A 144,179-nucleotide genomic window follows, 5' to 3' on the forward strand; every position below is an offset into this window, starting at 1 on the left:
TGGCTACATACAACTTCAAGGCAACAGTGGTACAGATCGTGCCGTAAGGCCGGAGAGCAAGAGATTCAGTGTAGCCACTGCCTGCGAAATAGGCTTCCATGTAGGTTATTTCTGCTACCAAGTAAAGGCTAAGAGTTACCTTAAAGATTTTGGCTGACTCCCATGAATTTTGGAATCTCCTGCTTTTGTGGTTGTTGGGCTATAATTTTATTGTTATTGTATCCTTGGCTCATTTGTAATTTAAAAAATGCAAGTTTATTTGCTTGTGTGTGTGTGTGTGTATATATATATATAATATATTCATCATCTTTTACTACATAAGTCTGATTCACTGAAATTTGATGAGACATTCTTTGTGCCGTAGTACACTGTCAATGTTTGAAAATGTTCCTCCCGGCCGGCGTGGCTCAGCGGTTGAGCATCGGCCTAGGACCCAGGAGATGGAGGTTCGATTCCCGGCCAGGGCACGTGCCAGGGTTGGGGCTCGATCCCCAGTGGGGGGCGTGCAGGAGGCAGCTGGTCAATGACTCCCTCTCTCATTGATGTTTCTGTATCTCTCTCCCTCTCCCTTCCTCTCTCTGAATTAATAAAAAATATATTTTTTTAATAAAAGAAAATGTTCCATGTGTACATGAATAGTATGTATATATTCAATTTGATAGGTGAAGAATGCATGCACACATATAATTTATATAAATAGAAATATATAACTATATAAGCTTACAATATTTATAAAAATATACAACATGGTTGAAATCATGTTGCTTATTTATGTTATTCAAATCCTGATTATCCCAGGTTAGAGTTTATTCAGTTTACTGAGTTTTTTAAAAATTGTCTTTTCTGCATAATTTTCCATTTCTTTGGGAAGATGCTATTCCTTTTAGTACCTCCTTGATAACTCTAAACATACTACTTTTAAAGTCTTTTTAAGTGGAACATTTATTTTCACTTTGTCTAGAGTGATTTCACTTCCCAACATTTTATACTACTCGATATCTTTCTTAGCATTAGTTTTGTTTGTATGTTTTGGAATTTCGGGTTTAGATCACTTGAGCTGCTACGACTTTTCTTTCTCCCCCTCTTCCTCCCCTCTGTTGAGAGATTTTGGGGTTGCCTCGGCCCAGCCCCAAAGACCCACAGTCCAAACCCACTTCTCTCGATGCTCAGTGTTCTTCTTCGCCCTGCTGTTAGGGGTAGTTGGAAGTCAAAGGATAAATCAACTAGACTTGGTCGTGGGGGTTAAGTCTGTCCTGGAATCTCCTGGGGCTCTGGGGCTCTGTCAGGCTGTAGCCCCGGCAGCACCGGTCCCGGCCTCCGTGCCCAGGATGGGGGAGCGAAGGTGGGGCGCGAGTGGCTGGGCCCCCACCCCACTGCCCCAGGCCCTGGGAACTGTAGCCCCCGTGGGCTCCTGCCACACCCGGCGCTCAGCACGGCAGTCCTATGGCTTTAGTATCTCGTTTTCTTTTCAGTTCCCGGTCCATAAAAAGGATTTTTTTCTTTCATTGTTGTATGTTTGGGTGTGGAGTCTGTGGATGACTCAAAGTGTGAACTTTGAATGTCATTTTGATAAGAAGTCTACACTTTTTTATTATATACTTTAAAAAAAACCACAAAAATAACCCAGCCCGGCCGGGCGTGGCTCAGCGGCTGAGCGTCGACCTAGGATCCAGGAGATCGGGTTCGATGCCCGGTCAGGGCACATGCCCGGGTTGTGGGCTGCAGCCGATCAATGACTCTCTCATCATTGATGTTTCTGTCTTTCTCTCTCCCCCTCCTTTCCTGTCTCTGAAATCAATAAAGATATATTTTTTTAAAAAATAAAATAAATAAAATTTTAAAACCCCAAGCAGTGCCTCGTCCCCCACTCCACAGCAGGTGGCTGACTGTGCGCTGTCTGCCGGCTGCAGCTCCAGTCCCTCCAGCAGCCCCAGCGCACCGACTGGTGCACCGTTAATCAGCATGCCCACCCGTCAGAGAACGAGAGGGAGCTGCGTGGTTTCAAACTTCTCTCTTACATAAAAACTAAAACTTAACACAAACCATTTTCTCATAAAAATAAAGATTAGAAACTGTCACTCTCATTCAGGTGTAGTGATGTGCTGTCTTGTGCCACTCTGGAAGAGTCCGCGGGGCAGTGGCTGCCGCCCGCCTCTCTGCACCCCTCCTAAAAGGGTTAGCCTCATTAACTCTCTCTCTCTCTTTTTTTTAATATGTCTTTATTGATTTCAGAGAAAGGAAGGGAGAGGGAGAGATAGAAATATCAGTGATGAGAGAGTCGTTGATCGGCTGCCTCCTGCACGCCCCCTGCTGGGGATCGAGCCCGCAGCCCGGGCATGTGCCCTGACCGGGAATCGAACCACAATCTCCTGGGTCCTAGGTCGGTGCTCGACCGCTGAGCCGCACCAGCCAGGCTGGCCTGATTAACTCTTGTTTCCACATACTGGTCATCAGCTGGGAACACTGACCAAAATGAGGCATTGGCACACACACACACACACACACACACACACACACACACACACACACACACACACATCACTATTTAATAGGAGTTGTAACAGATTTTGAAATCTGGGATAAATGATGCTTTTAAAATAAACATCTCAGAGTCATACTTGTTATGTTTTTCTCCCCCCCCCCCCCCTTTTTTTTTTTTGGCAAAGAGTGGAATGGAGAAGATGAGGGAGGTTTACATTTGGACTTGTTTTAAATTTTAAAAAGCTGTTTTTTTAAAATTTACCATCTGTTACTTCAGCATTTCAATGTGGCCATGTAAGTGTTCAGGGAGCCCAGGCAGAACCATGGTATAATCGGGTATGGCTTGGCCCCTACTGAGCCTTTCTCATAGAGGGGGACCAGCTCATTGTGAGTCTTGTCACATCACAGGAGAGTTTCTCGGCAAATACGTTAGCCCTCTGGTTAATGCACAGCAGAGACCAGAAACAGTTATAGGCATTCTTGTGACTCATTTGAATTGCCGGTGCTAATTCTGAGCAGAAAATTGTACCAGCCTCCTCGGACGGACTCCCACACATTCAGTACTTCATCACTTTCATTCAGATCTTAAGTAACACCAAGTAAATATGTTTAAGCCATGCAATTCGTATTTGCTTAAGAAAGAATGATCCATACTGTCAGTTTTAGATCCTGCCCCTTTCCTAGAGAACTTTTGAGTTGAAAAAATTACTAAAACTATACTTTTGATACTGGTGCTGATAAGGTTATTTGGAGACTGTGATGTATACACTGTGGTATAAAGCAAAAAAGAGTTATGTCACCGAGAACTGGTATTACTGGCATGGGAGAAAAGAGAGCTCCCCTAAGATCAATGGGTTTAACCTTACAATTCTGAACTGAATTGACTGGATTATCAGTGCAAACTCATGTATACTTTTAGTAAGAAAAAATAATTATTTTCAGCACAACCCACTGAAACGGCCTAGAGGTATTGACCGACACAATAGCAACAAGTTACCCTAGTGCCTAGATTCTGGTTTTTCAATACCACCTTTCAAAAAACCAGTCCAGGGGGTCTTGGAATAAAGGTGCTGATGGCAGGTCTAAGGTAGGAAGGAAATGTGCTAGATGAGCCTGGAACTTTTTCTCAAAATTAGACTACTTAAGTATCAGGAAGAACAATAACTCCCATGGACTGAAACACATACAATAGGTTGAAGTCTGTAAGTTCAAAATGATACTTAAATACTTCAGTGAATTACCAAGCACACAATGAAAGGCATCACGTGCTTCCAATGCTTTCACTGAAAGCACCCGCGGTCACTTGCCTGGACTCACACGCACGCACAGGCACACACCCGCACCACCACATCACCACCCCCGACCTGAGTCTCCCCACATAGAAATACAGGGGCCAAGAGACACATATGAAACAAAACGAAACACCAATACAAGCTGCAGGAAACTATGAGACAAGTGACTCAGCTTCTCCTCTTTCCCCTTCCTTCCTGCTCTCTTCTTTCCCTTCTCCTGCTTCTATAATAACAAAGTTGCAAAGGAAAAAGAAGAGAGATGAAGGAAGTACCTATAGGTTATAAAAGACAAGAACATAGTAACCAAATGAAACCTACAGAGCTTCTTGTGTCATGGTTCAAATAGACTTACATAGAGAGAGAGCATTTGTAACATAATTGGAGAAATGTGAGCACTGGATGGGTATTTGAGGAGATTAAAGAATTAGAGCTGCCTGGCCGGGTGGGGCTCAGCGGTTGAGCATCGACCTAGAATCCAGATCGGGGTTCGATTCCCGGTTGGGGCACATGCCCGGGTTGCCAGCTTGATTCCCAGTGGGGGGCCTGCAGGAGGCAGCCGATCAATGACTCTCTCATCATTGATGTTTCTCTCTCTCTCTCCCTCTGTCTTCCTGTCTCTGAAGTCAATATATATTTTTTTTAAAAAAGAATTATAGCTGATTAGGGAGATACATTGATGATATCGTGTTGTGTTTTTCTAAATATAAGCTCAGTAAGTGTAATATTGCAAGCACTGTATTGACTACCCTTGAACCAGTCCTCTGGGGCTGGGGTAAGTGGGAGTAGGGTGGGGATGGGAGTGAAGGTGGAAAGGGAAGATTTGTTGCTTACTTTTGCCAGTTGAATAAGTTATGAGTCATATTTCAAATTTGGTTATAATTCACTCTGAAGCACATATGTGAGCAAATGAATTGATGGTACCATTAAAGCACATGTATAATAGAAAAGGTTTTTCTCTAGCTCACTTTTCTCTACTAAAGAAAGTGTAATGAATCTGACAGCGGTCTGGGTGATCTCTTGAATTACTATAGTATTCCTTGAATAATTTTGCATGCACTTAACAACTATTGAAAATTTTCCCAGGTTGTGACAATCTCTGAAAAGGTAAGATCCAGAAACACATGCATTTAAAGTGCCTGAAACAGTTGGTTTCCAGTGAGTCGAAGTTATTATTGTATAAGAAAGAAATGATTAATATTGGTATAGGGTTCGATTTTCTTCATTTCCCCATTTTTATAATAGTGATAAATATACTAAATTGGGAGGCATATAATGGATATAAGACATATGAACTTTAGTAAAAATTTTTATTTAGTCCTAGGGTCTGACTTTATAAAGCATCTCATGTTAAATGGAAATCAAAGGGACAATAAACTCAATGAATTCAATAGTGACATGTACAGAGTATGTAAAGTAACCAGTGAAAGAAGAAATCTATACACATGAAAACTAGGGCAGAACTTATTTTGCAAATGGTACATTTACACAATGGAATACTATTCAGCTGTAAAAATGAAGGAAATCTTATCTTTTGCGACAGCATGGATGGACCTGGAGGTTATTATGCTAAGTGAAATAAGCCAGTCAGAGGAAGACAAGTACCATATGATCTCACTCATATGTGGAATCTAATGAACAAAATAAACTGACGAACAAAACAGAATCAGAGTCGTGGATACATGGAACAGACTGACAGCTGTCAGAGGGGAAGGGGTTGGGAAACTGGGTGAAAGAAGGTGAAGGGATTCATCAAAAAACCTACATACATAACACAGAGACGCAGACAACAATAAGGTAAGAGGCAGGGGAACTAGGGGGTGGGGGGCAGGTGGAGCTGGGCAAAGGGGAGATAAATGGGTCTGGAAAGAGACTTTGCTTTGGGCGATGGGCGCACAATGCAGTGTGCAGATGATGTTTTGTTAGCTGTACACTTGAAATCTGTATGGTTTTGTGAACCAATGTCACCCCAATAAATTCAATAAGAAATTTAAAAAAATTAATCCAGAATCATGAAAACCACAAGCTAAGTAGGAGTTAGCAGTGTGTCACAGCAATTTTAAAAGTTAATGAAATCCTGAATTTTCTAAGTAAGAAAATGGCACATGAGGTTTAGTCTGTTGCTGTGTTCTGTTCTGGTGAGATCATTTTCCAATATATTGTATTCATTTAAAAAACCCCTATTTAGTGAAAGAGACTTCAGTGTGCTGGTTTCCAATTCTAGCTTTGCCACTGACAAGCTGACTATATTATGGAACTGTTCAGGGACTCAGGTCCCTGATTCTCTTTGTCTGCAGATCCTGTAAGTTGAAGGCATCGGGCCAGAATCATTCTCAAATGGCCACAAAGATCTCAAATCCTTTGTTCATCATTATTAGCAATGACCGGAGGTTCTAATCCCAACGTCTTTGTATTTACAAAGAGACTTTTATAGGAGATCCTGAGCTGCTATCCACTGACGAGCTATCACAGGGGACAGGTTAGGAGCCCTGAGCCTTCAACCTGTGCCCACAATCCATTTCTCTATTTTCCTTTAGAAATAGGAACCTCAACATGTGTGAGCAGACACATGACTGGGAACAACATTTCACAGCCTCCCTTGCAGCTAGGTATGGGCACTGGGCTATGAGTGTCAATAACGGGGGCAGCTTCTTCATCACATCCTTTGTTTCCCTCTTCCCTCAGGCAGGGCACAGCTGTGAAGCTGGTGAGCTAGCTCTGATCATGAGATACGAGGAGACGGCAGCACAGCAGTATGCTCTAGACAATTTCATAAACAGAGAGGCTACTACTGCTTTGCCACAGCAAAGAGAAAATAAAAATCTGTCTGTTTGAGCCACTGGATTTTAGAGGTTCTTTGTTACAGCCACTTAGCTGTGCCCTAACTTATTTGGAAACTGGTACTAGAACTAGAGTGCTGTCATACAGAAGCCGAAAACACATGGTGTCAGCTAATTAGCTGTGGATAAGGAATGAGAGACTAAATACTGCAGGCTGGAAATCTGATGACCCTTGTTACACTAAGCAAAATATTTGGCAAAGTTCTCACTCACCTTTGCTCTGGAGCCCATTGTTCTAGAAGAGATTGAATATTAGTACATGCTAGCTGCTCCTTACTGCATTTAACAAGATACCATGAGAGAGATTAAATAAGGCCTACATTAGCCAGTTTGCAAAAGGTAAATGTTTAAACATTGTAATTTTGCTCTGTGAGAGACCTGTAATCTCAATTGACTGAGAGGCCAGTGATAGAGGGTTTAACCAAGCTAGAAAAAACAATTGTAACTTTATGACAAAGAGCAAGAGATAATATTGTCTCCGAAATTTAACAGGGTCTTCCATTAAACACTCTTCCTCAGACAAAGGGAATCAACACAATTGCAAAGATCATTTCATTGAAGGAGAGAGGGACAAGCCAGGCACAGAAGCCAGTAAATAAGAGAAACAGCAGACAGAACTATAACACCCAAGGCCTTTGCTAAGGTTACTTTCATATGGAACTAACTAGAAGCAAATAGACTAGAAGCCTTTAGTAAGGCTGTTTTCCTGCATTTGTAATACATGAGGTTATTGGTTACATTCTGCATTTCATCCTGGTATCCCCTGCCCCCGACCATCTACATGAGATTTTAAAATTTGCATATTTTAAGGTTCATTCCTTGAACTGTAAAGCTCTATGGGTTTTGACAAATGAATAGTGTTATCTATTCACCATTATGGTATCAAACAGAATAGTTTAATTGTGCTAAAAAAAATTCCCTGTGCTCCACGTATTTAAATCTCCATCCCCCGGAACCCTCAGCAATCACTTACCTGCTTGAATGTGTACAGTTTTACCTTTCCCAGAATGTCATATAAGTGGAATGATACAGCATAGAGACTTTTTAAGACTGGCTTTATTCATTTAGCAGTAGGCATTTAAGAAGCATTCATGTTTCTGTCCTAGCCCGCTTGCTCAGTGGTTAGAGCGTTGGCCCGCGGAGAAGGGTCCTGGGTTCGATTCTGACCAAGGGCAGGTGCCTCAGTTGCAGGCTCGATCCCTGGCCCTGGTCAGGGTGCTTTTGGGAGGCAACCAATTGATGTGTCTCTCTCGTATTGATGTTTCTATCTCTCTCTCTCCCTTCTACTCTCTCTGAAAAAGCAATGGAAAAAATATCCTCAAGTAAGGATTTAAAAAGAGAAAAAGAACTATTCATGTTTCTGCAAATTTGATAGTTCATTCCTTTTTATTGCTGAATATTACTCCATTATATAGATGTACCACAGTTTGTTGAGACATTGGTTTATTGAAGGACATCTTGGTTTCTTACAGTTTTTCGTGATTATACATAAAACCACTATAAACATCCATGTGCAGCTTTTCATATGGATATGTTTTCAAATTCTTTGGCTAAATACCTAGGAGCACAACTACTGAATCATAAGGTAAGACTCTGTTTAGGTTTGTTAGAAACAAACTGTCTTCCAAAGTGGCTGTACATTTTGCATTCCCATTAGCAGTGAACGAGAGTTCCTGTTCTTCTGAATCCTGGCCAGCAATTGGTATTTTTGGTTTTTAGTTTTTAGTTGTTTTAATAGACATGACATAGTATCTCGTTGTTAATTACAAATGATGTTGAGCATCTTTCATATGCTTTTTTGCCATCTGTAGATCTTTGGTTATGGCTCTGTTCAGATATTTTGCTCATTTTTAATTCAGATTTTTGTTTTCTTATTAGTTTTAAGTTATTCATATATAGGGGACAAGTTCTTTATCAGATATGTGTTTTGCAAATATTTTCTCCCAGTCTGTGGCTTATCTTTCTATTCTCTTAACAGTGTCTTTCACAGAGCACAATTTTTTAATTTTAATGAAGCTGAACTTACCATTTTTTTCTTTTATAGATCATGCTTTTTATATTGTATCTAAAAATTCTTCACCGAGCTCAAGGCCATGTTGATCTTCTAGAAATTTTATAGTTCTACATTATACATGTAAATCTACAATTCATCTTGAGTTGATTTTTGTGAAAGATGGATGTAAGGTCTGTGTCTTTTCTCTTTTCATTTCCTTTCCTTTCTTTTTTCTTTGCTTTTTTTTTTTTGGCCTATGTGTGTCAAATTGTTCTAGCACCATTTGTTGCATCTGTTGAAAAGCCTATTCTTTCTCAATTGAATTGTCTTTGTGCCTTTGTCAAAAAAATTGATAGACTATATTTGTCTCAATATAATGTAAACCTGTTCATGAAATTAATAATATTCAATAATATTTTAATGGCACAAATCTAAAAGATATAAATGAATTCTAGTGAACATCACCATTCACTTGATGGTGTACATTTTTAAGGATCCATTCTGAAAGAACCTTCCACGGCCTGTCTCTTGCCTGTTCTTCGGTCTCATGCCTCCCTGGTCACTAATCCCAGCCCCCTGCAGTCTCCCTCTCCCTGACCCACAGAGTTGCACTTGCCTCAGGGCCTGAAGACGTGGAGACTTTCAACCTAATTCGCCTTTATGACCCTGAAGGGCTCTTGAAGCTCATGATCCTTCCTTTTCTCTTGGGAAAGAATGCAAAAGTAACAAATTGTGACTATTGAGAAAGTTATACCAAGATCTGAATGTTCTTTCCACCGGATACATTATTCATATTGCGGCAAGAGAACATGTGATGTTTACAAAATTACTGTGAGAAGTTTCTCCCAGATCCGAAATGCGCTGCTTAATCTTCTAATGTTTCTATTTGGAAAACAGAAAGGGGCTTGACTCTTAGTGCCTTAAATGAGGCGAGGAAACCACACTGGGCCCACTGATTCCACTCCAGGTTGGGGCTGGTTGCGACCCACCTTTGACGCGGTCGCCGGAGCATGCCTGGGGCTCCTTTAGCCAAGTGAGCGACTTTAGTCCGGGGTCCGAGGGCAAGCAGCCATCTGGCGTAGCTCCCTACAGGTCAGAGGGCTGAAAGCTATCTAAGTAATAGCTGAATATTTTCTCTCATGAGGAACAGAGGACACTTAAACATCCTTTGACTGGTCTCTGTCTCCCGGCATCTTTGAACTCCCATCTCATTTTGTGTGAAAGAAGAAAGGACAGGTTTAGCCCAGAAAATAGCCTGACTTGGATTATTCTTGTCCACTCCATTATTTTTAAAACTCCCCCTTCACCTAACCACTGTATTTTATTTTCTTCATGGGCCTTCTTACTTTCAGAAGTTGTGTTTGTTTTCTCTTTCAAATTACTCCTTTATTCTCCCTTTAGAAAGTAAGTTCCATGAGGACAGGAGCTTCGGCTACCGGTCATCACTAAGATCTGGAACATAGGTTATAAAGGAAGATTTTTAAGTTATTGAGTAATGGAACAGGTGAATGAATGAATGAATGAATGAATGAATGAATGAATGAATGAACGGTTATAATGAATGCTGATAAGTCAGGCTTTTCTTTTATATAGAGCCTAGAACACGCGGGCATTTCAAGGTATTAATGAGAAGAATGTATCTAAGAGAGCACAGAGGCAATGCAGTAGGAGATCCTTCCCAGATGGCCTTCACAAGGCAATGATGATGTTCAGTTTTCTCTCTTATATTAAAAATACTGAAACCATTACCTAATTCATGAGTTTGATCATTTCAGCAACATCTCTCAGAAACCATACTTCTCAAACGGCAGGGCAAAGACCCAGTAAATGAGACTCAGAATGGTGACCAACTTTTGTGTTGTGATAAAGTCAACATGCAATTTTAAATTACATGCAAAACACGGGACAGATCTTAGGCATCTAAGAAGAGGGACCATCTAAGAATGGAGTAAGCAGCAGGAAGAGATCCATGCAAAAAGCCAGTAACCTAAGCCTCGCATTTTAAATAGCAGGGAATTGAAGGAACCGGCCTCCCCAGGTTAATGCAGATATTTATGGGTGCCTCTAGGAATTGTTGAGTGACACAGAATAGGTGAAACTCTAAAAGCCATTTATTTACCTTGTGCCAAAATAGCCAGTAAATTCAGTAGTACCAAGGGGAAAAAATGTCATTGTCAGTTTGCCATGTTACAGACCAAACAGCCCTTGCTTTGGCAGGGCTCTGAATCAAGCTGAGCAGGAAAATGTTCCAAGCGTTCATGATTTTCTATTGTAGGAAACAAGTCAGTGAGTGAACCACAGTGAGAGCTGAACCACTTCCTCACTCAGATCTTCACTGTAAGAGTGACTGCAATCAAGCAATGACGGATGTACAGATTACTTCTTGAATGCATTTTTATTTCTTGGCCTAACTGAAAGAATACTACTTTAATGAATTCTATTTCTGAGATGATGATAGTTCTTCCATTTTGCTTTATTTAGGATATCGTCCTGTGGAGCAATTAATTCTCTTTTAGAGACATCTCTTAATTGGCTGCAATATAAGGAGATCTTCCACATTGTTTCAGGAATCTGTCATTCCCGTGATGCAAACAAATCCGGACATGATGAGGCTGACTTGGAGAATCAGAAGCTCTTCTCTCTCCACTCTGTATTTATTCCATTTTTACAACAGCTTTTGGTTTAATTTAATACATTATAGTAAAGGAAAGGGCCCATTAAACAGCTTCAGAAAAGTGAGGAATATGTTCCTTTCAGGTTTGTTTTTTTAATGAAGCATTTTAGAGTAGAACACTTCAAAAATGACATTTGAATGATTTTTAATTACTACAAAGGCATTGAGATGTTAATGCACTTTACATAAAAGGGAGGGATACTGTTCCATCCGTGCTTTTCTGCCACGAATTCCAACTCTAAGAAAATTATTTCTTTTGATCCACTCTGATAGCATGTAATAAAAGAACAATAAAGCATATGGCTCAATTACCACTGCTTCTCATCTAGCATGAATTAATGAATATAAAATTATTATTAATTGTTTTTTCTGGCTCCTTTTCGATAGGACAACAATTATACATTGCTGAATTTTGATAAGCATTTTGTGTTTAACACCGCGGACCAGTCTCTAAGAAGAGCAGATGCTTCATACAAAAGAATAATTCTTTAAATTTATCAACATTTGGAAAATACATGATTATCTTTTTTCAATCTCCCTAGTTTATATCAGTTTTTTACAACTGCCTTAAACTTCTCCAAAATGCCACCCCCTCCTCGATGTCCCATATGCCTTCCTTCAAGAAGCAATTGCTATGTACACAAAATAGCTTATAAGTTCAGTTTCTCAATCTTAACAATAGTCCTAGCTCCTCACATATCATTACTGAATTTTCAATTTCTTAAGAAAAGCCCTTTGATAATAAAAGCTATAGTTTGAGCAGCTAAATAATTAAGTTAACCAGTATGATATAGAACATAAATTGTGATCACTATAATTGACAAAATCAATGCCAGCTAATGATATTTATAGACATGCCACAAGATTCTGTGTCACTGACAGTTCATTTTATTTTTATAAGCCATCTGTAAATATAAAGTGCTATGTAATATGAATAGATGTAACATACTAAAGAGCATGTCTTTGTAGTCCATAACCATTACTTTCTCATAGATTATTTATATACCCAGATCTTGAAATGCATGCAAAAAAATTAACAAATTATAATATGTAAAATACATGTCATATAATTTTACCCATTACCCATAAATCAATGTCTTCCTGTTTTTAAAAATTATATCTGCAATAAAATGAAGGATGACACTAAGGTTAAATGGTTCAGGTATCCTCTCTAGTTCAATATGATTAACAAACATTCAGATATATTTCTAAAGAGCAAACAAAAACTTGCTTTAGAATAATTTGAGGGTCAGAAAGGGACCTTAGGAACAATTTCCAATGTCCCTTGTGTTATAAATAAAAGCAGAGACCCAGAAAGTTCTGAGGTCCATACGACTTTATATGTTATTGTTTTTTCTGCCAAACTTTATAAGAAAATTTCTATCAATGTTTCTTTTGCACATGAAGGAACATATCTTGCTTCCTTGACAGTGTGTCAAGATGTCAATATTGTCTGCAAATCCAAATTCTTGGGGAAACAAAGGTGAGAAAATGAGAAGCTTGTTTATAGTAGAAACCATGACAGCCTAAATCTGGAGCAGAGGTGGACATCTTTAGGGCTGACAATGCTCACAGCCATCAGCAGTATCGTTCCTTTGACACTGGTAACTGAAACCACTTGAATTTTTCATGACTGAATCTAGCCAGATAACAGATGGTTCCCTTTATGTATATGACCTTTTTGAAGGCAATTAGGTTATTTATGCAATAGCAGAATTGTTCATTGTACACAAAGGTCAACCTTCAATGTAAAAGCTTTTCTAAATTACATATTCTTAAAATAAAAACTTTAATTCCTTGATGAATGTTTTCATCTTGATTTCCATATGCCAGAATTATTGAATCCACTTTGCTGAAAATTTTAAAGAAAATAACAGTTAGATATGCAAATTCAGTACAAAAAGAAGCTTACAATTAAATTTTTAAAATAATAGCTCATCAAGGGGGTCATGGGAGATTCAGCATTTTACTCTTTCCTTCTACTGCATCCATCACTGTGGCTTTTGGTCATGCCATAAATATGAAGGGCCGATGCCTGGTGCTCATATTTATGAGCTGCCTGAGAGTTATGTCTTGACAACTTCAGTTTCCTGTAAAAATGCAATGCCGCGCTGGCCGGGTGGCTCAGTTGGTTGGAGCACCTGTCCTGTGCACCAGAAGGTCGCAGGCTCCGTTCCCCACCGGGGCACATGCCGACGCTGCAGGTACGATCCCGGGCCGGTTGGGGCAAGTTCGGGAGGCAACCGATCGATGTTTCTCTCTCACATCGATATTTCTCTCTCTCTCCCTTGCTCTCTCTCTTTCTAAAATCAATAAAAACATGCCCCTGGGTGAGGATTTAAAAGAATACAATGCCCATGAAGTGCACATAGACAGGAAGAAGACACAGTGACTTCTGAGTCTTCTGGTGGCCGCACCTCCTAAGCCAATCACGGCTTCTGGGAGACCGAGCGTTTTTAGAGCTGCCACCGTGTCCATGAAGGCTCTGGGTACAATATTGGATCATGACAAGGCTGCCAAATTAGGAGGAGAATGGAATATGAGACCTGGCTGGGGAGAGCAGGGGAGAGAAGGCAAAGTAGGGGTGTAGTTAGGCTCGTTCTTGTAATTGGTTCTGCAGCCCGATGGAACGTGGGTTTCTTAATATTTTTCAGAGCATTTTCCAGATGTATCTTCCCAGTACTTCATTTATCTTACACAACTGTCACTAAATTCCATATTTCGGGTCCCATGTAAGAATTGCAAATGTTCCTCTTTCATTCACCACACCAAGACATCAAGAAACTGGTCAGTCATGCAGTGCTGTTGACCAGCTCCCCAATGTCATCTTGGTTATCCTATCTATTTACTATGAATTAAAAATAAAATTCATATTATTATGTTGTTACTGGCTTTTTAAAAACTAATGAAGTTTTATAGGATTCTAGTTTCCTGACTTACTAGGCACTGTGCATATCTTTTAAGTCAACTGTTCAAGTTTTCATGCTGAGTTTATGGAAAATGTGAGTTAAAAATGCAGGTCATTAATGTTTGCTTCTCACGTCGTTTATGCTAATGAAGAGTCCAAATTATAGTAATGTTGATCTTAAACTGATAAAAAAAACTTACATGTTATATTTAATATAGAATTATATATAATTAACTTTAAATTTCCCATTTTAAAAAACATTAAAAAGCATTTAGCAGAATAATCAAATTAGGTGAAAATGTATATTTCAGTGCAAATGTAAAAGGTCATTCACAGACATGGACTTCAATTCCAACAACTGTTTGAGCAGAGATCTATTTTTGTTTAGAAAAAAATGGAACATTTTCCTATTATAAATAACCTCCTTGGTTAGTTATACTTATGTCTGGTCTGATATCAGAAGACAATATAAATGTTGATTGATTTTTATACCATAAAACAAAATAATGCCATACTATCTGCAGCTGAATTAACTAAATATAATTAATAAAATATTTTTTGCCTTATTGAACTCCTTCATTTTCAACAATATTAAATGCCCATTAATATTAACAAAAGCAATAGTTTCTTACAGAGCTTAACACTTACCCACGACTTTGGAGTAGCATGGTTCACAGTGTATCGTCTGTCTGTAAATCCAAATACTGTCTCCCGCTCTCAGGTTTTCCAAAGGCCGTTTGCATATTTCACACTAAAGTAAAAAACAATACATAAATTTACATCACAAATAAAGTATAGACTCTTAATGTAACGTGAAAGCCCTTTCAATTCACTCAGTACGATTCTCCATATTAGCGCTCACATGCGGCCTCATGAGAATCCACAGGGAAAGTGCGACTGTACTTGTCTATAGCGCACATGCAGGACTTTTTATATATATTCCCACAGCATCTCTCTACTATGCAGGGGTGCATTTCAGAGCATATCTACCACTGAAGTTTCTACTTAACTCACTGTACAGTCGATATAAATTTTCAAAAATTGGTTATGCCAAGGATAAGATCACCACTTGATATCTAAAACAGAAACACAAAGCGTATTTCTTGTTTGCTTACTTAAGGAGACCTATGCAGTCCAGGCATACACACTAGACATTAAGCAAACAGTAAGCAAAACAAATTTCTGATCTTACCTAGGGTTTGGGGGAAGGTGATTTTGAATAGTGTTGGTTAGGAGACAGGAAAGGGTTGACATCTGCTTTAATCATGGGAGCAAGTCCACTGCTGATTGACTGACTTTCCAGCATGAGGCTGTCACTGATTGGTTGGCTTTCAGAGGCCAGTTTATTGAAGTAAATTGTCATTGATCAATTTTACATGTTTAAACCAGCCCACATAGTTCTCTATTATCATGGCTATAGAATAACCCATCTTTTTCTAGGAGTGAGGGAACATTTTTGTTCTTAGAAGTATTTTTTAATTAAATTGAAAATGAAAATAAATCATCCAAAATACAGTAAATGAAAATTATTCATATTTACCAAAGCAAAAACCAGGAGAATTTCCTTGTTTTAAAAAGCTTTCTTGCATACTAATTTTAAATAAAGAACTATAACTGATTTTTAATTGTTAATTTTAAAACTAAAAGAAATATTCATTTTTTCATAATTAAATAATTACACAATTTTCAAAATATATTTTATATAGTATTATATATACTGTGGCTTAAAATTAGTGGGGGGTTTTTGCTCAAAATGAGGCATCGTATTTCTGATTGCTATGTATCACTGTCTGAAGCTAACTGGAGGAGAAAAATCAGTTGTCAAAGTATTACAGCTACTTGACTGAATTAGATAATTTCCATCAACCATAGAATGTCAGCACAGAAAGAACCGCAGATTTAGGCAAATAGTTCTCAAACTGGCTGCCCATTAGGTCTATCTAAGGAGATTTAAAAAATACCAATGCCCAGGAATCATCTCTGAGATTCTTGATGTAATTAGTGCTGGTCCCAAGCATTGTATTTTCCTCCTAACCTCCCCAGATGATCATAATGTACAGCCATGATGGAGAACCATTAGTCTAGTCAGCTTCTTTGTTTTATAGATGAGAAAACAGGCCAGGCTAATTAATTTTTATAATAATTTTTTAAATTTATTCATTTGAGAGAGAGAGAGAGAGAGAGAAACAACAACTTATTGTTCCACTTATTTATGCATTTATTGGTTGCTTCTTACATGTGCCCTAATTGGAGATCGAACCCAAAACATTGGCAAATCAGAGTCATTAGATGACTCTAACTGGCTGAGCGACCTGGCCAGGGCAAGGCCAGCTAATTTAGGTGACTGTCCAAAAGTCTCTGGGGCCACAGTTAGTGACAGAGGTAGAATTCAAAATCAGGTCTTCAGGTTCTCAGTTCCGTGCTCATCCAGTTATACCAAAAACTATGTTGACCTACCCAACATTCTTGTGAGAAGTAAAAGCAATGAAATATGAAAACACAAGCTGTGAAGCACTGTCCTATGCAATCCTTCTTGTTACTATACTAAGCCACAATTAACCACAATTGATCATGCTCTCAAAAGCACACTGAGTTTCAACTATTAAGCCTTTCAGTCTTAACTTCATGATATAAGGAGCTGCTAGCTTCCTTCTCAACAATTTCTTTTTTTTGGACTTCATTACATAGTTTATGTAATGCATGGTTTATTAAAATGCTGTAAAAACTTTTATAAAGAAAACAAGTGTTTATCTTTTTATAGGTTTAAATCTCTAGGGTAAGAGGAATAAATGTGTCAAGAATCAACTCTAAGCCTAATGCCAAGACAGTAATTATAAACCTTTGAGGTTAGGCTGCAGGACTCTGGGAAATATTTAAGTAGTGCATTATTAATGTGGATGAGAGTGTTTCTGAAAGCTTTAACTTTGTCTCATGTATTTCATTAAATAATTATTTTTATTCCAGTCATTATGCAATTTTCTATTTAGTTAAACACAGTAAATGTATCCTTACCTTGAAACAAGTGGAATGGCAGCAAATTTGTAATTCATCTAAAATCATTTTTGTTTGTGTGCCCAAGGGCTTTCGGCAGTAAGTGCACATGTCTCTTTCAATGACAGACCTACAGAGATGTAAGCAATTAAAAATAAATTTGTCATCATACAAAAAACAGATGTATTCCCCAAAAGTGATGTGGAAATGATACGTTAATTTTGTTGATACTTTAGGAAATTGTATAAAGATCCAGGAAAGTTTGGGATTTATTTATTCTAGTGATAGAATTGATTCTTCTAATTATCTCAAAATAATATCAAAGAATTAACATAAAGGAAAGTCTCAAATTATTAATTCATTAGCAATCAAAAGTCCATCTGGGCAGGGCAAAGATAATTACAGTTTCCTAATTGAACTAATTTATAAGTACTCCTTGAAGCTCAAAGAGGGTTTTGAATTATTAATTTACCTGTATCATAGAAAAATTATACTGTAGATTAATATAAAATTTTAACTCTCAAAACACTCAATAGGACAAAAATAGAATTCCATCCAAGAGTGTGTTGGTAAATTCATAAATGATGGATCCATAGTACCCTCGGGTCTAGGGTTAGTCACCAAAATGCTCCCCTATGACACTACCCTTGGTGTCACTGAAAGACAATGCTGGGCTACCTTTTATGATAACATTTATATTCTTCAACATGATGTAACCCTACCCCCATACACACACAAATCTGATGAAGAAAAAAGTTTTATCATTTACTGTGGAAAAATAATGTCGAATAATAAATGAACTATAGATATTTAATCAGCAAGTCCAAAAGACCTTGGGTCACACCAGAGCCTAAAGAAAGGCCAATAGCTACGTGATTCTTTCCTTTTGGGAGGCCTTAGGACTGTCTTCAATAGCACCTGGAGGCCTTTTCTAGTTTCAGGGTTCACATACAGGCTGAAATTTCCAGAATTGATACATAATGGGGTGGTGAAATAAAAATAGCCACTACATATATAGTGCTAACATGCTTAATATGTACACTGCATTTTCCATGCACTTTGCTTATTTAAAATCAGTTATTCTTCACAACACCTCTGAGAAGCAGATGCTATTATTTTTATCATCATTTCACAGAAGAGGAAACTGAGGCACAAAGGGTGATGTCATAAAATTGGTAAGCTTCCTGTCCACTGGGGTAGCCAGGTGTGTGATTAGATGATTGCAGCGTATTACAGACATGTGGAAAGAGTTCGGAGAGCACAGCCAAAGGAGCAACTAATCCCTGTGGTGAAGGCAGGAAAGGCCTGTGGAAAGGGTCATGTGACTTACAGCTGGAAGATGAAGGGGCTCTCAAGGTGAGCTCAGTGAGGTGGGGGGGCCTGATGGGGACACCAAGCAGAGTGAACAGGGTGCACCAAAGTGCTATACAGAGGGTGCCGGAGGGATTAAACGGTAGTCAGTAAGCAGGAGCAGGTTCTGACGACCATAAATAACGTGCAGAGGAGTTTGTCTTAATCCCCTAAGTGGGAAGCCACTTTAATGGGATTAGGGTACTTAGATAAGAACTGTGGGGACATGGCTTATTTCACACAATAATCAACAGCAAAAGTTGCTTGACTGACTGGTCTTAACAGGAAATTCAATTTTGCTCTGATGATTAAGAAAAATTTCAAGGACCACTTGAGGGCCAGGACTGAAATTCTTCATATTAAGAGCAATACTTCTATGAAGAATGCTTTCCTTCCTTAAGTTAACAATACAAATATGAGCCCAGGGAAAGCTCTGATGTTGGTGTTGTCCTTATTAAAATCATACTGTTAGTCAAAGACGTTTTCTAAGTATTATGAGGAATCCAGCTCTGGTGTTTGGTCCCCTAGGCAGTATCTGTACCTCATGCTTATGTAGATGACTTCACTCCTCAAAGAACAATGACTTAAAAGGCAAGACACTCAGAGAATACTGGTAACGGGCAAGATTTTATAAAAGTGACAGAAAGGGGTTATAGTTTTGATGCCTGGTCCATCCAAGTTTCCTTTAGCAAACAGAACATAGGTTCATGTTTTTCAGAAAACATTTATTGAGTAACTGGTCAGTGCCAACCACCGTATTACAAATTGAAGCTGTGCATAAAAATAAGATATGTCTTTACCCTCAATGAGCCTTCTCACCACCTCTTCTGTACAGAAACACCATCAGTAGAATATCAGACATTTGCTTTACAGCTGGTCTCCAGTGGTTGGGATGAAATGCTAATTATTTACTTTCATTTCCTCCCCTAGAAGTCTGCTGGCCACACTCTCATGAGTGTCATCTATGTGCCCCAGTGAACATTAAATGGTAAAAGATGATCACTAACAGCAAAAGCCTGGGGTCACTTTACCAGCACAAAACTGATATGTGGCCCCCTCCTGGGAAATGTGTGTGGGCCCAGAGTGGGTCATGGCAGCGTGCCCACTCAGCTGCTTGTAAGGGGAGATGCTCTGGGAACCACAGCAAGGGAGGGCTGAAGGCACAGCCCAGTGATGCAGTGAGACCTGGACGCGAACAAGGCGGTGGTCCTGGGGACTCCTGGGAATCAGCGACAGCGGAGGGGCTGGCCTAGGAGGCAGTTGCAAGGCATGGAAAGCTTCATTGAAATAAGGGGCATTAGCAGCAGCCCAGAAGCCAAGGAACAAATTCCTGGATGCAGAGGTGTACTTCACACACATACAGGCTGGGGCAAAAGTAAGTTTACCATTGTGAGTACATGAAACAGAGTTTATCCTTGTATTATTATTTATTAATTATGTATTATTTTCCATATGAACAACTGTAAACCTACTTTTGCCCCACCCTGTATATAACAATCACCATCTCCAAGTACAACAGACAACAGGAATATATATATATATACACACACACACACACACACACACACACACACACACACACACACATATATAAAATGTACATACAAGTGTGTGTATATAGACTTTTATGTATCGAATTATAGGCATACTCACCTATCTGAAGTCGAATACACAGTTTGTATGTATTTTCCAGAGACGTTCTCCTGATAGCCATCCTTTGGTGACTTACTAGAAACAACACATATGGACATGTGAGAACGGGGCTATTTCCCTAATATTAATGTACTCACGTGCAGGTGAGAAAGCACACACACTTCCTCGCGCAGCCTTATTAGTATTTTCTTTGTGACATTACCAGCCAGGACAATATACTGATACCTTTTTTAAATCTGGAGAAATACTTATACACAAGCTACCTCCAAGTTGACATAAGCTGACATATCTACCAAGTATATAGAGAATGAGGCAAGCATCCACAGCAAAAGATATTGTCATTTTTCATGAAATGTATGCTTGCACCTCCCTCATTTATTTACGAAAAGAAAACCACAGGCAGCCTAACATAATAAAAATGCATAAAGCGAGAGCCAGTGCAAGCACATTTACATGTACCCGGTTCACGTGGAGAACTAGAGACTCTTCAACTTTTACACAAGCTACAGAAGTCTTTATTTTTACTTAAAAATATCCAAGAAAGATTAGTTTAGCATGAAAGCAAAGAAAAAAAGAGTGTAATTTTAAAAAGTCCTCTTTGTTCCATTTCTCTCATTGCTCCAGTTTGTAAATGTCACTCTTTCCTGGAGACAAATGAAATCTGTAAAGCGCTACCCACCTGGCCCCTCATAATTGCTTCCCAAGTACATATGCTACCTGTGAGTATATCAGGACTGGGAGCAATCTGCTTCTATTATTTCATAGTGTGAGTGATAACGCCACTGCCCTCACTTGGGATTTTTTTAATGAGAAATCTCTCTTTCCCTCCAAACTGCCCGTAGGCAGATTGCTGTCAGAAATAGAATCTACTTTATGAAAAACATAACCCACAATGCTAAGTAAGAGTTTGCACATATTTATGCATGGCACATATATCGTTACTCCCATTCTATTGATGAGGAAACTGAGACTTGAAGCTGTTAAGTAGCTTTGTGGAGGCCATATGGTCGGTAAATGACAAAGATTGAACCCCAAGTTTGATTCCAGGGCCTTTGTACTGCACTGCACTCAGTGTAGATTTTAGGGAGAATTGGATTCAGCAGAAAAATCAAATTTGGGGGGTGCATTTTACAAGATAAATTATGTGTGGGGTTGAGAAACCTTTTCTTTTTTTCTTTTTTCTTTTTTGGATGGTTGTTCACCTTCTGATACTGAATGTACTGAATTTCCTTCGGTCCCCTCCCACTGGAAGCCCTCCTAGATGCTCTGCCCCCTGGTGTCTTTGAAATGGGCTCTGATTAACACACGTCACCTATGTCTGCATTTGCATGCCCCACCATCACGTTACCCCACAATTAGACCAATTCTTGTTTTTATTCTCCTTGAAAATCAAATGAATTGTGCACCCCTGACCTTGGTCGACATTGTCCACAACATCCATCACACAACCAGCAGATTTTGTGGGACATGAATTCCCTGTAATTTGGGCCAGAGTATATCTACCAAAAGTTATACCCTTTATTTCAGATAAGAGGTAAACAACAGTGGATACAACCATTTAATTAAAATGCAACTCCAAATCAGCATAGACATTTTTGTGTGATTTTATAAAGCTAGTTATAAACATATAGTCACATTCTCACATAAACATATATGAAAACTTTCAAATGGCTATCCTGTCATCTAAACATGTGCTATATTAAAATATTTAGTCCATCAAATGACTTTTTATGATTATTTGACAACTACTTAATATTGGAAACATTATAAAGCATTATATACCTAGAATCTAATGTACTCTTAAATGGTCTTCTATTTGAAAAAAGCAAGCATCTTCTAAAATAATACCATTTCTTCTTAAATAGAGATCATTTCAAAATTATAAGTATAGAAAAATATTTTAAATAAACTTCCAGTACCTGTTCTCCACATATGTTCTCGTGTACACAACAGTATCCTTTGGTCCCATGGTCCTGGGGTCAGCATTGGAGCTGAGGAAGATACATTTTACCTTGTGTTTAAAGTTTAATTACAAGAATAATTTAAAATAACAAAGCTATTATTCAAACCAATGCAAAAAATGCTATACTTCTTCTAAACTATAACCTTTGAAATATAAACATTAAAGTGGTATTAATCCATTTCTGCAAAATTTCCTTGTCTCCCATTTTGCACCTACCTCCCACTAGCTTGGCCTACTTCCAGAATACTATTATGAAAACTGTTCACTCCCTAAATCTGTTGTAGAACATGAAGGTTATTTTGAATATTTGTGTAATATGTTTTACTGTCTGATTCCCTGATGTCCCATTCATATTTCCAAACCATACTTGCCCCACAAACCTCAAACAAAAAGGGGCCTTCACTAACATGATAACATCTGATTTAATGAAACTTTTAAATCCACCTAAAGAATGTCAACACCAATGTCCCAATCATGCTTTAAAAAAAACAAACAAACAAGTAGACGTTTTAGGGAAAAATAACATTCTACACTTTCCTATGCAGACATCACAACTTACCAACAACCCAGTTGCTACCTCAACACCTTCGTGTAACCCTGCTTAGCCACTGAGAAAGTTAGAACTTCCTGCATTTCAAAAGAGGGGTCAGGTTGTATGTGTGACGTTTATTATTTGTTTTATAATTGACCATGGTGCTACCTGAAATTCTTCCTGGCTTCATACGAATGGGCAGTGGTTCTGGTGGACCTGTCCTTTGAAGCATCAGTCAGTCCACTGAGTTGGCCATCTAGCCTGAGGAAGCAAACACATATTTGGTACTTTAAGTCAAAGCTACTTCGAATTTTTTTTATCCTAAAAATTTTTTATTTTATTAAAATTCTGCTCAAGTAACATGAACCTGTTTACGTTTGCCAGGTTTCCACACAGGTGCACAAGTAGAATACATGTACTGTTTTACTTCTCTACGAAGACCACGATTGTGCCTTCAAGAGTGAGCGACAGGCGCGTGGCGCATCACCTAGTGCCAGGATACAAGCCTTTTCATTCAGGCAGGAACCATCTGAAATTGATTCCGGTAATATTTTCACAATAGTAGTGCCATTTTAGAAAGCTTTTCATGTACAATATATCTGAGAGTGTATCAATTTAATGAAAATTATCCACAGGTTGCTTGGAGAAATTCCAATTTTCATTTTATTTTTAATGGAAAGCAATACTTTGAAGATTGTAGAAGAACTTTGACCTAGATTTCTGCTAATCTCAAAATATCACTATGCTTAACAAAATGTAGGCATATTTGCTTTTTCCTATGAAACACAGAAAAGTTCTAAGGCAGGAATAGTAAAAGGTCTAGCTCCCTTCCTCCTCCATATTAGTAAACTCTAATATAGAAGAGGCATGAAACCCAAAAGGAAAGTTTAGCTCTTAATCATGCCTTATCCTTTGCAAACATGCCATTTCATACATTTCCAAAGAGCTCTTAAGGGAGAGGAAAACATTTGTTCACATACTATCATCTCTGGCACATGGAAAATCATCTTCTAGTTCTAAGATAGATGTTTCACAAAACATATAATTGAGTTAAAATGATACTAAGTATTGAGAAAGTGGAATTAATATTATTAGAAGGTTTTTTAATGTGATTATTAAAATGTCATTCCAAGAATAATAAACCTAGCTAGGAATTGTTTGTATAGTACAAAACCCAATTTTAACAAATAGGCAGCTTCAAAGGACAAAAAGGTGTCAGTGAGCTTGAGATGTGTTTGCATGGTCCTTAGCAATGTAAAATCAAATATCACCAGCTTGTAAAAACTGCAAATAGAAGAGGGAAGTAATTTGCAAATAGTAATGTTATGGACTGAACTGTGTCCCCCAAAATTCAGATATGGAAACCCTAGTCTCAGTATGATGTGGAGATCGGGCCTCTAAGGAGATAATAAAGGCTAAGTGAAGTCATAAGGGTAGATGGAGCCTTAAACCCTTAGGACTGGTGTCCTTATAAGAAGAGGAAGAGACCTCAGAGATCTCTCTGTGTGTGCATATACAGAGGAAAGGCATCTGAGGACGCGTGAGAAGGTGGCCGTTTGCATGCCAAGAAGTGAGGCTTCACCAGAACCCAGCCCTGGCAGTACCTTGATTGTGGACTTCAGCCTCTAGAACTGAAGTAGGTTTGGAGGATGATAGATTGCTAAATCTATCTTTTATTTAGGAATAATTTTAAGTGTAGAGGAAAATTGCACAGATAGTACAAAGAATCCCCGTATACCCTTCACCCAACTTCTCCTAGTGCTAATATCATACATAACTATGGTACATTTGGCAAAACTGAGGGATCAACATTGCTACAGTGCATTTAACTAAACTACAGAGTTCATTTGTATTTCATTCATTTTCCCACTGATATCCTTTCTCACTTCCAGAATTCAGATCAGGATACCACTTCCACATAATCATCATGTCTCTTTAGTCTCCCAGAGTCTGTGATAGTTTCCATGCCTTTTTTTTTTTTTTTTTCATGAGATGGTGATAGATTTTCCAAAGGAAATTCTATTTTGCTGCCAGTAAGTAATAACACATTTTTAAATTTTAGAACCATAATAATAGACAATACTTTGACAAACAATGAAATAATCTATAGCGCTTTTTAAAATGTTAATGGGTCCCACACCCAGATATTCTGATTTAATTGCTTGAAACCTCTCCAGTGAGTCTAACATGCAAGTCAAGGTTGAGAACCGCTGCTTAGAGGTTGGGCAGTCCAACACCTTACTCAAATGAGCACAAGTTCTCAAAGTGTGAGCCCTGGCCCAGCAGGTGATCCTGATGTGCACTAACATCTGGGAGCCAGCGAAACAGAGGACTCTCTGCCAAAGTATTCTTCTCAGATGCCTTGAACAATATCCATAGGAGAGAACTCATGACTCACAGTGTTTGTCCCCTAACAGCTTTATTGTTAAGTTTTCCTTCATTGAAACATTGCGGAATTATAAGTTCCGATTAATGGTCATAGCTTTGTTTCTTAATTAAATAACAACTCTGTAAAATATAAACCCAGCCCTGGCCAGCATGGCTAAGTGGTTAGAGTGTCGGCCCACCCACAGAAGGTTCTCGGGTTTGATTCCCAGTCAAAGGCACATACCTGGGTTGCAGGTTCACTCCCTACCACCAGGTCAGGGTGTGTGTGGGAGGCAACCAATCAAGGTGTCTCTCTCACATCAATGTTTCTCTCCTTCTCCTCTCTGTCTCTCTCCCTCCCCTCCCACCTCCTTTACACTCTCTGAAAATTAATGGAAAAAATATCCTCAGGTGAGAATTAAAAAAAATATATATATATATATATATATATATAAACCCAAACATTGTGTTGGATCTTACTGAATCCAAATGGAATTACACTTAAGAAAATGTTTCCTGCAGTGGAAACTCAGCTTGAAAAGGTTCCTATCTGGAACTCTCCCATAACACTGCTAATGAGAACATCAAACGGAACAGCTGACTTGACAGACTATCTGTCTGTTTCTCAAGCTGTTAAATAAAGAGTTACTCTACAGTCCAGCAATTCCACTCCTAGGTATATACCCAAGCGAAATGAAAGCATGCTTCATAGAAAAACTTACATGCAAGTGTTTAAAGCAGATTGTTCACAATAGTGAATTACAGTCCAGTAGTGGAGATGGCCCAAATGCCCATTAGTTGAGGAAGACATAAACAAAATGCTGTATATCCATACAATGGAATATTAATTGGCAAGAAAAAGAAATGAAATACTGATACATACTACAATACGGATGAATCTCAAAAACATTGTTAAGTAAACGAGGCCAGTCACAAAGGACCACACATTGTATGATTCCATTTGTATGAAATATCCAGAATAAGGCAACTTATGGAGACAGAAAGTAGATTAGAAGGTGCCTGGGCTGAGGGGTTGGTGGAAAATGATGTGTGATTGCCGATGGGTGTGGGACTTCTTTCGAAGGTGATGAAAATGTTCTAAAACTGACTGTGGCAGTGGTTGCACAACTCTGTGAATATACTAATTAGAAAAGATATTTACGTGGGCATCCAATTACTATACAAAGCAAATACATTCATAAAGTGAATCAAGTCTCAGTTTAGTAGGTTGACCCAGGAATCTTATTTAGATGTCCATTTTTTTCATTAACTTAACCTTAACAACCTGAGATTAAACAGCAAAATCAATTTCAACTGATAAACATCCTTATCCCTGCAAACTTGGTAAATCTTATTTGCATAAAGAATAAAAGCTCATTAAGACCTTACCATTTTGTATCACCCGTGTTAGGGTTTACTTCTATAAAACTGTCAAGGTCTTGAACTCTTGTAAAAATTAAATATGTTAAATACATAAGAAGAACTACCGTAGAACAATGAAAAGAGGACTTGATGCCTGAACACTTGGGTCCATTCCACTGCTCTGATTTACTAATCTGATTGTTTCTCTTACTCTCTGATCCTCAGTGTCTTTCTGTTATTTACTCATTTTGAGAGTCAATTGAACTTTTCTTTGGATAGCTAGAATACATAGGTATAAAATTTTTTTTTCCACTTTTTTTCAAGTGAAAAATTTTATTACAGTTGTTCTGTCAGTGCTTGGGCAGTGGTTACACTTACCAGTTAATTTGTAAATAGCAGAAAGTACACCTATACACGATTGTAGCAGAACTGGAGAATGCATACCACTTAGAAACAGAACTCAGGGGTCCACAGAAGGTTTTGTAGGGGTGACTGTGAAAGCCTCTGAACATGACGGTCACCCTGCCACTGGGTGAGTGTCTATGTGACATTACATCCGGTAGGAGGCGCCAATGCAATTGCAGAAGGGAAAGGAGAGTGTGCACCTTGGAGCCCCCCAGGGTGTTTTCCATTTCCACCCTTCTCTGCAGGTGGCACGCCCTCGCTGCCACACGCCCCTGGAAGCTAGAGTGAGCCGATGGGAGGCAGCAGGAACCGGGAGGCAGCGAAAGGTCTTGGTCATCAAACAGCCAAAGCACAGGGAACAAGGAAGCCAGTAAGCAGAGGAAGGAGCAGGAGAAAAACAGCGAAGGCCAACATGCAGGAAGAAGCTGAGTCATATTAATGACCCAAAACCTGGGGCTAATGCCCAGGTCCCCCCATGGAGTGTGCTCTGGTCACGAATGTGCGGCCTCCAGGGCAGGTCGGGGAAGCCAGGCCAAGCTGCATCCCTGCCCGCGGGCTCGGGTGGGGTCTGCTCCCTCCTTAGCGGCCCGTGGACACCCGAGCACCTCGCAAATCACATTAAAGGAGGGAAGTTCCTACCTTACACTTAATCATTTACTTGAATTTTTTTTTTTTACAGTGACCACTTCCAAATAATATTTGAATGAGATCGGTTAATTATAAGCACGTTTCTGTTTCCAAAGTAGTGAATGTTTTTCCCCAGATAAATAGATGCTATTGAAAATTTACTTTCTCATTCTATGGAAGGATCACTTAATACCACCAAAGAAAAAAAAAAAGAAAAGAAAAAAGGAAGGCAGATGATTTGGGGAATTAAGGGAACAGAAAGAAATCACCTGTTAGATGCAAGAGCCTCTTATACATATTGGGGGGAAGGGGAATAAACAATCCATCTCTTTTCCTGATTTTCTATTCTCTGCACAAATTATCAACAATATCATTTATTTACATTGAAAAAATTTTTAAACAGAAAAGGCAGCTGCACCTTAGGAAGATACAAAATAGAACGCTATTGTTTTAGGGTCCTCCCCACGAATGGTGGGGAGGAATTGCTAAACATGGAATAATTTTTTTATTCTTCCCAAATGTAAACAGTCTGTAACAACAATATAGTATAGCTTCTACTGTAAAAGCAACCAAGGCACAATAGTTTTAAAGCCGTTATACTGTGTGGTGTAAAGAAATTTCAAAATGAGGTCCTGCTTTGTGGCTGTGCTGAATTTGTTTATTCTTTTAGCACTAGGCATCCAAGGAAGATATTCTCAGAGTGCTTTCTGCACCACTGAAAACCTACCAAGCAACAGCAAGTAAAAATAGGTCTTCACAGACCAAGTGCAGAAATTTGAATTTTCATGATGCCTTTTATACTAAGCAATAGGACAGCAGGCTTTTACTCAGAAATTTTAACAGAATTTAAACTTTGATAATTTTTTCTATCTCAGTTTATTAATCACACTGTACATGTTTTTTGTGTGTGTTAAGATAGTACTTATATTTAAATACCATACTATAGTTCAGTTCCTCAGAAAATATTCCAAGTTTACAAAATTTATACAGGCTCATATGGAATTCATAAAACAAAAATAAATTATAATAAGCCTTACCCTCCATTCTTATTTTTGGACACGTTAGAATTCACTTCAATTAAATTTTCCAGGTTCCGATCTCTATAGAAAAAAAAAATAGTTACAATATAATTTTAGGAAGTAAAAACCTGAATAAAAACTTTAAAAACAAGTATATAATCTTAGACATAGTCATTGTGGTACAAAGATATGGGACATTGAAAATCTGACATTGAGCTAGCGATCTGTACTATTCAAACATGAGAGCATGATGTTATGAAAGAACTAATCTTTGGAAAGTTTGAGAAATCTGGTCTGTAAAGAAACAACCGATTGATATTCACATTCAGCAAACATTCAGTGAGTACTACTTTGTGTCACAAAGTACTAATTGTGTATTTCCATATGGATGATCTCATTCAGATGACACAAATCTTGCAGGACAGCATCTGGGGCTCAGAAAGGCTAAGTGAATTTTCCAAGGTCAATTAACTAATTTGTAAAAGAGTCAAGATTTGAGGCTGAGCCACCTGTCCATCTGAAACCAATTCTTGGATATTTAATTAGAGACTTCATTCCAGCTTTTTGGATTACAGAAACATGAAAAATCAACCCCAAATTTGATTCAATCATTCATAATGTACAGGATAAATAGGACAATTACACTCTTCAATCTTGGGCTACCTTTATGATTTGACACATTTTTGTAAGATATAAGTATCCTCTGAAATGTTACTTATGTATTAGTTTACAGTATATCTTTGCTATAACACTGAGAATTCTTGATTAGTTTTTCATGAGTTTGGAAAAGCCTTTGTCATGAACCCTGCTGGTTAGGAGCATGGCCTAGGAGTCAGAGAGAGGCCATCTATCCCCCTTCTCTCCTTGGGCAACGTTTGACAACTTTTCTAAGCTTCCTTTTGTGAACTAGGACAATAATATCTAATCTTACAACGTTGCAGTGAGAATAAATGAGTTAATGTAGATAAACTGTGTGGACACAATGACGACAATTGTAGGTGAACTGAATAAGCATAAATAAATTATAGTTAATAGCACTGTAGTGACATGGCAGTAGGTGCTATTGATTCCAAAATTTTGAGGGACTACTGTTTCATTTTTCTTGCTACCCTAAATTTTCACATCTTTGGAATTAATTTCATATTCTGTAAATCTCTCTTCTGATCCCGAATAGTAGATTTAAACAAGATTATTTTACATAGAGTCAGTAGAAGGGCTCTCACTCAAAAAATTAATATTGATAAGGATGGAAAATAGTATTAAAATTTATCTTATATGTGGAATAAAATTTAATATTCTTCTCTATAACATCCAAACCCTTGATAATTGATAAATCTGCAAGTTAGTCAGCATTCCTTAACTACACTTACACACCACATTTAAAACACTAGCAAAGGGGACATCTGTAATACTTTCAACAATAAAGATAAATTTTAAAGTAAATAAATAAATAAACTAGATTTTAAAAACTGAAAAAATAAAATACCAGCTGCACACTTTTGGTGTAGGAAATATGCCAACCAATATATGTAAAATGTACAGGATTTCCACAGAAATCTCTCAGAAGTATCTAAATCATTTGATTCTGCAGCCTGAATATATAAATTTCAAAAAGGACTTCCTCAACATAAGTGCTAGAACTGTGTTGTAAGGAAACCTCCTTGATCACATCCTTCAAATTCAGCAATGGAGACACAAGGCTTTGCATTTGCCTCACCTCTGATGGTCACTCACTACTTACTAGAGCCACCCTATCGGCCTCCGGGCCACTGTAATATCCTAGGCATTAAGTGATCCTCCCCTTAACATTTTGAAATAACACTTAACTAAATATTTAGGGATAATGGAATAGAAAAGTGGAGTGTCATAGTATTTCATAATCCCGTTTCCTAGGAATGCTGGACTGGCAGAGTTGGCCATGGTGAGTAGTGAGGGATCACCAGAAAATGTGAATCTTGAGGAATTAGAATTTTGTCCTAGGAAGTGATTCTCTGCTAACCTTGGATGAACTGAGTACCATTTTTTCATTATAAGTTGAGAGTAGAGACACATGACCATGACCTAACATCACCTTGCACATAGTAGCTGCTCCAAAAATACTGTGGGAATTAAACGAAATGAATTTAAACTCTCTCTTTCTCCATCTCTGGGGGAAATCTACTATTACCTTACCTAGCTCTGGGAAGGACATGAAAGGGGCCCTAAGGGGAGGGTATCAGACCCTGAACCTTTAGGGCAGTCAGCTCCATCTACATCCAGGTACATAGCATGCACATGATCACATAAAAATGATCGGTAAAGCCCGTGATGGACATTTCACCTCCATTTGTGTCAGAACCTGCCTTACTTGATCCCTGAATTGAAAATATTTCTTTCTGTTTTTACACAGGTCCCAGCCCTGGCTTATTCCTTATTTTGGGATGTTGTTAAGTTGAATATGTCCCCCACTCACTGCCACCACTACATTCATATGTTGAAGTCCTAATGGCATTATGTCAGAAGGTGACTTTATTTGGAGATAGGGTCTTTAATGGAGACAATCAAGTTGAAATGAGGTATTAGGATGGGCCCTAATCCAATATGGCTGGTAGCTTTATAAGAAGAAGAAATTTAGACTCAGACACACACAGACGGAAGACAATGTGAAGACACAGGGTGACGACAGCCCTCTACAAGCCACGGAGAGAGGCCTAGAATAGGCCCCTCCCTCACGGCCTTCAGAGGGAACCAACCCTACTGACATCTTGATCTTGGGCTTCCAGCCTCCAGAACTGTGAGGAAATAAACTTCTGTTTTAAGCTACCTAGTCTGTGGTTGTGGTTATAGAGCCCTAGCAAACTGATACAGATCTGCTTCTGCCCTGGCAACATGATTAGGCTTAGTTTCTCAGCCTGGTGGTGGACATCTTCACTTCCTCCAGCATTTTTCACTCCTGGCTGCTGCAGACACTGTGTCTTTGCTCTGCCTACACCTTTCCCCCAACTTCCACCCCCTCCTCTACCCCCTCCCAAGTCCTTTTGGACCCTAGCTATTGTGAAGGAGAATGGGAATGGGCCTGAACCTGAGGAAAGACGAGAAACTAGAATCTTACAAATGCAATAACTACTGGCAGATAAGTCAAAATTGGAGCCTATGCACACCTTCAAAGAAGCACACTCCCAAAGTGGTCTTTGAACAAACCATATTATTAGTGGTATTTTTATTAAACAGTGTCACATATCAAGTTTGGTGGGTGGATTATAAGATTGAATTCTGAATAATCTATACTAAAATTTAAAGCAAAGTAAAAAGCTCCAGATTTTGTCAAGTACAAAATGTGTATTTGCTTTGGTTGTTTACCCTGATAGATGTCATCACCTAGGTTTGAAGATCCGATACAAGAAGATCAACTTCCCAAGCTGAAGGATGTAAAAAAAATTTCCCTTCTTTAATTAAGGCCACATCTTTTACACCCTGTCTTTTACACTGTGGCGGAAGATGAAGAGTTGTGAGTCAAAGTGTGAAAAAAGATTTTTATAGAAGCCCAGTCAAATGCTTCAGGGTCGAGCAAAAGGCTTGATTCCAAAACCTTTTTGTGTCAATTGCACCTTATAATTTTATAGTTTATGAGCAGCTGGAATTAACTCAAAGAAAAATCATCACTTTTCTGTGGATACAGTGAGAAGTGCTAAAAAGAAATTTTGTTAACCATAGCAACTAAAAATACTTTTCTTTATGTAGATTTCAAAATGCTTGGGAGAAAACATGAGCTGTCTGTTACATAGAGTCATAGCACACATTTTGTATCTAAGCATTTATCTGCGTTGTCATTACGTAATTCATTTTGCACTGTCCCATTAAGGAATATAACACTCCTTTACAGAGCCTACTAGGGAAAAAAATAGAGATTTGAGGGACCAAGGTATTATTGTCTTGTTTTTAAAATTAAATTTATTGGGATGACATTGGTCAATAACATAAGTTTCAAGAGTAAATTCTATAACCCATCATCTGTATATTGTACTGTGTGCTCACCACCCACAGTCTAGCCTCTTTCAGTCACCATATATTTGACCCCCTTTAATTATTGTCTCTTACTATACTACTTTTCCTAGGATAAGCACTGTATGAGAGAAAGTTAGCAGCTCACTCCCAACTGCTCTTCCTTTCTCATGAGACGTGGGAGGTACTTTTTAAAAGCCTCAATATGTTCTTCTCTCTACAGCTTACTTAAACTGCTTTTGTAGAGTATCAAACACATTTGCAAAATTAAGAGTCTCCATATAAAAATTTTACTATGGTACTTCTTTTATGCCAAGAACTAAATCTTAGGCTTTAACTGTAGTTTAAAATGAATATTTGTCCCTCTGAAAGGAGTATAGAATACAGAGAGATAACCATAAAATTCTTCAACTCTATTGACATCCCCAAATGGGCCCAGCTTTATATATTTTTACAGTTCTTTTTCAATGAGGGAGTGTCAAAGATTATATATTAAAGCAATTAACAGTTCCATAAAGAAATTGGAAAATTTATGTATTTTGAATATAAGATGTGATCAAGAATGTTAATGGCTCTAATTCACCATGGTTCACTGGGATTTGTCATGAGCAGGAGATAGCGGTTGGCGAAAGGAGACCATTTAGAAGACACCAGATTTCTTCATTCTGGTTTCACACATGGGACTCAGGATGTTAGAGCTGGAAAGCAATAGACTTTATCTAGGTGGATGATTATCAGGCCTTGGTTAGTTTCAGATTTCCCCCTTCATTCACAGAATATGTATTAAGTACCTATACGAGCCACACGTTGTGCTATGCACTGTAGATGGGGAAGTGAACAACACACCCAATCTCACCACTAAAAATCCTCTAGCTGCAGAGAAATGATTAAGTAATCATTTCCTCTAAGAGACAAATGCTATGGGACAGAAAGGAGAGAGCTTGAGAACATCTAGAGGGACCCCATGCAGGTGTGGTGGGGTGGGGTGGGGCTTTCCAGAGCCTGACGGAGAGACACCTAAGCTGAGGCCTAAAGGATAGCAGAAGTTCCCCACACAATCGCGATGTGGGACTGAGGACTGTGGAGTGTGGGCAAGTTAGGCTGTGGGTGGAATGCAACAGAGGATGGGGGGGAAGGCCTGCAGAGGAGGGGGGTGGGCTTTGGAAACCAGGCTATGGATACGGCTGTTGTCCAATGACAATGACTATGGCAGTGGGAAGCCACAGAAGGATTTGATCTGAAGAACGATGTGATCAGATAGCTCTACAGTGTGGCGAATGGCCTGAAAGGCAGAAAGTGCAACAGGCAAGAGAAAAACTAGTTAGGAGCCTGACCAGCAATCTAGACTATAGTAGCTGTGGGGATGACGAACAGTCTCAGTTCCTGAGATAATTAGAAGCATCCCAAGTAACCTGTTGATTATGGGGAATGAAGCAATGGAAAGAATCAGCGTCACCCTCTCCCACACCCTCCCGCTTCCTGTCTTGAGCAGAACTATGAGAAATACGCAGTAGGAAGGGGATCTTGTTAGAACACTAGAAACTTGGAGGTATGTCTCAGCAAACAGGAAGCCCTTAAAAAGATAGGAGTACAATACTTCCAATAGTTCAGAGCACTTTTTCCTACTTCAGATGAAGGATGCTTTCTCTAACTGTAAAGGCCTGTCACTAGGTGCTTTTCAACCTTCATTCGGGAGCAGCAGTTTATAGGCTACAAATAATTGACTATCTCCCTTTAACATGTCTTAGTTCATGATGATATGAAACTGTCACTGCAAAGAGCCTGCAGCTTCTCCCAGATTGGATGAAAATTCTGTGCACATCTGCATGTGTTCAGGTTGTTGTGTTCCTAGAAGGAGCTCAGGGACACCTGCTTACATTCTGATCGATGACTGAAGTTTATTCCGCCCCTAACTGTGAATTAAATATCCAGCTGTTGGAAATGTCAGCAAAATCACACAGAAAGAACTCTGATTCGCTGCTGTTACACTATTAAATAATCAGGGTTCACGTTGCATTGAATTGGATGTAAAAGTGCCTTGTGGCTATTATTCCCACTGGGAGGCACTTAAAAATGCCCCGTCTCTTTACCCACTAAAACCAAGCAGGCAGCATAGATGCGTTGTAGACACAGGTGGCTGAACCAACTGAATGAAGTCACTTTTTTCAAACAGGCAGCTTAGTCTTTCTTGCTTGTCTGTTCTGGGATAATTCTTGAACATCCAAGTCGATTATCATCAAATCTGATGTAAATACTAGAGAATCATCAAATATCACTTAGGTTACATTTGTGGATCAAGCTGCCATCTGAAAATAGCATGATGGCCAATATTTTAAATTTTTAAAAATAGAAATCCTGACTGTGTAAGGAGAATGTCTTCCTTTTATAGATATTTTATCAGGAGTTGCTGATACAAACAACATTTTTATAAAATTAGCCTCTTTCAATAAAAGGCAAAATTCTTATGAGACAGTTCCCATTGTCTGTCAACACAGCACATTTTCTAGAGGGAGGGAGGGAAGGAGAAGAAGGTCAGGGGAAGGGGGGAGGGAGGGAGAGAAGGGGAGAGTGAAAGAGCAGAGGGGGCGAGAGAGAACATTGTATGGAGTGGTCCCCTGAGAGAAGAGCTTGCTACAGTAGCCACATGTGGTTGCTAAACCTAATCACTCCTAAAACTGTTCCTAATAAAAAGAAAATCTGCCCCAACCAATACGATATGAAGAAATGGTTCCATATGTTAATTTGCTGTCTTCACTTCAGAATAGTGAGACTATGATTCCCAACTATGTATTTATGATAAAATTTCAGGTCAGTAGAACAACTTGGACTTCTAATACAATGCACTCAGGTGCATTATCTATTAACTATTAATAAAGCCCTTTAGGTGAATGATACGACATAAAGATGGTGAGTTATAAGATATTTGCAGAACTCAAATGGAAGTCCAAGGCTAAAGTCTGCTGAAGTACTGCGAGCCCATGCTAGCTGTGGGTCTGTAATTTTGAAGACCCTGAATTTCCTTTCCCATCCCTGCAGGTATCCATGTAAACCTACATGGTTCAGCTTCTCCAAAATACATTTTCTAATTTAATTTCACTCATTTTTCTTTTTAGTCCTGACATTCTATTTCCTAAAGACAATAAACACTAAGTTGCCTTAGTGCAAATAAAAAGTACAGAACTGAGTCTAACATCAAGCAATTGATTCCAGAAAAGTACAACATGTTTCCTTGCTGAACAGGAGACACCTGGGTTGTAAATGTGTCCCCCATTTGACACTAAAGAAAATAAAAGGCTTCAAGAAGGAAAAATAAATAAAAAAAGAAGAGACGAGAGACGAGAGACGAGAGACGAGAGGGAAGGGGAGGGAAGGGGAGGGGAGGGGAGGGGAGGGGAGGGGAGGGGAGGGGAGGGGAGGGGAGGGGAGGGGAGGGGAGGGGAGGGGAGGGGAGGGGAGGGGAGGGGAGGGGAGGGGAGGGGAAATACCTAACCCGGAACCTTGAGGACATGTCAAGATAGCTGGGCAAAGTCACTAACCTCTCCGTGTTCCTGAGAGCTGAAGGTTTCACTTTAATGAGGTCGTCCAGGTCTTGGCTATTCAAAAGAGAAGAAAATAAGCTGAAGTTAGTGATGGGCTTTTTGGTAGTGCTAGTTCAGCAAAGAAACATTGCAAACCCACTGCACCCAGGGACAACAGACACGTGGAAATGTGAAATGACTGCTTTTATGTGATCACCTCTGATTGCTCCTGACCGCTGCCGGATTCACTCTGATGAGGTTATCCAGATCCTGGTTTCTTTAAATGGAAAAATGAAAAGATTGCCCATTAATGATAAGGTTCTTTTGATAAGATCATTAAAGTTATAAATCTGCGTGATGTACTAATCAGGCACCATAGTCTTCCTGATGAAAGCACAAAAATTAATACAGTTCTATTACCTTTGGTTGTTGGCGACAGTTTCAGGATTCACTTTGATGAGCTTGTCAAGATCTTGATTTCTTTAAGTGGAAAGAAATTAAAGCAGCGAGGTTAGAGGTAATCGGGGTTTAAGCTGGTTGGAAATAGGAAGAAAGGATGTGTTATCTTGTCATTTAGTTTGAGATGTATTGACTTGGCACAGAACAGCCTTGAAGTAAGTTCTTTAACCAACCCAGGGGAGTGCAAATGATGCTGGATCAGAGGAAAAATTTCTCTGATCCACGAGCTTTGCTGCCAGAGCGGGTCTCCCAGGGCACACTGACCATGTGTTCACAGTGGACGTCTGGGGATTCAGAACTTTCCCCCCTGACATGTTTTAACTTTATGAAGACACAAACTGACTCTAGTGTCCTTGTTATTTTAAAAATCATATCCACCAACTAAATATATTTTAAGAAATAATAAGCTCTAAAATTGGGATTATCCTTAACATAAGATTTGGCAAAAGTGAGTTCCAGCAATCCCTCAAAATTGAGTTTTCTTCCCTCTCTGATGACTGACAAACCAAATGAGACTCAGTTGCTCATAGTCAAATAAGTGGCATCCTCTGAAATGTCTGATTCCTATTTGAAGTTCTGTTTCCCAGTCACAGGCCACTATTTGCTTTCACATGCTTTACTATCATTCACTGCCTCGGGATGATGCCCGTTTTTAGGGCTGGGAAGTTGTGATTTTTCTAAGCTTTCCTCTAAACCCCTTTTTAATATCTATTCAAAGGAATACAATCGCTTGTCCTGTCAAGAAATCCCAGTACTGATAACACATTTGGTCTTGGAGAGCAAATGTCTGTACCTCCTTCCCTCCAACAATGCTTTCTAATCATACAAAAATATAACATACTTTATTCATTAAAAACATTGATGCAAGGGAAGGGGAGCCACTTAGAGGTCAGTCATCAGAAAGGTCTGCATCCCCCCAGCCCCAACCTCTCCGCGTGCTTCCCCCCAGCTCCCGGATTCCCTCGGTTCCATCCATTCATCACCTTTCTCCTGTCTCTGGGGTACACAGAAAGCCCCTCACTGGATTTTCACTGTTTTGAATTATTTTCAATAATAATATTCTCAAAGATAATCAATTGCTATCCACAAATACTATTAAAAGAATGATGAACATATGAAAATTACCCATTGCAAACAAAACTATTGATTGTAAAATCTGTCATAAAGCTAAACTGTGCCTGAAAGACAACAATCCTTAAAATTAGGTTAATGGCACATATTAGAAGAAAAAATACAAAGAATAAAACTTTGTAGAGGAGATAATATGTTCAAAAGCCACAATCTTTCAATATATAAAATTAACTGCAAACATGAGAACTTCTATTTTAACCTTTCTGCTGAACATAGAAATCTTGATTCACCCAACTACCTAGAACAGTGATATTTAAACTACTGTTTTATAAAGACCATTAATAAATAAATATATTTTACATCACAGCCCGATACTCTTTTTTCAGACAGACAGACAGACACATGAAATAAAACATAAATTTCATGAAATAACACCCTCACTACATAAGAAGAACTCTCATTTTCTACTCTATTTAATTCATTTTATTTAATTGGGGAAAATGCTGATTGACACTCCCTAAATTACTTACAAGACCCTGTAATGGTTGCGACCCACAGTTTGAGAAACATTAACTTAGAAAACATAAATGTCTATGTTCTATTCATAGTCCTAAATGTTAATAAAACAAGGATCTCAATAACAGGCCTGAATTGCTTTGATTGAGAGCATCATGCAATTTATCTCAGTGAATTGAAAACAACAAATTTATCAACTTTTTTTTTTTTGGGGGGGCCCTTGGGTCCCTGCAAACACAGGAATCTTATATCTAAATTTTATCCAGGAAAAATGTAACATTTTTTCAACTCAAGTTACTGCTTTCATTTATTTTGGTTTAAGGATTTAGTAAAGGCATACATCTGACTATTAATACCTATTATTACTTCCATGTAGTTTAAAAGCTGTGCAATGCTTCGCAGTTATTTGCACATTTGTGTCATTGTCATCTATGAAGGAATCATTCACGTGACCTTATAAAGCAGTAAAAGACACCTCCTGGCTGTCCCATGGCAAGAGCAACAATCCCAGCTTTATAGCCTCCTCTGTTCCCCTGAGGTTCTCAATTAAGTCTGTGTGCTGTGATTTAAAGAATGGGTGTTGGGCTGGGAGTTAGGCTAGAAATTAGAAGAACTCAGGGAAGACAGATTTTTGCCCCTGGCCTCAGTATTCTCATCTGTAAAATGAGGAGATTGGATTGGATCATCTCTAAGGCTCTGACCACCTCTAACATCTACTATTTCTAGGAATCTAGGAATCTGAAGTTTACTGCTTGTCAATTAGCTATTCAATGCCTTTTTTTCCTTTTAAATGTAAAGCACTAACAATGCATTCTACATCCAGCAAGCAGTACATGAGTATTCCAAAACGTAATATATTAAATTGACAACCTATTATCATCTTGGAATAACATCTCTGTGCCCCATAATTACCTTTAATCTATGATAATTGCCTGCTGTTAATAGGATTCAGAATGTCTACTGAATTCTCTTTTTGGTGTCCATGGCCTATAATTATATCTAGTGCACTACTCATGATACCAGCTGTAAGCTTCAAACCCAGTAGGTGCTCAGCAATTATTCACTGCCTAACAGATCACAGGACTACTATCCGTCGTCCACTAGTTCTCTCTAGTGGTGACCCTGGTCAAATCACCTAATCTCTCTGAATCTTAAATTCCTCTTCAGTGAATTGATTTGATTCAAATGCAACATCTTTTCAAATGTTCAAACTAACTGGGCTATGAGTTCTCTGAGGTTCCTTTATTTCACCTCTAAAATTTTCATATGTACCAATTAAACTCAAGAAGAAAAATCATAAAAACATTGTTAAGATATATATATTTGTATATTAATAGTGCATAATGATATAAAAATCTTCATATAACCAGAGACAAAAAGTGAATTTCATCAACTTACAGATACTACTTAAAGAATTACCAAAATTTAGGTCCATAACTTTGCTGGGAGCAGCAAACCATCTAAGAAACAGTAAACCTCATAAAATTTCCACTAACTACCAGAAAATACTCTTCAAAAACAAAGGTGAATCATATTTGCTGGTGCTGAGTCTAATGAAGTGTCTAGGCATTTAAAAAATTATCATTAATACATTTTAATCAATTTGAGAGACAAAGGCATTAATATCAATTCTGCAAAACAAACAGCACATAGACGTTAGATTCCTGCCACAATCACTCTCTTCAGTTGCTTTACTTGAGGCTGAAAAAAGTGAAGCTACCACCATATAAGTTTTTCAGCTGCCTTTCTTTCTTGCTATTAACAAATAAATCATCTAAATTTCCAGTGACATATAAAAATTGTGATGCTTTTAAAAGACTATATTCAATTTGTAAATAGAATGATTATAAGTCATTTGTATTGATATTGTGCTTAGTTAAGGAGAAACAAAACAAAACAAAAAAAGAAAAGAAAATGAGAAAGAAAAAAAATCCTTCTCTTACCCAGCCATGTTTTTGACAGCTTTGGGGCTTAGATTAATAAGTTTATCAAGACCTTGTTCACTGCTAAAACAAAATAAAATAAAAGGTCAAATTCAATTGGTATCAGCAAATTTTATGACTGGCATTTTTTCCTTTTGACAGTTGAATCATTCCATGAAATCTTAGATTAAAAGTGATAAATGTATTGTTTCTACTTTATATACATTAGTTATCTTTTTAAAATTCTCAAAACAACCTAATAAGATGTATATTACTACCCCTTCCCCCCTTTATAAACAATGAAACTGAGCTTTAGAGAAGTCAAGACACTCCTAGGGGCCAGGTACCTAAGAAGTGACTGAGGGTGACCCAGGATTGAAACCCTGGCAACTGGATGCCAAACCCATGCTTCCTTTTGCAAACACCCTTCCTCTCTCTCTGTTCACGATTCCTTACATCTGCACAGCGCTTTTCACCAACATTATCCTCACAAGAATTAAAAGGCAGCTTGGAGTTGCTCTGCCATGCTTTTCTCAACTTCTGTTCCATTGTATAATGCATCTTAACTTCTCGAGAAGACAGAAACAAATTCAACGTCATGCAAAAATATTCTAATCAAGTATAAGAATGTTATGTTGCTAATTTTCTTAGGAATCGTTTAAAAAGTAATCCTTGGGTTTGCGAAGGAGTAGAGAGCCAATTTATCTTTAATTTATTCCATTTTATAAACTGACAATGAGCTAAGAATAATTTTTTTAAAATAACCTCCTAACTTTAGTTTTTTTTCAGTGGTAGACAGTAAGAGGAGAGGGGAATAAATGAGGGAGGAAGAAGGAAGGAGAAATTTTCTTCACATGAAAATCTTCTTTAGACTGCTTAGCTCTAGGAAATTGTTTTGGGGTGATGTTTCTCTCATAGGCATGGGCCACAAACCCCATACTGATAAGAGATCTTTTAAAAAATTCTGTCCCTTCCACGAAAGCTCACAGCCAGGGAGCCCTGAGCAAGGACGTAAACCCAGGTTGCTGACACAGAGCTGTTGATTTGGGGTCCCATCACTGACTGTTTCTATGAAGGGGCAATACATTTCATCACATTTTTAAAGTTGAACAGGAAAAAGAAGCAGAGGAGAGAGAGGAGAGTTCCATGAACCTCACCTTTGGGTAGATCTCTTTGTTTCAGGAGAGACTTTGATGAGGCTGTCCAGACTTTGACCCCTTTAAAACGTTATAGAAATAATCAGATCAGTGGTCAATTCACATCATGTGGTTGTAAATATTTATTAAAACTTAAAAATATTTTTATTATAAAAATATTTTATTATGAAATAATTATTTATTAAAGCAGAGATATCTCAAAGGGTTGGAGTTTTTCTGTGCTGATCATGAATATATATTTTTTGGCCCTAACTATAACTGCATAGAAATAATAAACAATAACTAAGGTTTTTAGAAAATTTATGATGTGCCAGGCACTGCCCTAAGTGATTTACATAATTTATGTGATTTAATCCTCACATCAATTCTATGACATAAGAAGAACTATCACCCCAATTTCATGAAGAGTAAAACTGAGACATAGAGAGATTGAGATTTTCCTACATGGCTAATAGTGGCAGGGTTGGAACTAAAAGCTAAGTAACCTAACTCAGAATGCATGCACTTTCCATTCCTCCAACCATCTTATCGGGATGTAGTAATGGAATTAGTGTTGGAAGTAACTAGAGAACACTTGGCCCAACCTCCTCACTTTGAGGGTGAGAAAACTGAAGCCCAAACAGGGGGAGAAGCCAATCCCGTTCGCACAGCTAGTGAGGCAGAGCCAGGCCTACACCCGCGTCTATGGGTTCCAGTCCCGTTCTGTTCCCCTCTCCTGTGCCACCCCTCTGCTTAGAAAAATAAACAGATCAGCAAATAAAAGCATCCTGTCCATCCTGGAAAAACAACTATTCATCTAATAATTGTTCACATTTTAGATGTAAGGTTGTAAAGGTTACATGGCTTCTCTTGAACTCTCACTGAGCTCAGTGTCAGTCAGCTGAAATGATGATTTAATTCTATTTTAAGCACTGGTCAGCATGAAACAAAAAAGAAGAGCTATTAAATCTCACCCTTGCACACTTTTTTCTGTTCTTGGATTCACATTGATGAAGTTATCAAGGTCTTTGGAACTTTAAACAAAAAAAGCAAATAAATACAAGGTAAATAAAAATGGAATTAAATCAACTAAGTATTTTAATTTAAAGAATATATGTACTCAAGATGAATTATATTATTAAGTTTTGGTATTTGAATTAATACCAATATATGCCCTTCATTTAAAAGAGTAGGAAAAAAAAATGACCTCTATACAAATCATGGACATACTGGCTCAGTTTCTCATTTACCCTCAAAATAAAACCATAAAAGTAGGCAAGATTGAGTTTTTTTTTTTTTTTAAAAAATCAGTTCAGGAATTATATAATGATTTGCCCAAAACTCTCACTTGGTCTCTCTAAGTACTCCATCTAATGCTGTAGCTGTGCTCTATTTTGTTAATAATTTACATTTATAGTGCATTTTCACTTTAAGGGGATTTTATATCCATGAAAGGTGGGAGAAACATTATTTCTCATTTCATAACTAAAGAAGCCTAAGCTCAGTGTGTTCAAGGCACCCACATGGCAAATACTGGAGTCTAGACTTTCTGATTCCAATTCAAACACTTTTCAACACAGCTGCTCTGATGAGTGCCACAAATTGAGGCAGATGGGGAAGGAAGAAAGATAAGAAGCAGTCCTCACCCTGAGTCACTTCTGTTTACTTCAGGGGTCACTCTGTTGAGATTATCAAGACTCTGGCCCCTTTAAAACATTAAAGAAATGATGAGGTTAATGAGAGATTAATACCGAGTGGGTAAAATTATTTATTAAAATTCAGAAACAGTATAAACACTTACTGAGATCTTGCCAAAGAGCTGAAGATTGTTAAAGGTGACTATGCAGAAGAATGTGGGAATTTATCCGTCCCTAAAACTCACTGAGACTCAGTGAGACAATATTTTAATCTTGGAGCCACTGTGCCAGTAGCAAGGGCTGTACTAGGACATGGTTTCTATGATGATTTACCTAATGGTATACTCTTAACCTTTGCCAGGTGCACTAAACATTTTGTAGTAGTCTATATATACATCTCATGGAACATTCCAGAAGGCATCCACTTAATATCTAACTTCAACATGCTGTGGGACTTTCAAATCAACTTTCGAGAATATATCTTTTGTAAATGACATTCTTTAGCAAGTTTGCTATTCACAACAATGGATTAAGATTAATATACCAGTTTGTTAAAGTCCCTGATATACCACCTGGTAGCTGCTTCGGGTACTTATAACTGTGTGTTAAAAACTACAAATTTTGACTAGTTCTGTGTCAGCAACAAACAACACAAAGATTAAAATCTAGGGAGCTCTTAAATGTAAAATATATTTACTGTAATATAAAACTCTACATAGTCACTGAGAACACGCCAGTACTTTATTGTTACCCTTTAGTATCTGCTTCTGATCTTAATGGAATTTTGCTTTTCTTACTATTTCTCCTTACCCTGTGGCCCTACTAAGATCGTATCATAAAGTCTCTGTGTTGCATCTATATATTAAAGATACAAATATTTGGAAGCAACCAGATGTTGACTCAACTTTTACTTGTACCCAAATTTCTGAAAAGGTGTATACCACTAAAAGCAGCAAAACAAATTGTAAACTTTTTCATACAAATAATGAAACAATTAACCCAACAGGAACAGCCATTCTATTCCAGAATACTCCTTGTTGACTTTTTTAAACACGTGACTGGTTTTTGCTTAAACAAAGTATGTGAGATTTAAATACCAGTGACCAAAAAGAAAAATTCCTGGGATTCTATGTCCAGGTTTTCGTACTCAAAAAATAACATGGCAATAAGCATTATGACTCCTTCTTGATAATATTTGTGTTGTTTGTGGGGTTTGCTTTGATTGTATTGCCAAGACCTTGATCTCTTTAAACATATTAAATAAAGTCCATATCAGTATAAGGTTGTTAAAATTTCCAAGTTTGTAAAGTCACTAAGGCAGGAATGAGCCTGGGATAGAAAAAGGATCAGTCTGGCTGGACTTTATTGAACAAGTAAAAGGCCATCGCCAATGGTTAGAATTTTATTCTACCTGAAACGTGATAATACTGAGACCTTTTAATAAGGGAGGAAACATAACCTTATTTTACTTCTAAAAGATGTACAGACTACTGCACACATAACCATACACACATGAATCTCCATGAACTTTTGTATGCATATGTACACATATCACACATAGGCATGTGGATACACCCATACATACCAACATGTGAAAAATAATAGGTGAAATACTCTCTTTAATAAAATACTCTCTTTAATAAAAATTATAAAGGAAAACATGGATTTTTTTAGAGAGCCACAGTAAATTAAATATTTGAACAGTATCTAAATCATTAAGAAAACATAATCCACCTGACCTTTATTACTGCTAACAGTTACTTGTATCTACTATGTACTAGGCATGATAATATTATGATTCCTAATTTGTAGATGGGTAAACTGAGGCACAGAAACACAGCTAGCCAGTGACAGAGTCAGAATTGAATCCAGGTCTTTTGGACTCCTTGTTCACATTCACTACCTCAAGTTACCTCCCCGAACCACCAAAGTAGCCAAGGAAGTCAATGCTTTCTTCTCACTCTGCTGGTTGCAAAATTGTAGAAGTCTCTAGGCCTCTGACCAAGCCGGGCTGCTGAGAACAGCGCTGGCTGACCGTGAGTGCCTCAGCTCTTCAGCTGGCTGAGCCCTTGCTCTGTGACTGGGCCTACAGGCATCAGTGACACATTTTAGAATCTAATAATACCACGTACTGGGTTAACTGAATGAAAACGAGTCCAACTAAAACCACATGGAAATATTTGGTACACTGTTTTCAGCAACATGCCAACAAGCTCATTTTTAAAACTATTTCCATATGAGGGGGTTTTGGATGAGATTCACATTCAAGTCCACAGGCTGAGTAAAGCAGATAGCTCTCCCTAACATGAGTAGGCCCCATCTAATCAGTTGAAGCCCTGAACAGAACAAAATATCTGAGTAACAGGGGACTTTGCCTGCCTGACTACTTAATGTGACATTGGTCTTCTCTTGCACTTGGACTAGAACTTATATGATCAACTCTCCTGGTTCCCAGGCCTTCAGACTTGGACTTGGAACTACAACATGGGCTGACCTAGGTCTCCAACTTGCTAAATACAGAGCTTGAGACTTCTCAGCATGAGATAGTTCCTTATAATAAATTTCTCTCTATCTATCATCTATCTATCATCTATCTATCTATCTATCTATCTATCTATCTATCTATCTATCTATCTATCTATCATCTATCTATCTATCTATCTATCTATCTATCTATCTATCTATCATCTATCTATCTATCATCTATCTATATCTATCTATCTATCTATATCTATCTATCTATCTATCTATCTATCTATCTATCTATCTATCTATCATCTATCTATCTATCATCTATCATCTATCTATCATCTATCTATCTAATCTATCATCTATCTATCATCTATCAATCTATATCTATCTATCTATCTATCTATCTATCATCTATCTATCTATCATCTATCTATCTATCTATCTATCTATCTATCTATCTATCTATCTATCTATCTATCATCTATCTATCTATCATCTATCTATCTATCATCTATCTATCTATCTATCTATCTATCTATCTATCTATCTATCTATCTATCTATCTATCATCTATCTATCATCTATCATCTCCTATTGGTCCTGCTTCATTGAAGAACCCTAATTAATACATACATACACTTACACATACACACTACTTATATAGACACACATATACATACATACAGGGTGGGGCAAACCGAGATTTACAGTTGTGAGTATGGGAAACAGGTTATTATTCTTATATTCTTATTTATTATTTATTGTATTATTTTCAATAGGAACAACTGTAAACCTACTTTTGTCCCACCCTGTATATACACATACTTCTTATACACACACACATACATACATACAAAGAAATAAATCACTTAGCTCAGAAGAGCTCAGTCAAAATTCCCATTTTATATCTCAAAATCTACCTGACAGCAACCTTCACCCAAGAATAAAATGCATTTCTGTGTACCAGTTGCATAGATTTGCTTAATCTGATGTGTTTCAGGAAAAGAGAGTTCCGTTTTGGCTTGATTTTCAGTGTACTCTCCTGGATGCAAGCACTCAGAATGCTAATATGCTGACAAATGCCAGACAAAGGGAGGAGAAAAGCGCTGTGTCTTACCTCTTGATATTTTTATTTGTTTCAGGATTCACTTTAATATGCCCACTGAGGTCTTGTTTTCTTTGAGTAAGAAAATAAAATTTAATGAGGGTTGTTAAAATAAAACACTAATCAAGTGAACAATGATTGGAAAAATTAAGTGGTAAATCTACAAGTTCTCTAGCATTGTAATTTTTCAAGCTCTAAATGCAAATGAAAATTCTCTTACATTTTGAGCTGAAGACTCAAAATGTAAGTTTATTTTTTTTGTTAATAAGAAACATCTTTTTTTTATTTTGTTCTCAAAATGCATAGTTATATGTGAAACTTATTATTTAACAAAATCAACTTTGCCTTCAGATAATCTTGTAAGAATACTCCAAATGGTCAGCATTGAAGTTAGATAAAGTTCTATACTAGATCCAGTCAGGATATAAATTTCTACTCAACAAATCACATATAATTGCCTATTCTGTTTTTTTTTAATATGAGTAATGTTAATAATAATGATAATAAGTTTAAAACATTAAAACTAATAAATATTATTACTAATAAATATTTTTAATAATAAAAATATATCCTTTCAAATAAACTCAACCATTTCCCCAACTCAAACCTTTTAAAAATAATTGGGTTATGATGAGTTACAAAGGACAAAAAAGAGATACCTTAGATGGTAGAAAAATTAATGACCCGCTTCTCAGAGGACATGTTTCCCTCATTAAAATCCACTGAGTGATACCAAAAGGAGTAGAACCTGAACCAAAAAGGGACAGCAGAGGACAGCAACGGACCCTGGTTGAGTCGCCCTGCCCTGTCCCCAGAGTCAGGAGAGAAGCGGGAGGGTGTCCTCACTCCCAGCGGGTGTGCCTGCCCGCCCCTCCGCTGGCTGCCTTCTGAGGCCACCGTCCTTAGAGAAGTTCATTTACAAGAGTTTTAATGAAACCTCACTCTTGGCTATCTTTGTCATTTTGGAGTTCCACTTTGAAAATATCTAGACTGTGCTTTTGTTGGACACAAGAAATTCAACTAGTAACTCATTCTTAAAAATAAATCAAAGTCCAAAATCTTGGAGAAAAGGCAGCATTGGGACAATTCTTAAAAAGTAAGTGATTTTATTTTAGAGCAAGGAGGGAAGGCCATGTGGCCCATTGCTATTTTCCAAATCCACGCCAGTAAAATATGTTTGTGCAGTTAAAATGCCAACTCATTTTGTCTTATTAACTGTCAGTTACAGAAATCAGATTTAAGGCACTAATAAGTCTTGCCCGGTGGTATTTTCACTTCCTCTGGGATTCCTTTTGATAGCATTGTCAAGGTCTTCACCTCTTTTAAAAAAGTTTAGATCAGTTTCAAAGTATTATGGGTGTACATATATATATTCCATATTATTGATTAATTCAAGATTTTAAAGACTATTATTATAGTGATATTAAATTCATTTTTATTATAAAATTTCCTATAAATAATGTAGTTAAATTAATATTTGGGACTTAATTGGGCTGTATGTGAATGTAAATTCACATAGAATGTGCTGCAGACTCTCCACAGTGAAGGGCAGTGCAGCAGGGGTCAGGCACAGAAGAGAAAAGACAAACTTAGAGATGAGACCCCCTCAGTATCACTGAGAAGATCACACAATTAATCTGACCAAAAATAACCAGGATTCAGAAACATCAAAGCAATTCTCACTCTCTGTTAGTTTTATCTACCCTGGCTTTTGCTTTGATGATTGTTTAGAGATCTTGAGTTCTTTGAAAAACCATGAAAACTTCATAGCAGTTAGGTCGCATTTGAATTTTATCTGAAATTCGTACAAACAAGAATGTCCCTGAAAGGATGTCAGATGTTTCCAGGGCCAGGTGACCAGAAAGACCCTTGATGTAACTATCCTTAGATTCTCTTTATTAATTTCCACAGTAGTACTTGCTTTAAATCAGTTTAGCAAAACTTGTTCACACACCTCTCACGTTGCAATTTTGTGCTTTATATTTCTTAATTTAAGTATAAAATTTGGCTCATTTTAAAATTATTTAAGAAAATATGGAATAAGAGATTATGTAGCAGGTTTTCCTAAATTTACTTTAATGTAATTCAACCATGTGGTCCTATGGAAACAGCATTCATCCTATTCCTTTGCCTAGTAATCTCTAATAGGCCTAAAAGTGCAACCTTCTCTGTGACAGGGAAGCATGGCACTCCCGTTTTTAATGAGGTGTAAAAAGCTAACCTAAAAAAAAGAGAGCCCCCTCAAGTTAGAAGTTTTACTTACCCTTTCTCATTTTTGTCAGTCTTTTGATTAACGTGGATAAAACTGCCAAGGCCTTGGTTTCTTTATAGCATTGGGATGGTGGTGAGGGGGGAGGGCAGAGCAACAGACAGAGAAAGAAATAGAACAATTCAATCTCTTATGACAAGAGCAGATTTCTCACAACAGGGGTAAGATGTTATCAGTACCTAAAATGTTGGAAGTTCTTAGAAATATTTAATTCAAGTGCCTCTACTCATGCAAGATGCTGATGAGTTATAGTAACTATTCTAATAGTAAGGTCCTAACAATCCTTCAGTTATGATTAAATCAATTCAACGTATAAATTCCCTCCAGCTCTCAGTTTTTTCTTTCTTTGTCTTTTATGAGTGAGTTGGCAGGGAGCCAACTTTAATGTCTGTTGAGACATTGTCTTCTTTAAACATGAAAATCGTTCACATCAGGGGTAGAAGTCAAACAATCAACATTTTTCACCTAAACGCATTGAAGGTTTAAAGAAGTCATTTTTAATAAAAAGTTCGAGGTTCTGAGTAACCTTGGAAAAGTGGAAATGACTCTGTGATGGCTCTAGTACTTGATATAAATTGACCATAACCAATAAAACTTTCACATGCCAATAACGTAAAACTATTAGGAGATGTAAGAACTTAACCCTTTAAAGTCCCCAATTGTCCAAGCATTCCCCTTTGCTATTTTCATGTCTCTGATTTCACTGTGATAAGACTATTGGTACTTTAATTTCTTTCAATATAAGAAAGAAAGAAGGGAGGGAGAGAGACAGGGAAGAGTAAAAAGGGACTGTGGACTCCACCCACTACACCAACAAGATCAGAAATCCCTGCATCAAAGCCCAGTTGCTACTAAGTTATCCCAGATTACAAATCATTTTTGTTCTCTCCTCATTTCTAGTCCAAGAAATGACTTTTGTGGAATCATTTCTACTTCTTTTCCACTACTTTTGTGGAACTTTCTAAACTTCATTTTTAAAATATCTTAAATCCGCCCGGCTGGGCGTGGCTTAGCAGTTGAGCATTGACCTATGATCCAGGCGATCGGGGTTTGATTCCTGGTCAGGGCACATGCCCAAGTTGTGGGCTGCAGCCAATCAATGACCCTCTCATCATTGATGTTTCTCTCTCTCTCCCCCTCTCCTTTCCTCTCTGTGAAGTCAATAAAAATATATTTAAAAAATAATAATAATAAAATAAAATAAAATATCTTAAATCCCATCTTTTCCTGTGAAGTTTATAAAATCACTTACAGAAAATTGGCTATTTTCTACTTCCACTTGTCTCCACTTGAAAAAAGTTAACCAGTAATAATACTTGCACATTTACACTGTAATAATATATTGTCAACAAGCATTCCATGTCTGTGGGGTTATTGTCCTCAACGCTCTCATGGAACAGACTTTCAGTGTTCTATGTTAGAGAAGGCTAAGAATGCATCTGCGAAGAGTGACATGGAAGGCTAGAACACCATTCTGTGCACAGACTGGCACAGATGAATAATTTTCAAGGATAGCCAAGACAGTAGAAATATTTATCATGTTAGGAAAGCAAACTTAATGACTAATAACTAATCAAATACAAGGTAAACAGCCAATCTGAGGAAAAAGCAGAGCTCTCATAAATCCTTACCCTTTGTCATTCTTGACTGTTCTGGGGTTTTCTTTAGTGAAACTGTCGAGGGTTTGGTTTCTTTCAACATGAAAAAATAATATCAGTAACAAAAGTCATTTTTCTAGTATATCAGTAAGAGCCTAGAACTATAACTTAAAGACTATCATTCAGTTACTGATCATTCATTAACACTTTTTATGAGGCAAAATAAATAAAAACATAGCTCTTGACTTTGAGATATTTACAAGTATATTTGAAATATACATATGAAGTGACTCAACTAAGATTCCAACTGAAAATGGCCCTAGTGTATTATAAAGATTTCAGTGGTGAGGGGCTATGCTCCCAGCATCAAAATGTCTTGTAATACATATATTTAGTTCATCAACCAGCCTATTGTCCACTACTTGTAACAGCCAGATTTCTTCCATTTTTAGATTTAAAAGGGAACTTGGAGATCATCTAGGTCATACCCTTCATTTTATGGGTAAGGAAACAGAAGTCTCCAGAGGTTAAGGGACTTGCCCTGGGTCACCCAGATTGATGGAGGTGGCAGAGCTGGCTTCAAGATATCCACCCATCTCCTGACCCTGATTGAGGGCCTGCTCCCTCAGCCTTCCGGACCCTGGTCTGAGCAGGCCGTCGGTCTCCCTCAGCAAACAGCGTACAGTCTGGGACTCAACCAAAGAGGCCTGTAAGAGTCTTCCTCAGACCTTACCCTTTGCCATCTTTGTTTGCCTGGATATTCAGAAAGATGAGACTCTCCAGGCTTTGAGCTCTGTAAAACAGAAAGAAATTCAAATAAAAAACTGCACATTGAAATAAAATTGTGTGGTATCTTGAAAGGTCAGTTATAATAAACATTCTTCATGAATTGCCCATTTACTCTTGGTGAACAAAAGAGCAGAAATCCTTCTGAGCAATTATGTCTGAACTAAATGTACAATACTGAGGGCACCACTCCATCTGCTAGGACGTTTTCATGCCAGAGGATACAACTCCCTTCCAGCTAATGTCTGAACGAATTAAACAAGCAATCTGGGAGATCACATTTTCAGATTAGAGACAGATGCACTTACCTTTTCTCTGTTTGCTCTGCCTTAGGAGTTGCTCTGAAGATGCCATCAAGACCTTGATTTCTTCAAATGTATTAAATAAAAAACCTTGTCAGTGGTAATAACAGATACTTTACTCCATAGACACATAGACCAGTTTACATCAAAGACAGTAAATAGAAGCTTGTTGGGAAAGATGAGCCTCAATTCTTGAAACTGCTTTATTCCAAACAGATATTTTCATAGACTCAAAATTTAAATTGAAGTGGAACATAAAGAAAATAAAAGTTACAAATTAGGGATACACCACCCATAACAGGTACATAGATGTGTTGATGGGGTTCATGGAGTGTTTTTGATTTTAATGTGAGCCAATATTTATAAGATGGCCAAGAAACCTGAATTTTCAGGACCTCCTGATAATGTCCTGCAACGCTGGGCTCAGATTCTCACGCGGCAGCAATCAGCTGGAGCTGGGGAACAGCCGGGCTCTTGGGACAGGGCCTTCCCCTGTGTCTCACAGAGCCAGCTCCCTTCGCTCATTCACACCTGCCAGGCCTCCATGGGCTTTGGAGTCTATGATTCATGATTGAATACCTCCTTCTCTTTACAGAGAAAACTAAAACTCGGCAAGTTTAAGCGAGTTGTTGATAGTCAATCATATGAATCATTATTGTCAGAACAGGTATGAAAACCACATCTCTTGATTAATTAACTCATTTGACATTTGCTTTGTTTCTACTTTTCTTTGGTCCCAGTCCCTTCGGTATGTTAGGAGACAAAGTAACAGAGAAATAACTAAATTCCACACACCTCTAACACAAACCTCAATTTTTATAATTTTTAAAGTATGCAATTATAAGTGATTCAAAATAAGGAGATAATGTTATCTAAGATAACAAGTGGCTTTTGTGATGGTTAAACTAATAGCATTTAGTGATCAAACAAAACTTTGTTTACATACTAACCTAATATTTGAGGAAGAGAAATGTGGTTATTTATTTAACTGCTTTACTAAACAAATGGAGTGTGAAAAATCAAAGACACTTTAATAATAGAATCTTTGGATTGTAATAACCATTTATAACAATGATGAAATGATGATTGTGCAAGCTTTTTATTCAAGATTTGTAGGATTCCTGTGACTAGCCCACAATGTGGGTCCTCATGCTCAAATACTGAAGAGACATAAGAAATCACAATATGTAATTCAGTAATAAAGCAAAAAAATATATGTATTTAATTCTTACCTATTCAAGTCTTTGTTCATTTTGATGATATTATCCAATTCTTCACTTTTGGGAGAGAAAAAAAATCATATCACTAAAAGCCTGCCTAGAGTCAAAGGGCAGATTCACCTTAAAGCAACTATTTCTGAGTTCTCTGAAATACACCACTTATCCCACCTTTATCATTTATGAAAATACCGTCTATCCTTCAAAGCTGTCCTCAAACATCTCTTTCTCCAAGAAATTTTTCCCAGTCCTCCAACTGCATAGTCCCCTCCAGTTTTGGAATCCTTGCAGCATTTTGTCTCTTTGCACCTCCTTCATGTCACGTGCATTCATTACTACATTTGACATAGCAACTGCACGCTCGCCTCACATTACTGTCCCTGCTCCTGTACACACGAGTGTCTGTGCACACAGACACACTTAAAATTTAGAACTGTATTTTACCTCAGATCTTCTTCAGGCTTTAATATAGTGTCTTTCATCCAGTAGGTGCTTAATACCGGTTTTTAATGGAATCAACAAATTCAGGTACATTGACTAATTATAGATTCTATTTTTGCACAATGTACTCGCACAAAGCAGTTATTCAAAAACACTGGTTCATTGGTAGCCTGACTACTTTCTTGAATTCTACTCAACCTCACACCATGCCAGCTAAATCCGGTGTCCTGTTTCTGTGTTTGAGAACTGGAAAGCCTTCACTGGCTGCCTCTTCTGGAGCAGCATGTTTACGCGAATCCCCTGGGTTCCAGAATATCCTTGGAACCACGGCAGCTCAGCTCTCTGCCCGGAGAAGGCAGCCTCAGTGGGTTTCCTGTTCCTCTTTAGGCCCCACCGCATGTCCTTTCCTCTTAGGTCCACCCACAACATCTAGTTTTTCAATTCACAAGTTTTGGTTCTCTCTGCGTCCTGATCTAGAATCACATGTTTTTCACACTCTCTCAATGGTTCTCTTTTTTCTTGATTCATTCCTGGTGTTAACTGGGAGGCTGCGAGGCCCAGTAACTTGATAGTTACAAGTTCAGGCTCCCAAGTGAGGGGTACCTGGATTCTCATGCAGGATTCCCCACTTATTAGTAGTTGACTCTGGGTGAGTTACCTAACCTCTTACCGCCTTGACTTCTCCATCTGTAAAATAAGACTAGTAATTGTCCCCACCTCAGAAAACAATCAATAAGCTATTGAGTATAAAGTGCTTATTGTGAATGCCTGACAAACCATAAATTAATTTTGGACATTATATTAAACAGTTCTCAGTCAATACTAAATTCTTCAGTTATAAATGGTTGCCATATTTATTTTTTAACTGCATTTGGAGATGACAAGACTCTGGCTTAGCCTTAGAGAGGTATAGCTGCTGAGTCACTTATGTGCTTTGAAGATGCCTGACACAAGGTAGCAACAGTCCTCTTAGAGATCCTTTAGAACATGTTAGATCAACAACCATCACATAGATGAATCCATTCAGGTAATATTATGTATTAGGATTGAAGGCTGAGAATAAATACTGAAATATGAGAGGTACTGACTGTGAAAAAAAATTAACCTTCTCTCCTTGTGTGGGACAAACATGACCCAGTCCCCTGACACAATGCCCCATTGTCTTTTCTTGCTTGAAATTCTACCTTCCAACTCTGAGGCTGTGAATCTGTCCATGTCCCCAAGGGAAAGAGCAAACCTAAGAATCCTGTAAATTTTAGCCACAGGCCTTTCTGACTGGTGAGTCACAATGATGAGATTATCAGGGTTGGGGGTTGCTCATGTTTATCACAGGAAAATTAGCATAAATCATGAGGAGACACTCTGTAGCAAATTAAATTAAATGGAGATTACATCCTGAATGAAGAAGTTTAGCTTTTAAAATGACCGTAAATTGACGAAAGCTTTGGATATTAAGTTTCTCCATTGCATTTGCAATAAATTAAATGCTCTTAATCAGATAAGAGTAACAGCCCCTTTCACAAAGGAACATCACAAAGAGCAGCTGGGATAAATAAAGCTGTTCTAGTCCCGTCAGCGCCCCACAGTAACAATACTTGACTATCGATGCAACAGACATTTTCCCTGTGGATGCAACAGACATTTTTCCGTATCACTCACCTATCTCTCTCTTAAACATCCCTTTCACCCACCACAAACTGCCTATTTTTAATCCCTACTAAAAACAAAATATTACCCAAACAAAAACAAGTAAGTACAATTAGAGATCTAACTTGATGAGAGACGAAAGGGAAATGAAACATTCCAAATCCTCTGTAGCGCCCCCTTCTGGAGCTTGTGAATTTGCACAGAAAAGCTAAGCGTAATTTCTGTTTCTTCTCGGCAGTTCCGAGTGAGACTGCAGTCCCTAATAACGCTCCATCACTACTAAATTCCATCAAGCAAGAAAATGTGTAGGCGCGGGATCTAAGCTGTGAAATCTTTATACTCGGTTTTCTCACTGCTCATCATCATCTTACCTATGGCACTTTATAAACACATCTACTTTGTAGAAAGCATCCGGTCAGACTCAGTAAAAGGCATATGATACATAGGAAAAAATATCTGCTCTAAGAGATTCACAGATAATCGAGACGATGAGGCATTTACATAGAAAACACGAAACAGCACCAAATATGATTAATTGTTATGAAATATAAATAGTGGAGCTCTAATAGTTTAGAGAACCAGAAGTCACATTTCACTAGGTTACTCAGGGTAGACTTCACAGAGGAGGTGATATTTGATCTGGGTCTTGAAAAATAGGTAGGACTTGGATGGACCGATAAGGTGATCTTGAGGCTGGAAATGGCTGCCATGGGTAGAATGGCATAAACAAAGGCGGAGCATCTGAAAACTACAGAAAGGAAGTAATTTAATTTGGTATTGAATGTAGGGTAACTGTCAGGGTACAGTCAGAAACAGCTCTAGGATGTTAGGTTGGAACCAGGTTATCAAAGGCCTTGAGTGAGGTTTCATGTGATTGAGTCGGCAATGGGGAACCAGTGAGTATTGTTCAAGCAGAATCTTAGGAAGAAAACTTTGGCAGGGATGGGTAGCAATGGGTTAGTGGGAGCAGAAACTGGAGGAGTGTAAGCAAATCCGGAGAGCTACTCAATAACCTATGCTGGAGTCACTGAGAGCTTGGAGAGGGGTGAGGCCATGAGGGCACGAGGGAAACTTTAGACATTTAATCCATGCATGCCTGATACTACATAGAGGGGAAAAGCCATGGACAGATCAAGACGATTCTGGAAAGATGAATAATAGAAGAGCGGGGAAGTAAGGAAGTAGCCTATTTGGGAAGGAGCTTGAATGTGGCCTAGGATGTTGTAAATGGGAGTGTTGGGGCGACAGATAGAGATCTGGACAAGCAGCCTAATTACAGGGCTGGTGGCTTAGAATGAGGTGAAGACCGTGGATAGCGGAGGTCACTGGGATGTGTACAGCCAGAAGAGAAAGCAGAGGAAGAAAAGTATCCATAGCTATCTGCACCGCCCAATTTTCAGGGACACCTGTGGACACTGATTCTTTCTCCTTTTAAATTCTATATTATAAACAGCACTGGAGTTTTGTTTATAGTTGGAACTTTAAGGTACTGGTTAAGCATTTCAAAAGACAGAGAGAAGAAATAACCAAGCTCAAACTCTGAGATCTCACCCCTTGTCAGTTTTCTGAAGTGAAGTAGCCACTTTGACGATGTTGTCAAGATCCTGACGCCTTCAAACAATGAAAAATAAATACAAGTCAATGACAGTAAAGCTACCTTTGAAGCAGCTAAAATTTCTTATCTGTTCTCAGTGAAGAAAGCGATAGCTCATGTGTTATTTAGGGATTGTTGAGTCTAACTTAGTAACAAAATAGTCTATATTATCAGCTCATGGCACGTGTGCATGCACACACACGCGCGCACACACACACACACACACACACACACACACACACACCCCACTTCATTCCATCTGGGCATTGGTTCTGCCATCTAGTGCTCACTGAAATAACTACAGTTTCTCCTGAAGACATAATAGGCTGCTACAAATTTCTATTCCTAAAAAAGGCTATGGAAAGAAAGTATGGTTAACTGCACAAGTAAGCACAGAAGCGTATTCAGAACTTTTCTACCAGAACCAAGGAGCATTGAGCAACATACTCAGATAATTCATTCATCCCTCACATGAGGGGAAAAAGCACTGCCTTCTTAGGCTTCCAAAGGGGAAGAAAGTACATTGTAAACTACGGTACAGGGTACTCAGCGTAAATCCATGCAGGTCCCTCTAGATCGCGAAAAGGAATAATTGGGAAAATCCCTATAGGTTTCCCTGTAATTAATACTCATGTTTCACAAGCAATGTCTGATAAAGGTTAGGATTCCATGAAGAAAAAATTTTGTAGTTTAGTAAATTTAGGAAGTGTAACCAACATTTGGGGATTCAGAGGTATATATGCATACTTAAGGTTTTGAGAAGCCTCATGCCAGAGAACTCTATTTAACTGTATTTCCTCAGTGTCTTGGGCCAGTAAACCCTTTCACAGAACATTCATTAACGTCTGGCGGCACATGGGACACAGTCTGGGAAATGATGACCAGAGTTGTACTTTAAGTTATTAGGAGCTAGAGAAACACGATATTTCCCAGAGGTAAGGTATCTGTGTGATGTATGTTTCAAGCTCTGTTCTGGGAGTCAACGCAAATGATTTTTTTCTGAAAAAGAAGTCTGTAAGTTTTGAACTTTGAAAATGCTTTCAGTCAAAAAGTTTTGACTAAAAAATTGGTTTATCGTAATGAGTAAAATGGTAAACTTATGGTGGTTTTTTACCAGAATAAAAATTGGCTTATCATATTAATAGACCTATAAAATATACGTCTGGCTCAAAAACTAATTTCAAAACTAGAGTTTTTTCTTAAAAAATAAATCATAATGATATATCCAAAACAAATCCTAATCTAGATGAGATGTGCAAGACAACAGGCGTAAATCAGGACTGTCATGGGGAAGCCGTCCCCACAGTTGTCAATACAGTTGTGAGCCTCTTCCGGCAGGTAGAGCTGGATGAGACCTTTTTATACAGCCAATTCTAGGCCAAGCTTTTGTGGAACAAGTTCAATCGAATGGCTATATTTCCACCTATTCATTTATACATCAATAGCAACCTTAGGACAAGTGCTGGGAATGAAGAGGTGTTTTCCTGCCTAAGAGGTTTAATCTTATTCTGTTATCATGTTTAGGAAATTTTAGTTGTTTTCTTAACATAAATCTTAGAATAGAAATTAAAGAAATAAAATTCTTAGGTACATATAAAAATATTTATTACCCACTATATTGAAGTCAGCTGGAAAACTGATTTTATATATTTTATTATTATTTCATACTTTAAGTGTTCTAATAAAGCCTGCTTTATCATTTCCACAATTGCACAGATACAGAAATAGTTCACTGTACCTTATACTCCTTTCAGCAGATCTGTTGGTTTCTGTATATGCATTTGCTTTAGGTGGACAAATCTGCCTATATTTTAAAAGTTAAAGATAATGTTTGTTAGGTAAGAAAATCCTTCTCTGTGAAATTTACATTTATAAGAGAACATTTATGTTCAAAAAGATCAAAGTGTATTGGAACACTATTTGAGATGACAAAAAACTAAAACTCGACCACATATCCTATTTGAGATTATAGAGTCCAATATATTAACTTTGCAATTGCACCTAGCTCATTTAATATATTTTAAACCACTAAATATATATAGAAATATATGCTCTAAATATGTTCATTTCATGTCCATTTTAGTTTAGTTTCCAGCCATCAATCAAGCATTTTCATACTTATCTCTTTTAGATAATGATATAATATCTGAAAAGATTAAGAATCAGTTTTTGTTATTAGACATCAGAGGGGTAATTTTTTAAGTTCCTTGGAGACATTCCATTTGAATACTATCAAGAAATACAATTGCTCAGATATATACGATGAGAAATAATTTTTCCCCTTTTTTTGTTTGTTTGTTTTTGTTAACCCTCACTCAAGGATATTTTTTCCATTGATTTTTAGAGAGAGTGGAAGGAAGGGAGGGAGAGAGAGAGAGAAAAAAACACATCAAAGCGAGAGAGACACATCGATTGGTGCCTCCCACTTGCATCCCCACGGGGGCTGGAGATTGAACCTGCAACCCAAGTACGTGCCCTTGACTGGGAACTGAACCTGCAACCCTTCTGTCTGAGACGGACACTCTCATCACTGAACCACACCAGCCAGGGCAAGGGAAATATTTTTAAATTTCCAGTATACTCACCACATCGGGAATGACCACACTGAGTTGATAGAATTAAATTTTACAGTGTTAGGTTCTGTCACAATTTATGATATAAGGCTTTTCTCTGCTTTTTCCCCAAGTATCTTATTAACCTACTTACACATTCTTGCTTGTTCTCAAGAAACTATATTAAACTATTTTTTGTACTCCTGAGGACATGTGTTAATTACATAGGAAACACTTCCCTTTCATATTCTTTCATTAAAATCATCTTGCTGTGATTAAAGTAATCAGGACTTAAAGCATGTAAGCTGCCCTAATTTTATTTTTAGGATCAATGTGGAAGAAATAAATTAGAGTAGTAAAAATGGATTAGACTAATTCCCATAGCATTTAGCTTCTTTTGAATCTACGTAAGTTCACTGCTCTAGAGTCACTAATTTTATATTTGAATTTAAGAGGTACTAAATCCAATTTATTTTAACCCCCTAAAAATGTTATTCAAATTAAAATTTAATTGTTAGTGTTATTAAAGAAAATATAATGTAAGATAAAAAGCTTGAGAAGTTATTTTTAAGAGTGTAATTATAACCATTGTGCAAATAAAAAGTTATAAACATGGCCTATATTTTTCATTAACTCAATGAAGACGTATTCTCTTGACTCATTAACGATGGAACCTCTTATCCTAAGGACAATATTTTAAAGGCCCTGTGAAGTTTCACTGGATAGAAATTGAGACCTGGTTTTTAACTCAATAGGGTGAACACTTAATGCTACATATCTCTACCACCTAATCAGCATTTTCCAGCCGAAGCTATCCTCTGACTGAATAATAGTTCTAGAATTGTCTTACATGTTGTCAAAAAAAATCACCATCATAAAGCAAAAATACAAAAGAATCAAAGGCAGGCAATGAAGTGGATCTAATGTATTGTCTTCATTGAGACACCGTCTTAGATTTCACAATAATAATGGAAATGTGCACCGTACATCTTGAGAGATAATTTGAGCTTATTAAACAGTTTAATAGGAACACATGGGAAGATGTTCAGGTCTCTGAATTTGTTTCTCAGTACTAATTACAGTGTTAGAGATTCAAAGTGGAAATGCAGTCCATCTTTTTTTTCCCTGATTTGGAGATAAGTTCATTAGAACATTTTTTAAAATCCGTGATAGTTTTGAAGTAAATTATAAATTCCTTAGCTAAAACAAGACTAAAAAACTACCCAAAGGTATTTCTAACCTAAGGGAGGGTTTGAGCAGTGACACAAAGTTTCAAAAACATCTTTCATTGAAACTGTAGCTCTTAATAGGAAACTTAGCTATGAGTGAATATACACAAAATGTATATGTATGTATATATAATATATGTCAAATACATATATATATATATGGACATGTATATTTATAAGATAAAGGGAGAGAGGGGCTCCTTGCGTATTGGTTCCTAATACATAAATTAGAGGATTCCTGAGCTTGAACACTTTCTGGACATGAAGGTTGTTCAATTTCTATCTTGAAAGTGTATCTCCAAAGACAAGTAATGGTCATAAGTATTCAAAGGCAAACATAAACACACACTTGTTTTGACAAACAAAAGTAGAAAAGCTTTTTACATGTGCTTCTTCAGTAAATGTACACACAAAACACACCCATGCTTTACACAAAACAGGGCACAGTTCAATTGCTTTCATTTCCCTTGACCGTGTTCATTTTGGAAATTTTGGTGTGCTAGGTCTTACCTATTATCCCGTCTCAGATGGCCAGGAGATAAAACTGGAGAACTGGGCTTTGGAGGTATTGGAGGGTGAACAGCTGGTTCCCTTTAAAACAGAATACAGCAGTTCATTTCACCATGGAAACACAGTCTATTTTAGCATCTATTCATTGAATGCATGTATTATTACCTATATGAAAATATCTTATGCATCTTACACACATCCCCATACATGAGGTAACTGTAAAGGTCAAAATCTATAAAGCACTAAATGTTAAAGAAGTCAAATATTTAACTTATGGATACTTTAATATTTAATCAAAATTTTGGAAGTCATATCTTCTTTAACTGTGGCTTGAAACATAATGTTTTCTTTAAACGGCTTAATATCTTGCTGGGCTATCTAGCTCAAGTCGTAGCATTTTGGGTCAGCAGCGCATGAGCACAGTAAATGGCTCTTGGGCTTTAATATATAAGCTCCTCTAGGAATTACGTCAACTATCAGGCTGCTGCAGAAACAGCAACGACGGTTTTCAATTCCACACACCTCAAGGAAAAGTTGATTTGAAGCTCTTTGCTAAATCCGACTTAAATACTGTCAGTACAGGCCAGTTTGGCGCTAGGAAGCATATATGTATATACGACCAGCCTAAACTTTGCAAGTGCCAAGGCAGCCTCTAAGCTCGCCCGACTGGGCGGCCTCGCAGCTGGCGTTGGGCAGCCACCTGCAGATTTTGGAGGGAGCCAGAATCTTACCCAGGGCGTGTCACTCCCGCACCACAGCCATCCAGCTGTTCCGTGTTATCCTCAAGGTAAATTCCACACCTAGTAAAAGGGGCCTTGTGATCTCGACTCCAGGTCCCTCTCTGGCTTCTGCAGCACACTAGGTGAGCATGCGGGCTCTAGGCCCAGGCTGCCTGAATGGTCAGCTGTGTGATTGTGAGTTAACCTGATTCAGTTTCTTCATCTGTAACAACCCTTCTCACAGGATTGCGGGGCACTGTCAGAACTGAATGGGATCATGCTTGTACTTAACAAACACTTATTGGTAACTTTCTATGTATGAGGCACTCTACAGAGCGGACAATTTCTCTGTCTCAAAGGCTTTTTCTTTTTTTTATTTTATTTTTTTTAATATATCTTTATTGATTTCAGAGAGAGGAAAGGAGAGAGAGAGACAGACAGACAGACAGAAACATCAATGATGAGAGAGTCATTGGGGATCAAGCCCGCAACCCAGGCATGTGCCCTGACCGGGAATCGAACCCCGATCGCCTGGATCCTAGGTCGATGCTCAACCGCTGAGCCACGCCCAGCCGGGCAAAGGCTTTTTCAATACACAAATAAATATATGACAGATGGAGAAAAGTGTTATGAAGAAAAATAACACATAGTAAGGGGATATAGAGTAATGGGGTAGGAATAGTATTTTATATAGAATGGCCTGGGAAGGCCTCTGTGTGAGGTAAAATTTGAGACAATACCTGAAGGAAGTGATAAAATGAGCCACGAGAACATCCACGGAAGAGCACGTAAATATGGGCATGATCGGATTAGAGACAGTTTAATACTTGAAACTGGACAAAATCACCAAGGGTGTCAGTATAAGTAGAGACAAAAAGGGCCAAGCGTCGAACCCCAGGCCCCGCAATATTTTTAGATATCAAGAACATGAGAAGAAAACAGTGAAAGGGCGTGGGGAGGAACGGCCAAGGAGAAAAGAAACATGAGGGTGTGGTATCAAGGAGTAGCAGCCTTTAAGGAGCAACTGGCCGTGCCAAAGGCTGCTGACAGATCAGCTAAAACAAGGCCCGGGAAGTGACCGTGGCTTTGGTAAGACAGTGGTCACTGGTAACCTGATAAGAGTGGTTTTGTTGGAGCAGTGGGGGAAAACACTACAGGAGTGGGCTCGGGAGGAAATGGGAGGTGGTGACATCGGGGTGTTTCCCCGTGAGGGGAGGAGCGAGACATGCACATAGCTGCCGGAAGGTGACAGGCCAAGGGAGGCTGCCAGAGCCGGGGGACACGGCGGTGGAATAAACCCATGGAAGAGGCTAAATTTGATGGTGCAGGAGGTGGGAAACCTGAACCGGGAACCCCGGCTCCGTGAACCCCCAGGCTAAGCCGCCTGTCAGCGCTCCTGGGGCCGCAGCCGAGGCTCAGTGGAGGTGAGTGCTCCTCGCTTCAGGCGCCACACGCAGCCGCTTTGGGCGGCGCGGGAATGCACAGCGAGCTGACTTAACTGAGCTGATGATGCAGCCAAGTGTGTACAACAAGCGAGTAAGGGCAAGGGAGGGGAGCGGGTGCACCTGGGAATCCGGGATCACCTTGGGGGGCCGCGAGGTCTGAGATGGGCATGGAGGGAAAAGGGACATGGGGGGTGTGGGGGTGAGGAACTGTGAAAAGATAGTAACATCGATGGATTGGAGGTTGCGGTGGGGTTGAGAAATTTCTGGAATCCGAAAACTGAAGGGAGTGAGCTGGACAGACAGAAAGTGGAAGCCAGAGAAAGCAAGCTTCGAAACGGAGAGTCTGTGCTGCATGCGGTTACCTACAAGGGCAAGACCTCGTGTCATTCTGTACTCAACCAACACTCTTCCAGGTATTTCCAGTGAAAATCTAATAACAACAGTTGTCTTGTATTCTTTCCCTGCCCAAAGAAGGAGTCATTAGCTCAACAAATACTTATTCCACAATTACCCCAGTTACACTGTGAGGACACACAAGCAGTGCATGAGGCAAAACTGGTGATTCAAAAAGGGGTGTGGTGCACGCTGTCAGAGAGCTTACAGAATACAAGGCACATGTTCAGAAGCATGACTGTTGCTGATGTCTCACCTTCTAGCAGCCAGTGGCCTTTAATAAGTCATAACACAGCAATGGAGCACACAGTGGGCTAGGATTCCAGAGGTCTAGGTTCTAGACTGGCTCTGCCACTCACTTTCAGATTCTCTCTAAACCTCTGCTTATTTATACATAAAAGGAAAAGATTGGTCCAGATCTGTGGCTTCAAACCACTACACGGCTATGGGTAGGCAGAGTTATATAGTAAGGAATCCTCAATTCCATGGTGCCCAAGTACTTGCTATAGACCAAGTACCTTGCACATTCCTATGTTGCATTTTCCAAATGTGTATAGATGTTGTTGTGGTTCATAAAATCTTAATTAGTATAATATACGTTGGATCTATAAGAACATAAATAAACTTTTTAGCTGGCCAGTAGACACAAAGAGACACAATTTTAAAGTACTGGTGAATTCGTAGCATCTTTTGGTCCTTTGATGTTTTCTCAAAGAAATAGTAAGAACAGTCCAACTATTATCAGGTGAAACTGTAATTATTTTCAGCATTAAAAATGAGTCTACTTGAAATGAATCATAGGCCTACAAGTGAAACATACAACTATAAAGCTTTTAGAAGAAAAATACTTGTGACCATGGAGTAGGCAAAGAGTTCTTAGATTATAGCACCAATAGCACAATTCATTTTTTTTAAAACTTGATAAATCGGACTTCATTAAATTAAAAACTTTTGCTTTGCGAAAGACATTAATAGCGTGAAAATAAAAGCCACACACCGGGAAAAAATATTTGCCAATCACATATCTGACAAAGACCTAGTAAGCAGAATGTATTTTTAAAAAACTCTTAAAAGTAAACAATAAGTAAACAAACCACCAATCAAAAAAATAGGTAAATGATTGGAACAGATATTTCACCAAAGAAGATGTATGTATGACAAATAAGCATATGAAAAGATGCTCAACATCATTAGTCTCTAAGGAAATGCAAATTTAAACCATGATGAGATACACTACACACCAATTTGAATGGCTAGAATACATTTTTTAAACTGATAATATTAAGTGATGTTAAGAAAATGAAAAAATATAAACTCTCATATATTGCTTGTGGGAATGCAAAATAGTACAGCCACTTTAAAAGATATTTGGTGGTTTCTCATAATGTTAACATGTACTCACTATATGACCTAGCAATCTCACTTGTAGGCATTTATTCAAGAGATATAAATATATATGTTCAAATGAAAATGTGTATGTGAACATTTAAAGCATCTTGGGAAACAAAAGATACCTTTCAACTGGTGAATAGATAAATGGACTTTGTATCTCCATACAATGGAATACTACTCAGCAATGAAAAGGAACGAAGTATTAATATATGCAACAGCATGGAAAAATCTCACATGCATTATGCTAAGTGAAAGAAGCTAGATTCAAAAGGTTTTATATACTGTGTTATTCCACTCACATGCCATTCTGCACATGTCCAAGAGGGAGAAGAGAGGTGAGAGGAAGAAGTGTCCCCCATTAGCTGAGTATGAGGACAGTCCTAAGTAAAATGTTGGTCCTTGCACTCCCCACCTGGGATTCCTACTGTCTTCCCTCAAGGCCCATGGGAGCTCAGTATGCTCCTGTCACTCACACCCAGACTTCCCTGCCCCCCAGAGGCTGCTTGCTCCAAAGCCATCTCCTCTCCGCACTATCCCAACCACCATTCCCTCAGTGTGCTCCAATTCTGCCCAGTTTTAGCAGAAAGGAAACCTCATTTATGTAACTGACACTAAGATTTGAACGACCATAGACAGCCTGTTAGCCTGTCAGATGTTCATGCTATTAACTGAGGTGAGACTTATCATCTCTAGTTGATAACCTTCAGGCACTACTACTAAACAGTGAAATAATTTTTGGCTTTTACGGCTGGGGCAGAAGGAGTTGTAGCTTGGAGGAGGATGGCGTTTGGGGCAGAGAGCTTGCCCCAAGGTATCCTGATTCTCACAGTCCCTTCTTCGCCTATGCTTCTGAGCCCGAAGGTCCCTCCTTTGCCAGACCTCAAGGGGCACCTCTGCCAGTGACAGGCAGCAGGGCCCATGAGCGGGAGGGGCAGCGGGAATCTGGGTGGAGGGGAAACAGGGATGCTTCTCGCTTGCTGCTGTTCTTTGAATGTACGTGTTACTGAAGACCAGCGTCAGGAGGTCAGACACCGCCTGTGCTGCCCAGAGGGCTGAGGGAAAAGCGGCTGCTAGCCAAAGGCTCAGGCCTTCATTTCCACATCGTGAATTTGCTCCCTCCTTATTTTATTTGAACACTTTTTAAAAACAATAAACCTTAACTCAGAATAACATTTTATTTATTTTTAATGGTTTTAATAGGCATTCTAGGCATTCAGATAAGATTTTAAAATCACTGCACTTGGACATTTTGCTGAGTGTATTATAATTTAATTTTTACAAAACAGATTCTGGTTAATATAAAGAACATTTTTGTTGAGGTAAAAATAAAATATATTGTTTCTATTTAGCCTAACAGCAAACTTTGTAGCAGGTTTGGTACCAAAAGAGTTAAAAACACTGCAGCATAATTAGAAAGGCTACATTTTACCATTTATAGTTACTGACAGAAAAATATAACTGTAGTGCAAGGTTGCCATGGCAACTCACTTCTCAATCAGGATTTTTTTTTTCTCCCCAAATCTACCAATCAGCTAATCAAAAGTGAAAACCACTGAAGGAAAAGAGGTTGAATCAAATATGGATGGAAATTATGAAAGAATGTAGCAAGTAAGCATTTAACTATATGGTAATTTTCCTAGGTGTGTTTCCATGATTTTAGTTTTACTAGATATTATGTATTTTGTTCTCTGTCTTTGAAAATGATTCCAGAAAAAACACAAAAAATCCACCTTGATTTGTTGTTACTGGTGGTGATGGCTTCATTGTTAATTTTAAATCATTAAAATGGATAACAATCATGAACATTCATATTGCCTGTTAAACAACTACTTTAACTTGACTTCTATGAGCTTCATGTGGCGCTTAACCACTGAATCTCTAAGTCACCTAAATGCATAGTCAGAGCACTGAACTTACTATAAACAGAATATCAATACTGAATGGTTGGTTCTGAAATAAAAAGCAACTTCAACATCAACTTTCCAGGAACCTTGTTTCCATATTTCATTTTGATGCAACTAAACATTTCTCATGAATGCCACCTATTACCCACTCTATTGGTTCAAGTCTGGCAAATGTTATCATTCTCAAAGGACTCAAAAAGACGAGGAAGGGTGTAAGAACTTGAAAATGAAGACATATACTAATGATTAGTGACAAACTATTTTGTGTCTGGCTTTTTCATAAATCTTCAAATGAAAGAAGTGGGAAGGGAAAAACTTTCACTGGCTCTGACCTTCTAATAATTTTCCATAATGATTATCTTTGTACTTTCTTTAATATATATTTCACTGTTTCTAGCGCATAGTCAGAGCTCAAATTACATAGCAACAAAGCATTAACTCTTAAAGCAGAAAGGATATTCTGAAAAGGTGCCAAAGCTTATCACAGATTATAAATGAGTATGTCCCCATGATTTCTTATACTAAATAACATTTTCCCACGTGGCATCATAATGGGAATGATTGGATTTCCTGCTACCACTAAACACGACTGATAAAGGATGAATGCAGAGGAGGCGTCCCGGATAGAAACCCCATAGTTCTGCACACAAATAGACACATGCACGCACGTGCACAGACACACCATGCTCCCTGCCACCAGGACCTTCGCTCCTTCTCTCCTTTCCGCTGGGAATGGCTCCATCCTCGCCTCGCCTCTGCACCTGGCTTACTCTCATCCATTTTTTCAGGTTTACCACAGGCATCTCCTTTTTTGACCCCACTGCTCCTCAGACACATCCTCCGTTGCCTCCTTCTCCATGCTTCCACATAGTCAGTGGCTGTCCCAACCTTTGTGTTTATCGTACCCCAAGGAGCCACTCAGTCAGGGACAGCCTTCGTGTCTAGCACATCTGGCTCAAGTGGACTCCCCCATAGAGTTTGAGTTTCTTGAGATAGGGACCGGGCCTTACACGTCTCTCTATTCCTGGATTCTAGCAAAGGGCTTTCGGAGCGCATAGTCAGAGCTGAACAAGTGTTTTGGGGAAGAAAGAGAGACAGACACAGAGCGGGAGAGAGGGACGAGAGAGCTATGTTTAAATAGTCATCATAACTTAAGCACATAGAAAAAAGCCTAAGTACAAAGATATAAATCTGATAACGGGTTGAGGGAAATTCCTTATCTTGTATCTACTAAGAGATATTAAAATTCATTAATCACTATGTACTTATTAACAAATTACTCTGGACAAAGGTGTTGATGATTCAAAGGATTATAAGACGATGCTGTCTAGCCTATGAACATACCCCAAAAGTAAGTAATGTTTTCAGGTCATGCACAATGAATTGACAAGTGGGAATTGCAAACAATAAGCTTTCTGAGTTCAGGTGACAAAGACAAGCCCTTGGGCTGAGAAAGCTGTGTGGGGGAAGTAAGATCCACGCCAGACTTTGAAGAGTGGGCTGATTTCGGGTGGTAGAAGGCATCGACTTACTCTGCCTCTCATCGCACCTCACCTCTTACCACGTAACCGCACTAGTCTATTGTTTTCTGGTTCCTCCTCTACGCCCCCATGTGTAGACACACATCAATGTTCAACTCTCATTCTCTCCCTGGTTAATATTTTCTCCATAGGTAACTTCAATCTGAAGATACCACATTTGAAATTTTTGGGCTCAATCCCAAATTGAATCTCTGGCCCGCCTCTTATCTAATCATCTCCCCCATGTCTCACTGCTTGGAAATTACCTCCACAAATATGTCCTTCCAGGCTCCCAGGCCCGAGCTGCTCAACTCAACGCACATTCAGCTTCATAAGACCAACTGTGTACTTGTTTTATGCTCCTCTCTCTTCCTGCTTTGATTGGTGACATCACTCTGCTTGAAATCACCCCGAGATTAAAAACCTAGCACTGTATAAGTTCTCTCCCCCCCACCCCCGCCGTCTGTCTCAGGGCCTTTTCCTGAATCCCTTGATAGACGCTCTCCTCACCCCCTCAGAGCTCCCAGAAAATGTTGCTGCTCTTCTCATGATCTTACAGTTGATCTGTGTTACGGTTCCTGTGCAACCACAGCATCCAACTTTCGGAGCTATAGAAGCCCCCAAGCTGCTCTTACCCTTTGGAGTTCCCGCCATGTGCTGAGTGGCATCACCTAGACATGGCAGCCTCCCCTCTGGGCCCCTCTCCCTCAGGAGTCTCCTTGCCATCCTCTCCCTCTGGGTGGCGGCCCCTGGGCAGTGGCCTTTGGAAAGTCTCATGCTCTTGGTGACCTCCCCATGGCCACCCCAAAGCACCGTCGGAAGGAAGCCTGTAGTGCGCTCCTGCCACCAGGTGGCCACAACATCCCTCACACTCGGCAGTGACTGGACGAGGGTGGTAAGGGAGGCGGGGAGGTCAACGACAGTTTTGATGTTTTAAGTGTGTGTGACTGTATGTTTATATTATTGTGATGTGAAAAAAATGACTTTATTTTTAAAGGCAGCCTAGAGGGCCTGCCAAGGAGGGAGTAAACCATCATGCTGAGTTATGAGGATAGATTCTGTGAGGGGAGCCTGGCACAGCATACGGAGACCTAAACGACCAGGCCCAAGTACTTGGTAGGAATTGAGGGGAGGGGGTAAGATGAGAAGAGGAGGAAAAGAGAGACATAAATGGAAGAAAGAAGAAGTGAGGGGCTGCCGAGCAGACTAGCAACAGGGTCATGCCTGCAGAGAAATGCCAGCCAACGAGAAGTGACCAGTAACGGGGGTGCCAAAGAACTTACGAATAGGAATCTGTAGGGTAACGTTTTACATAGTGTGGTCTGGGCTCTACAGCGTATTACTGCTGCTCCCCCATTCCGCATCTTTATTAAAATCTTATGCAAATGGCATCTGGACAAATCAAGGAAAAGGAGTCGCTATCGCCTGTGCCCGAGTCAGCGTGGAGCAGAGAGAACAGAACAGAGATAAGTCAGAAGTGACACTTTGAAATCAGATCCAAACATGGCCCTGAGCGCTCACGCCCGTAGGGGTGGAACACAGCGTCCCAGGCAGAGCGAACCCCGCGCGAGAAGGGCCCAGGGAAGGTGGAGCAAAGCGCAGATCATGACACTGGAACAGAGAGCGAAGGGGAGTGATGAGCGACCCGGGCTGGCAGTCAACGCTAGGGATTTGGGTCTTTATTCTAAGAATAATAAAAAGCCACAATTTTTATTTAGGAGAGTGATAAGTTCCAATGATCATTTTATAAACATCATTCTGGCAACTGTGTAAAGAAGAGATTAGGGAAGTAGGTGTCGGGGTGAATGAAGAGAGGATATTTAGGTGGCCGCAGCTGTGTCCAGGAGAGACATGGTGATAGAAATGGAAAGAGGGATATAGATTCAAGGGGCGTCCGAGAAGCAAACGGACAGGGTTTACTGGTGGAGTGAATTTGGGTGGTTAAGAATGGAAAGGAATGGAAAACAACTTCAGGTTTGCGGTGGTGCCGGCCCGCTGAAGGGGAGTGTGAACTGACACAGAAAACCAGGTTATTGGAGAATCAGGAATTTCGTTCTGAACATGCTGGGTTTGCGGTGGTTTTCAGATATTCAAGTGAAGGGGTCAAGTCGGCAGCTGGCCTCCAAAGGTGACTCGGATGGGTGTGGATGGATGGAAATGGAGGCGTCGGGAGCACGCTCAGGGCCACCAAAGCCCTGGGCATGGGTGACACTGCAGGAGGGCAGGGCACAGGTTCAAGAGAAGAAAAACTTTGAGCCTTTAGGAACATCAGCATTTCATGGATTGGCAGAAGATGATGGAGGTAGTAAAGCAGCCTGAGGAAGAATGGCCAGAGAAAGGAAAGGAAATCCAGGACAGTGTGTGTGTGTGTGGGGGGGGGGGGGGGGGCATTTCTCAAAAATCAACGAGAGAGGTTTCATAAAGGCATGAGTGGCCAGTGGCACCTTTTCAAAGGTCAAGTCGTCATAGGGACTAATAGGTCAAAATAGTTCATCTGCGAGATCATTAGCCATCTGGGGAGAGCTGTCTCCACGAACTAATTGTGGTAGGAACCAGAAAATGGAGACGGAAAGTATCATCAATGCTTCTGAGAACTTTGTGGGTTTTTTTTTTTTTTTTTTTAAGATTAGGCTATTTATTTTTAGGAAACTCTATTTTAAGATGGAAAGGATTTGAAAATGGAAAAGGGGAGAAACAGTGAAGCAGGAGTTTAATCAGAGAGGTAGGAAGAGAGACAACTGAATGTAGTGAAGAACAGCTAAAATCTTGATTAAAATGAAATATATATATATATAGGTTCTGATGGCCTTAGATAGAAGGTTTCAGAGAAAATAATCTTGTTGACATAGGTTGGTCACTGGAAACACTATGCTGAGTTTCCCTTCTCAGCAAGAGAAGAAAGAGAAGGTCAGAGAACATTTATATCCCGATGACCAAGGAGCTACCTTAGAAATCAGCTAGAAGAGGTTTCCTTTAAGTTCCAAACTTTACACACTATGTCTTGTTAACATGAATTACTACTTCTCTCTTTAATCTTGTTTTATCAAAAAGGGGGCAGAGGCTTTCAAAGAGATTCAATTCTTAACTGCAAACTTGTGTTTGATCACACAGCTCTTAACCCTTTCACTGGAAAACTAATGTATGTCCTACATAAAACAATACTTGTTTTAGGAAATTGCTTTTTTTATTGAGTTATAATTTATGGTTATTTTATAAAATTAATTTTTATCATTTAGGTTCTAGTTGAATTCACCAGCCTTATATTAATTGAATGTGTAGAATTATATGTAGATATAGTTATAGATGTAGATATAAAAATAGATATAGGTATAAACACAGAGTTATATAGTCATAGGTATAGGTACACATATAAATATTAATCAAGGTGTGATATCATGGGTCTTCTGTTGATTAAAAAAAAAGCTTGAGACCTTTTTGGGATAGCTTACATCATGCCTGTAATAGATTTTAATCCAAACACAACTAAATTTTAGTGTCCCACACTGTGTAAGTCCAGAAAGGAGCAATGGAGGGGTGGGGTGGCCCAGGGCTTCAAAGGCCACAGAGAAATCAAGGGTTAAAAAGTTCAGTAAAAATACTCATTCCTCTAAGACTGGGGTGTCTGGAGGTCTTTTCAAATGTGTGGCACAGACAGGGGTGTGTGGGAGAAATGAAATCTCTGAGAAAGATTATGTGATGGGGAAAAAACAAAGGCTGACAAATGGAAGAACAGAAAAGAGAGTGAGCATGTCAGTGTTAAGGGAAATTCCTTTGCAGAAGAGGGGAGGGGAGAGTGAGGGGAGGAGACCAGCGTATAAGTGAAGGATGAAAGAAAATAGGTTAGCATTGAGCTATTAGCTATTATTTAAAAATAGTATTTTTGCCCTGGCTGAGTGGCGCAGTTGGTTTGGGCATCGTCCCATATACCAAAAGGTTGCAGGTTTGATCCCGTCATGTACGATGGGAGGCAACTGATCAAAGTCTCATATCAAAGTTTCTCTGTTTCTCTCTCTCTCTCTCTCAAATCAATTAAGAAACCAAACATATCTTCGGGTGAGAATTTTTTTTAAATCATATTTTTAATCTGTTTTTGATCATCTATTTTCATTTTCTTTGGGCTCTTCTGGGGACAAAGATCTCTTTTTGAAGCTTTAGCTTTCTTTCATCCTTTAATATTTTCCTCTATTTTTCAGCTTTTACTAAAAAGGCCATTTCTCAGCTCTGGGAATGCACTGGCATTAAAGGTGAGAAGCAGAAGGTGCACTTTGAGCTCTTCCAAAGTAAAGCACTTTAGAAATCAAAGGCATTGCTAGACTGTCATCATTCTATTCCTCCCCGCAAAGCTCGGCATGGCGTTAGGTCGGATCCTTGCCGAGAAGGCCTTCAGGTTAGCCGTTATATTAGTAATCTGTGCTCCATAAAAGGAATGGATATCTCAACTGATCAACCTAGTCCAATAGTCTTCTCTTTCCCTTAGTTCTGGTGCTATGGACCTGAGCCAGGAATCAGGAATAGGAGCATTTTATCTTCCATGTAAATCATGTCCAGCAATGCATTCATTGTAAGGGCACAGAGCCAAGAACGGTCAGTTCTGTGCAGGATCCACAGGCTCAATGGGCATTGAAAACACGAGATGTTAACTCATGAATAAGCCTTCCATATTTTTACACAGTTATATAACCAGTTGCTCATTACAATGATAATTTACATTAATATTGGAATATAAATAGAAGACAAAAATAGGAAGTTATTTTGGAATAAGTAATATATATTTCTAAGTACCAGTTATTGTCTATCAAGACAAAATTAGGTGGATTTGTTAATATTCAGGAAACAATAGCAACTAATAAAACTCCTAGTTAAAATTTTCCCTACCTAGGTAGCTCCATGAAAGGTATCACTCATAGAGAAATATCTAAACACAGCTGGAGGGAAAAGAAGGGCTTAAACTAGAAATATAATCCGTACTTGGCAGTTCATATAATTGGAAGTCAGCTACTGATGAGCAGGTTTAAAAAGAAAACGTTTTAACAGAAGGTGGATATAATTCCAAGTTGTGGTTATTCAGTATGTTCAATAATTTTATATATAAATATAAGAGATACAAATAATATAACACACACACATATGTAGCAACAACAGGTGTGAGAAGCAACTTGGGTTCTTTGTGTCTATTCTTGGACTAAAGTTTATGTCCAATAGATCCAACCTAAATTACAACAAAGACACTTATTTTCAAATATTTCTATTATTTGGAAATAAAAGAGACATTGAAAGCCTGCACAGCAGATGAAAATTTTAAGAAATAAAGCAACCTAATATTAAACAAGCACATCATTTAATAACTCTCTTTTCTAACTGTTGTATTGGAAACATAAATCCCACTGAAGCATGAAAATAGTTGGTAAGATATTCTAGGGGTTGAAGACATGAAAACAACTTTGGACACCCTAAAGCAAAACCAAATAGCAGACCTGTTTTTGTTCATGTGTTAGTGATGACATAGGTTACAGGAGTGTCCACACTTGTGTGTGCTTCTTTGAAGGTCATAGTGTAGACTCCATGTTTTATTCACTAATACATCCCAAGATCTTAGAACCATTTCTCATAAACAGTAATCACTTATTCTATATATATTAAATTGTTGCTTGCATTTCTGTATGGAAACTGTATGGAAACTGTCCCCAACATGATCTATAATTTTAATTTAATTATTGCTCTGAACAAACAAAAAAATAAAAATAGAAAACATCCACCTATCACTTATAGTTTACAGAGAACTTGCCACACATACCCCCATGCAGTTGTCTGGGTTCACCACAGACTGGAAGCTGCGGTGCACCAGGTGCCCATGTGGGAGCCCCACATGGTGCTGATTCTGTTCTCTCCTCTGCCACTCTTACAGGTTAAATTGTGTCCTCCCCTCAAAATTCATATGTTGAAGCCCTTAATGCACAGCGCCTCAGAACGTGACCTTATTTGGAAATAGGCTCATTGCAGATGTAATTAGTTAAGTTAGGGTTAGGTCATACTGGAGTAGAATGGGCCCCATATCTGATATGACTGGTGTCCTTATAAGAAAGGGAAATTTGGACACAAACACACACACAGGGAGAATACCATGTGAAAATGAAGGCAGAGATCAGGATGATGGAAATGCAAACTAGGGAATGAGGAAGGTTGTCAGGAAACCACCAGAAGCTAAGGGAGAACATGGAACAGATTCTCTCTCACGGCCTTTAGAAGGAACCAACCCTGCCGACACTTCGATCTTAGACTCCTGCCCACTGGAACTATGACAAATACATTTTTCTTAAGCCACCCAGTTTGGGGCACTTTGTTACTGCAGCTCTTAGCAAACTAATACTGCTACTTACTTGCTCCTTGCAGCTTGTCAGATTTCAGACTGGGGCACTTGTACCCTGGCCTCCCTCCCAGTGGGCACTGTCTTGTTCAGCGCTCAGAGTTCACAAAATTGTCTCCAATTGATTCCAAAGCATCCACAGTTATACATTGTCAATATCTAACGCAGTGTCCCCTCAAATTACATAGCAATTACATCTGGCACTTTTCCCTTACCTTCTGCCTGCTCCTGTGCTTGGAGAGGTGTTATAACCTGGAGGGGGCGGTGGAAACCAGGACTGTCTGTTAAGAGATGACATCAGTTATAAACTTGGTGCTTGAAAGGCCTGATCCTCTCCCCGACCCCAGGAAAAGCTGAAAATAATTACACTAAAAAGGCAATGAGATTAGTTTTCTACAAGGCCTCAGAAATAAAATAAAAGCTATTTCATAAATGCAGTAGAAAGTTACTGTACCCTGTGCTATCTCCCCCCCTATGTAAACTTGTCCCATTTCCTCTAACACTAAACAATGTGGACATTTCTTTAAAGAGAAAGCTGAAGGAAATCTGGAAAATAATAACATTTTAAAAACCTAGATAGTAGGTCTATGGGTATTTAGCTTAAAAATACCTCCTTTTCTCTCTATTTTCTGCATATCTGAAATATTTCATAATAAAAATAACAACAATATTATGCTCTAGTCAAAATATGGCTTTTAAAAAACTGTGTGATAGAAAACTCTAAGTAAGAATGTTAAAAACATAAACGAACACCACGGCAAGGATAACCTCAAATTATACACACACACACACACACACACACACACGCACGCACGCACGCACACAAATACATATGTATCCAATTAGAAAGGTGTTTTCCCATTACTAGGGCATAATTTTAGTTGGTAGAGATAGCTAAGGGCTCTACCAAAAAGACTAAACCATGAACCAAAGATGATGATGCCCAGAGAAGAGTGGCAGAGCCTAGAGCAGAAAGCACTTGGATGGGACAGAGGAATGGCTTTAAATTCCTGAAGCACGAGGCAGAGACAGGATGGCAGACTGGGTAAACTGAGTTCACCTCCTCCCACAAACACATCAAAATTACAACTAAATTATAGAGCAACCATCACTGAGAACCACCTGAAGACTAGCAGAATAGAATTCCTATAACTAAGAATATAAAGAAGAAGCCACATCAAGACAGGTAAGAGGGGCAGAGACACCATCCAGGCAGGTCCCCCACCCATGATTAATAAACGGGAGGGATATCTTGGCTTTGGAAGTCCTGTGCCAGGAAACGAAGTCCCCATAACATCTGGCAGGGACTATATCTGAGAGAGAGAAAAGTCTGTGGAAGACTGAGACACTGGCCTGCAAGGGAACACACACACACTCACAGGCTCTAAGCTCCAGCACAGAGGCATGGGTTATAGGTGGGGGAAACTGCCTGGGTTATAGGTGGGAGGAAGCATTAAATTGACTAACTTTAGGGTGAGGGCAAGGACTGTTGGGAACTCTCTCGAGGGATGGAAGTGCTGGCAGGTTCCATTGTTCCTTTGTTGAGCTCTCCTCCTACCTAGCTGTCCCTGAACAGGTGAAGGCAAAATCTGTCCCTCTCCATTACCTGGGTAACACTGTTTTCTAAATTCCAATAATTCCCTGAGACCTGCTCTGCCTGACCCACTTGCCCAGCCAGAGCCTCTTCCAGAGGCTTCAGGCCCTCTACATAAGCAGCAGCCAGCCTCTGCTCATAATGCAGTCTCTTCCTCAGCTGGCACTATAGCTCCTGCTAAGCAGCCCCAAGACCCACATGGGTCTTGCCCAATGGTGGCTGCCCTCTGCCTGCACCAGGGCCCTTCCCAAGATGCTCTCTTGTGAGCTCCTGGTGGAAATGTAAAATGTTGCAGCCACTATTGAAGACAGTATGGAGATTCCTCAAAAAGTTAAAAATGTAACTACCATATGATCCCACTTCTGGGTATTTATTTGAAGAAACTGAAACACTAATACAAAAAGATATATGCACCCCTATGTTCATTGCACCATTATTTACAATAGCCAACATACGGAAGCAAGCTAGGTGTCCACTGATAGATGAATGGATAAAGAAGTGCATATATACAATGGAATATTACTCAGCCATGAAAAGAATAAAGTTTTGCCATTTGCAATAACATGGGTGGGCCCTGAGGGTATTATGCTAAGCGAGAAAAGTCAGACAGAGAAAGACAAGTGCTATATGATTTCGCTTATGTGTGGAATATAAAAAGCAAAATAAACGAATTAACAAAACAACACAAAAACAAACTATAGATACAGGGAACAAACTGATGGGAGGAGGGTGGGGAGCAAAAAAGGTGAAGGGAATTAAGAAGTTCAAACTGCCAGTCATGAAATTAATCACGGGGGTTGTAAAATACAGCAAAGGGAATACAGCCAATAATATTGTGATAAGCTTGTGGGTGCCAGATGGGACCTAGGCTTATTGTGGTGATCACTTCGTAAGGTATATAAATGCTAAACCACTATGCTGTACACCAAAAACTAACACAATATTGCATGTTAACTAAAATAAATAAAAAAGTTATGTGGCAAAAATAAGTTGAAGGTATAAAAAAAATCACAGTGGAGGCACAAGTACTTGTTTAGAGTGGTGAGAATCAAGACTCTCTGGTGTGTAGAGTGGAGGGAACACCACCCACCCCATCGTTTATAAAAGGGAAGCCCCGCTGAATGGGCTCAGCTCGTCCTCAGCGACCTGACCAGGCCACGTTCTGTCCTAAGAAGCAAGTGGGAGCTCGAACAGCATGTAGCCTGTGGGGAGAGGGGGTGCTGAACAACGCCCAGGTCGTTCTCATGGACCTTAAACTTACAGACCTTCAACCTCCCCTCCTACCTTTAGCAATCTGTTTCTAACAAAAGGTCGGGGCAAGGTCAAATTTGGGTTCGAGAAAAAGATGATCACATTTTCTGAGACTCTGCAGGTGTGAACAGAATTCTAGCTGCAGAAAAAAACAGAATCAGCCATCTCTCTCGGGGGGACTACGTCAGCCAATTGCTCCGTCAACAAACACCGAGCCCCTGCCCTGCACCAGGCGCAATCCTAGGTGCAGGCAGAGGAGACAAGAAATTGTTCAAAGCCCCGAGGCTCACAGATGCTTGTTGTCCATTAGGGGCATGACTCACCAGCACGGTGTTCTCTTCAGCACGCAAAACCCTCGCCACCGCACGCCGTGGCACAGACGACATTGGTCTGCCACAGGTCTAGCTCCTTCTCCGAGCCCACTGGATAAGCCCCCGCACAGACAGAATGGGGGGCCTCGCAGGAGAAGTTGGAGGGGAGGCAATAACCACACAAGCACAGAGCAACATCTCTGCTTGGAAGAAGGGCCCGCCCCGTCCACGGGGCAGAGGAGGCGCCACCAAGCAGGCTGGTCTCAGGAGCATGACCACATCGGTCATGGTTTCAGGCTCAGACATCCCCTGGATAGGATTCTACTAAAATGTGCTGCCTGGCTATCGGGGCTCTGTCATCACAAACACACCTAAATATCCAGTACCTAGAAAAGGTGGCATGCTTGAAAAGGAGACGGGAGGGGAAAGGCCGAAGCTGCAGACGAGAGTTGTCTAGGCCTGGGCCCTGGGAAGGGGAGGCGGGAGCGGGAGGAAGGGCAGGGCCCCGAACCCCGCTGGGCCTGGGGGGGGCGGTCCAGTAACTAGTAAGGAGGAATCCTTGGAGGCTGACACAGGGAGCCCACCGTACCTCTTTTTCTTTACGGGGGTTGCAGCAGACGTGGAAGTGGGGGTGCTGGCGGTGGTCGCGCTGAAGGAAGCCCCGGGTTGCCTGGTGGATCACAAGAACAACAAGCGGTCACGTTCCCGGGGCCTGTCTGTCCTGTGCCACCCTCACGGCCTCCCAGTCCGCCCCTGCTCCGCCCGGCCCACGCGCCACAGAATGTCTCCCGCGAAGACGGAGGAACAAACAGCCAAAAAGCTCTTCCTCAGTTTACCCACATTATAAATGGACAGGCTCTCATCTAATTAGCTAAAGCTGAGGGAACTGAAGGAAGAAATCATTCATTATATGACATTGATTGTGTGTCTGAAATTCAGACCCATTAATTCAGCTGTGCCACACACACACACACACACACACACACACACATACACGTATAATGTATATATGTATTTTAATCCTCTAATTATATTATGACTAAAAATTATATTGCAGTGTTTTTACATTAAAAGCATTAGTTTGTTTAAGAAGACATTTAAGAATTATACCATTTTTAATCTCTATTTAGTGTTTATTAGTATACACAGACCCTCAAAAAATGGAAGTGGCCCAGTCCTGTTTCAATGACTGAAAGGTTCGGTCCAGTGTGAAAATGACTTTCTTTATATGTAAATAGAAATTTAAAAACTAATCAAGTTTTCAAAAATCTACCTAGTTTGGCCCTGGCCAGTGACTCATTGGGTTGAAATGTCGTCCTGGACACCAAAAGGCTGAGTTAGATTCCCAGTCAGGTCACATAGCTAGGTTGTGGGTTCGATTCCTGATGGGAGGCAACCAATCGATGTTTCTCTCTCTCTCTCTCTCTCTCCCTCTCTCTCTCTCTTTTTCCCTCTCTCTAAAATCAATGAATATATCCTTGGGTGAGGATTTAAAAAAAGTTTTTTTAAATCTACCTAGTTTGGGTAGTTTATAACTACCAGTAGTCCAGGAAAAATATATTTCATCTAAATAGATTGTTAACAAACTCATGATTTCATGACTCAGTTGGGTTGTAGATATGATGGGTGTTTGGAGAGGCATGTGAAATGTAGGGGAAGAATGAACAAATTGCATAGGAGTAAGAAAAAAATAAAATGGTTCTGTGGGGGGAAAAAAAAAAATCTAGATTTTAAAAAAATGAAAAAAGAGTTAAGCTTTGGTGTTTGGTTAAGAGCAGGGGTCAGCGCACTTTTTCTGGTAAAGTCTACATAGTAAATATTTGAAGCTTTGCAGACAATGTCAGGCCTTCTACTCTTTCCCTCTGCTGCATTGTAATTAAACTTTGGCCTGGGGGCAGTGTACCCTAGTTTTTGTGTGTTTTTTTAACACATACAAAGAGATACACTTTATTCTAAAAACATAACTTCAGATAGAAAAGTACATACTTTTTTGTTGCCTCTGGTGATCTGAATGCAGACATGTGTCTGGTAAGGAAAAAAAAAACAAGGCAAAAGTTTGAGCAGCAACGAAGAACAAATATTTGCATCTATTTGAAATTGTCCATGAATTTAGAATTATGATTCTTAAGGGTTGATATTATCTGACAGAAAGAAAAGTATCAGTATTTGAATAAATTTGGTAATGTGATTTTATCATATTTTTATGTCTTATGCTAGATTACAAAGGAAGTTTTTTTCTTTCAGAAAATTCAGTATTTTTTCCGTAATTCTGTTCGGAAATAAGAATGAAAAATTGACATTTCCATGGAAATTTTTATAATCTTTCCATCAGGATAACTTAAACAGGAACATAAACGTGGTAAGAATGATGTCCTGAAGCAGTGAGCTCTCTTGGTGTTTAAGCCAGGAAGCAAGGTTTTACTTTTCTCTAACCATGAGCAGGAGTAAAGGTTTTTACTCCAGACTTGTGTTAAAAAAAAAAAAATAGAGGAGCCCTGGCTGGTGTGGCTCAGTGTTTAGAGCGTCGGCCAACACACCAAAGGCTCTCGGGTTCGATTCCCAGTGGAGGGCACGTACCTGGGTTTCATGTTCACCCCCAGCCCGGGTGGGGCGCGTACAACCAGTCAACGTGTCTTTCTCACATCGGTGTTTATCTGTCTCTCTCTCCCCATCCCTCCCTCCCTTACACTCTCTCTAACAATCAATGGGGAAAATATCCTTGGGTGAGGGTTAAAAAAAAAATAGAGGATAAGAGTTTACAGAAAGATATTAAGTAGGACTGAAGAATTGTAAGTAAATAAATAATGCTTAGAAAAATATTGAACTTGAGCCTTTCCCAAAGTTAGTATATACTGGTACCTATTGGTTAGTTGGTTTTCCAAGGTATTGGCCTTATATATTTTAGCAGCATCGTGTCTGTCTGAGATCCTTTATAAAAAAACAAGACAAAAGAGTGGATGAACATTACATTATTAAATTTCTTTTAGACTTCTTTTATGCTAGAATAACTTCATGACAAAACCCTTCTCTAGTAAAAAGAAATGTTATGTAAAAATATTACATTTTAGAAAATTTTACAATAAAAAGGCTACTTGTGGCAAAAATCGACTTAAGAGGCAATTTTGATAGAGTTTGGAATTTTTAAAGTTCATGCTTTTCAGTTAGCTTTTCTGACTCATTGAGCTCTTAACTCATTAACTATTTTATATTCATTATTGTCTAACAATACATATAGCTAATGACAGTACCTTCTATTTTGGTAAAATACACCAAGGGAAGACAAGGTTTTTTTTTTTTTTAAATGTTTTGTGGCATAGACAATGCTATATGTTTGCCAAACTCATTTTATTTTCCTCTGAGCACACAGGAAGACTACATTTGTCAATCTTCGTTGCAACAAAGTTGGGACCATGCGATTGAGTTCTAAACTAAAGAATGTGGGCAGAAATGCTGTTTGCCACTTCCAGACACATGCTAAAACCTCTTGCATGATACCCCATGCTTGTTACTCTCCTCCCATTATGGCTTTGGTGTCCATGGATTGAAGCTGGCAGCATTAAATCATGGAAAGAACATAGGTCCCGAGTCACTTCATGGAGCAGAGTCCCTATTCTTTCAGCCAGTTACATTGGACTCTGATGAGAGCAAGCAGTAATCTATTGTGCTAAACCAGAGACTTGGGGGCAAGAGAAGGAACTTGTTAAAAGGGTTACATTACCCTAGCAAATTAATTTACTTTGACTAACACATTTTGTTAATAGGGCCTACTGGCCATCAGAGGGTTTAATCCCTGTAATCTCAGTCTCCTGAAGGAGGGTAGGTTTGGAAAGAATGTGTTTGTCTTTCCCTTGGAAATCTCATGATTGCAACCCTGTCTCATCCGTTCTGGCCCTCACACCCGGTTCTTCCTGAGATGTGAGGCTGTCTTCTGCACATTCTGCAGGCTTGCACAAAACTAGAGCAGAGCACAATTAGGCTCAGAAAAACAAAAGGCCAGTGAGACTCTTCTGTTGACCCCACATTATGGGTCTACTGTAGTTTTCTCTAAACTTTCGCTTTTACTATCAACTTTAGTACAGGGGCTTATATAAACTGTTTCTGAGAAGGTGGACACTACACTTCACTCTTTAAAAAGTTTATGGGAGAAAAAATATGATTTAATTGTCATTCGTTTAAAGTTACTTAAATTCCTAGATGTCATTTTGACATGTGAAACTAAAATGTTGGGTAAATAACTAATACATTAAAATATTATGAGTCAACCCCAAACACAGTGTCTGTTTATAGTAAATAATGCCACAAACCCGATAGCTCTTGAATGCAAAAGGGAAGAAAGGTTGGAATCCTCCAGAGCTCCATATTCTCAATGAACTATTCACAATACAGGTGTTAACTTATACAGAATCCTAGATTCCACATATAAAATCTCACATCTAAGGTGATCATCAGGCAAAGACCATGAATATATCCCTTGCACTAACTGCTACTAAGCCTCCAAGATGTTTCTATTTAAAGGGCTCCACAGTAAACCACAGTGAATACCGTACATAAGTTGTCAGGTAATCCTACATCTTAAATCTTAAATGTCCCTTGGAAATTTTTCTCAGAGTTTATAGCTGTCTATGAGACCTCCATATAAAATAAAAATTATCTTGGGAAATTAGTCTAAAGCAAACAGAACCTTAATACCAAATGTTCTCAAGGTTTAAATGAAGGTGAGTCCTGATGTTAAAATTAAATGAATGTAATCAAAATTCTGCAGTGTACAGAGGAAGGCAATACCCACGTGATAATAAAAATAGCTACCTAGTACTCTTTACTGCCCATTTGATACATTTTTCTTTACTCTTCATGACACCCCTGCAATATAGGTGTAACTATTTTCATTTTATAGATGAAGAAATGGACTCTCAGGGGAGCCAGATGGCTTTCTGTTGGCCACCATCTAGGAAGTAGTCGATCTCCAAATTTCATACACCTGATTCTGTCGTGTGATTTTTCCAACACTCCTATCTTCCCTCAATTATTATTCTTTACCTCCACTATCCCATCTAGCCTATGAATGATCATGGAGAACTCTGAACCACCATTCCAATATATACGCCAATGTCTTATTACTTATAGAGATTAACTTTGTGCTTCGCTTAGAAATTAAGTTTCGGTCAACTTGTGATATGAAATAGGTTGTTTAGTAGGAACCAGTCTTGGAGACAGGAAATACCAAAACAATGTTATTAGCAATGTTATTTTTAAAAGGGCGGGAGGGGTGGGGGGGAGTGTTTCACTTCCACAAAAAGACACTAGAGGTCGCCCTAACCTAGGTTTTCCAAATTAGTCTGAACACCACCATCGGGATTTGGGCCATATAACACGCTTTATACGCTCTTATTTACTTCTGTTTCTTTAGAACACCACATATTTTTACCTACATATGCACATTTTTAATGGGAATGCTTCAAACGTAAACTCAGTACTTTTATCATTTCATTTAAAATAAATACATTATTATTGAAATGCATACACACACACACCAGGTATATTTGATCGCACTCCTCCTAAAATTATTTCCCATCTTGCATGAGGAGTGGCCTGAATTATGCGGTCAAACTCCTACTAACAGGACTTGCCTTTCTATACTGACCCCTATGTCCTCTCTCTTACATTTATTTCTACACTCTGAGAGATATAGATTGCTGTTGGGAGACAGGACTGCCTGGGAAAGGAGTTGACCAGGATGTTTCTTCCAAACACGCCACTAAACTTCTGCATAAATAAAATAGGTAATCTCTGGCTTTATTTTCTAGTGTATTAAATTAAGGTTTTGGCCAGGCCGGGCGTGGCTCAGCGGTTGAACATTGACCTGGGATCCAGGCGATCAGGGTTCGATTCCCGGTCAGGGCACATGCCTGGGTTGTGGCCTCGATCAGTGACTCTCTCATCATTGATGTTTCTGTCTCTCTCTCTCCCTCTCCTTTCCTCTCTCTGAAATTAATAAAGATATATTTTTTAAAAAATTAATTAATTAAATAAAAAATAAATTAATTAAGGTTTTGGACTATATTGGTGGTTCTGAATTTTGGCTGTATTAGAATCACTTTATAAGCTAAAAAAAAAAAAAAAAAGCCTGGATCCCACCTCTAATTAAATCAGAATTTGGAGGAATGAGAGGTGGTGGGAACAAGTTATCAACGAAGTTTAAAAGCTCTCCCAGTAATTCTAATTCACAGCTGAGGTGACTCAAGATAGTGTGCCTGTGTGGTCAGGTTTGGTCTGTGGCTAATGTTCCAAGGCTCTATCTCAGGGGTGTGGAAACCTTTTTTCTGCCAAAGGGCATTTGGATATTTATAATATCATTCTAGGGCCATACAAAACTATCAACTTAAACATTAGTCTGCTACATTTGGTCAAACATTTAATTACCTCACCCCTAATGTGACGGCTGGAACTGCGGTTGCCTTGGCAGGGCCAGACCAAATGATTTCTCGGGTCATATCCGGCCCGCGGACCAGATGCTCCCCCCCTGCTCTACCTTGACTGGCCTGATAAACTTTCAGACACAGAGCCTACAGAGGCTTAGGTTTCTCTCATAGTTGCCTTTCTTGAGGCATAATTATTGCACTTTCAAATTCATTCCTAGAAAAAGCGTTTTTTTCTTCTCATTTAACAACGCAGTAGGACACCTGCAAGGTCAAGGTGAATGGACAGAGGAATTTTGACCCCTCTCTCCACTCAGTGCTGTGGAGATGAGATCTAGCACATATACTTCTACAAACTCATCTCTGTCAAGGCTGTTCATTGCAAGAGAGGCTTCAGCGCCTTAGGGATTCCAGTACTGACTGTCCTTCTTTACACAGGCTGACTGAAAACCTATGATTAAAGTATGTACATTTGCTACATTAATTAACACTGGCACAGTCTGTATGGAGAATGTATTATATACCATAAGCTTCAGCATATCTGTTTAAAATGTAGCATTTTTGTCTACAATAACAGCACATCTCTAGCTACAGAGAGTGACCTCAACTATCGATGGCCTCAGGTGTCCATTGTGTCTAGACTCCAAGTAAAGATGTTAACTTTGCTCTTTACTTATGCTTACTAGGCATGTCTACCAAATAAAAAACTTATGTGATTTGTAGCATTTGCACTTCAACCTGAATAGACATTTCTCAATTTTCTCTACAGAGGTGAGCCCTTTCCTTATAACAGACACAACATAATGGACTCATTCTATAAGCCATACGGTGATGCCAGGGCCAAAAGAGTAGTTTCGATTTCTAAAGGAAAGAGCTAATGTCTTTATCCTAGAGTGGATCAAAACGATCATGTTATTATCATTTACAGTCTCTCCATAAAGCAGTCATACAAAAACTATTGTTTCTCCACCTTAGGGATGGAAAAACCAAAAGCTGGAACAAGGACTGATAACTCATATTCACAAATACTATGTTCTCCATTTTAAATTGAACAGATTCCACACAATGCCCACCCTACCTATACTCAAACTAGCTTCTTACACTTTTTTCCTATCAATCTACTATTAGCAGGATTTTAGGAAAATAGTGTTATCAAGATTTTCAGTTATAAAGAAGATAATTCAATTCTTATAGCCTTTCTGTGCCTGCATATAAAATATCATGGTTCAAAGCTTACCTTGGTGAACATTTAAACATCTCATGCTTTATAAGAAATGGGATTTAATATCTGTTATGCCTTCTGCTTACATAGTTCAAAAGGCCTTACCTGTCCAAACTGTCATCAGATCTGTACCGGCTAATCGTGGCTTTTAGCTCGTTTATCTCCTTTGTTTTCCTATAGCAAAGATAATTAGAGACAGATCAAATAAATTACAAAGAAAAAATAGTTTATAAAACCTATCATGCATTTGGTAAAATTTTGGCCTATTCAGTAGGAGATGTATATATTATCAAGAAACGACAGACTTGCAATATCCAAATACTCCAAGGTTTTGACTTGGAAAAAATAAATTACGTCAAACCCAATTCCTCGTGCTAGTAAAGGAATTCTTCTCTATGCTCGCTTATTTCTAACAAGAATGTAACATCCTCCAACTGAGGAAACAACACAGCATACAAAATGGTGAAGATGTACTCTTGTGAGTGTTGCTGACTTTTACACAGCAGGAACTCGGCCCCTTCCCATCGGCTCTGTTTTGTTTGCAGAGTTTTCGCAGCACCTAAGGCAGCACAACAGGCTGAACACAACTTGCTTCACTTCAAGTTCAGCACCGTGGACAGGGTTGAAAGACAACCTACTGTGGAAGGGAGGGAAGGAAGGAAAAGAGAAAACCAGAAAAAGCTGGAAGGAAATGAAAGGAAGAAAATGGGAGAAGAGAGAACAGGTGGGTGTTGGAAGGAGGGAAGGGAGGAGAGAGAGGGAGAAGCGGGGAGGGGAGAAACGGAAGACAGGGAGCTGAGGAAGACGCGCTAACACGAGACGGGAGAGGCAAGAAGACCAGAAAATAGGGAGGAGAGGCTGGAAGGCTCGATAGGAGGAATTATGATCACCGAAGCAGTGGAAATATCTTGATCAGAATGATGAATCAGCAAAAAAAAACTATAAAGCCTGTTTAATGCCTTGTCTGACCCTGTGGTTCAGGGAAAGCAAGCTCATTGGGGAATTTTACCACAATTTACTGTGTTTGCTTATCAAAGCACCATCTGAAGCTGACAGGTCAAAGGTATGAAATCTGTAAAAAGTCCTAAAACAGTATATTTAAGATTTAATTTTAACTTGATGTCGTATATTTTTATTAAGCAAACATTTGGAGGTAAACTGTATACAACGCAGTGCTGATAACTATGAGGAAATTAAGAAAGAATTAGCTGTGGACCCGACACACACAGAGCTAGAGGGACAAATTAGATACCTTCCTGTACGCAAAGGCAGAAAGTGGTCAGTGTCATAAAGGAGGTTCGGGTAAAGCACAAGGAAGTTCTAAGCTGGGAAAGCTTATTTCCAGAGGTAGGAGTCAGAAAAGGCCTCATGGTGAGGTGCAGTCTGAGCAGGACCTTGGGGGCTACATAAAGGTGAACACAGTGAAACGGAGCAGAGGGAGTAGTGTCAGTTAAGGCAAGAAAGAAGCAACGGAAAATCCCTAACACAATTCCCTAAGTTTTTAGGAAATTCAGAGTAAAGCCAAGCTCATCATGGCATGTGATGCATGAATGCAAACAGGTGCTGCAGGGCCATCCAACCCCTTCCATAAGGCAGCCCCTTCTCGGACGCTGTCACCCTACGTCTCATTAGCTGGCTTTCATCTCCCTGGCGCTTACCACGACAGAACGTGCTATTTTGTGTTTATTTCTTTTCAGTCCTTCCCTCCTCCACCTTCCACTGGGATGCACGTTCTGTGAGAGCAGGGGTTTTGTTTTGTTCCCAGACCTTACGATAGGACCTGGCTCACAGTAGGCATCCGTGCGGGTACTGTTTGTTCTTATTTGACATGTTTTAATGATCTGGGAGAGAACTACGCAGTAAAATTTCCTAGTTTGTGGTAAGATGAAGCTTGTTATCTAGGGTGCTGAGAATGTATTATTGTCTGTTTCCTTTATTTTTAGTCTCTGCTCACGAGGAACTCTGCACACACTGTCACTTCTGCTGGGAGCACCTCTTTCCACACCCTATGCCCACCAGCCACCCTGTCCTGCTGGGGAATCTTTCCTCGTCCTTCAAGCAGCAGCAGCACCAGCTCGAATGATCACATCCGCTATTCAGGCAGAGTTCATCTCTCCCTCCTCGCTCTCCCCAAAGCACTCTCTCACACTTCTACAAGAGCACTTTCCATGGCAAATTTTATTTAGCATTTCAGTTTATGGATTCATCATTTTTCATAAGTGTGAGAGCTCCTTAAGGCCAAGGGTGGCATCTTACGCATCTTTGTATTTCCAGCACCTGGCACAATGTGAGCACACAGCAGGTGCTCCCAAGTGGTGTTGAGTGAACCCCAGCGTGGATATAGCCTCCGCAAAGGGGCAAAAAAGTGTTGAGTGGGCATCCGTTTGAGCAAGTGCAAGGAAAAAATAATCTACTACCCTTTTGGAAAATGTAGTTTGGGATTCTAGATGTCAAAGGGAAAATGTCTTGGGCTTAAAGATTTTTTGTTATTGAAGATAAAAGCTCAGTGTGATGCTTAAGCCAAAATGCTGTCAACCAACAAGAAGGTTTCAGGAAACCAATATAGTTTCACATATAAAATAAGCACACAAGGCATTAAGGTCCTGTTACCCTAAAACACACTGAGAATATGAAGCTTAGTTTTCCCAGTCACATTTCAAAACAAGTATGTTTGTTCTTTAATAGTCCCATGTAAAAATGAAATGGAGGGAGCAATTTCCACTGGTGGCTGGACTCAGGCTCCCTTTGTTTGGTGATATGGAGGCCCGCAGAGAACAAGACTGTAATCTTCAAAATCATGAAGACCAAGGAGAAGGCGCAGGGAAAGTCAGCTGAATCACACAGCAGTCACTCAGTCAGATGAACTGAGGCTGGGAACCAGAAAACAGGACACTCTGTGTAGGGGGCTGTAGGCTCCCTTACAACAGGTCAAAATTATGACAAGGTTTAAAAGAGTTTAGAAAAGTCTACAAATAAAAGTATCCAAAATAGACATATTGAAGGTGTCTTCTTAACTTTTTAAACCCCACACCATGAAAGACAATTATGCTCCTTTACCAGGTATCTCTTGGTGACACACAGGCCACTGGACCAGATAAAACTTGAGTCTGATAAATAATTGTGTTCTTCTGATGGGTGTGGTTGTATGTGTGCTAGTGTAAACATGTTTTAATAAGAATATTATCTATTTATTTGATCGATCTTAGATTATTTAAATCATTATGTTTATTAATTTTGTCTGAATTTTCCTACTAATTTGTCTTTGTCAGTCTGTTTGCCACTGAGTATCATTTACTGGTTTTCTACAAGCCTAGAAGTTTCTAAAAAGGAGTGTACTATCACAGAAAGCAAGTGAGCTCTGGAGCTGCTATGTCTATATTGCAGGGTTCCTTTCCCTAAGGTTCAGAGATACCTTATCTGGTCATGTCTCTGTGGGAGCCCTTTCCCTTTCCCCATCAGGAGTAGGAGATTGGTTATTCTATTCCTCAAGCTGTAGTTTTGGAAGCATGGAGCTGGAAAAGCACAGAGTTTGCCCTGTGCAAACCCCTGATGATATCACAGAGTATCCTTCACGTGCCCAGAATGTTGGGGAAAGCCTGAGGCAGCCACAAGTATTCCGCCTGTCTTGAACAAGTCTTCTCAAAAACTACCACCTTTGTGTTTCTGCTAATGACATAACTCGTCTGAAACACTCACCTGTCCAAGGCATCATGGGAGTTATGTCGGTTGAGCACCACCCTACCGTAATTTTCATCTCTGCAGAGAAAGAACAGAATGAAGTCACATGAAAAGTTGCCACAGTATTTAGTAATCGCTAAATAAGGGAGACATAAAACAGCTCACCATTTTTGGCAAGGTTAATTCATTTTACTCCAGGCATAAGAACACAACTATGTATTTATTTTAACCAGTCCCCACTTGAAAGAGCATGGTAAAAGAAACAAGTTTGCCAGTACAAATGATCATTATTCTAACTTATCCCACAAGATTTCCATGTGATTCAACAATGGAATAAGTGTTTGTTGTTTTGTTATGATTTTCCATCAGAGTGTGGGAACTCAAGGCCATCTACTTTGTAGATATTAGAAGGGTCATTTTCTTCAGGAAGGCAAAAGTTTTCTATAAAAATGTTCTAAATTTTAATTAAGCCCATTATGTCTGAGCATCTTCATTTTATGGACTTGATAGTTTTCCTTGACTAGAAATATAATTGCTAATATTTGGTAATTATTCACGGGAGATTTAACTCATTTTTGAACCATGAGAATACACAGTCTGTTCTGTTTGGTCTTTAACCCTATGAATTAGGCAGGGAAGACATTATCTTTTCCAATTCACAGATAAGGAAACTGATCAGGGATTTCATGTCTTCCTTAAGGCCAAAGGTTAGCAAGTGACAGAGGTGGGTCTAGGACTCAGATCATTTTATTCCAAACCTTTGCTTTTCCTATTGGTCAACCCTACAAAAGACCATCAGAGAGAAAATTCCAAAGCCATGTCCTTCTTACTTTGTAAAATTGCCTGAAAGTATAGGCAATTTTAGGAAATGTCAAAACATGTAGTAGAGCCTTTGGTCTTGAGCCAAGGCCGAGAGTAAGCACATGAATCTTTTTCATGTCAACCCAATCAAACCTGAAATACCACATTTCTTCTGGTTCTGCTCCACTAACATTACTCAACACTCTGAAATCATTTATAATAAAGCTATAAAAAACCATAGTAGACAATTAAAAAGAAAGAAGAACAGTGAAACATCTCCAGCAAATATACACCCTCAAAAATCCCAAGAGAACCTCTCTATCTCCCTTGGTATCCTTCCCTAAACTTAGGAGAGAGTAGCAGACAACAGGCATGTTTTTACCTGAAGAAAAATTATAACGAATTGCCCAGAACTGGGCCAGGGGGAGTAGGGGAAACATCAGAGCCAACTTCCCCTCATTCAGCAGCTGTCATACCACCCAAGCTGGCTTCCCTGGGTCTTTTTAAGAAGGCATAAAACCATGATTCCTGCCAACTGTAATTTGTCTTAGACATCTCTATCTTCACCCATCTGTGCAAATATTTGCAACCCAAAATTTATGCTCTACATTGGACATCACTCTAATGCCATATTAGGCTCTGACAGATGTCATAAACACTGCTTCACAGAAGGAAATCATTGTTGTCCAAGAGTGTTAACTCTAAAAGTTAGTGTGAGCCTCCAAATACCCCCCAAAGTCCCTTAAAATAATATTTAATAACAGAAACCAATAGATATTTTTATTTAACAGTTACAAGCATACTCCTCAAATAAACATCCATAGATAGTTTAGTAGTAAATTCAGATTTCTACTAAAAATGCAAGATTTCTGAACTTCAGCACTATTGACATTATGGATTTGGTAATTTTTTGTTCTGAGATGTGTCCTGTACATTGTAGGATGTTTAGCAGCATCACTGGCCTCTACCCTCTAGATGTCAGAAGTATTTCCCCCTTTTCGACAACTAAAAGTGTCGTATAATCTTGCCAAATATCCCCTGGGGGTAAAATTGCCCTGATTGGATTGAAAACCATTGGTATAATGGAAGGATAATGGTGACCATAAAATCTCAACTTCATCACTCAGATTTCCCATCTGTGTAATGATGATATAATACCTACCTTATGTGGTTGTTGTGAGATTTAGTAATGCTTGATATGGAAAGTAATGCTTGATGTGTCAAGCCTGACACATAAGAGGGAATAAAAAAAATGTGTGCATATGTATATACATAATTTATAATAAATATATATCTGGGCTGGACAAATGTCGATTGTAAGTCTTTGTTGGCAAGAAGGCAATATGCCTATGATCATAGCTTTAAAATCATAGTTGAAACAATGCTCAAAGCAGATAAACCTTTCTGAATGGTAAGTCTCTTCCTTTACAAAGTAAGATCATATTTACCACCACCTAGAGGTATATGGCTAGCTGGGACTAAAATAAGCTAAGAATTTATTGACTTCACTTGTGCATAAATAAATTTTATTTTAAATTATTTTAAATTACTAGTACATTTTTAAATGTGCACTCATACTGTTCTGTTAGTTTCAACTGACATGATCAACAAGCACCAGAAATCTCCCTGCCACAAACATCTATTTAGTTATAACAATGAAACCCTGCTTTCTCTCACCAATGACTTACATCCTCTTAGGTATGTGAACAGCAAAAATGGTAGTGATGTTCTTGAAAATCTGATGTTACCAGTTTATGCTTAATAAACCTTACCAAAAATTAGGCCATGCAACCAAGTGTTTTAGAATGAAAGTACTCACTTTTTAGATGGCCACTAGCTTCCCAAACGGAGAATGGCTCTACTCATCCACCCACTCCACACCCTCTTACCTTTCTTCTTCAGGTCGGTTCTTTATCCAGCTGTTATCCTGTAAGAAAGTTCTCCTTTTGTTCACCTCGAGGAAACCCTGTTGTCTCTGGGTGCTCCCCTGAGTGCAACTCTTCATAGCTATCAACAGAAAAATGAAAGAATGGGTGATGTAAATGCATAGAGTTGAGTGTGGGTTTCTTAACCTGGAAATCTCGACAGGCACATCTGATTGGCCAACATCAACCTCCTCAGCTGGCAAGTGCAGCACTGTTTCAAAGTAGGATGCACCAGCAAGAAAAAACAAATCCCACACCCCATCATCAAAGATAACATATAACTGCTCAGGTGCCAACTGAAACTGCCCATGATGAGGCTCCGTCTGGCTCCCGGGAGCGTAGAACCACGGGCCTGGGATAAACGAGGGCAGAGCTTAGTGGGTGGCCATTTTACCCAAGAAAGAAATATGCCTCAGAAGTACACACAGGACTATTTTAAAAACACCTAGTAAATAACAGTCAATAAGCTCTGGTGCTTTTGATTATAAAGAACTTCATTCTTTAATTTCACAGGAGAAACACAGAAGGTCGTACACAAAACAGGGCATTTCTACTGATTTTATTTAAAAAATTTTTGAGTTGCAATTATATGAGTAAATGCTGTTGCATTCTTACTTTTCTCTTCAGCATAACTTTAGCAATGCTAATTAAATCAGACTGTTGCTTCTAAGCATTCAGTATCTATAGAAAATAATTAGGACCTGTGAGTGTTTTCCCCAAATTTTTCAGTTTTCTGAGGAAGGGAAAAATCATCTACATTACCATTTCCTGTGGGAGACGTTTTTCTTAAGGAGAAATTGGACATGCTGCCTTCCAGTACAGATCTAAAAGAAAAATGGGGGTGGGAAAACACAACAATGACTCTAAGAATCTACAAGTGACTCTCCCATTGCTAATGAGACACATTTTTCAATGGTATTGACAAAGTCACAGGATCTGATATAATGAATACGTGACACAGGTGTCCCCTAAGAGCCTGAGAGTTCATCTACTCCACTGTGTTCTTTTTTCAGATGAATAAGCTGAGGCCCAGAGAGTTTTTAGTGTCCCCAGTGTTACAGAACAAGCAATTGGCTGAATCAGGTCATCAGTTAATCCATTTATTCAATCAATACATGTGCATTGTGGGGGAGTGGGGGACATCTGTAATACTGCAAACAATAAATATATATATATTTTTTAAAAAGAATGAGAGTGAAAAAAAATAATAATAAATGTGCATTGGATGCCTATGATAGGCCAGGCACTGAGCCAGGAGTTGGGGACAAAAAGCTAACTAAGACAAGTGTCTGGTCAGGTTGATAAAGAGAAACAGCGCAGTATGCAGAGTTCCCCAAGGAGGGCTCATGGGCTCCTGGGGAAGCCAAGGTGAACCCAGGCAGCCGAGGTGTGATGAGAGGGGGGCAGCCAGGGGCATGGCAATCACAGAGCTGGGAAACAATGATGGTTTTAGGTAACCACTGCTTGGAAAGCCCAAAGCTTCTTAGCTATGACCAACCACCACTCCTAAGCTGTTAAGGGGTTAAGGCAACCCACAGTCCTGGTTTGCCCGGACCTGACTGGGTTTCCAAAGCTGTATTATGACTTTGTGAATCCTAGGCACGTTTGTTTTCATGGGCCTCTTCCTTTTTTTAAAAAAAATATATATATTTTTTGTAACATACATTTTTAAATTTCAACTGATAATGCACCAGGACATATCAGATTTTTGGAAACTTCCTTTACACACATACACTTAAAAATTATATTTATGACTGTTAGTATAAACATGAATAATAATCCAGGCTGGCTTCCCTATTATATATTTATTATTATTATTATTATTTTTCTTCTGCTGATAAAAGGAATTAAAATTAGAACCCTTTTGTGGGCCCCTAAAGGTATCATGAGCCCTAGGCACCTCCTTCTCTGTTTAATGGATAGGTCAGCTCTGGGTTTCCACTAACGTGACACTTTCAGTTTTAAAACTGGAAAATTCTCGGGCAACCAGAGACGTCTGCTCACCCTGGGTGAGGTGTTGTTTTTTGCAGAGGTCATCCAACCAGGCAGGGTGTGAAATGAGGCACTAGCTCTCAGGGTAGAAGCACGTTCCAGGCCCAGCTTTATCACACTCAAGTTCTGTAGCTGAACCACTTAATCTCCCCGTGGGATGGGGCTAATGAAACATGCCATCGACTCCATAAGGTTGCTGTGACGAGCCAATGAACAATGTACATAAAAATCACTCTGTTAAACAATAAGTGCTATTTGAACTTAAGGTACTATTATCAGACAGCCGTTTATAGTTATAACTTGGGGTTTCTGAAAGGTCCCATCTCCCTTCCTCTGATGCAAAAGTATCTCCTATAATAACTTGTTATGGGATCTGAAGTGGTAAAAGGTACACTCCTTTGGATGAAGTCATTGTTTTCCCTGGAGTCTTCTCTTTAGAATATAAATTCCCCCAAGAGTCTGTGAGAAATGGAAACTATTGATGCTCAGGAATCTGGTGCTCAGGGGCTATGGGCTCAGGCCGCACCTGCTCTGGGGAATAGCCTGGAGGCGCTACACCTGTAGCCTGTGACTGACTGACTCTCTTGCCTCAAGGTAGAGCCATTCTGCGGTTGATTTGTGCTTCAGAGCTCACCATGGGGTCTGGCTGAAGCTAGGCCAGCCCAGAGCACATCCCGCTCTGCTCCTTTCTCTGCCTCCCCTTCTCCTTTCTCCCCAGAGCATACCCTCAGTAAGTCACAGACACCCTCAGGCACTGCTTCTAAGGAACCCAGCCAAAGACTAACAACCAGTGTAATCAGCCATGGCTGTTCACTCTACTAAGAGCTGAGTCTGAAAGTCTTTCTGAAGTTAGAAAGATCTGCATTTAAGGATGCTATTTACTGACTGTGTCACCTTGGGTATGTTATATAGTTCAGCCCCCTCATCTGTAAAATAAAATGAAATAGAGCTGTTTTGAGGATCAAATTAGATGACATATGTAAAGTGTCTAATTATTGTCCAACACGGTAGGTGCTCAATAATTCTTAACTTCATGCCTCTATCCCCTTAGAAGGCAGAGAGCAAAAACATAGGGGAGGGGTGGTTGAGTGTGGGGAGGAGATGGAGCAGCCTTGAGTTTGGGCTGCTAAGCACACAGGGAGTCTGGGTAGCCCCTGGCTGGCTGTGTTTGGAGGTTGCTAAAACTTTGGCAGAAAGAGAGGTAAAGAAGTATCTAAAGGCAAATTTCCATCTCAACTACTTGTTCATTTTGCTTCGGTCTGGCCCTGTTTTTCTGAGTTCTTGGCTAACCCATTTCGTGTTTCTAAAACGGACTCTGATAAATTCTTCTCCTCTTAGTAGGTAAAGACCTGAAGAGTTCACAGCTGATTGAACTGGGTTTCTGCGGGGGTCAAAATGCTGACTGTATATTTGATGATACATTTGCAGAGATTGCAAATTAAATCCTGAGACATAGGCTAAAGGGAGAAAAGGCATTTTATAATGATCTGCTATTTGTCTGTTTCTCCCAAAAGCTTGAGTTTCCTGTGGGCAAGGTCTAAGTCTTCCTCTTTCATATTCCCAGAGCAGGTGCTCTCTAGATGCTATTGTGGGCTGAATTGTGTCTCACAAAAAATCCATATGTTGAAGCCCTAACCCTCTGTACCTCAGGATGTGCATGTATTTGGAGAGTGTGTTTAAAGAGGTGATTACGTTAAATGAGGCCATTGGGGGTGGTAATCCAATCAGGAATCTGATTGGTATCCTTATAAGAGGAGGAAATTTGGATGCACAAAGAGACACCAAAGATGTATGTGCACAAAGAAAGAGCCATACAAGAACATAGAGGGAAAGTGACCATCTGCAAACCAAGGAAAAAGGCCTCACAAGAAACAAAACCTGACAACACCTTGACGTCGGATGTTCAGCCTCCAGAACTGTGAGGCTACACATTTCTGCTGTTTAAGTCCCCCAGTCCGTGGTATTTGGTTATGGCAGCCTTTGCAAACGAATAGAGTGCTTAAGGGAAAAGTGATTTAAATGTTCCTAAAACAGCTAAGTCATTCCAAGAGCTCTGTACCACACCGTTTCTGACCTGTGCCCTTGCGTCTTCAGCGTCCTACCACACAGGGAAGTTGCTAACAATGTAAATATCCTTTAGCTGAGCACCTGATCTGAATAGGTTTCTTCACAGGCATTGTCTCTCAGCCTCAAATGAACTCTGCAAGTTACTACCTTCACCTCCCAGATAAGACAACCTGAAGCTCAGGGAGAGAGTATCTAACATGCCAAAGGTGATAAGGAGACTCTAGCTTGTAAACCAAAGCCAACTCCTTCTTCAGCAACCAGAAATAATGCTCATTATGAATCTTTGCAAGTCCAGACCAGTGCCCTGGCATTAGAGTGAGAGAGGGAAGGGAGACAGCAGGGGCCTGCCTGATTCCTGGCATCTCTGTCTTTGGAAGTCCCATGACTTCTGCGTCCAGTGCCTGCAGCAGGAGAACCAGGGAATCACTGCAGCAGCAGCAGACAAACCCTCACAGAGCAGCCTTCTCTGTGTTCTCCCTGATATTCCTTTGGCATATGTCCACGCAAAAACTTGTACACAAATGGTCATAGCAGTATTATTTAATACAGCCCCAAAATGAACACAGTTCAAACGTCCATCAAGGAATGAATGGATACATAACATGTGGCATATCCATACAATGGAATATTACCTGGCAATAAAGAGGAAGTACTGATGCATGTTACAACATGGCTGAAGCTTGAAACATGCTATGATGAAAGAAGCCAGGCATAAAATATGACATATGTATGATTCTATATGGATGTTGTTTTTTAGATTTTCCTTGGTATCCCACCTCAGTTATCCCTTTAGGCTCCACTGGGTAAGGAGGAGAGTTCAGACAATACTAATATTTTCAATGATTTTATAGTAATTTATATTTTATCTCATTTAGTTTCCACAACAGTGTTTTAAGAATGATATAATCCCGCCCGGCCAGGCGTGGCTCAGCGGTTGAGCATCGACCTAGGATCCAGGCGATCAGGGCTCGATTCCCGGTCAGGGCACATGCCCGGGTTGCGGGCTGCAGCTGATCAATGACTCTCTCATCATTGATGTTTCTGTCCCTCTCTCTCCCTCTCCTTTCCTCTCTCTGAAATCAATAAAGATATATTAAAAAAAAAAAAAAAAAAAAAAGAATGATATAATCCCTACTTTGCAGATACAGAAGCAGAGAATCAGCTTGAGTAGCTGATGAGTTGACAAGCTGGGACTCAGCATGAGGTTTTCCAGCTTGAGGCTCATCCAGATTGTCAGCACTTCCTGCAGAGAGTTGTCTCGAGAAAAACAGCTATCTCCTCTTTACCTTATGGCTCGCCCTCATCAGATCCAGCATCCTGCAAGAGGGGCTGATATTTTCATGCCTTCTGGAGAAGGCCTAGCTAAATGGAATCAACTGAGATAAGACTTCCAAACAATCTCATGGCTCTTCACCTCTTTCTCCCTGACAGTTACTAGCCTTGGGTAGCCTATAAACACCTCACGAGCTCCATTCCAGAATCTCTGATATATTTTCTAGGAATAGTTTCCAACGAACACACTTGCTTTCCCAGTTTTATCTTGTTGTCTCTTCTATGAAAGTTGCTCAGCCTTTTGACTTCCCCTTCTCTGGAAGTAGGATGCGCTGCAGAAGGTAGGAGTAACCACCTTGGGACCATGACTAACCACCAGGACTAAAGTCACACACTAACAATGGCAGAGCAGGAAGACAGAAGGAGACTGGTTCCTTGACACTATCATAGAGCTGCCACATAGCCCTGGATTATCTATCTCTGAACTTCTCCTTGCAAAAGAAAAATAAACCTAGTTTGTTCAGGATATTGTGTTTCCATATTTCAGTTACTCGATCCTAATGTTCTTTCTACCTGTCATGAAGACATTGCGGAGCAAATAGGTCTAAAAGTCCATGGTGGTCTACAAAATAAGATATTAGTGACTCTTATTAGTAAAATATGATTTCTAGCAACATGTTTAGTTGTCCAATGTTTCCACCAAGCATTACTTGTTGAGTCTCTTCTATGTATTTCAGATTGTGCCACATGCTTTATACATGTTATCTTATTTAATTCTCCTAGGTGAGTGTTATTATATTTAATTATAGAAACCCCAAACTCAGAGAAGTTAAATAACCTGCCCAAGGTCACACAGTAAGTAGCAGAACCAGGAACTGTGACTGCATCCCCAGGAGCTCTTTTCAGTACACATACTATATATCTCTCAAAGTACCATGTGATATGCTCAATATCAGACACTCAGGGAAATGCCTTGGAATTCCAAAGGATGGGAGATACTGGGAGGGTAGCTGGGAGGAACAGCAGTAATGAATGACTGTTCCATCATCCCTGGACAGCTCAGCCTTGAGCCTCACCCCTCCCATGGCCACACCAAAGCCAGGAGTAGCCTGGCACTATATTCTTCCCTGGATCTATCTCCCCCCTAGATGGTTCGATAACATTTTATACTCTTTCTCAAGTTATTCATCGACAGAGGTACCTATTATGTATTCTATTTTTAGGTGATAATAGTTTAATCAATATGCAGGAGCTTTTTAATGCAACTCTATGTGTGTTTCTCTTACTTCTCCTGCATGACCTCCCTCAGCCCCATCTGCTCTGCATTTTTCCCCCTTAGAACCCATTGGCCATTTCACCTTAACCATCTCCTCATGTCAACCCATTGGGTGGCCCCAGGACCACTGTTAGAACCTCCAATCTAAAACTGCTAAAGTGCAAGCACAGATTTCACCCACCTCTAATTCCACAGAAATTTTACTGCAACAGAACTCTTTTCATCTTGCCCAGAATGTAAAGCAATATTTTTATATATGGATATTTCTTGTTATTAAAAATGGCTCAACAGCATATGCTTCTGTGAATAATGCCCTTGTTAAAGGTAGCCTTTTAGAGAGTGGATTAGAGATTACAAACCTCTCAAATGGGTAGTATAAAAAATACATGCAGCAAAATATTAATTTTATGTCATTCTTTAAAGGAATTACTTATTTAGGGACTGAGGTTATCCTGAGTTTCAAAACTACTCAAAACCCAAATAATGACAACTTAGTAGCCTCAATTCAGACAACTGGGCTTATTATTAAGTGCCATCATTCAGTTTCATTCTAATTAAGTTTTTAACTTCTCACAAGAAAGATGAAACTCTAATCGTGGCTCCTCCAAAAGCTGTTACCAGTACATATGACTAACAATGGCAGACACCAGCCACAGTATTTTAAATGTGGAATATTATGGGCAAAATTGTGTGAAAGCTGTGTGTCTCAATTATGCTGGGAACTACAAAAACCTTTCCTGTTAAAGCACTGAATACACAAGTTGGAAACTCTGGTGTGAAATCATGATGTCAGAATCAATCAGGATAGAAGAAAATATAAACTTTTCAACTTCTGGCCCACTACCTACAGCTTCTGCCCAAAGACACCTCTCTTTAGGCTTTAGGTGAAATCACTCATCTGAAGTTCTGAATCACAGAACTAATCAACTTTCTTAGTGCTCTCTGGATGTATTTGAAACTATCAAACATCTCCTATTTCTTAAATTGTCTTCTATTCAGTGTTTCTTTATCCCCTTATGATCTTTCTCAGTTTCCTTTAGTATATTTCTATTTTTAATAATAGCACTTCCCTGGGATCATGTAGATCCATAGGTAATCTGTGACTCCCATAGCCCAATCCCAGCCTTGTCTCCTCCTGTCCCAACTCCAAGAATTCCCTGGGCCACCTTCCAACCAAGTATAACCTTATTCTTCATCTTTTGGGTCCTCTTACATCAAGACTTTGTAGACCTCTCGCTTCTCTTACCACCCAAGGACAAAATGCCTCCTGAATTGTCTTATAATAATATCTTTACCATTACCTGCTAACTTGCTCTTAAGAAAGATTATATGAGCAGAGAAACTGGAATTGGGTGGGGCAAAAAAAGAATAGGAAAAGTAAGACATAAAAGGAAAAAATGTGGAACAAAAATAAATGAACAAAATAGAGAATAAGAGAAGAGGGTGGGGGAAAATCCATTACGACTGCTGATATGTTGGATCATATGATAGTTACAGCTATTTGAGCTAAATTTTATATGTATTATTTCATTTAAGACTCACACAATGCTTTAAGGGTGACTCTATTATTCTCATAAGTGAAACTTTAGGACCAAGGATTTCAATGAAGTCAGTCTTTTTGTAGAAGGCTAGGGCAGGAGGTGGAAGTGGGTGAAGCTAGTTCTTTCTGGAAAGAGGTCCTGGATGGGCAGTTTGCCTAAGGTCGCGTAGCTAGTGCACCATGGGGACTCCAACCCAAGTCAGCTTGACACCGAAGTTCCTGTTCCAGGAGCCCAGGAAAAAAAGGGGCCAAAGTTACCAGACTAAAAGAAATGGTGAGAAGGATGACATTCCCTGTTCAGTAGACATCGTGATGGGCCCAAGCAAGAGTGGGATTTGGAGCAGACTTTCTTTGATCATTTTACCAAAGTCTCATGAGATCAGCGCAGAGTGATAACTGAATATTTTAACTGCTCCAAACTTTTTCAATCAATTTATCAAGCTTCTCATATACTTAATGTAAGTTGATATATTTATGGAAAAGACCAAATATGAATAGTCCCTTAGGGGAAATCTTTATAGTGATGGAAAGTATTAAAAAGCTAACATAGAATAAGGAAAGAAATACTGCAAAAAATGTCCAGGAAATGGCATATGTACACACCCTAGTGGTATTCACTTTTGTGTATGAAGTCTTGAGGGTTTCATGGCCCAATAATGGTGCCATATCCACTAGGATTTGAATCTTAGAAGTCACTGGTAATAAGGAAAACTCCCTAGAAACTTGAAGAGGACAAGTTCTATGAAACCATTTTCAATAGAATAATAAGTGGGACCCAATGATTACAAAGTAATAAGCAGAAGCATTATCTTCTAGAGATAATTTTTTTTAAAAACCCATTAAACAACTAATTATCACATTAAAAAACATGAAATATTATGTAAAGAGAAAACAAACAGAGCTTCACAAAGCAGAAATGTCAAGAAGTTCATTTAAATTAATGGACTGTGTTTGGTCTAAATATGCAGTGTAGAAGGAAATCCAATATTATCAGGCTGGCAGACTGATTTAGCCTCCTGCAACGGCTGCAAATTGGCTATTTCTTTAGTCATGTGGCCTCACAGTGACTAAACTTGGGAAACTTGCTGACGGTGAAATGGTTCAGAATGTAGCACAGATGAAATCTTTTAGCTAGCCAGAGGTCTATATGCTACCGATTTTCTGAGTGTGATAACCACCAACCATAAAATCTTCTTACGGTTTCTTCTCATTTTTAATATAAGACCTTACCCACCCTTGTTTCCGCCACCTATCGTTTCTGCGGAATGATAACATCAAGCATGAGCATAAAGTGTCCTACTCTCTGGGACAGTTATGTTTCATTTTACAAAAACGCTCATCTAGCATTCATTAATGAGAATGCTATTTAATAAAAATAATCTATCCCCTGAGCCCCTCATAGGTTCTAACTGAAAATATTTTTTAAATGAGTGAAAACACAAATTTTGACCACAAACTAGGGCCAAAACTCTGTTACCTTAAATACTTTATCATATTTCATATTCACAACAGCTCTGTCATGTGGTTGTTCTTTATTCCAATTTTATATATAATCTTTTTCATATTAGTAATACATGCTCATTACAGAGAATGTGGGAAATACAAGAAGGCGCAAAAGAAAATCAGACACCTTTCATCATCCTACAGGTACACATTTTTCAATGCCACTTAAAAATAATTATTTTTTCAGAGACTACAGAATTTTCATCTTCTGTGTCTAGTTATCAATATAATGTAATTCCTCCATTTTTTTCAATAAAACCATAGAAAAATCATTGAAAACACCTCTGATTATTTTATTTGAATGGATCCTTACAGGCAAAATTACTTGCCAAGGGGTATAGCCTTTAAAATGTTCTTGATCTCTATTGTCAAATTTCTTTCCATAAACTTTATACCAATTTATAATCCACTAGGAACATATGAGAGTCCATACATTTGCCAGCATTTAGAATTATTATTTATTAATCTCTTTAATAATTTAATAGATGAAAGTGTTACCATTTTGTTTCACTTGCACATTTCTAATTTTATTGGTTATTTCTTTTGAAAATTATCCATTGATTATTATTATGAATTTCTTATTGCTTTCTTATTTTCTTTATTATCAGAGATATTAATCTATATTTTCCTCGTTTTTCACTGAGCTCATTGTGATGTGTTTGGGGTGCTTTCTATCAGCAGCTTTCTATTTTGCATTCTCTGTCTTTCCCCTTATGAACTCTTCCACCCACTAAAAATCCCCTCATCCCATCCATGCAACTTCTTTCTGACCTCAAAATCCAAGCCATCACCAAGTCCTGCAACTTTACTTCTACATATCTCTTGATTGCACTTCTTTTTATTTCAAGATACCAATTCAAGTCTTACTATTTTAACAGTTTCCCAGCTACATTTCCAGTCTCTAGATTTGCTCTCTTCTAACCCATTCTCACCGGTGCCACAGTTGTCAACACCTTGCTTAAAACAATTCAGTGGTGCTCTATTTCTGTCAGGATAGAATCCAGATTGTTAATAAGACTTACCAGTCCATATTCTCCAGCCTCATTTCTTCAGTTTCCTGATCCTCACTCAAATTCTAACTTCAGCTACAGTGAGTCATTCCAGTTCCTTTTTGTCACCTTTAAGCCATTGTGCTCACTCTATGTCTTGTGCCTAAAACATTCTTATTCCTGAGCTCCCTTCATTACTTGTTTTCTTTTCAGGAAAGACTTCTATTTGAAGTCACATGTTAGATATCTTTAAGTGACATGTTAGAAGCATTAAGTGACGCCATCTCAACCTGCGCCACTCCTACCTCCCCAGGCTGAGTTAAGGGCCCTGTTAAGTGCTCAGATAGCAAAGGGCACTTCTCTATAGCGCTGCCATACAGGCTGCCTGTTTGTGTGGCTGAACATTCTTCTCACACCCACCACCCTGACACACACACACACACACACACACACACACACACACACACACACACACACGTTGTAGATCTTGAGAGCATAATCAAGGGTGTCTTCTCTACAGTTGTATTTCCAAAACTTATCACGGCATCTGGCACATAATCAGTTACAGAGGAATATTTGCTGGCCAAATCAGATTGATTAAATATTTACACATTTTTTTCTTCTCATTTAAAAAAAAAATTTTATTGTTACATAGCAATTCTAATGCTCATGGGTTTGCTTTGGTAATGGTGGAATGAATCCCTTGCTCATTGATACATGATTCTTCATTGGTCATATGTTAAATTATAATATAGTCCAGAATGTGCTTCATGTTCTAGTCAAGAAATCTGTTAATTATTCTTTTTTTAATAATACATTTTAATATCTAGAGCAAGCATCCCTGATTAATTTCCTTTGTAGAAATTCTATCAGCTATTTTCACTCATTCATTCCTTTCAGATAAAGTTAAAAATCATTTTGTTTGGTTCCAAAATAAATACTCTATTGGACCTTTGGATTAGAATTGCATGAATCCTATGCAATAGTTTGGGGAGAGCTGACATTTGTGATTTTTCAGTCTCTCATCCAGGAACAGCACTCAGAGGGGCTTTTACTCAAGAAAGTCTTTATGTTCTCACAGCAAATACTTTTATTTTCTTCATCTGAGTACCACATTTTTCTTGCAGAGATTTATTTCTTAATGTTTTACACTTCTCTGTGCTATTATGAAAGAAATAGTAATATAAACTACATCATATTATATCATATGATCTATATCTATATATCTATATCATCTATCTATATAATTCACTAAGAACTCGAAATTTTCTTTTTGTCTGCTGGTGCTGTGAGATAAGCACAGTCATACAAGTTACCCTTGGCTAAAATGGGGTCATGATTAAATCCACATCTATCTGGATTCCTGCCTCTTGCACTTCTTTCTATATGACTTCCTTTCAAGCTTTTAACTAATGACACCAGAGAGTATGCTGGGAAGTAGGGAAGAGGACAGGGTTTTAAGTGAGCAGTTCTCTGCAAAATCTTTTAACTAAAATTAGCTCTTGATGTAGATGTAGCATGCTTGTCTTGTGGCTTCTGTCCATTTTCTGGAATACTGCCACTGTCTCTTGGGATATGTGTATCCCACTTCAAAAAGTGTGGTTTATAGTTCACTACTTTCCCCCAAAAAGTTCCATATCAAGGAAACTTAATCACATTTTAGGCCAGAGAAGTTGGGTCTAGAAACACAGAATAAATTATTTAGATGCTTAGAGCTCTCAAGTATACAATTACAATGAGTACTCAGGACTATTCGTTCCCATGTCTAGAAGTAAGCCAGTTGTCTTTAATGGATTGCTATAAAGTGCACTCTTCCAATTAATGATCACAATAAAAGGATGATTTATATCTCTAAAAAGTTTAGCAACTAACATAAAATGCAAACCTAAAAATGTAGTTGTCATTTGACAAAGCATCCATTTGAGAAAAGATCTTTCCTAAATTCTAAAATTACATGGATTTTTACAACAGTAAACTGGACACACTTAATTACATTTGATAAAGACTTTTGATTAAAAAGTGATCTTTAAGCAATTGTAAACAGGTACATAGCAATTAATACATAAAGCCCTTATGTCAGTTCTCAGCAAGGGAAAAGAAATCAACCAATGGCCTAGAAGCAAGATTATGTCAGTAGATAAAGTGTGTAAAAGCAACAAAGATTTCCCTTGGACTTTCTTCTTAAAGACTGCTTCAAGTTAATGGCTAAATCATATGCGATATTATCAGTTAAATAATGTTTGCTTAAGTTAAGTGCTTAGTGAATTATATGATTATATGCAGTTCATTCCACAGTATGAGTTCAGTCATTCAAAACATATCCTCTTTGTTTTGTTTACAAAGTCACCAGAAAAATAAATCTCTCAGGTATTTCAGTCACAATTCCTGTGGTTAATCAAAAATCTCCTAACAAACAGAAGTTCAGGACCAGACAGCTTCAGTGGTAAATTCTACCAAACATTCAAAGAAGACTTAATATCAATCCTTCTCAAACTCTTTCAAAAAATAGAAGAGGAAGTAACCCTTTCAAACTATTTTATGAGGCCAGCAAGAAACTAGACAAGGATACTACAAGGAAATAAAATTACAGATAAATAGCCCTGTCCCTGAAGATATAAATGCAAAAGTCCTCAACAAAATATTAGCAAACCAAAATCAACAATACACTAAAAGAATAATATACCATGATCAAACAGGATTTATTCTAGGGATGCAAGGATGGTTCAACATTTGCAAATTAGTCAATGTGATATACCATATTAACAAAATAAAGGATAAAAATCATGAATATCTCAATAGATGCAGAAAAAGCATTTGACGAAATTCAAAACCCCCATGTGATAAAAACTCACAGCAAAGTGGGTGCAAAAGGAGTGTACCTTAACATAATAAAGAATATATATGACAAGCTGATAATTTACATCATACTCAAAGGTGAAAAGCTGAAAGCCTTTCCTCTACAATCAGGAACAAGACCAGGATGCCTACTCTCACCACTTTTATTCAACATAGTATTGGAAGTCCTAACCACAGCAGTTAGGCAAGAAAAAGGAATAAAAGGCATCCAAATTGGGAAGAAAGAAGTAAAATTGTTACTATTTATAGAGGACATGATATTATATATAGAAAATCCTAAAGACTCCATCAAAAAACTGTTAGAACTAATGAATTCAGCAAAGTTGCAGGATACAAAATCAATACACAAAAATTTGTTGTGTGTCTATATACTAATAATGAACTATCAAAAAGAGAAATAAAGAAAACAATCTGGTTTATAATTATGTCAAAAAGAATAAAATATCTAGGAATAAATTTAAACAAGGAGGTGAAAACCCTGTATATTGAAAACTATCAGACATTAATAAAAGAGATTGGAAAAGACACAAATAAATGGAAAGGTATTTGTACTTATGAATTGCAAGAGTCAATATTGTTAAAATATCCATACTACTCGAAGCAATCTACAGATTCAATGCAATCTCTATCAATATTCCAATGGCATTTTTCAAAGAAATAGAACCAAAAAATCCTAAAATTTGTATGGCATCACAACAACCCCAAATAGTCAAATAATCTTGAGAAAAAAGAAACAAAGCTGGAGGCATCACACTCCCTGATTTCAAACTATATTGCAAAACTATAGTTATTAAAACAGTATGATATTGGCATAAAAACACACAAAGATCATTGGAACAGAATAGAGAGCCCAGAGATAAACCCATTAAGTGATCCATTAATTTATGACAAAAGGGACAAAATATACAATGGAGAAGAGAGTAGTCTCTTCAATAAATGGGGTTGGGAAAACTGGACAGCCACATGCAAAAGAATGAAACTGGACCACTTTTTTATACCATTCACAAAAATTAACTCAAAATGGATCAAGGATTTGAATGTAAGACCTAAAACCATAAAACTCTAGAAGAAAACATAGGTGGTAAGCTCCTTCACTTAGGTCTTAGTGATGATTGTTTGAATCTGATACTAAAAGCAAAAAGAAACAAGTGGGATTACATTAAATGAAAATGTTTCTGCAAAGTAAAGGAAGCCATCCACAAAATAAATAGGCAACCTACTGAATGAGAGAAGATATTTGCAAATCATATATCTGATAAATGGGTAATATCCAAAATGTATAAAGAACTCATACAAATGAATAACAAAAAATTTTTTGATTAAAAATGAGCAGAAGATCTGAATAAATGTTTTTCCAAAGACATACAAATGGCCAACAGGTACATCAAGAGATGTTTAATATTCCTAATCATCAAGAAAATGCAAATCAAAACCACAAAGAGATATTGCCTTATATCTGTTAGAACGGCTATCATCAAAAAGGCAAGAGATGACAGATACTGGTGAGGATATGGTGAAATGGGAACTTTTGTGCACTGATGGTGAAGATGTAAATTGGTCCAATTGCTATGGAAAACATATGGAGGTTCCTCAAAAAATTAAAAATAGATCTACCATAGGGTCCAGCAATTTTACTTCTGGGTATATGTCCAAAGGAAATGACAATAGGATTATATAAGAGATATATGCATTCCCATGTTTATTACAACACTATTCATAATAGCCAAGATGTGGAAAAACCTAAATGCCCATGAATGAATTAATGTGTATACACACTTTGAATAATTACTAATTCCAATGGGTTAAATCTGGAAGGAAAGAAACATCAATTGAGCTATCAGCTGTAAAGTGTGTATACATTTTGGGGGGATACTATATGAAACCATGAGAAAGAGGGATATTATGCCATGAGAAAGGAGGATATTATTCCATTTGCAACAACATGGATGGACCTTGAACACATTGTGTTAAGTGAGATAAGTTAGAGAAAACAAGTACTGTATGACATCATTCATTTAAAAAAAACCCTCATAGATACAAAGAAAAGTGGTTTCCAGAGGTGAAGGTGGTGGGTGAGAGAAATGGGTGAAGGGTCAAAAGGCAGAGAAGACAGCTAGGCAGGTAAGCCACACCTATGGGATGGCAGCTGAGGTGAGTATGTCCCTGATTGGCTGTACCACAACCTACACACACATATACATTACCTTCCTACAGAGGCGCTAACAGTTCCAGAGAGTAAAAACCCCATGAATACGGTAAATAACCCCATTATGTCATAGTCATACCATACACACTACAATAAATTTTCAAGTATCACTAGGTAAGGAAATTCTCACTTCCATATCATTTACAGTCTATTTATTTATTTATTTATTTTAACTTTTTATAATTTTTATTTTTGTTTAAAGTATTACAGATGTCCCTTTTTCTCCCCAATGACCCGTTCCCCCCATTCCTTCCCCTTCCCCAGTCACTCTCCCCACCATTGTCTGTGTCCTTGGGTTGTGCATATATGCATATAAATTCTTTGGGTACTCTCTCCCCCTCCACTCCCCCGCCCCCCTCCATCCCTCTGGCATTTCGTCAGTCTCAACTATGCTTCCATGTCACTGAATCTATTCTGCTCATCAGTTTATTAAGTTCTTTAGATTCCACGTATAAGCAAGATCATGTGATATTTTTCTTTCGCTGCCTGGCTTATTTCACTTAGCATAATATATTATTATAGTCCATTTATGAAGCCAGAAGAATGCCCAGTTATTGCTACTATATATTTAATAAGAAAGAAACTTGAAAAATCAGTGAGGGAATTTAGTAAGACAAAAGTCAGGTGCCATGGCTTCTTATTCAGGTTCTGTTACTCTGATCTTGGCAAGTTGCTTACTATTCATATGTGTTGTTGTTCTCATCTAGAAAATTCACGAGTTAGACTAGATGAGCCTATGTTTTTTCCAATTGAAAATTATGTCAATTGAATCTAAGATTTACATGAAACTAAAATTTTAATAAAATCCTTGGTAGGTTTACCTACATTCTCCCTCTGTCCTGAAATTTAGAATCAACCAAATATTTTATTAGAATTTTTACTGATGTCATATCTCAGTTTTCTCCAATACTTTAAACGCTGGAGTACAGAAAGACTGTATCTGCATTATAAACTGTGGATGGGAAAGCCAGTTTTAAATTTGATCATAGTTATAAAAAGTAAAATTATAATCCACAAATGTTAAACTTTAGCTCTCTGACTACTATAAATATTTGAAACCCAATTATAAAATTCTTCAGCAAACCTTCAGGAATTGAGCTCTAAAACCCCCTGAGATGGCATATGACCTGGTCAGCAAGGGAAGGAATGAAAACTCTAAAACTTAAGGTAGAGCCTGTGACACTATGGGAAATGCCCCTCTGAAGGACAAAGAGCTGCTAGTTGCACATTTTGAGGGGCCCCTGAATTTGACTCCTTCCACTCTGTATCACGAATGGAAATGGTGGAGAGAAAAACACAAGTCCGACAAGCCAATTTAGCTATTATTTATCAAGGAAAGCCTGATTAAAATAACTTTTCTATTCTTATCAAAGGACTTTCAAAACTGGTTTTTCAGGACTAGGATATGAATAGAAATTGAAAATTGCCCCCATATACCTATTCTTAAATTAGAACTCAGGGGATAACAGAGAGGCAGGCCAGATATACACTAGTCCCTGTAAGGCCACACCCCCTGTTTAACCCCACCCTGCTTAATTCCTTGGTACATTAATGCAAAATATGTGATTTTCTTAATAGGGACAATGGAGTGGATGGAGAACAGGTTTGGCACCTCTCTCACAGCTCAGTGACTTGTAATGTTTTTACCAGTAAAAACACACACACAAATATAACATTATCTATAAGACAGCAGGGTTCATCATTTCACTAAAAGCATCATCTGTGAAAACAGGGAGAGCCTTTTAAAAAAATGTTTTTATAATCACTTCAGAAAATAGACCAGGGAGTGCTGGCCTCTTGACTTAAAGAATTTACTATCCTATGTTTGAGAGAATTCACTAGCTGACAGCTCCCACACAGAAACTCAAAAAGGTTCCCATTTCTGTGATGCCTGAGATGTGTAAAATTGCCAGGGAATCCAAAGCAATGTGATCTAAAGCACAACAAGGAATCATTAGCTATCGACAAGCAGAACAGCCCATTGAAAGTTGTCAAAATTTAACTGGAAAAAAAGACAGTTAATACAGTAAGTTCTAATTTTAATCATTTGCTTAGGAAACAGAAAATTATGCAAGTAAAGTAGATATATTTATGTTTACAAATATGATTCAACTTACCTCTCTTGAGCAGACAACCAGGACTTTCTGTCTAAACAGCCTGCCGTGATTCCCCAGGTGGATCCAGCTGAAACCTATGTGTACCTGGCGTTGGCTGAGTGTAGTTTCCACTTCTACCTGACTGTGTTAATGAGCAGTTCAGAGGCTTCTCCCTCAGTGGCTGACTCATTCAGGGAGGAGGTGGGTGGTGTGAAAGAGGGTGTCACCTTGTACAAATACCAATTCAATGAAAACAGGCTCACTGGTGGACCTACTGTCTTTGTTTGGTGAATTCTTCATATAATTTATGGCCTTGTTTGGCAAAAAAAATAAAATAAAAGTACTGCTGTTATCACTTTTGTAATTGATATCAACGACACACATGACTATATCACTGGCAAGGTGGTATAGTACACAAACTATTTTGGATTCTCTCTTTAAAAACAAAACAAAAACCTCAAGGCAGGAGGAATCTCTACCTGCCCACAGTGCCCGAAGGCTGGGGCACAGATACACCCACAGGAAGTACACTGCTCATAGGAACCAAGATCCCTTAGAAGACAAAAGTCCTCTGGAGCCCTGAGATCAGAATATACGAAAGGAATCTGTTACGCAAACTGTACACATGGAATATTTTGTAAAACTATCAGAGGAAAAATACATTCTGGAATCTGAGTTCTGATCCTTTTATGCGCAAAAATGTGGAAAGGATGCTTAAAACATTTTTCACATCTGAGGGCGGCAGCAGACTCACTGTCAACACCTGCAGAAGAGCCATGTCAGGTGAGGGCTCCTAATACACCGGTTCTAAGACGCATCTTCCGCTGTGGCCTAGGAGGCTCTGAAAAAGCTTAGCATGCCTGGGACAGTGCAGAGAGAAGCCGGGGCATTTGAGTTTCACCTTTACTCATCTGTCGCACCGTGAGTTAACCAATAATCCCAGTTTCAAGACAGCTCCTGAAAACTACAGTCCAGCTGAGCTATAGTCACAGAAATGACTATAACAAGAAGTAGAAAGATGCAGTTTGGAAGCCACAGCAATTGCAGTATGCAGTCACTATGAACTGGGACATCACTTCCTTAATGTGCCCTTACTTTAGGCTGAGGAATCTGAAAACCTAAAATGAAAATGTTCTTTAAAGTAGCATACATACATATATGTGCATATGTGTGTGTGTTTATTCAGCCCTTTTATGGAATTTTATATATGCAAAATATTTTAGAAATATGTTTTAAATTTCTGTGATGCCCATAAATGTTGGTTGGATTGAGGCTGGATATTAATACTACAAATAGGAAAGTTAAAAAAACAGGGAATGATGTGGCTAAACTAAAAAAAAAATAATTAGAATTTATATTCAGCATTCATTTAGCCAAATGATGGGCTAAAACAGTTTCCGAGCTGGCTTGTAGGGACAAGCAGTGACTTCCATTATAGAATGTGTAAATAAATGTACGTTTTTGTTCTTCATAGAATATAGAACCAGAAAAATAAGTTATTACCTTGTAATGAAGTAAAATACATTGTTCAAAGTACATTTAAGCCTTTTGAGCTTTTAAGCAATTATTTCAGCATGTAATTGAGGGTTTCTCCTATTTTAAGTACCAGGAACCCACACCACTAAACCACACCAGTGTCTTTTCATGTAGAACCAAATCTTTCATTCAAAAATAGGGCTAATTCTAAACACTTGGGAAAAATTCAGACCTCCTTATTGCTGAACAGACATTCAGGAAAAAAAAGGAAAAAAAAAACCTGCCCAAAATTAAGAATCTCAAAATGTGAAGAGGTCGATCAAGAATGTGCATGGGTGTGGAAGTGGCCGAATAGGTTTGGCCTTGGTTTCACTCTGGCCTTGAATGGGGAAGCCTTGAACATACTTAGAATAACTTGTCTCCACCACGCCTACTTCACTGTGAGTGTCAGAGTTCCTGAGGCCTCTTTGGAACATAAGCTCCTAGGCTGGGATGGCAAATGTTTTCCTCAGGTGCCAGTGCCAACTGCTTGGTGCTGGCTGCCTGAAGGGATATGAGGTTCGTAAGACAGCTTTGGACTTACCCAGGAGAGTGCCATGGTTAATTAGCAATGTTTGCCACAGGTCTCAGACGAAGGAGTGTTTGCTGACCGTATCACCTAAAACAGGACAGTGTTTTTTCCATGTGTTGTATCCAACGAAACAATCAGCCAAAATGAGCACTATTACTACATAATAATGAAAATAGCAAAATTTATATAGCGCTTTTAATGTGCCAGCCATTTTTCTAACCACTTTTCATACATTAATTTAATAACTGTTATTAGATGGTTGTTTCCTCCTGCTATGGTCTGAATGATTGTGGTGCCCCATACCCTGACAAATTCATACGTTGAAATCCTAATCCCCAAAGATGATGGTATTAGGAAGTAAGGCCTTTGAGAGGTGCTTAGGTCAAGAGGGTAGGGCCCTCATGACTGGGATTAGTGTTCTTATAAAGACCCTACAGAGCTTTCTAGCACCTTCAACCATGTGAGGGCACAGCAAGGCCCCAGCTATAACAAGGAAGAAGGCCCTCCCCTAAGCATGCTGGCACCCTGATGTCAGACTTCTGGCCTCCAGAATGTGAGAATCAAATTCTGTTGTTTTTAAGCTGCCCAGCCTATGGTATATCTTTGTAGAAGCTTGGATGGACTAAGATACCTCTCACCCCAGAAAGATTACAAAAGTGATGCTGAAAATGCAAAAAATACAAATAGAACAAATCAGCATCTCTAATCTATTACTCTGGGACTCTGAGGGGCTGAAAGATAGAGGGTTCCCAATTTTCCTCCCAGGTGGAGAAAATAAATACTATGTGCATGTTAAAACAAGACATATGTCATTATGGTGATAATTACAGAATCAATTCCCCTTTGGCTGGTAGTAGACAGAGGTCAGAATTAGTGTATTATGGTCAGTGCTGCAGGAGCTGGTGCGTTGCTTGATTCACTTCTACGGTGTCACCATGACCAGGAGCAGAGCAGAGCAGAGAACCCTCAGGAGCCTGAAATCCATTTTCAGTACAGACCCACTGTTCACTATGGCAAATCTCTTTTCCCTATGCCCATGTCTTCCTTAGTGCAGTCAGACCAATGAGATCAATATTTTTGTCAACTGGACAGATGACATAAATGATATGGGTGTTTCAAACCGGGATTCCAAACCTGTGCTCCAGTAAACAACATCAGAAGGAACCAAGAAGATGCAGCTGAAGCTCCTAAGTGAGGCTTTCTGTATCCTCTCCAAGCTTCAAACAGGCAACTACTCTTGCCCAAAGAAATCAGCAGAGATTAGGCATGGCAGATGTTGATGAAAATAAAAATAGCAATAACAACATAACAATAGTTTTAGTATATGCCAATCACTACTAAGTGCTCTACATGTATTATTTCATTTGATCCTCACAAAAAACCTACACTATAGGAACTACTGTTATATCCAAGATAGAGATAAGAAAACAAAAGCCTAAGGTCACACAGCTAGGAATCAGGTGTGTCTAAAATTCCAGTCTAGACAGGCTGACAGCGGAGCCCACCTTCTTGAGTATGAAGCTCCACTGTCTCCCAAGTGCCCGAAAGGAGCACAGGCACCTGAATCAGAAGACTGTGGCCAGACTGCAGGGCAAGCAAAATTTACAGCAGGCCTGAGCCTGACTAATAGGCTACAGAAAAGTGCAGTGGCTTCTAGCAGGAAACGTATGTGTATATGCATAGATGTGTGCACCACCTATTTCACTCACAGCACCAAAAATAATATACCACAGCCCACATCCATTAAATCACAGTGTCAGACCACAGAATGACCAGGAATCACTTCGGAATTTAGGCCCTTTAATGATAGTGTGAATCTAACTCACTAGTTTTTTTTTTCTTTTTTCCTTTTAAATAGACTATATTTAGAGCAGTTTTAGGTTCACAGCAAAATGGGAAGGTACAGAGAGTTCCCATATAATCCCGCCCTCATGCATGCATAACCTTGTCTGTTTTCAACATCTCCCTCCAGAGTGGGGCATTTGTTACAACTGATGAGCCTACACATCACCATTACCCAAAGTCCGTAACTGACATTAGGATATCACTGGTGGTATTGTACATTTTATGGGTTTTGATGAATGTGTCATTACACGTATCTGCCATTCCAGTATCATGCAGAATAGTTTTACAGCCCCAAACCCCTCTGTGCTCTGCTTAGTCATCCCCCCTACACCTAACCCCTGGCAACCACTGACCTTTTTAGAGTCTCCACAGTTTTGTCTTTTCCAAAATGTTGTATAGTTGGAATCATACAATATGTAGCCTTTTCAGGCTGACTTCTTTCACTTAGCAATATGCATTTAAGTTCCCTACGTGACTTTTATGGCTTGATAGCTCATTTCTCTTCAGCATTGAGTAATACTCTGCTGTCTTGGTATACCACACTTTGTTTATTCAAGCCCCTAATGAAGCCATCTTAGTTGCTACCAAGTCTTGGCAATGTTTATAAATAACGTTCTATAACCATCCATATGCAGTTGTTAAAAAAATTACTTATACAATATTTTGAATCAGCCATTTGTTTATATTTTTCAGAAATTAAAAGTGTACAAAGGAATACAATGAAGTCTTTCTCTCCTTTCAAACTTCAGCCTCCAAATAAAAGCAGTTATTAGTTTATCTGGGTCCTTCCAGAGACATTTATACATGTATAAGTAAATGTAACATACCGATATTTTCTCCATTTCTTACACTATTGTTTGCAGATTACACTGTTCTGAATCTTGCTCTGTTCGTTTAACATTATATCCTGAAGATCTTTCTACATTGTGTATTTCACAGCTGCTTGGCACTGACAGTGCGGATATTCCATAATCTATTTCATCAATATTAGTGGACATTTCCATCATTTCTAAGCTTTTGCTAATAAACAATGCTGCAGTGAATAACATTGTATATAAATATTTGGCACATGCTTGTAAATACCTGTAGGATTAATTCTTAGAGATGTAATTGCTGAATCCAAGGACTTGTCCTTTTTTTTTTTTTTTATGTCTTCATTGAATTTTTCAGAGAGAGGAAGGGAGAGGGAGAGAGAGAGAAACAGCAACAATGAGAGAGTCATTGATCGGCTGCCTCCTGCACGCCCCCTTCTGGGTGGGGATCAAGACCACAACCCGGGCATGTGCCCCGACCAGGAATCAAACCGAGATCCCCTGGATCATAGGTTGAAGCCCAACTGCTGAACCACGCGGGCCAGGCAGGATTTGTCCATTTTAACTTTGGTAGATAAACAATACCAAATTGTCCTCTGTAATGGATTTACAAATGTACCCCTCTTTTTCTCATTAGTTTCTTTCATCAATTGTTCACTTAACAAAATATTAGGTACCCAGTATGCTTCTAGTATACTGTTTCAGTCCTAAGGAATAGAAAAATTAGTGAGACCTGGTGCTTGCTCTCCAAGAATTTACCATGTTTGGTGAGACAGACATTGAATGAAATAGCTATAATACATCAGAATAAACTAATACAGAGCAATTTTCAAGGCTGGGTATGGTATAGTAGAGAGAATGAATAGAATTCTACCTGTACCTGAGAGGTGGTGTTGACTGAGTTTTAAAGTTTAAGTGGGGAGTAATTAGATGGTCAAGAGGAAAGAGAGCCATTCACCCACTCTGCCTTCCTGGGTCTTATTCTTAACATCTTCCAGATTTCTGCTTATGAATATAGTTCACGGTTTGGCAATCTGAGCAATCACTAATCTTTCCAATTAGTGAGAGAAGTAGGAGCAGAGCTATAATTGGGTAAGCAGGACTCGCAGCCAAACTCTCCTCAGTAGTGCCAATGTTGAGAAACCCTGCTTGAAAGTTTTTCTACTCGTTCCTATATCCACCAAATACAGCATTTTTGAAGCCCAGCAATACTTGGGGGGAGAGGGGGAAGCATACAATTTCCTAGTTCCATGGTCTTCTATAGAGAAACATGAGATACCCTTCAAATATACAGTAATCCTTCTGCCCACAGGCTAAAATAAACAATTTCACAAAGATTGGAAAAATTGTTCTTTCTTGTACTGAAAAACTTAGGATCGCAAATCTAACTTCATAATTAAAGTGTTACTTTTATATCTAGATTGTTATTTTGTAATGCCATGATCATCTTTTCTGATTTTTTCAATTTGTAGTCAATTTGTCCACTTTACACTGTCTCTTCATCACCAAATATTTCATAGTATTATATCATAAGCCCCTTGAGATCAGAGACCAGGCCTTCAAATTTGTCTTTATTCTAAATCCATGGCACAGTTCTTGACTCATAATAGCACTCAGTAATTGTTCACTGAATGAAGGAACAGTGATCATAAACAGTGAGTGTGCATACACAAAGGGTATTCACAGTTTGCCAAAAATCTGGTTTATCTGTTTTATAAATCTGATTTTCTTGTCAGGCATTTCCATCCCTGGCTAAACTATAGACTATAATAGGCTACACTAAAGACTATAAAATTAGCTCTTCAACTCACCTATAACACTTGCTGTTCTCTTAAAACAAGAGAAGATTTCTCTAGATTATATAGAGATTGCTCAAATAATAATTACCATACCGGAATTTATTGCCCAAGGTTGAAAACTCCCTCACTCTCTTCACACCCACATCCAATTAAACGATCACTGGCCCATCACTGTCAATTCTGCCTCCCAATTCTGTCTAACCTTCCCCTTCCTGTTGACTCTCACCACCGCTGCTTTGGTCCCAACCTCATCATCTTGAGGGAGCACTATTTCAATCACCCACTAACTGGGCTCTTTCCTGTTCAAACTGTTTTCCTACTTTGTCAGCCTCTTTCAGGTTGTAAAGATCAGAGATAAACCTCGGAAAACTCAGTCGATAGGAACGCACTAACAGTGGCAGTTCAACATGGAAGACTCATAGTACCCAAAATGATAATACCTAGAAATCTATCGTTTGTTATAGGAAAGAGATGTAACATAGCAATCACTCTAAGGATAAGCATCACAGCTAAAGGCTGTCTCACAGCAAAGGGTCAGAGAAGCCACTGAGAGCTCCAGTTGTTTCCTCTCTCTGGAGGCATCTTTACAGGATCCACTTTCTCTCTCAGATCAAGACCCACTGAATTCATATGAAAAGATGCACAGTAAAAAAAGAAAAGAAGGAGAGACAGAGATTAGGGAAGGAGGGAGGGAGGGGAAAAAAGAAAGAAAGAAAGAGAGAGAGAGAGAGAGAAAAAAAGAAAGGGAGGGAGGGAGGGAGGGAGGGAGGGAGGGAGGGAGGGAGGGAAGGAAAGAAAGAAAGAAAGAGAGAGAGAGAGAAAGGAAGGAAGGAAGGAAGGAAGGAAGGAAGGAAGGAAGGAAGGAAGGAAGGAAGGAAGGAAGAAAGAAAGAAAGAAAGAAAGAAAGAAAGAAAGAAAGAAAGAAAGAAAGAAAGAAAGAAAGAAAGAAAGAAAGAAAGAAAGAAAGAAAGAGGGTCAAAAAGGAAATTATGGGGAAAGTCTGGAATATTCTGTACCTTTCAATTGGTAGAAAAATGTTTGAATCATTCACCTAACCCCCAAACCCAGCAAATTAAAGTTTTCACCTCATAGGGAAACAAACAAATAAACAGACCAAAAACAAAAAACAAAAAACACCGATTTGTGAAGAGAACACCCAAATGGAGTCTCAGCTGGAATTCCATACACCCTGCTGGTCACACAGGCACATTCCTGCTATGTGACCAGGCCTTCTGAGGTCTATCCATAAACAATGCTGACAAGCCATCCTGAAACTCTGGGGCACATGGTTACAAAGCTATGCTATAAATCAGTATGTTTCAGATCAGAGCTGTGCATACTCATTTCTAATTTTTGTAGAATAACTAAGACTGCTGAACTTAACCTTCACAGCCCAGGAGGTTTAGTATCAAGATCCAGGAGACTGAAAGGATGACAGGATACAGTGTCTGCAGTCTTTCTTATAAATTATTTCCTGCTGTTTACTTTGCAAAAGCAACACTAGTTGTTGGGTGCAACTCTGGACACCAAATAGCAGCTCTATGAGTCTCCCTACTATGACTCAGCTCCCCTACCTCTGATTCTCTTCCTGCTCCTTCTCTTCACCATGTTACCAATTTATCATAGTTTAAATCCTGTGAGAGCCCAGCCGGGCATGGTTCAGAGGTTGAGCATCGACCTAGGATCCAGGTGATCGGGGTTCGATTCCTGGTCAGGGCACAAGCCCAGGTTGTGGGCTTGATCAATGACTCTCTCATCATTGATGTTTCTGTCTCTCTCTTTCCCTCTCCTTTCCTCTCTCTGAAATCAATAAAGATATATTAAAAAAAATAAAAAAATATAAAAAGATTTTCTTAAAAAAATAAATAAATAAATCCTGTGAGAGTGATCTGCTTGAGTTGGTCAGCCACCACTTCATACTCAATTCCCATAGTGAGAACTCTTGTACCAGGCCATTTCCTGGGCTTCTGAAGAGCCATAAGAGGACAGTTTTGCTCAGACACCTACCGTACATCAATCAGCTGTGTGACCAAAGCACCAGTACTGCATGGTTCAAAGCACTGCTCCCCTAAGCCTTGCAAGTGCTCAGAAGTGGGTTATGGCATAGCACATACCCAGTTATAACTTTTTCTCTAGTAAAGATACTGTTCCAAAACAAATGCAATCATGTCACTCCCCAGCTCCAAACTCATCATTTCCCCATGCCCCATAAAATTTAAATTCATAAAGGACTATGTTGTCCAATGCAGCAGACACTAACCATGTGTGGCTATTTAAACTTAAGTTAATCAAATTTTCAATTAACTAAATTTAAAATTATGTCCTTTAGTTGTACTAGCCACATTGCAAAAACCATATTGGAAGGAACATATAGGATAACCAGAAAGTTGGTCCGAATGCCTTTTTTAAGCTACTTTCAACTATTCCAGGCTCAGCTTCCCCCACTTCCCCCCCCCCCCATGTACCCTCTAAGCACATAAAAGCTCACACCACATAAAAATCCTTGCTGTTGCCCAAACACACTATATAGCTTAGGCCTTTAATATTTGTCTTTTCGCCATTCCTGTGACCTGAAATATCCTTGCCACTTGTGCATCTTATAATGTCTTATTCACCTTTAAAGGCCCAGCAAACACACAACCTGGTCTGTGAAGATTTTCCTACCATTTCACTCCCCAATTACAGGCAGATACCTCCTTCCTTTCTGCTCCAAGGGACCTGTACATGCCTTTATTACAGTACTTAACTATAATATATGACAAACTAGTTGTACCCAGCTTATGACATACATTTCTAGAAGACCTTAACAGTGAAGACAGTAGGAATAGTGCTTAAGAGCACAACTCAGGTGCCATATAGTCTGCCAATGGCTACTTGTGTAACCTTGTGCTAGTCATTTAGTCCCTCTTGTCTCGGTTTCCTCATCTGTGAAATGGGGATAACCAAATAATACTTCCCACATAGGGTCATGGTGATAGTCAATTGCATTAATATTGAAAAACCACTTAGAATAGGTCCTGGAACTCAGTAAGGTGCTACCTAAAAATAAGATATTACTAAAATATTAATGCATTTTGTTTATTCGTACATGAAATGTATCTGAAAACAAGAACATAAGCACAATTAATAAGCCCACTCTTCTAGATATACTTACCGTATCAGTTAGGTAAACTCTTTAGTGAATAATGTATAATTAGTTGTCTATGACTAAACAGAGGTTTTAGAAGGTGTATTAAGATCCTGAGAGGAAGAAGAATTTGCAATACCCAAATATGCCTTTTTTTTTTAAAAAAAATTTATGTTCATTGTTGAAAATATTACAGATATACCCCTTTATTGTAAGCTGGTTATTTTTAAAAAACAAAAGACTCAAGAAGAGCCTTTTACCTCCCCCTTACCTGCCTAAAGGGATTCAAATAGAAAAACCTGCTTAAAGGCAGGGAGGGAGCTGTCACTTTAACATAATATGAACTAAGTGAGGCAGACAGAGGAGAATCTAGCACAGTCTGTTTTAGACTCCCCTCCATGTCCCATTGTTTCTGGGAGGTGTGGCAAGAATTTATTTACCAAATGTTTGCCCCTTTTCTTCTACTTATGAATTTCCTGCTTTCCCTTTGAAGTCCAAGCCACTACCCCCTTTTCTCCTTAGCTCAAAATGGTACACAAGCCTCAACTGCCTGATTTGTCCTAAATTCTTATGGAGCCTCTGAATACATAATACATTTGCTTCTTTCCTCCAGTTAATCTGTCTTGTGTCAAATTGATTGTTAGACCAGCCAGTAGAACTTGGAAGGGTAGGAGAAAAATTCTTTTCCTCCCCTACAATCCTCTCAAGAGTCAGTCCCTGGAACTTATTGATGAATTACTGATGGATTTATAAAAGGTTTATCAAGCAAGAAACTCATCTTTTGACTGAGAAAGGATTATTTATACACAGCAGAATGAGAGGTGCACATGTGTATTGCAGTGTTCACTGTAGTATTCAATAATTTCTTTTTTTTTATATGACAACTTATTTACATTCTCTTCTATTTGATTGGCTTGGCATTGTTCTCTTAGTCCCAATCTTTCTTTCCTTTCTTCGGTGTTCCCATATCCATCACGGCAGAGTTTTCTTTCTTTCTTGAAACCTACTTTATCTCTCCTCTAATAATTCACTATTGTAGTAGTTTCCTATTGCTGCTGTAGTGAACTACAGCACGTCTAGTGGCTTAAACAACAATTATCTTACGATTCTGGAGATCAGTTTCACTGGGCTAAAGTTAATGTGTTGGCAGGGTTGGCTCCTTTTGGAGGTTCAGAGGGAAACATCCATTTCTGCCTTTTTCAGATTCTAGAAGCCACCTGTGTCCCTTGGTCCATGACTCTTTCCTTGTATCATTCCAACCTCTTGGTCTGTCATTACATCGCCTGCTTCTGACTCTGATCCTTCTGGCTCTGTCTTGTAAGGACACTTGTGAGTACATTGGGCCCATAGATAATCCAGGATAATCTCCTCATCACAAGGCCCTAATTTAATCATATGTGCAAAGTCCTTTTTGCCATGCAAGGTAACAAACATATTTATAGGTTCCAGGGATTAGGATGTAGGCATCTTTGGGGGAACATTATTCAGTCTACCGCACCTATCATATTTTTACTATTTCTTAGTGTTCTCTATAATTTTGTATATTTTTACAATTTAAAAAGCTAAACATTTTGTTAAGTAACCAAAAGTTAAAAATGCATGCAATTAATGATTTAGTGAATAAATACCAAAAAAATCTATGCTCTTAAAAATAGGTAACATCTTTAGAATTGCATCTAAAATTTTAGATATTAAAAATCTTATAAAATGCTAGAAACACATGCAATGTTTTAAACAGTTAATTCTCTACATTTCACCCCTGAGTAATATAAACAATATTAACAGGCATGTTTTCAAAATATCACTGGATGCTTGAGTATTGGTTTCTAGCTAAATCTTGGGGAAAACATACCTAAGCTATGTATACCTATGCAAACACATATACAGACCTCCATATATATATATATATGTACCTTCATATATTCGTATTTACACATATAATACATATATTATATTTATGCATGTATCTCATATATATTAGATTTACACATATAGAGCATATATACATTAGATTTATAGATCAACACACATGTGTACACACACGCACGCACATTAATAGCTCTACCTTGTATTTGTCTTCCCTATTAGAATGTAGGCATCTTGAAAGCAGGAGCCCAGGTGTCTATATTGGGCCTGACCTAGCCAGTTCTCAGTGTCTGTTTCTTAACTGAACATACATTACCATGCAACACATGCGAACATGGGATAGAAGACACCTGACAAGAAAATGAAATCATCAGACCCTTTCTTCTCTTGCATCTACCCTCTCAATATGTCAGCCTTCGATAGACTAGGTTAGAGAGATGTGGGTCAAACAGTTCTCCTCATTCATGCTTAAGACTCTGTTGCTGTGTTTCTTTACCTCCTACACATTCTGATTGATTGAGTTTCTCCCAAATTGTGTCCTGCTCCCTCTTCACACACAATACCTGAAAAGCCCTACTGACCACACCTTCTGCCTCTCCCACTCCCTGCACTGTTCCTCCCAACTACTTCCTCCTCCTCTCACAGTCCTCCTCACAATTCATCTCCAAATGGTCTCTCATATCCTTTACTTTGTATAAGCAAAGTATAAATCCGCAGAAGAGAGCAGAGATTCTAGAAAAATTTTAATTTCCAAAATTATTTAAGCTAATGGATTATCCTGTACTGAAACAAAATTCATAATACAAACAATGTCCCTAGAAAACAGTGATTTTTAAATACTTTGGAACTGGTGCACCTTATTACTGCTTTGATTTCACACCAAGTCCTCCTGCCAACACTCCAGTCTTCTCCTTAGAAAAATTATATACGTTTATACACTCAGGTGTCTACCATAAGAGTAAATCTTGACTTTTACCAGTTCTCCCACCAATATCTAAAGAAGAGTAAACAAAGTGAGAAAATTTTCAACTAACAAACCAGTCAAATCCTTAAGGCAGGCTAAAAAGTAATCTAAAGACTCGATTAAATTCCTTTTTATACATAAAAGGCATGACTAACCTATAATTCCAAAGTCACTGCTGTTTAAAATATGACAGTTACCAAAAAAAAGTGCATTTTATAGAACACTTCCTCCCAATCAGAGGAAATTTCCAAGAAACCATCAAGATCTTTGTTCACAAATCCTACATTAGCAAATAAAATGTGACACTCCTTGGCTTTGAGCACAGAAAGAGACAAAGGTTGATATGGTAGCGTCAAAGAGAATAAAAATGTTACATAATAAAAATAAAAAGCTTTTATTATTAACATAACTGATATAACTCAGAATTCACCCTCCTCTTTGTTCTTTTTCCTATGGCCACAGGTTAGAAACCTTTTTCTTGAAGGGCCAGATAATAAATATTTTATTTTAGGCTTTGCAAGCAATGTCAAAAACTCAACTCTGTTGTTGTAGCATAAAGCAGCCGTAGACAATCTAATAAAAGGATGGGCATGGGAAGAGGGGCCCGAGCCGCAGGACTGGGCCAACCTCTGGTCTGTGCAACTAACCCTATGGGAAAAACATGTCTCTTATTTTACCTCCTCTCCCTGTGGAGGGGGAAATGCTAAAAAGGTCATAAACATTCTGTCGAAATCTCACTTTCAAGACAAAAATACTGAGGTTCTGAATGGTCAGGTGACTTGCCAAAGATCCAGCAACTTCATTTGGGTGGAAGTGAGACCAGAGCCCATTCAAAAATTTGGAACACTTCCTGACCACTTACTATGCCTGGTAAGCTTAGAAGCATTTATACCTTATCTGATTTCATCCAAACAACTTTCTAAAGTCCTACTGTTATCTTCATTTCACAGATGAAGAAACTGAGATTCAGAGAAGTTAAGCAACTGAGCTTAGATTTTCACAGCAGGCACACGGTACAGGAAGAGTCCAAGTTTTTAACCCTCTGCTACTTGCTGCTGCTACTCCTGCTGCTGCTGTGGCAATATGCCTACCATTCCACTCCCGCTGCATACTATCCCATGATCCCTCAAGAAAAAGCCTTTTCATCTTAGTCCGTATATTTTCTGTCCTTGGAAGCCACCATTAGACTTCCCACTGTTGCATCTGGCCTAAGCTGTCAGGGTTAGGAATTTTTCCCCCTCAGAAGCACTCACACAACCTGACTTGTCAATCCAGTCTAACTATAATTCTGCAACACAGAAACAGGGAGTGGACCTTGACTTCACACACCCATAGCCAACCCCAGGTAGAAAGGCTGAGAAATGGAAGTGTTTGATGCTTGCTTGCACAACACCAATCGGGAAGACCCACCAAAGTGTCCCTCCTACTCTGTTAGATGCCTGGAGCAGCTCTGGGGATCACTCCGGTGTCTACAGTCACTCAGCATCTAGGAACTGTAATTCCCTTTTGTTACACAGCTAAAATGTGTGATCCTTTTAGAAAGTCAGGCCTTCTCAGCACCCCTAACATTGTGCTACATTAGCATCCGCCCACTCTGCCCAGTTTGTTTTTCCATAAACCCCGTCAAACAAGTAGGTGTAGAAAATGTAGGAGGAAATAAAGAGACATTCAGTACACACTTTATTATCTAAATAAATGTATTTCCTTATGAAGGTTTGAAAAGTGTCACACCTGAAGCCTCTACCATTAAAAGAAAAAGCCATCACAGGCTAAATGGCAAGCGATGAGTTAAAAAAAGAGAAAGATTTATAAACTGATGTGTTCACGCCACAGAATTCAGTATCATTCTTCATGGATCCTACTTATGAGTGTCAGCCACTATTACTTGTTCATTACTTAAGAAGTTATGTGGTCTGCCCACTGTTATTTTCACCCCAGACTATAGGAAAGGGCATGAACCTCAGATTTCTGAGACCTAGAAGCTTGCATTCCCTCTCTGCCTTTCCTTTCCCAACTACACCTCATTTTGCCTCTGTTAAAATAGAAAGGTGCAAATGGGAGCAAACTTCTGCCTTGCAGCAACGGTAGTTCTTAGTGGGTCTAATGAAACTACTCTATAGCATTGATCATCCAAATCTGTATTTCTCCAACAGTAAGAAAAAAAATCTGGAGTCAATAAGGTGAGGCAGCCCATAGGAATCTCCAGTAAAGTAAGATGGGGAGACTGAAGCAATGGGTCATATTATCCAATTAGCTGTATTAAAATACCTCCCTTTTCCTTTCACTCACCCAGTAGAGCCAAGGGCAGAGAGAAACAGTGGGGGTGGGGTAGGGGGGCAGTGTCTTTCAGGGGCTTCCTGAGTTTACTGCAAAGATCAAAAGGAAAGAAAACCAACATATTTCACCTAACTGTGTAATTTGCCAAGATAGCAGAGGCAAATCGAGAAATGTTAAAAATTACATTGTAGTCATTTACAAGGTAAACAGAGTTATTTAAAAGTAACTGGGGGGGAAAATACCATCAAGAGGATCTCACTGAAGCACTTCAGATACCCCTGGGCAAATGCCTAACCACAGTAAACAAATCCTAATGTTGTACTGAAGTTTCCACTGCCATGTGAGCGGCTGGCAGCTTCCTGGGTCTCCCTGGGAAGGTATGCAGCCCTCCCCGTGGGCTGACCCGCCCTGCACAGCCAGATCTGACAAGGCCTGAGCAAATACACTGGAAAGGCAAAGACAGAGGAATTTGGCTGCTCTGTCTTCCTCACAAGGTGTGGCACAAAGAACAAGTTCCTCAGCCAGGGGCGAAGGATTATCTACAGCCTCTCTATAGGAAAGTACTACTAAATTGTCTTCATCCAGAAATCCACATTTGCATTAAAATGCCTGTAGCCTTGCTTTCTTTTGATGTCTTTAAAATATTGAAACATAAACCAAAACCAAACAAAACTTACTCCGAACAAGTGTTACTTATACTGAACGGAGTACAGGATGGAACTGCACAGGAGCCTTTGCATACATATCTACCTCCCCTCAAGGAACACCAGACACAGCTCCTGACATTCCTGGTGCACTGTGGAATCCCAGTGAGGATGACACAAGCACCTCTAACATCCCAGGAGGGATGGCAGGCCTCAGGCCCAGAGCAGGCCCTCCTTCATAAGATCCTTTGTCAATCTTAAAGAAAACTGTGTATAGGGAGATGATAATGTCTCTTTCACTTTGTTTCCACGGGCCACATCAGTCATAGAAAACGTCAAAGTCTTGAGGGGAATTTGGTTCCAGTCCCTACCTTTTTATCTCAATGATTCCTATTAGGCCCAACATGAGGCCAGTCACTAACCTTCTATTTTTGTTATGGTTCTGCTCACTTTGGAGACACTACAAAGTTCGGTCACAAAGGTACTCTGTTGGCCTGCAAATGGGTAAAACTCCTTCTGTATTGGAGGGGAGGGATCTTATAGTGAGTGAGAAATCAGGAAGACTGAAGAAGTGAGCTGAGTTGTCACTCTGAGCAAAGGGCTGAGTCTCCTGTTGTTTCTCAATAGGAGTCAATCGTCATGGTCCTGTGAATCATTCATGACCTAGGCATGACCCTCTTGAATGCCATCATTGGATGGGTGGAGCACGAAGGTATTTTTTGTTGTTTATTTTGTTTTTTTCAATAAGGAAGACTGACTTGTCCATAGGTAGGGGTAGATGAAACAATAAGCCTGTTCCTGGAGACCAGAAAAAAACAAACTAAAAGACAATAAGGATGCTGGGAGAAAGAAGTCATACAAAATGTATGTGGGATGGTATCAACCTTTTGGGCCTAGACTAGAGTTACCTCAGGTACAGAAAGCTGTACTGTCTGTAATTATTTCCGTTTGTGTATGTTGCAGCAAAAATATTAATGGAGAGTGGTTTATGGCCTTTTCCTCTCCCCATTCGATATGAAAGTATTTGAACATTGCCCACTCAACTGTACCCTCTACTGTCTATATTTCCCAGGACAATTTTCAGGAGGAAAGTACTTATAGCCAAAGATTGACTACACATCGTAGGACCTGCACAGGATGGAGGAGAAGGACATTGATGCATCCTGTAAGTCTGTTGTATCCTAAAATTCTATTGAAGTTACTTTTTTAAAGAATGTGATCAAAAAGCAAAATGTTAGGGAGAAGGATTGTGAATTAGAGAGTAATTAGGGGATAAGAGAGTGAGAGACTCCCTAGAGCTACTGGGCTCTAGAAAAGTACTACCCCCAAATTTTTTATTGTATATCTCTACCAGCATTAAAACATTTTTAGTACATACCACCTATATAGGTGACTTTGAAATTTGTTCTCCCATTATATACAATATTTATGGGATGGAAAATAGGGGTAGAAAATTTGCAAAGAAGTTCTAAAGCCTTTTTAGTAGATTTACTTATTGTAGAGGCATGAGCAAAGTGATTCTGAAACAACTGAGATATTTTATAGGGCTGAGCAATGAGTAAATGTGATTATGTTGTTACGAGCCAGAGTTCTCACTAAGGAACAAGGGACGTACAAATACGCAACAGTGAAAGAAAGGCAAGAACATCCTGGGAATGGACTGGAATTGGAAGTATTGATGTGAAGTCTTAATTTCTAAAATATGTTGAAATTGTATATGAATGTGCTTATGCACCTGTATATGCATGTACACACATCTATGTTTGTATGTATATATCTATATACATATATATGTGTACATATATACTTATTTCCTAGCTTTGTGTACTGAAAGAGCAAGGAAGCAAAGGCATCTGAGTAACTGTAAGCATACCTAATCCCCAAATTTGTCCAGTAGTACCATTCCAACTAAAAGGAAGCAGGGCTCTACTTCATGGAGATATGCTGAACTAAATACTATGAAATTAATATCAAATTTATCTGCACAAAGATTTGCAATATCACTTAGGCTGAGGATTCAGACATAATGTGGGCTCATTAATCACTCATAAGGAGCTAGAATCTCTTTAATACAAGATGAGTCAGGAATGTATCATTATGCCTACAAGTAAAGAAATGCCCAAAAATAGAATGGTGGGGTCTTGCAACCAGGACAGGGAAGCAACTTGAATAGGCCTTCAGCTGTCAAATCAAATTGGGGATCATTTGAGCACCAAACTATCAAGTACAATAATGAATTATAAACCAGTGAAAATATGAGCTAATGAGTGTTACCGATAAAAATAAATTAAAAAGTAAATGAGAGAGAAAGGAGGTCTCATGCTTTTAAGGCAGAACGCTTAGTGGTGACTGGTTAATGTGGATGTGATGCTAGATCTGGGTCATCACTTTGCAGCATCAGAGTAAAGACTAGATTAGGCAAGAATCATCAGTGGATGTTAATCTAGGGAGAAATTTTGTTGAAAATCAGAAACTTGGAATGGACTTAAAGTGCCTTATCACAAACTGCTAATTAGTTTCAAGTGAAAAACACACACACATAATTACAGGGGAGAAGTTGGGCAACACCTTCAATGGATGATTAATATTAATGTCACCAGCGAGGAGTAGATGGCCATTGTGTGCCTCCAGGCGGGATATCTTGAGAAGGACACAGCATTACCAATGAAGTAGTTGGTTCAGATTGTATAATCTGATCCTAATTATGAGGAAACATCACACTAATGAGGACTAGTCTATTAAAAATGTCACTGGCACAAAAGACAGGGAATAACTGTGAAAATGTTCCAGATTAAAGGTAAAGGATAACCAAATGCACTATGTGACCCTAGATTGGGTCCAAAACTGGAGGGAGAAATGCTATAAAAAACATGACTAGGGTGATTGAATAAGGGCAATCGCCTGGATAAAGCTATTGTATCGGGTTAAATTTACTGAAGTTGATGAGTGAACTACGGTTATAAAAGACAATATGCTTATTCTGCGAAAACATACACTAAAAAATTTAGGAGTAAAATGGTATTAGGGTAAAAAGTCATGATTATACAGTTTAATACTATTGGTAATATAATGTAAAATACATAGGAGAGTGAGACAGCAAATACAATGGGGTAAAAAGTTAACATAAATGAATCTGAGTAAAGGGTATAGGAGGTGCCCTTTGTATTATTCTTGTTCATGCAAATTTTTTGCAAGTTTGAAATTATTTCCAAACCAAAAACAAACAAACCAAAACCAGTGTCTAATGAAGTATGCGGTGGCCATGAATATTCTTCCATCATATTCATGATCTCTCATCACCTGGGCAGTTCCTACTTATCTTCTAAAATAATCTTATGAGGTATTACTTTCTCTGTTACCTTCCCCAACACATTTCTTTCTCTCAAAAACAAAACAAAATACAAAAAAATAAAAATCCCTACACACTCCATATCATCTGAAATTACATTTAGATGCTAATAACAGTGAAAATAGCAGTGGCTTAAACAAGACAGAAATGCATGCCCGCCCCAGAATTGAAGGAGACGCAATTCATCGGTCTGCTGTTCATCAGTGACCAGACCCCTACCTTCCTTCCTTGTCACCCTGCATGGCTTCCATGTTCAAGGTCACACCAGCCTTTAGTATTGCCCCTGGAGCTCCAGCCATCACACCCACATTCCAGCTATTTGTTCCCATACTCAGGAGACTTCCCAGAAGACCAATCCCAAAACTTCCACTTGAATCTCATTAGCCAAAACTTAGCCACATGGCCACATCTAGCTGCAAGGTGGATAGAAAATGGAGCTTTTAACTGGGCAGTTTTTCTACCTGGTATAAAACTGGAGTTCTTTTATAAGAAAGAAGGTAAGGATTAATATTGGGTAGGCAATTATCAGTCTCTGGCTATCCTCCTGTTGTGAAATTTGCCATTATTTTGTACATGTTTCATTATTACAAGGTATCGTATTTTGTTTGTATTTATGTCACTATCCTATACTATAGCATATACTTTTTGAATATGGAATATCTGTGTTGGCTTTTGATTGCTCCAATGCTTAGCTCAGGACTAGTCCTACAGTAATTGCTCATGTAAGGTTGATGAAATTAGAGGAGTTGATAGGCAGCCATTCAAGAAATTCCACATAATTACCCTGCAATTATGAAAAGATCTTGAGAATCAACTTCTCAAAGTTTTATTCGGTTGTAAGACCTAAGTTTAATTTTGGTGCTGGTGAAGCTCCCTGATGATTACAGGTCATAGTGTAAAAGATAGTAAACAACTGAAGGTTTTAACAGCCAAATACAATCCTTTTGCCTTCGTTTTGATGACTCTTCCTTTATAGGCTCTGAATTTGGAGAGTTCCTTCGTTTATTAAGTGTCATAAAACAGTCAGTGAAGAAGTAGTTTCAGAAACAATTTAATTGCAGGCTCAACAAAGGAGCAACAAAACAGGAAACAGAGAGCAAGGAATGTCAGATTTCTGAGTGATGTTTCATCTTCTCAGGCATACAATATACTGCAGAACCCAACTAATCTTCAGGAAAGAGCAAAGGGTCAGTCTTTTTATAGGAAAAGACTAACTCAAAAAGAATTTTCATGCAAACAAAAAACAACTTACCACTCATGTAGCCACTAAATATATTTGAGTTTTTACTATGTGTTAGGCCATTCGTTAGATACCAAAGGCCGAATGGCATAAAAGAAAAAAGAAGACTCTTAATTTCACGAAGTCTCTAAACCTCAGAGAGTTCTCCCAACTAGCTTCCAGGTTGCATACTTTCAAAACCCATGAACTTGACCACTCTGTTTTTACATGAAGAATGAACTCTTCTTGAACGCCTCCATCCTAAATGTTGGTTCACAATCAAGTTATAGTTGAAGATCCTAAATTGCTGCCAAACTTTAGCACTAGTTGTTTCCATTAAAAAGTGAAGTTGGTGGCAGTGAGTAAGAGAACTGGAATATGTATTTTTTAAATCCTCACGTGAGGATATTTTTTCCACTGCTTTTCAGAAAGAGTGGGAGAGAGAAACATAGATGTGAAAGAGACACATTGATTGGTTGCCTATCGCCTGTGCCCCAAACAGGGCCTGAGATCAACGGGGCCAGGGATGGAGCCTGCAACCAAGGCATGTGCCCTTGACCCAGAATCGAACCTGAGGACCTTCAGCCAGTGAACTGACGCTGAAACCACTGAGCAAAACTGGCTAGGGCTAGAATAATTTTTTTAAGTAAAATAAAATGCTCATTGATACTTTATTTTTGAAGACTCACTTCACTGAGTTCTATATAAGTGAGTTACCAAAATTTGGGGGTGTTCAGATTGCTTTACGGTTGTCTTACCATAACAACCAACATTCTGATCTGCAAAGCAATAATTTTTCTAATGGAGGCTAAAAATTAAAATGACCCATTTTTTTCTAAATTGAACAGATAATTTGGCACTGTGAGCAGCCTCAGCACAGCTGCCAGAGAGATTGGAGAAAATATTAACCAAAATAAAAGGTGGGGCTCCAGAATGAGCAAAATGGAAGCGGTGCCAGAAAAGATAAACACACACCCTCCTTTGAAGATTACTGCCAAGTGTCTTTGAAATAATGCCAAAGCAAACTTCTCATCCAGGTTGACTTCATCTCAACCTTGCCTGTTCTCACTCTAAATGTCCAGGATGTCTCTTGCTACACAGCAGTTCTATCGTGGACTGTAAAAACAATTTAGGAAACCGACTGACTGAATTGTGAGCGATCCTGCCTTATTGTGTCTCCTGAGTATCATCTGATGGAGAGTAGGCAAGAGGTGTGAAGTGCAAGTTTCTGGCCATATACTTAAGACTACAAAAGGTCAGGGTTTGCCTGGCTAGCGTGGCTCAGCGGTTGAGTATCGACCTAGAATGCAGGAGATAGAGGTTTGATTCCCGGTCAGGGCACATGCCTGGGTTGGGGCTCCATCCCCAGTCCGGGGGGTGCAGGAGGCAGCCGATCAATGACTCTCTCATCATGGATGTTTCTATCTCTCTCTCTCCCTCTCCCTTCCCCTCTCTGAAACCAATAAAGACACACTTAAAAGTAAAATAAAATTAAAATAAAATAAAATAAAGTAAAATAAAATAAAATAAAATAAAATAAAATAAAATAAAATAAAATAAAATAAAATAAAATAAAATAAAATAAAATAAAATAGGTCAGGCTTGGACAAGCTCACAGTGCATCTGTGAGTTTCCCTGCCGGCTTGTCTAGTACCTTCTTTTCTGAGAAGAAGACAAAGGCATCGTGACTGACTGTCACACCTAGATTCTCTCATTAATAAACCTGTCATTGTGAGGAGCTGTCCAGCCCTAACTGTGAAATCATCACAGTATAGCTTCTAGAAAAGCTATAAGAATATAATTTGGCCATACATAGCCTGCCTCCTGCCAACAGGAACTGTAAGCTGCACTGAATCCGTTCCAGAGCACCAGCCTGGAGTGACTGCGAAGCATGTTCTTTCTCGTTTAGAATATCAACAGGGTAGTAATACTCCCCCCCCAAGTAATTACTCTTGCTGTGGTTGTAAGCCCTGGTCATTGTTCTTTTTTTAGGACCAGAGGAAAAACAGGCACCTATTGCCTTAGAGGCTCAAGACTGACCAGAAATATGACAAGGATGGAGTCTCTGGGTCAAATTAGAGTGCTTCACACCTGAAATCCATATGTTAATCCAATTCCCCCTTTTTAAAATACTATGTATTATTATGGCACAATAAAGTGAATATTTGGTGTTATTAAACCTTAATTTAATTTGATTGTATTAACCTATAAGCTAAACATTGTTCCAACTTAAACTTAATACCCGCACATCATCATAATTTGTACCATTGTTAAATTCAGACAAAATACCAGGACCAGGCAGAAGACATGGAAATATACAGGAGCATGTGCTTGGTGCCTTGAAATCTGAGTACTACCAGGAGAACAAGGTGTTTAGGGTGCTGGTGAGTTGGGGAAGAAGAGAGGGGTCCAGACCATGGGCCACACATCATCCTGAGTGGGGTAATAGCACCAGGTAAAAGGGACCATGAGAGTAAATACTCCAGTTCCTTATATTTTTTCTCCTTGAGCTTCATTTTATTTTTCTTTAAAATAACTGTCTCCACAGGATTGTTTTAAGGTACAACTAACATAATGTATTTTAATGAAAAGGCTTTGTAAACTGTAATGTCAATTATATTTACAGAATGCTGACATTTAAAAAATATATCAGGTCCTCAAATAGCCTTGCTTCTTTCAACATTGTTTCATTTTAACATTGATGAGAAGAAAAAAAATCAATTTCCGGCCAGGAACATGTCTGTGTGGATCCAGTTCCCTTTTAATGAGCAAATTTCCTTTGAGTTGATCCATATATAATCCTCATGCACTTTTTACTTTGGGGCACTAGAGGGAAACAAAGTAAGAATAATGAAGAAGTCTAGCATATTAAGCTATTAAGAGGACACTATTTTGTTGTTGTTTGTTTTTGTTTTACTAATGTATTTTTCTGCTTCTATAGGGGAGAAAAATGCTTTCAAATGCTAGCTTGGTTCAAAATATACCAGTTTGGATTTTATTTCACAGCATTTCAGTTCCATTCTCAGGAATAAATCTACAGCTGGAACCTCAGAAGACTCATTATCTCCAATGAAGGCAGAAAAAATAGCGACTCTGTAAGTCAGGTTAGAGAAGGGTTTGGGTTACACAAGCTTATTATTAAAGGCCAATTTAAATTCCTTTTAGGAAATTACTTTCTCAATTATGTGTAGTAGCACATATTTTACTGTTATTAAGAGCAGGAGGCAACAATCCATTTCTGACTTCAGCTTCCTTTTAAATCATGCCAGTACGAAGTTCGTGTCTTTCAGAATGAAATTTAAAAAAAAAAAAAAAAAAGACGTATCACAATGTAGCACACACATTTCTTCACTATCTTCCCATAAAAAAATATGTCTGAGGTCATCAATGATGACAAGTGTCATTAAGCCCCTTTGGGAGTTCACAGTCTCTAACCCTTCCATCTGCTGTTCATTTCCATCTTCAAATGGAGCAAAATTTTAGGTGGAGAAAGCCTTATCTTCTAAGTGTATCACAGTGCTTATTATAAATCATGTTTTACCTATAATAATTTTATAATTCATTTGATATTGAAATGTAATACTGTTTGAACTTGTAAACGGCCTCATCCAACCAAACTTCAAACTAGGGATTATTCTTACCAAGAAGAGAAAAAAAAGGAAACCTCACTGGCTCCCAGTAAATTTACTCGAAGTACTTGGTGAAGTAATTTAAAAATGTAAACACAGAATGTGTGTGTTAATAGTTTTTCAAGAGCCGGTCATTGTTAAAACCCTTTGGGACAGCATGGAGGGACCTGGAGAGTATTATGCTAAGTGAAGTAAGCCAATCAGAGAACGACAAATACCAAATGATCTCACTATTATGTGGAATCCAACGAACAAAATAAACTGATGAACAAAAGAGATCCAGAGACTTGGAAGCATAGAACAGACTGAGGGATCTCAGAGGGAAGGTGGGGGTGGTGGGAAGAGATTAACCAAAGAATTTATATGCATATATGCGTAACCTATGGACAGACAATAATACAATGAAGGCCTAGCGGGGGGAGCAGGGTGGAGGGGGTTAGTGGGGGGAAAGGGAGACATCTGTATACTTTCAACAATAAAGATTTTTAAAAATAGAAAAACACTGATAAATACCAATTTTATGTACTTGAATTATTTTTATAAAAACAAAGAATATGTATTTTGAATTCTGGTGTACATTAGGTATTTATTTGCAAAACTCAAAGAGTATAAATTTAATCCTTAGTCTCTTCTGGGTCCTTAAAATATGAGGATTTACAAATTAAATGATGTTTAATGCCTCTAAAGTTTTTCATATATTAATAAAATGACTCTGAAAATGTAACATTGCACCTTGTTTCATTTATTCCTGAGTTTCCAAACTTAACAGCTCTCATTAAATCCCATGGGTTGTTGTAATTAATAATAATAATAATAATAATAGCAGCTTTTTCTTTCAATCTTCAGGTTTTGTGTTTGCATGCTTAATTAAAAGCTATAGATATGAAGCAAGCCTTACCCCATAGAAATTTATCTGAGACAGAGAGAGAAAGTGAATGTTGTAATAAAACATTGCAAATACATTTACAATTTGTATAGTTATTACTAGAATGTAAGCTCCACATGAGTAGTGGCTGTTTCTGTCTTGCTGACCATTGTCTCTATCACTAGGACAGTACTGAACACAGGGGAGACCACTCAGTCTTGGGTGAATAAATGTGAATTGAGCTTGAGCAATGGAAAATGAAAAATCTCTCCTTATCTTTAAAACAGAAATCCACAGGAGAGTTCAAATTGCATAAATTCTATATATTCTGACTCACTTGCAGGTTTGTCTGAGCTAGCGACTCAGGGTTCCCTAGGAAATGCACTGATCACACAGAGCACAGAGCCTTGTATCTGACTCTCAAAGCTGTGGGAGTCACTGCAAGATTCCATGGAAAAAGAACCATTAATAAAATGCCTATTTTATAGATGAGAAAACTGATTTACTCTAGTTTGCACAGAGGTAACTGACAGAGATGGAACTTAATCTCTGTTAACACAAAGCTTGTGGGCTTTACCACTATTCTAGCTGAAGCCAAGAGAAGAAACAAAATATGGGGTATAGTAATTTAAACAGTGACATTGCTTTCTCACTAAAGGCAAGACCAAAATTCAAGACTAATAAATGAGAGAGAAGACAGAATTAGGGAACACAGAATTTCTAACAAATTGGTTGAAACAGATGGTAAGATCTATCATTGTGACATAACTATTTCTAAAATGTAAATAAAATACATGATGTCAGTGTTCTTCAGCTCAACCCCTCTCTGGGGATCTTGTTATAAAGCAGATTCTGATTTAGTTTTCTGGGGTGGGGCCTGAGATTCTGCATTTCCAGCAGGCTCTTGGATGGTGCTAATACACTGATCCACAAACTGCTCTGTGTGTGGCAGAGCTTTACCTGATACCTGTTTGAAATACTAGGTAAGAACTGCATCTCTCCACTTTGTCAAATGAAGCAAGACCTTTACAGGTTTCACCAGCTTGAAACAGGCATGGTAATAGCCAGTTATACCAGAAATCAAAGCAGGCTTAAAGTGAGATTTGGGAGATTAGATTTGGGGTTTAGGTGGAGTAATAATTATGTAAATATTCCAGAACACCTCCCTTTGGGTTTCCTTATTGGACCTGGCATATTCCCTCAACTTCTCATCACTCTTAAAACTAGAATATAAACACCACAGTAATGAAGTTAAGTACATAGAATGGTAGAACATGCTAAGAATCATGATTCTGTGGTTATCAGAGAGTAGGCGGAATTGGGTAAAGGTGGTCAAAACATGCACACTTCCAGTTATAAAATTAGTACTAAAGATATAATGTACAACATGTTGACTATAATTAACACTACAGTATGATATATATGAAAGTTGTCAAGAAAGTAGATCCTGAGTTTTCATCACAAGGAAAAAATATATTTTTCTTCTTCTTTTTGTTTTGTTTTTGTGTGTGTGTCCATATGATACGATGGGTACTAACTAAATTTATTGTGGTAATCACTTCATGATATTGTAAATCAAATAATTATGCTGACACCTTAAAAGTATACAGTGCTGTGAGTAATATGGAGGATCATACTATGTTTTGCTTTGTTTTATCTGATGTGTGATTCCCCACCTGCTCATTTCAAAGATAGCAATGAAGTTGTAGTTAGATTAGTATCTTTCTGTCTTTTTAAGATGGTGTTTATTAAGGGCATCTAATGTGTAGATAGCACACTAAGTATTTAAATTAATTATTTCCTTTCTATTCACAATAACCCTATAAGCACTACTATTAGAACCATTTTAAAGATGAGAAAACTGAGGTTTAAGAAGATGATGCAGCTTTCCCAAGGTAACATGGCTGATAAGTGAGACACTCAGGCTTCACTGAGATTTGCCTGAATCCAAAGCCCACACTCTTATCCTCTCTGCCGTAATAGTTCCTTCCCTGAAAGAAAGGGGTACATTTTCTTTTGAATATCTGTAAAGAGTAAGTTTGAGGATCCTTCTTATAAGCCACTTTCAAGAGAAAAAAAAGGCATTCCTGGCTTGCTGCAGGAAGTCACGCTACTCTCCTGGACTGGATCGCCAATAATCTCAAGTGCACCTAACTTGACATGGTGATGAATTCTGACAGCGTACATGTTTGTTCCTGTGGGGAATCCTTTACACTATGCATTAATCAGCTCCGATTTAATTTGTAGCTGCAGCTACACTGCCAGCCGTTCCATCTCAGACTGTGTCTCTACAATGACAAATATATAAGTACTTAGGTTTTACGGGGGGGTTGCACAAGGCAAATAGGATTTAGAATGAGTCATGGAACCTCTCCTTGTCATCTGGATCGATAGGCATATGAAGGCAAAGGTTTTCTGAAAGGGGCTGGAATAGGAAAGCAGAAACACAGAGGATACAGACACCCCAGCAGAACAAGCAGTGCAGAAATCTCCAGGCAGTGCCCGGAAGCCCAGAGTGGCAAATGGTTCAGCAGCGGGTACCCTCTGGGTGTCTCAGCACTGGGGGCACAGTATGAGGTCCTCCAGTGAACATTAAGCTGGATGTAGTTGACAATGGGGACAGATGCTGACACATGCTTAAGGCACTTGCTCCCACAGAGGACTGATGAGAACTTGGGTCCTAGAGGACCCATTTAATGAAGTTCAAGGTAAGGGCTTGTCTTTTTTTTCTTTTAATTTTCACCCGAGGATATTTTTTCTATTGCTTTTCAGAGAGGGTGGGGGAGAGAGAGAGACATTGATTGGTTGCCTCCGGCATGCACCCCGCCTGGGGCCAGGGATTGAGCCTGCAACCGAGGTACGTGCCCTTGACTAGAATCAAACCTGAGACCCTTCAGTCCACAGGCCAACATTCTAACCACTGAGCAAAAATGGCCTGGGGCAAGAGCTTGTCTTTTTAAGAAAAAGTCAAAGTTTAGAAGCAAGTAAAGTATCTAAGAGGGAAATCCACAGCATGTGACCTGGTCCTGAGCATCCATGCTATAGGCCCAGGTTTCTCTAAACTTCTTCCAGTTGATAATGGAATCAATCCTCCAGTCAGGCATGTACCTAACCCTGTTGGGGATCCTCTACGGGAATTTAACAAATATGGGTTAGGAAGCCAAGCAGATCACTAAAATTACATCTCCTTTGCTTAAACTTCTCATTCACTGATTGAAAGAAATGAGCTTCTTTTATGATAATTAATTAAGTGATATTATTTTAGGAAACAGCAATTGGAGATGTCACTAAAATACTTAGATGAACATTTAAGTTCATGTTACAGTGTATCTTATTTTACAGGTTGACTCACAGTCACCCTAGACCCAGGATAGCAAAGGCTGTTATTTGTCCCAAAATAGCTGGTGTCCCTTCTTCCTTGGCACATTGCTGTACAGGATAAAGGGTATAGGTCTCGGTTTCCCTTACAGATAGACGTAGCCCTGTGACCACCAAGTTCTGGCCAGTGGGCTGTGAGTGGAGTATTGTGTGAAGCACCAGAGAGTGTCCTTGAGTGGAGGGGACATGCCCTCCTCCCTTTCCTCATTCCCAATGTCTGGATTGGGGCACACCAGCATGGCCTGAGAAAAGGAGACGACAGATGGAGGAGCACCAAGAGAGAAGCCTGGGTGCTTGGGCATTTCCAGGAGCAGAGCCTCCTGCCATTGGAGCTGTGCAATGTCTCCATCCAGGCACTAATGTGAGAGAGAAATGAACTGTCATTTGAGTTTTATTGACAGTTGCAAGCAGAACCAATTCTAAGTCATTCACTGTGCCATCATCTTTGTAAAAGTCACATCAAGAAAAAAAGTGTGAATACTATGCGATCATAGTGGCTATCAATGTACAAAGTGGTAGAAATGAGAATAAACTATGGAAAATCTGTTCTCAGATCATCTGTTTCAGCCATGTGACATTCCACTTAATGCACCATGCAAGTTGAGCGGTGACATTAGCATTCCCAGAATAAAGCATGTTCACTTCCTTCGCTGTCTCTTTGAGAAATTTTCAGTCATCGAATTTTCTTACATAGACATACGATAGACATTGAACAACCTTTACAGTTCTATTGCTTAGTACAAAAAGGTTAGTTTAATTAATGAAATTGAAGGGGGAAAACTCTACTCACTAGAGAACCAGAAACTCTCCCACTGACAAGCAAAAAGATTAGTGGACCATAAGTTCAGAGAGAAGGTTTACACTAATCTTTCTCTGGGAACCACAGTGGTAAAAGTGCTTTAATCTGTGTGGCTGGATGCAAAATTATGAAAAAAGGCACATTAATAACTGATACCCACCACCCTTCTGGGTGGGCTCTTTTCTAGCACTCCCACTGTTTTCAGCCCTAATATCCTTATGCTGTTCCTTGACTGCCCCCTGCACACACACACACACACACACACACGTCTCACTAAGGTATGATTCTGTTCTCCAGACTTCCTCTGATCTCATTAACATAATAGGAGTTGATGCTTATACAGTCTTTATATGTAATAGCTCACTCAACCTTATGAAGTACATGATGATGAGGTACCCTTATTACACCCCACACTCCCCCACACACACCCCTTAAAAGACGAGAGTGAGTCACAGAGCTGGTAAGTTGCGGAGCTGAAATCTAAAAGCAGACGACATGGCTCAAAGTGAGTCTGTCCTACAAATACATCCCATTCATTCAGGAATATTTGTGGCATCATTTATCAGATAATCACATCTTTCACAAAACATAGCTCCTTAGCCTAGCTAAAATGGGTCTTCTCAAGAGAACACACAACTGAGCAGTCTATAGAAAGGGTATTTGGGGAAGGAAGCTATCTGTACCCCTCAAATCATACCCTTAAGACATTCATCTAGTACAAGTTGTTCTTCCATCCCAGAATCTTATATGTAACTATGTTCGACCTATGAATATACAGTATGAACATTAGAAAGCAAGTTAATTTTGCAGTTTTGAAAGTGAGATTAGTAAGAGCTAACCCTGCTATACCTGAGCCCAATATATTCAAATTCTCAAAATGGTTCCTTTTTTTCTTTTATGAGGCCCAAGTCTTTGATCTAAGGAAACTGCTGGAATTTTATTATTCCCAGTTTAGTACTGAGCTGCTGTTCTTTAATATCTCTTATACTTTATTTTTATCTTCACTCTACCACTGATTTTTCCCTCTGTGTTTCTAGCCTTTTATCTTGGAAAATACAGACATTAAAAAGACTTTTTATCTATTGTGATCATGACATACTTTATATTTTTGAGTTCTGATGCTGAGTTTTTCAATAAAGGCACTATCCAGGGAAGCTACTCCTTAAAGAATAGTATATGTATAATAATGACTGATATCTTACATTCTGTGAGATAGATTTGAGTCCCTGTTTGCAGAGGAAGAAAGTGATGCTCAGAGAGGGATCATGTATTGCCCAGGATTAACCAGTGACTGAGGGCAGGAGCCAGACTCATCCAGATCATCTGACTTCAAACTATGTGCTCTTCCTGTAACACTGTGGTGTCTTTGCCAAATTTAAAGTGTCTATGTTAGAAATAGTAAGAAGTCCTTGAATTATATCTTTTAAGTTATAAAGTCAATAAAAATCATGGTTTTGATTTGTAAAAGCTTACTAATAGGTCAATCAATGTTTCTATCAACATATTCACTTACATCTTTGGCCAGTACACACTGAGTGGTGTCCGCTGGTTGGAAACTGGGAAACTGACCTGGTGATAGACAGCAGCCGTATTGAGTATATGGGGTCCCACCCAGACCCGTGTACATAGGATTAGACCAGAGCATGGCACTTGCAAAAAAGGCAGCCAATCCACTGGCCTGCCAGGAACTGATGATGTAAAAAGATGAACTGAGCCAAAGATATTCCCCTCTTGAGAATATGGGACTGAGTCAGCAACAGTGTCAGAGTTATCTTGTAGAAAGTATCAAGACAACCATGGTAGTCCACAGGCAACTAAAGTTATGAGGAAATAGAAATCAGATCTATAAATAATACGAGCCACCATTTATATGGTGCTCACTATGTGTTTCACTTTCTTAATGTATTTACCCTACAAAGTAATTACTGTAATTAACCACTGCCAAAACCACCACCATTTTACTGATGAGAACAGTGAGTCACAAAGGAATTAAAAACTTGTCACACAGGATAGGAAGTGAGAGAGCAAGATTGAAACCCAGGCCATGTGACTTTACTGCCAAATTTGATTTCTCACAAAGGCAGCTTCGTGTACAGGGTAGAGAAGATAATAAACAACACACCAGCAAAGAGAAATGGACAGTCACAGGAGAGAAAGATCCAGAAACAGTCAGAGAGAGAGAGCAAGAATGATACACCTGAGGCATCCAGCTCCTAGCAGCTCCTTGTCTTAGAGTCCCATGAAATGCCTGATAATGTCCTTACATGGGACAGCTTAGTGCCTCTGTTCCTTGTAAATGAGAGGCCTCTAAATAAAATAACGTGATTCATTTTGCTACTTCGTAAATATAGTATCAGAAGATACTAAAAATTGTATCACTGTATTTCTTACCTGAGGTAAAGACTGAATCTCTTAAAGATTTATGACCAATATGGGAGAGAAGGTAGAAATATATTCACACCAAAGAGGTATTTATAATTTCAAGAGTACAATGGAAGTATGATGTAGACTGGCGTTAAAGTAAGCTGAATAAACTCAAAACTGTTGATAAGAAATCACGAAAATTTCCTGAGGAAACAAGGCATACGCAGGGATGTAAAGGGAAGTAGGGATATGTTTGTTTAATATACAGCTTGAAACAGGGTGGATGGAATGCTTTCTGCCTCAACAGAGAAGAGAAAAGGGCGTTGGAAGGGTTGGATAATAAAAACTGTGAGTGTGCGTGCATTTGTGTGTGCGCGCACGCAAGTGCACATGTGCGCACAGGAGTGTTTCTGAAATGTAGAGGAAAGAAAAAGAAAGATAAAGCAGGAAGTTGGGTGCCGTACAACTGTGTAAGAGCCCAGGCCAGGGTAATGGCCTTGTAAAAATCTGATGTACTTTTGGCTGATGCTTTAGTAAAAGCACTTAAAACAAACATAAAATTTTATGTTCACAAAACCATCACAAATTTCTCATTTTATGACACTTAAACAAATAACCAAGCATCCTGAAATCAAAAGCCTCCTTGCTCAGAACTTTAGCCACAACAGAGCCTTCCTTGCTGTCTTGTGTGCTGGCACATACTAAACAATAAATACTTGCAGACTGAATAAACAGATATTAGTGTCATCCCCCCATTCAAATATGAGAGCATATTGATAAAACTAAAAATTTCACACACGTTTTTAAAACAGACTTTCTATACTGAGTCTTATGAAACCAAACACTTCTTTGTTCATGTCTCCCTGCTATCTGTACTCCCACCAGACTCTCTACTCACATGGTGTCATAAGCTTTTTGTGACTGCAAAACAAATCAGTTAAAATATGAATTTTTAATTACTTAAGTAGGTTAGGTTTGCCCTAAAATAAAGGACTGGCAATGAATGCTGTGTTTCACATATAGTCTAAATAAGACCCCAGTCCTATTTAACCTGAATATTATCAATGGACTGAATTCAAGGAAACATGACACTAAAAAAAAACAACAAGAAAAAAAAAAAAACAAGCTAAAAACACTAGCAATATAAAAAGAAAAGAATGCAATTTATAGCTACGTACCTTGAGAGCAACTGCCATATAAAATACAATTGAGAATCTTCTTCAAGCCTCCCAGGGACCTGTATAGAAATACCACAAATAAAGCTCTTTCTTCTACCTTTTGTCAGAACATGTATACTCTCCTAACATTTGCTAATCTTTCCCAAGTGCAAAAGAAAACACTCAGTCTGAAGGGTTGTATGAAAAAATTAAGATTTATAAAATTATAGCTGAGCATTAGTATGTGTAATGTTTACATAGCATAATTGAACTGTCAGATAATTCTTTTTTATAACCCTTTATTAAATTTATTGGGGTGACAATGGTTAATATGAACATATAGGTTTCAGATGTGAGTTTCTATGTTATAAGATCTGTATATTGCTCTGTGTGCCTACTACCCAAAGTCATATGTTATCCCATCACCATATATTAAGACCCTTTGGCCTCTACCCCCCACTCCCTTCCCGCTGGCAACCACCACACTGCTGTTTGTGTTCATGGGTTTCAGTTTTATATCCCACATATGAATGAAATCTTATGGTTCTTAGCTTTTTCTGACTGATTTATTTCATTTAGCATAATATTCTCAAGGTCATCCATGTTGTTGCAAATGGCATTATTTCATCTCTTCTTATGGCTGAGTAGTATTCCATTGCGTACATGCACCACATCTTCTTTATCCAGCCTCTATCTCAGGACACTTCGGTTGTTTCCAGGTCTTGGCCACAGTGAACAATACTGCAATGAACATAGGGGTGCATATGCCTTTGCAAATACATGTTTTCGAGTTTTTCGGGTATATACCCAGGAAAAGGATTGCTGGATCATATGGTAGCTCTATTCTTAATTTTTTGAGGAATTGCCAGACTGCTTTCCATAGTGGTTGTACCAGTCTACATTCCCACCAGCAGTGAGTGAGGGTTCCCTTTTCTCCACAACCTGTCTAACACTTGTTATTGCTTCTCTTGTTGGTAACAGCCACTCTAACAGGTGTGAGGTGGTATCTCATCATAGTTTTGATTTGCATTTCCCTAATTGCTAATGAGATCGAACATCTTTTCATAGATCTATTGGCTGTTTGTATGTCTTTTTGGGAGAGGTATCTGTTCAAGTCCTCTGGCAGATAATTCTCAAAAGAATTGATATTATCTCAGAATAACTGATCAGATCAAAGAAAAATTTGAAAACAAAGATTAATGGTATATGATACTTTAATATATTATTTAAAATAATCATCTTTGCTTAAAAATATAAATGTATATTTTATATTTACATATAAACAAATAGAACCTTGACCATATCATAGATAAAATATTCAAAGTAGTTACAAAATTTAAATTTAAAAATTAAACCATTTAAAAAATAGAAGTGCTGTAAATACTGGTAGAAAATCACTGTATGTGAAACAATTAAATGATAAATTTGGAAAAACATTGACAATAAATACAATAAAGAGTTAATACCTTCAAAACATATGCACAACAATGTAAATATGCTTAATGCCACAGAACTGTACACTAAAAGTGGTTAAAATGGCAAATTTTGTTCTATATATTTTACCTCAATAAAAAAAATACACATATAAATTCCCTAAGAAAATGTATTAAGATGTAATAGATTCATGGCAAAGAGATGACTAGTTACTTCAAAAGTAGAACAATACCTGTTATCAAACATTTTGGAAAGTGACCAAACTCATGAGTAATCACACAATGCCCTAAGTAATGTAGTTCTACTATAGTTTATCCAAAAATGTACCTCCTGCAAAGGTTTGTAAAGGGGCATGGCTATGAAACTTGCACTTTCCCATATCAGGTCTCTTCCTGACAGGACCATGACCTGTATAATTTTTTTAGAAGCAGTATGACAGCATGTATTTTGGTGGGTGAGGTGGATTGGTACTTAACAGACACTCCTGCTTCATTCCTGACTAAAATAGCTCCATACCTGCTAAGCTGTCAAAGCCAAAAAGTTGAGAGTTCATTTTTCACATTTCCTCATAACTGTGATTCTAATACGATTTGAGTTGGTACGAGTCAATGCCCTTGGTGGGATTTAGAAAAGCCGACTTGAGGCAGCAGCTATTTTTGGCTGCTTTGCCTTTTTTGGTGTTTTTATTTTTTTTTGCAAGCATAGATGTGGAGGTATGGGGTTTTACAGTGAGAGAGTGAAGAGAACTGCCAGGGTCCCTTCACATTCTTTATGGGTGTCAAATACGGGACATCCATTTGCGGGCATCAGTTTTAGCCCGTACAATATAGCTCTGCATCCTGCAGCTGTGATGGTCACACTTCAGTTCCACAGGTGGTTTCCTGCCCATTTCTAGACGAGGCATCAGTGCCCTCCTGGCCTGGCTCTGAGCGTGGTACTGAGAATTATTTCTGGAAGCTCAACCTAGACTCTCTCCCCAACTTCTGAAAACCTTTTAATACCTTTTTATAAGTATTTTGCTACTATTTTCTATGGCTCTGTTCTCTGACTGAACCCTGGTTGATACATTAATCAAAAGTCTTCTGATTTTTTAAATCTTTAAAATGTTCATATTCTCATCTCAATTATTCCACTTCTGGAACTCTAGTCTATGGAAATAACACTTAAGCAGTATAAGATTTATAGCAAAAAATGTTCATTAATATATTTTTAAAAATTGAAAGTAAATAATCAACAGTGAAGATTAACTTTTACAACATCCATTCAGTAGGTGGTGGAAATGCTGCAAACAATATGAGCCCTGCTCTCCTATCTCTAGGACCTTGCTCAGACTCTACTTTTCAGAAAACATCATCCCAGGACCCACCCCCCACAAGGCTTTCCTCTCCTTTGGTCTAATTACTGTGGTTCCTGCTCATTCTTTAAATATTTGAGTGCCCACCATGTGCCAGACTCC

The 144,179-nt window shown here is 38.8% G+C and overlaps 1 protein-coding gene across 1 annotated transcript; it reads right to left on the minus strand.

Moving 5' to 3' along the window:
- Positions 1 to 12,850: 12,850 nt before the first annotated feature.
- Positions 12,851 to 92,159, minus strand: SCEL (sciellin). The gene is made up of 31 exons (XM_087813834.1): positions 92,114 to 92,159; positions 91,316 to 91,433; positions 88,644 to 88,703; positions 85,053 to 85,121; positions 80,169 to 80,237; positions 79,296 to 79,334; positions 77,899 to 77,979; positions 74,369 to 74,434; positions 60,417 to 60,497; positions 57,864 to 57,929; positions 56,083 to 56,142; positions 52,459 to 52,503; positions 51,233 to 51,292; positions 50,872 to 50,931; positions 48,535 to 48,594; positions 47,531 to 47,590; positions 46,284 to 46,343; positions 42,704 to 42,763; positions 42,032 to 42,091; positions 41,079 to 41,138; positions 39,943 to 40,005; positions 36,374 to 36,433; positions 36,171 to 36,230; positions 35,972 to 36,028; positions 28,473 to 28,535; positions 22,843 to 22,935; positions 22,099 to 22,170; positions 20,180 to 20,254; positions 17,198 to 17,306; positions 14,834 to 14,936; positions 12,851 to 13,129 (listed from the first exon to the last, which is right to left on the minus strand). The coding sequence occupies exons 1-31, from the start codon at positions 92,154 to 92,156 to the stop codon at positions 13,113 to 13,115; spliced, it is 2,049 nt and encodes a 682-aa protein (XP_087669960.1). The 5' UTR covers positions 92,157 to 92,159; the 3' UTR covers positions 12,851 to 13,112.
- Positions 92,160 to 144,179: the final 52,020 nt, after the last annotated feature.

The sequence above is a fragment of the Miniopterus natalensis genome, chromosome 2, assembly GCF_054644295.1.
Source record: "Miniopterus natalensis isolate mMinNat1 chromosome 2, mMinNat1.hap1, whole genome shotgun sequence".
Taxonomy (NCBI): Eukaryota; Metazoa; Chordata; class Mammalia; order Chiroptera; family Miniopteridae; genus Miniopterus; species Miniopterus natalensis.

Bases quoted from the DNA above. Each gene is read 5' to 3' on its own strand.
- SCEL (XM_087813834.1), bottom strand. From the start codon at position 92,156: ATGTCCAATTTCTCCTTAAGAAAAACGTCTCCCACAGGAAATG. The intron at 47,591-48,534 runs GTAAGTAAAACT...CTTTTTTAAAAG, and splicing joins ACTGACAAAAATGAGAAAGG to AGGTGAAGACCTTGACAATG. The intron at 36,231-36,373 runs GTAATAGAACTG...TTCCATTTAAAG, and splicing joins ACTGTCGCCAACAACCAAAG to AAACCAGGATCTGGATAACC.